The 121,799-nt window shown below is 39.6% G+C and overlaps 4 protein-coding genes across 9 annotated transcripts; 1 reads left to right on the plus strand and 3 right to left on the minus strand.

Moving 5' to 3' along the window:
* The first annotated feature begins 8,166 nt into the window (after window positions 1–8,166).
* Window positions 8,167–23,478, plus strand: ankrd34ba (ankyrin repeat domain 34Ba). 2 transcript variants are annotated; one of them, XM_051938766.1, is made up of 2 exons: window positions 8,167–8,640; window positions 18,056–23,478. In XM_051938766.1, exon 2 carries the CDS (start codon window positions 18,104–18,106, stop codon window positions 19,688–19,690), a length of 1,587 nt encoding a protein of 528 aa, XP_051794726.1. In that variant the 5' UTR covers window positions 8,167–8,640; window positions 18,056–18,103; the 3' UTR covers window positions 19,691–23,478. The 2 variants fall into 2 exon arrangements, with proteins under 2 accessions (XP_051794726.1, XP_022055475.1); XM_022199783.2 differs by having other exon boundaries at window positions 8,168–8,548.
* On the minus strand, window positions 23,429–53,052 carry marveld2a (MARVEL domain containing 2a). Its single transcript, XM_022199794.2, has 17 exons — window positions 52,966–53,052; window positions 50,824–50,882; window positions 47,629–48,600; window positions 46,002–46,222; window positions 43,596–43,631; window positions 43,320–43,483; window positions 42,230–42,401; window positions 38,293–38,343; window positions 37,885–38,001; window positions 33,428–33,516; window positions 31,865–32,531; window positions 31,606–31,773; window positions 28,889–29,016; window positions 27,686–27,862; window positions 25,542–25,713; window positions 25,272–25,313; window positions 23,429–24,117 (listed from the first exon to the last, which is right to left on the minus strand). Exons 3-17 carry the CDS (start codon window positions 48,581–48,583, stop codon window positions 24,019–24,021), a joined length of 3,258 nt encoding a protein of 1,085 aa, XP_022055486.2. The 5' UTR covers window positions 48,584–48,600; window positions 50,824–50,882; window positions 52,966–53,052; the 3' UTR covers window positions 23,429–24,018.
* A 5,451-nt stretch (window positions 53,053–58,503) lies between these two features.
* On the minus strand, window positions 58,504–101,398 carry pi4kaa (phosphatidylinositol 4-kinase, catalytic, alpha a). Of its 5 annotated transcripts, none has more exons than XM_051938752.1 (54): window positions 101,199–101,398; window positions 97,467–97,583; window positions 97,272–97,365; window positions 97,078–97,166; window positions 96,761–96,833; window positions 96,408–96,670; window positions 96,241–96,307; window positions 93,537–93,685; window positions 93,379–93,444; window positions 93,194–93,290; window positions 92,913–93,104; window positions 92,731–92,831; window positions 89,934–90,063; window positions 89,709–89,835; window positions 89,209–89,304; window positions 88,945–89,128; window positions 86,180–86,280; window positions 85,264–85,432; window positions 84,379–84,429; window positions 84,029–84,137; window positions 82,453–82,589; window positions 82,234–82,367; window positions 82,054–82,136; window positions 81,886–81,956; window positions 81,529–81,653; window positions 81,349–81,430; window positions 81,177–81,260; window positions 80,980–81,069; window positions 80,748–80,867; window positions 79,616–79,708; window positions 79,223–79,379; window positions 78,996–79,123; window positions 78,745–78,903; window positions 78,501–78,652; window positions 78,175–78,282; window positions 77,623–77,843; window positions 76,626–76,784; window positions 75,748–75,827; window positions 75,456–75,655; window positions 74,856–74,943; window positions 73,298–73,465; window positions 73,123–73,176; window positions 72,719–72,839; window positions 72,116–72,245; window positions 71,957–72,027; window positions 71,033–71,105; window positions 70,773–70,953; window positions 70,571–70,675; window positions 69,824–69,949; window positions 66,781–66,901; window positions 66,498–66,657; window positions 66,258–66,347; window positions 65,040–65,123; window positions 58,504–62,876 (listed from the first exon to the last, which is right to left on the minus strand). In XM_051938752.1, exons 1-54 carry the CDS (start codon window positions 101,295–101,297, stop codon window positions 62,825–62,827), a joined length of 6,381 nt encoding a protein of 2,126 aa, XP_051794712.1. In that variant the 5' UTR covers window positions 101,298–101,398; the 3' UTR covers window positions 58,504–62,824. The 5 variants fall into 5 exon arrangements, with proteins under 5 accessions (XP_051794712.1, XP_022055484.1, XP_022055483.1 ...); XM_022199792.2 differs by having other exon boundaries at window positions 76,629–76,784; window positions 77,716–77,843; window positions 89,709–89,838; XM_022199791.2 differs by having other exon boundaries at window positions 77,716–77,843; window positions 89,709–89,838.
* Window positions 101,399–104,611: 3,213 nt separating this feature from the next.
* On the minus strand, window positions 104,612–118,010 carry slc25a1b (slc25a1 solute carrier family 25 member 1b). Its single transcript, XM_022199787.2, has 9 exons — window positions 117,623–118,010; window positions 111,374–111,481; window positions 111,124–111,223; window positions 108,342–108,480; window positions 107,832–107,916; window positions 107,613–107,717; window positions 107,410–107,525; window positions 107,257–107,330; window positions 104,612–106,100 (listed from the first exon to the last, which is right to left on the minus strand). Exons 1-9 carry the CDS (start codon window positions 117,732–117,734, stop codon window positions 105,986–105,988), a joined length of 954 nt encoding a protein of 317 aa, XP_022055479.1. The 5' UTR covers window positions 117,735–118,010; the 3' UTR covers window positions 104,612–105,985.
* Window positions 118,011–121,799: the final 3,789 nt, after the last annotated feature.

Raw genomic sequence — 121,799 nt, forward strand, 5'->3', positions numbered from 1 at the left:
CACTGAAGCTATCGTTCGATTGTAAATGGCCCAGCGATTGGATAGCTTCAAGCTTGGACCAATCAAATTGCTCATAGCATTCTTTGTCACAAATTCATGGCGGGGCTGCTCGAGTCGGATATTTGGAGATTTGGTATCGTCTTCAGCGGAATAATGAGATTTTTAACGAAGGATCAGGAATCATCAGTCACAGAAATTGACCAAAGTGTCAAAAATAAGTTCCGATGGGAATGGCTTGAGAGAAAAGTCACTGTGAAGGTGAAAATTGGCTCAAAGATCGACGAGGTAACAGAAACACTTGGACAATTTTTGAAGAAACCAGACGTGGCCGGAAAAGTTTTTTGTGTGTATTGTAAAGATTTGATTAATTACGGATCCCGTGGATGTGTAGCACTGTCAGACCACACATCAAAAGTGAAGAAACATGCCGAAACACTTGCCATCCGGCGGAGCAACTATTCATTGGGATCGGCGTTTTCAAAACAAACTTCGACAGTGGACAAGATGCAGAAAGAAGACTCGGCAAAAGCTTCAGCCAACAAGAGGAAACGCTTGGAGACAGTTACACTAGCAGCATCAACAACTACTTCAAGTGCCAAGGCAAAAGATACATTGAAAGAGAAGGAAATGGCTGCAAGAAAAGCCCACCAGCAGGAGTTGAAAAGGAAGGCTGTCCAGAGACTTACACAGCTTACTGCAAATAGAAGAAAATTGGCAAAATAGGAGTGTTGCAGTGAACTGACTTGTATATAGTGTACATAGTAGTATAGAACTCTTATAGATTTGTGAAATATTTTGAACTGAAGATAGTGACAAAAGATTGAAGAACAAGTAAGTTAACTTTTCATTAAATTTGCTGACTTATTTAAGTCTAGTATTATTATGTTTTTGATCATTTTTATCAGTCTAAATGACTTCTATTTTACTATAAATCCCTCAGCTTCAGTCAGTAATTTTCAGCTGAAATCAGAATTTCCTGTTGCCATCCCTGAATACTAATGATAGTGATACAGCTAGTAAGATAAGATCACAGCCATTATTATTCAGCTAACTAGTTAGACAGCTAGCAGCTGCTAATAATTTAAAATAGTAGTAATACACATATGAGTGTGACAGTCTAAGACAGTCAAGATGGCGGCTTTGTGAAGTTCATGTTTTACAGTGCTGGAAGGCATGGTGAAGGAGTGTTAAACCCTGAGAGAACTCTCTGTGACCTCCACCATCACTTATAGAGCTTTTTACATGGATCACACTCACACTTACACACAGATCACACCATCAAAAGACACAATGAACCACACAGTCTAATCTGTTAGGCAGCTTAGTATCAGTTTATTGCAATGAAGTCTGACTCCACTCCATGCTGCGCTGACCTGTTTCATACTATCAGACTGTGACAAAGATACACACAGAAACACTTTCTGCTGCAGCCAGAGTCTATCTTTCCCAGTGCAGCTGCCGCCCACATCAGCAGGGCTCATGGAGAATAATGAAACTTATGCTGGTGTCGATCTGAGCCCACTGGGATGGTAAAACAGAACTGCCTGGTAGGGGACCACTCCTTAACTCCTACCACACCCTGTTCCTCAAACACATCTGCACACACACATACGCTCACGTGTAAATGGTGCACTGTGAGGGGAAGACAAAACACGAGAGGATAGAATACTTTTCATCTCAATGAAAGTAAATTAGTACACACTTGTAATATTATTGAAATGTCAAATGACTGAAAATTGTATCAGTGCTCTGTGCTAGAGAGGTTGTGTTGCTCTAAATTACGCTTTAAAATACCCTGAAAATGTTCATTTGGATTCAAATCAGCCCCATATGATCACACTCTCACCTCTGTGCTTCACAGTCAGGACCATGCATTCACTGTGGTAGTCCTGACTAGGCTGGCACCAAATATGTTGGACCCCGTCTGAGTCAAACTAATTTATCTTGATCTCGTCTGTCCAAAGAATGTGTTACCAATATTCAGCAGGGTTTTTATTCATGTTTGATGTTATGAACTGTCTGAGTTGTCACAGAAACCATGCTTTCATTTGATAACTGTTGTATCCAGGCTGAAGCAGCTGCCAATCTGTTTTCAGAGCTAGCTGGTGCAAACTAGTAGACTGTCATCGTTTTAGAAGCCTGACTTCTGGCTAGTGGTACTGTGACTCATTCTTTATCTCCTGATTAGTGCTGCTACTGTGTTTCCACATTTTTTGTTGATCACTGATCTACCTTCATGTAAATTTTTGTGAAGTCTCACACTCATCCATTCTTCCATTACACTATCTATACACAGCTTCTTCATCATTAAGGTCATAGGGGGCTGGAGTCTATCCCAGCTGACTTATGGTGAAGGGAGGGAAAAGCCTGGACAGGTCACAGTTTATCACAGGGCTACACATAGAGACAAACAATCACACTCACATTCACACCTACAGACAAGTTAGAGTCAGCATTTAACCTCAGCATGTTTTTGGATTGTGGGAGGAAGCTGGAGTACCCGGAGAAACCCCACACATGCACAGGGAGAACAAGCAAACTCCATGCAGAAAGATCCCAGGAAGGCCGGGACCAGGCGTGAACTAACCGTGACGTCACCCGTTGGTTTCAACGCTGAGAAAATGAAGCCCGGATTTTGCTACTTCCTGGTCGCCATTTTGGATTTTTTGGAGCCAGTGATGTAAAAAGCGTCATCAAACAGGCTGGACCGGAGAGCAACTCGGGGCAGGACCAGTCAATGGGACTGTCAATCAAGTATAGCCACGCCCCCTGGCTCCGCCAACTTTAATGATTTATTTAAAATTCAGTATTGATTTATTTTAAGATCGGCCACCTGATCTCTCATTTTGACCATGAAAACTAACTGGAAAAAAATCCTGAGCTGTAGAAAATCAGTCTATCAAATTTTATTTTTTCCCAAAATCAATTGGGGTCTATCGAGCAAAAACTTTTTGGAACCAACTCTAGCGGATGGCGTGATATTGCACGTTTTTGACACTTCCGGGTGGGCTTCAAATTTGGAGCCAGATGCTACGTCCATCTTTATATACAGTCTATGGCCGGGACGTAACCCAGGAATCTTCTACCTCCAGTATTATATTATATTCCTCATGGTATCAGCTCGTTCCAAATCTAATAATTTCATGAATAGCTGAGTCTTTCTTTGTGTGGGGCACAGCAAAAACTGAAGTGTTTTAGTGACCATATAGTCTTTCTCTAGTTTACCTACATAATTTTAGTAATGAACTAACTAGAAAGTGAAACTGTTAGGAATGAATGTAAAAGGCACTGTGCATACGTAATCCAATCTTTTGTAGGTAAACACTATGAAGTCTTCGAGAGGCAGCCCATTAACTCCTGTGGTAGATTAACCTCATCCTGTCGCATCTGATCAGCTCCAGAGCATTAAAGGCCACATCTGACCGCTGTGTCCACAGGCAAACTGTGGCGACACTGACAAATGAAAAAAAGTCCCTTTGCAGCTTAGTATCATGAGCAGAGCTGCATGGGGAGGAGCAGAGAGAGAAACAATCCCTCTGAGGTTAAAGGAGAGGGCAAGGACACGCACACGTTGCAGCACAGCCAGCCGTCAGCCGACACTCGCTGCTCAGTTTCAACTGGTTTTTATGCTCTGTAAGCTTAAAACACAAAATATTCATCCCACCAACTATCAGAAACGTAGCCTGTACCCGACACCTCAGCTGTTCGTCCTAACATCGCTCAAGCATTATTACTTCTACTCCGTTGCATTTCAGAGGAGTTCTGTCATTCATAATGTGGTTCATATGATACATTACAATATAAACTACAGTTGAGCAGCTAAACGTGTAGCAGCACCTGCAACATTACTTCAACATTCAACTTATAAAATCTAACAATGGTCAGATTTTTTAAAATCTCTTGTCAGTATCTTATCTCATTATTTTATACACTTAATTTATTAGACAAACATGACAGGTGGAGTTCACATAATAAAATACTGACAGCTTAAGCGTAAAAGCCCTCACACACATCTCAGATAGAAGGCCTCATCGATTCCTACATTAGAGTCACAGATTTGTTCTTGGTCTCTTTGGTTGTTTGTGTTTTTCGTGGTTGCATTCTACATCTTTGTGGTCAGTTTGTGTTTCTGCGTGATTATTTTGCATTACTTTGTGGCCATTCTGGGTCACTTAAGGATTATTTTGGGGGTATTGTGTGTCTTTATGGTCAATTTGCATGTCTTTGGGGTCATTTTGTGTGTCTTTGTGGTATTTGATGTGTCATGGTCATTATTTTGCATCGCTTTGTGGTTTTTCTCTTTTCTCTTCTGTCTCTTTGTGATTGTCTTTGGGGTAATTTTGCTTCTTGCTGCAGTTTTAAATTGTCGCTGGATAAAAATGTTTTATTTGAATAAGAGCAGGCAGCAGGGCATGCTGGGTGGTCTTGGGTGGGGCCATAAGGGGTTTTAATATGACACTCTCATCTGTAGATATAGCCAGCAAGGATTATGGGAGATTACTATTACTGCGCTTTGCCACCATGTCTGCTACACACGAATCACCAAATATTACTGATCATCAAGTGCATTGTTTAAACTGCATGCTACTGCCTTTCTCTGCTGCTGTGTGCAGTGAAGATCAGCGTTTAGCTTTCTTTTTCACTTCTTCATTCACAGGTGCCTCTGCATCTGTTCCATGTGAGCTAATGTGTTATTTTTTTACTATGACTAACGAGAGGCAGCTGAGACCCTCTGCATCGCTACTCTTTAGTGTAGTGGACTGATGCTAATACATGATCTCTGCAGATCTTTATATGACTACAAACAGAGTTGATGCTCTTTGAGGGCTTTGTAGTTGTTTGTGCCTCTTTGCTGTTGCTCACATCTCTGGTTTTCTATCTGTTTATTTTGAAACTTGTTTGGTTTCAGAATGAACAGAAACGGTCTCTTTGGTCTTTTGTGTGTTTTTGCAGTTGCTCTACATCTAGTTGTGTTGAATTTGCACCTATTTCTCTGTGTTTGTCTTGATAGTTGTTTTGTATCTATTGTTGTCCATGATAATTTTGTGAATCTCTTTGTTTGTTGAATTACATCTCATACTGATTTTGTGCGTCTTTTTCAGTTGCTTTTACATCTATTTGTGCTCATTCTGCATTCTATTCTTTGCTATTTTGCATCTCTCTCTTGTCTTTTTGTATTGCCTTCTAGTCATTGGCATCTGCTTGTGTTTATTTTTTATTTATTTTACTCAGTTTTAATCTCTTTCATGTCTTTTTGTGGCTTTGTGGTAATTTTACACCATCCATCCATTCTCTATACACCGCTTTGTCCTCACTAGGGTCGCGGGGGGTGCTGGAGTCTATCCCAGCTGACTCGGGTGAAGGCAGGGAGGGGACACCCTGGACAGGTCGCCAGTCTGTCGCAGGGCTACATATATAGACAAACAATCACACTCACATTCACACCTACGGGCAATTTAGAATAATCAATTAACCTCAGCATATTTTTGGACTGTGGGAGGAAGCCGGAGTACCCGGAGAAAACCCACGCATGCACAGGGAGAACATGCAAACTCCATGCAGAAAGATCCCAGGCCCAAGCTGGGATTTGAACCGGGGATTTTCTTGCTGCAAGGCAAAAGTGCTAACCACTATACTACTGTGCAGCCCTGATTTTACACCAATTTGTGTTGTCTTTATCTTGCTTTGTGTATCTTTATAGCTGTGATATGTCTTTTTGTGTTCATTTTGCATGTATTTTTGTCACTTTTTAGTCCTTCTGGTCTTTTTGTTGTCACTGCATAGTTTTACAAGTATATGTGTTCATTTAGGGTCTGTCTTTTATTGGTTTACATCTCTTCGTCATCATTTCTATTGAGTTGAAAACAAGAAATGTTAACCATTATGTGAAACAGAGGCTCTGGACTAGTTCCCTGCCTCTTTAGGCTCCTGTGCCCATTTAATAATCTGTCTGTGCATATCATAAATATATCCTTTTTAAACTTGACAGCCAACTGTGGACTTTACACTCTTATGTATTTTGAACGTAATTGAACACGTATTGTAAATTTCTGAAAATATGTGTGTAAACATCCTCCAGCTCTTCTCTCTTACAAGGCAGGATCCCAGTTTTAGACCTGCACTGCATGGAAGTTATATGAAAAATCTCCAAATAAAAAGTGTGTTCTTTCCCTAAGAGGGCAATCAAGCAGGTGCCTGGTTAGTCATGATGGCTAAACATACAGTGTCGTGGGTGTCTCCTGCTTCCAGCTGAGAGTACTTGTTCACAGTGGTGATTTCCATCAGAACAGGGCACAGAAAGAGCAGGTAATTGTTTTGCTGCTGTACAGGACTCAAACCATGCAGTTTTGTACTTTTTGAACCACAGAGGATCTTCACATACTGTATGAATTTAGCCTTGAATATGAAACAAAGTACAAAAATGGAATCCTTGTCAAAAGTTTTGAAAGCCAAGCTCTTTATAGTCTCCAAATTGAGAAATTGAGACTTTTAGATTTTTCTTGACATGATCAGCACCTTAATTTAGAAATCACTGGTTGACTTACACAGGCTGTTTTGAGCTAGTGTTTAATTTTTTTATATCACTGAACTAAAATCGTATTATTTTGAAAATTTCACGAATCCTACAATATTATATACTCCACCAAATTCCATCCATCCGTTATCTATACACCACTTAATCATCATTTGGGTCTTTGAGGGGCTGGAGTCTATCTAGCTGACTTAGGGTGAAGGCAGGGGACACCGTGGACAGGTCACTTGTCCATCACAGGACTACACATAGATACAAACAATCACACTCACATTCACACCTAGGGACAATTTAGAGTTATCAATTAACCTCAGCCTATTTTTGGACTGTGGGAGGAAGCCAGAGAACCAGGAGAAAACCCACACATTTACAGGGAGAACATGCAAACTCCATGCAGAAAGATCCCAGGAAGACCAGAACACTAGCGAGGATCTTCCAAGTGCTAACCACTAAGCCACTGTGCAGCCACCTCCACTGAACTATCAGACAACTTTAAAAAAATTACTATCAAATCTTTTTGAACCCTACACAATTAGTTAAGGAAAACCCAGCAAATGTTTCCATTATTGTGTAAATAATTCAATGTATGAAATAAAGAATTCCATGTTGAATTACAATGCTACCATCTTGTGGTTAATTTAAAAACTGCACTGTGAATTCACAGTGTTTCTATGGCTACAGCAAAGTGATGACAACCCTGCAGCCTGGTCTGGACAATTACTGTAACAGCTGGGTTAGTAATAGTCTGGGCAGAAGATACAAAGGAGAATATTGTCCAAAGAAAAGATTATGCAGCATGGCACATTTTGTAACACTGTGTTCAAAATGTTTTGTATTTGCTAATGTAGTATTAAAGGATAACTCCAGTTTACATTCCCATTTAATGTGGCTGTAATGGCTCTGCGCTAGCAACACTCTCTGTTGTAGAGATTTAGGGAAACCAGGAGTCGCACACAATGATGTATACTGGGGCAAATAGCTTGATCTCTTTGCAGCATTCCTAAAAAAAAATGTAAACGGTTGTTTTATGAGTCTGATGAAGAGCAGCCACGGACGTTAGGCAGCCAGAATATTCACGCACACACGGTGGTCTGTTTACACGTCTGAGGCTGTGGATAGTGTCCTCTTTAGTGCGTATCCGTGCTGGAAAGGTCACAGTGAACAAGATATCCAGCACATATACTTTACATGCAGCCCACAGATCCACAACAACCACACTGATGTTAAAGGCACCAGACTGATGCTACACCATTTCTCACTTCCTCTCTACTTGTTCTTTCTTTAGTCCCTACCAGTAATTCTCAGAATTTTTTTGATATCACAATAATTGCAGTAAAAGCGCAGGATCTGGTTGTCACACAGGTGCACACACACTCCCACACACACACACACACACACACACACACACACACACACACACACACACACACACACACACACACACACACACACACACACACACACACACACACACACACTCACACAAAGAACAGTTCTTTCAGCACAATTACAACATGTGCCGTCATTCGGCCTCCTTGATGGTTGTCATGGAGATGTCATTGATAAGGTGGGCAAAATAATTTCCCATTCTGCAAAGAAAGTCCTGCGTGGTTAGTTTCACAATTAAAAAGCCTTTGCTGAATCAGACCTCCTTTAATGAAAAGACAAATCAGACATGCTGCAGGTTGCTATAGTGCTTCACCTTGTGTGTTCATCTCTGTCAACCTTTCTTGTTCTGCCTCCCTGTAACTCTCCTGAGCTGCTGCGGCTGCTGCTGCTGTTGCTGCTGCTGTGGTGATGGATTAACCGTTTCTTAGACCTGCCTGACGACAAGCCTGCATCTCTCTCTCTCATCACATACTTTGTCCGAGGAGCAAACACAATCTGGGAAACCTTGACTACTGCAGCTCCTCTCACTTATTGTGACACACACATACATCATCACGTCAGTCGCAGCTCTGCAACAGGAGAGTAGATGACTGCAGGAGAGGACTGATCCTGACTGACTGAAGCCTGGTGAGTCCAGCAGACATACAACAATGTAGCAGCAATTCCTGATAAAGTTTGCAGCTGAATTTTGCCTTTTTGCGACCTCTTACGAGAATCTGGTGAGTGGAATTTAATGCACAAATGATGTTAAGCTTTGAGGTAGTGAAAACATAATATTTAACCATGTTGCGTAATGCAGTGTTTAATTATCACTGACTAAAACATGGGCATTAAGAGTGGCTCTAACGTGTGCAGCGATTTGAGCACACACAGTGGTGTCAGTGGGCTCTTCTGCAGGATGAGTGTTAAGCTCATCCTGTTCAGGTGAAGTGGAGTTTCTATTCTCTATCTGTGAAACTGTACAGGAAAACAAAAGGCTGCAATACAGTAGTGAATGTGCAGTTTGTAAGTACGCTTTTTAAAGGGAAACTAAGCACAGCGTGAGAATACAGTGTAGACTTTCAGCCTGATTATAGCCTTTTTAAACACTATTTATGTATTATATATTTCTATATATAATATTATAAAGTTTTAACCATAATATTTAAACCTGTTAGGTGAATTATTTACCAAATCTTAGCAGCTGTTGTTTAAATGTGCTATATAAATAAGAATGACTTGACATAGTACCTCATTTTTACCTGGGATCCCAAACCAGGAACAGCTGAACAACTGGCCGCTTCATTGCTCCCAGACGTAGCATGATATAATAGCTTCTGATTCTGTTGTTGCCCATCACATTTTATTTTTGCATTGTGTTATGGTTTCATTATTAAACTAGATCTTTGGTACAAATGGGGCTGCACAGTTGCTTGGTGGTTAGCACTGTTGCCTTGCAGCTAGAAGATCCCTGATTCACGTCCCGGCCTTCCTGTGATCTTTCTGCATGGAGTTTGTATGTTCTTCCCGTGCATGTGTGTGATTTCTTTGGGTACTCTGGCTTCCTGCCACTGTCCAAAAACATGCTCAGTCTAAATTGTCCATAAGTGAGAAAGTGAGTGTGATTGTTTGTCTCTATGTGTAGCCCTGTGATAGACTGGTCATCCGTCCAGGGTGTTTCCTACTTTCACTCTAAGTCTACTGGGATAGACTTCAGCCCCCTGTGACTCTAATGAGGATAAAGTGGTTCACAGAAAATGGATCTTTGGTACAAATGGTCAAGAGAAAAGAAGAAAAGGAGAAAATTAACGAAACTAGTACCTCTAACAGCTCATTAGCTAAAAAACAAAAATCTTAGCAGGGTAGCCTTGATTTTGGTGTTCTTATGCTTGCTCTTCTTGTGTTTTTGCTTGGTTAAGTTTCCATTAAATCAAAAACGTAACATATTTCATTTATGGTTAAATCAGCTAAAATGGTGCAATTCATTTAGAGAGAGAAAAGTAACAAATCTGGAAGTTTTAAAGTTCACTCCTGGTGATGGTTATTCATGGTTATTTTTCAAAAGAAGGTCCATCGTATAAATGGTCAAGAGAGCTGAAGAGCAGAAAAATGAAAGAAAACTTGTTATTCTAAAAGCTGCCTAGCTAAACACTAAGTGGTCTAGCATAGCAAAGTAGCCTCTAACTCTCTGGGATTTTCAAAAAATGATACAGATTTTGATGTATTCCATCATAGTTAAATTGCTAAACATGATACACATGATAGAAATTAGGTAAAATAAGCTCCACCTCAACCAACAACAACAATCCATCCATCCATCCATTCTCTATGCAGCGCTTTATCTTCACTGGGGTTGCGGGGGGTGCTGGAGCCTATCCCAGCTGACTCGGGTGAAGGCAGGGGACACCCTGGACAGGTCACAACAACAACAATCTCTTGCTTTAAAAAAGAAAGCATGATTATCCAATATTATACCCGCATATGTCTGACAGCATTTTTACAATCTTTTTTTTTTTACTAAATGGTACCTTCAAATGTGCTTATAATTGCATATATTTACAGATTTGCAGTTACAAGTTCTACTTTTAGGTTGAGGCAGTATAGCTTGTTGCCAGTGCCACCATGATTCTATCACACATGCAACTGAGCCTTATTCTCGCCACAATATTTTGTTAAGTGCTGTTTGGGCTGATCTTCCCCAGCGTTGCCGTTGCCTTTGTGTTAATAAATTATAAAAGAGCATTAAACAAAGATCTTCTGTATGGCTTTCCTATTAGGAGAGGGCTTTGTGCTGACATGTGGCCATGAGATTTTAAGTTGCATCATTAAATAGAAATTCAATGACAATGTGTTTCAGGCAGCATTGCTAAGAAATACAAAAGTAATGTAACGAGTTGTGTAAGAATTACTTTCTACAAAGAATAAATAGCTAAAGTGGTCATGGCATGTGCACCCCTAAAATAAACCACTAAAATGTACCATCAAGACAAGCATACACTTGCAAAGCCTCAGAAATCACCAAGACACAAGTGCCTAGTAATCCTAAGAGGCCTGCAGGAAACAATACCAGCATGTATAATTGTGGAGCAAAGTGCTTTAATAAGTATCTGACCTGTACAACAGTGAAGGGAAGATTTAAGTGTTGACCAAATAAGGAGCAGCCTGACTGAAGGCAAACCTCCTCCACCTCGTCTGTCAAATCAAGTGCAGGTGGTGTTCTGTCTCTGACGCGTATGACTGCCAGCAGGAAGACTTCACTGCTGACGCCAGCAGCCGGATGAAAACATGTCGTCTGACTATATCAAGACAGTGCGTTTAACTGGATGTGATCAAGAAGCGACGATGGTTTCATCCAAATGTGGCAGAACACAAACAACATTCTGCTGATGTCTGCTGCCACACATCAGAGATCTGAATTGTTCCATTAAAGTAACACACCACAAAAATAACGTTGATTTTTGAGGGGGAAAAAAATCTGAAAAACCAGAAAACAAAGGTCAAATCCAAATGACTGCACTCCCAGATTGTGAAATATACACTACTCACCCACACAACTTCATGTTTTCCATGAAAACTCACACTTTTATTCATGTGCTAGCATAACTGCACAAGAATTTTCTAATCATTAAGTAACCTTTCAACACGATAAATGGGTCTCTGTACCCTTATGTAGTTAAAAATCAGCCATTAGCTAGAATAGTCATTTGCCACATTAACAATGTCTAGACAGTATTTGTGATTCATTTAATGTTATCTTCAATTTAAAAAATGCTTTTCTTTCAAAAATAAGACCAAATTTTTGAGCAGTAGTGTCAGTGTCTAGACCCCACCAGAAGTGCTCCACTAATGCCACGTCGTTTTCTTTTTTGTTACTTTCACTTCTGTATTACCACTTTTCTAATGTTTTTTTAAAATCATATCTTATTTTTATTGTTCAATTTGTGGAACAGTCACTTTCCATTACACTGTCCGTACTGTATGAGCACGAGATAAATACAAATTTTGAATGTTGAGTTTAGCTTGGCTCAATTTACCAACATTCTCCTGTTTAACACAATTTGATAAGAAGGATTTTATGTAACTACTTTAAGAAAACCTTTCTGAATGTGTGGAGCTGGTTTGGTTTATTAAACGCAATGCAAATGGTAAAGAGAGCTACATAAAAGTGACAACACTAGCTCTTAAGTTCTCCTAAAATCTCGCTCACTAATCCTAGGTAAGAGTTAACTATCCTAGCATAGTTTTAACAGCTCCTGACCAGTGTATTTCATGCATTTTTATGTGGTTAATCTTCTATAAAATCACATATTGAGCTCATGATTCATTTAACAACCTACAAAGAGAAATGAATCAGAAAAAAATGAAGCTAGTGTAGATTAATGCTAACTAGCCTAGCTTAACAGAGTGGTCTCTGGTGCAACGGTCGAGAGCAAACTAGTTCCTAATTCTAAAGCGTTCCTTCTTAAAGCTAAATAGGTAAACGCTAGCTAGCCTAGCAGAATAGTCCCTACAATCTTATGTGGTTAAATCTGCCTTTAGATCTAATATTTTAGTGTAATTAATTCATGGTTAATTTATCAAACTAGCTCCTCGGTAAATGTGATCAGGAGAGGTGAATAAGAAAAAAGTAAAGTTTGTCCTTTTTAAAGCTTTACTACCTGACTCCAGGAGATTTAATGTAGTTTGTGTGCTTAAGCTGCATTTAAATGATATGTATTTAACTCATGATTAATTTATTAAACTGGCTCCTTGGGACAAATGATATAAAGACCAACATATGGCTCTTGTGGATTTTATGTATTTTATGTGGTTAAGCTGCCTTAAAATAACGTTATAATGCATTTCATTCATTGTTAATTTATTAAACTTGGAACAAATGTCTAAGAGAGCTGCTTAGGAGAAAATAAACTGACCCTTGCCTTCTAAAGGACAAGCCAAAGGATAGCTAGCCTACTTTATCAGGATGTCCTCTGATTCTAGTGAGACATTAATGCATCTAAATGTATTGAACTCATGAACAATTCATTATATTCACTTCTTGGTACAAATGTTCTAGAGAGCTGATGGGAGCACAATAAGGAAACTAGTCCTTCTACAAGTTCCTTCAAAACATTTATTGTATTTAATTCATGTGGAATTTGTTAAAGTACTTTTTTGGCACAAAGAACATCAAAAAAGAGACAGAAGAGATATAAATATGGTTCGCTGGAGCTCTTCTGTTGGTTAATACATCTGTGTATTGAATAATGTGGAATTACCAGCACATACATTTTATATACACTACCAGTCAAAAGTTTGGACACCTTCTCATTCAACGCTTTTTATTTATTTGAATTTTTTCAAATTGTACATTAATACTGAAGATTCACACTTTTTTCCTTACAACATAATTCCATATGTATTCTTTTATAGTTTTGATGTCTTCAGTATTAATCTACAATGTATAAAATAATTAAATAGTGTATACTGCTGAATAACATAATGCGGGGCAATTGTGTCACACACATATATAAACTAGCACCTAGATATACAGTTTGTGATGCTTCTAAACACATGATGCAACACACTGATAGAGAATTTAGCCACGGGTTTTTGTGGTAATTTTAGAGTTACTCCTATTTTTGTACCAACCTTTAATTCTTTGCATGCTATGGTATCAACGATTTTTTAATTTAAAAAAACCACCTACCAAGGCATGTTTTTCTCTTTACATAAATCTGTCTTTTCTTTTGATACTTACCATTTAAGGTGTCAACACTGTCACAGCTCATGTTACAGCTTATGTTTGATCAACTGGGCTTCCATAGGCCTCAAACAAAGACACATGACATGGCTGCTGCTACTTTGCATACATACAAAATAATTTCTGTCCTTTACAGATGTAAATCCCTGCAGTGTTTCAGTGTCGGTGACTCATACGGGAAAATGTTATGTTCCTGTCTGAGACGCTGCCACCTTATCTGGCCTATTAGAGAGAAGCAAGGACAAACAGCACAAAAGCTGATAGAAAGTGGCTGCTTCTGCTGGTGCTGCAGAAAAGGAACAGCTGAAAGGATTCTGTCTGCAGAAAATAAAGACAAGAATCTCCTATGTTTTGCTTTTCTGTGTTGTACATATTGGCAAATAAAATGGAATATATATTCATTCAGTTTGAAATTACCACTTAAATCAAACATTTTATTTTATCAGTATTCACCCACCTAACAAGCCTCCCCAGGTGCCTGTGAGGCATTAAGTATACACTTCTGTATACATTATACCTCAGCATGTTTCTTTAGGGCTTCACAGCCTCATTTAAGTCATCTTTTAAAGGCATTAGAGGAGATTTAATTTCCTACGACTTTGAACGTAGCATGCGCATGCCCACATACAACCTCTCCCTCACCCCCCTCTAACCTCCCCCCTCTTAACATTTATGAAGAAACGCCCCCCTCCAGAAACTTGCGTAGGACTCATGAAGTTGTCTTTTACGGCTGGGTCCCCCTGGATCTTTATCTGCCATTATGTAAAAAAAGATGAGCAAAACAAGTCGCCAGCTAACTACGAAGCTATACCAAAGCAACACATACAAAAAACACATAAGTCCAAGGCGTACGTAATCTACGTAACTAGGCCTGAGCCGGAAGATTTTTGATTGACAGGAAAGGGAGCAAACCAAACGCCTCGGTCCGAGCGCATTGATTGGCTGATGTTTTTCAGGTCCTGCCATGTCCACAGTTTTTTTTTTTTTTAATTTTTTTTTAGAAACCATACATACAAGTCCACTAAAGGTCAGTATATTCATTTTATGTGAATCAGACAAATTAAACAAAAAAAACCATCCTCCATAATGCCTTTAATGAATCTGCCCCATCCACGTTATTTGGCCTAGTTTTAGCGTACACTGTAAAATAAAAAAAGAAAAACATAAAATAACTGTAAAAACACGGCAGCGAGAATGCCAGAAAAAATGCCAGAAAAAAAGTTAAACACACTAAACAGTGAAAAAAAACAGCATATTGCTTTAAAATAATGATATTTTAGCCAATTTAAATACATTAAATAGGCGTAATTTTATGATTGCACACTGTGAAAGAGCAAATTATTATTTTCAGATTTTTCATTTAGACATTATGTACAGTTTTTATCCCCCGCCGGCCGTAGGCACGGAGGGGGATATCGGCGTGGGCACGTCCATCCGTATGTCCGTGTGGACGTACGTCCACATTTAGTTTCCGGAGCATATCTCGGAAACTACTTGAGGGATTTCATTCATATTGCACCCAGGCCATCTCTATATAGTATAGATGTGCCTTTTGGGGTGCATGACCTTGACCTGATTTTCAAGGTCATAGTGAGGCACTTCAAATATTTTTTGGTTTCCGGATCATATCTCAGAAACGACTTGAGGGATTTCACTCATATTGCACCCAGGCCATCTCTATATAGTATAGATGTGCCCTTTGGGGTGTATGACTTTGACCTGATTTTCAAGGTTATTGTGAGGCACTTCAAATATTTTTTGACTCTGTTTCTGGAGCATATGTCAGAAACTACCTGAAGTATTTCATGCATATTGCACCAACGCCACCTGTGCAGAATGTATATCTGCCTTTTTGGGTGTATGACCTTGACCTGATTTTCAAGGTCATTGTGAGGCACTTCAAATATTTTTTTGTTTCCGGAGCATACCTGAGAAACCAGTTGAATGTTTTCCTTCATATTGTACACACTAAGCCTGTTATTAATGTAGATGTGCTTTTTTGGGTGCATGACCTTGACCTTATTTTCAAGGTCATTGTGAGGCACTTCAAATGTTTTTTGATTCTGTTTCTGGAGCATATGTCAGAAACTACCTGAAGGATTTTATGCATATTGCACCAACACCACCTGTGCAGAATGTAGATCTGCCTTTTTTGGTGTATGACCTTGACCTATTTAGACCTATTGTTTTTATTGTAGTGAAGATGTATCATTTTGTAGGTGTATCGTCCAGTATATATTATTATTACTTGCACTTAGAGGCACTATATATAAGGCGGGGGATGTTTTAAGCGGAGCGTGATTTTTTGCTGTTGTTTTACAGCCAACATGTAAATTAATCTTAATTACTTTTACAGTCAAATATTGTAAAAGAATGAATTACTATCTGTAATTTTTTATTATGTGGACACTATATATAGTTTGGGCCTTTTTTCACAGTTAATATGTAAATTAATACTTTGGTTTGCTGTGATTTTACTAGTTCAGATTTAACAGATTATTTGTAATCTAACTAAACAGGGAAACTCTGTAGAACAGGAGAAAGAAGGAGAAGAAAAGAGAAAATAAAACTAAATGATAAAAATGGACAAAATTTAAATTAAATAAATGGATAAATATATAATGTACACACGTGGACAAAATTGTTGGTACCCCTCAGTTAAAGAAGGAAAAACCCACAATTCTCACTGAAATCACTTGAAACTCACAAAAGTAACAATCAATAAAAATTTATTGAAAATTAAATAATCAAAAACAGCCATTACTTTTGAATTGTTGATTAACATAATTATTTAAAAAAACAAACTAATGAAAGAGGCCTGGACAAAAATGATGGTACCTCTATAAAAGATTGAAAACTATTTGACCAGAGTGACATGATTAACTCAGGTGTTGCATTTAATTGACATCACAGGTGTTTCCAAACTCATAATCAGTCAGTCTGCCTATTTAAAGGGAGACAAGTAGTCACCCTGCTGTTTGGTGAAAAGGTGTGTACCACACTGAACATGGACAACAGAAAGCGAAGGAGAGAATTGTCCCAGGACATCCGAAAAAAAATGATAGACAAACATCTTAAAGGTAAAGGCTATAAGACCATCTCTAAACAGCTTGAAGTTCCTGTGACAACAGTGGCTCATATTATTCAGAAGTTCAAGACCCACGGGACAGTAGCCAACCTCCCTGGACGTGGCCGCAAGAGGAAAATTGATGACAAATTGAAGAGACGGATCGTTGGAATTGTATCCAAAGAGCCCAGAGCAACCTCCAAAGAAATTAAAGGTGAACTCCAAGGCCAAGGTACATCAGTGTCAGATCGCACCATTCGTCGTTGTTTGAGCCAAAGTGGACTTCATGGGAGACGACCAAGGAGGACACCACTGCTGAAAAAAACTCATAAAAAAGCCAGACTGGAATTTGCAAAAATGCATGTTGACAAGCCACAAAGCTTCTGGGAGAATGTCCTTTGGACAGATGAGACCAAACTGGAGCTTTTTGGTAAGGCACATCAACTCTATGTTCATAGACTCAAAAACCAAGCATACGAAGAAAAGAACACTGTCCCTACGGTGAAACATGGAGGAGGCTCAGTAATGTTTTGGGGCTGCTTTGCTGCATCTGGCACAGGGTGTCTTGAAAGTGTGCAAGGTACGATGAAATCTGAAGACTATCAAGGCATTCTGGAGAGAAATGTGCTGCCTAGTGTCAGAAAGCTTGGTCTCAGTCGCAGGTCATGGGTCTTCCAACAGGACAACGATCCAAAACACACAGCCAAAAACACCCAAGAATGGCTGAGAGAAAAGCGTTGGACTATTCTAAAGTGGCCTTCTATGAGCCCAGATCTGAATCCCATTGAACATATGTGGAAGGAGCTGAAACATGCCATTTGGAGAAGACACCCATCAAACCTGAGACAACTGGAGCTGTTTGCTCATGAGGAGTGGGCCAAAATACCTGTTGACAGCTGCAGAACGCTCATTGACAAATACAGAAATCGTTTAATTGCAGTGATTGCCTCAAAAGGTTGTGCAACAAAATATTAAGTTATGGGTACCATCATTTTTGTCCAGCCCTATTTCATTAGTTTGTTTTTTTTAAATAATTATGTTAATCAACAATTCAAAAGTGATGGCTGATTTTGATTATTTAATTTTCAATACATTTTTATTTATTGTTACTTTTGTGAGTTTCAAGTGATTTCAGTGAAAATTGTGGGTTTTTCCTTCTTTAACTGAGGGGTACCAACAATTTTGTCCACGTGTGTAAATAAAGGGGAAGATGTCCGATGTGTCTGAGCCATGAATGCCTGTGTGCCTGTTGCACATGTGTGATTGGTTCTGTCTATGAAAATCCTTCGTGTGCAGCTGCTCTACTTTCAATCACTGTTTAAAATTGCTTTGTTATTACCCACAGAAATCTGTCAGACTACATCTCCAAAACCACCATCTGGGACTAACAGGGATGGAGGGAGAAGGCTGTAATCCTGGAGTAGCTATGGATTCAGGTAATCCGCTGCTGAGAGCAGTGTTCCTTCGTCGTCTGAGGCTCACCCGACTACTTCTTGAAGGCGGCGCTTACATCAATGAGAGCGACAGCCAAGGGCAGACACCCCTCATGGTGGCCTGCAGGACCCAGCACACCGACACCCAGAGTGCCAGCCGGGTCAAGCTCATTCAGTTTCTTCTGGAGAAAGGAGCAGACCCCAACATTCAGGACAAAGAGGGTCGCTCTGCACTGATTCATGCCTGCCGGGAGCTGGCCGATCCTGAGGTGGTGTCTCTGCTCCTGGCCAATGGGGCGGACATTAGCCTGGAGGACCAGACCGGGACATCAGCGTTAGTCTATGCAGTCATGGCTGGAGACTGGAAAGTGCTTAAGCTGTTGCTCGACACATGTAAGGCGAAGGGGAAGGAGGTGATCATCATAACAACAGACAAATTCCCGTGTGGGAAACTGCAGGCAAAGCAATATCTCAGCATGGCTCCCCTTGGTCCTCTCGATCAGCCAGACAAAATGACACCAACGGCTCCTGCATCACCATCTGAAGTCCAGCTCATCACCTCTCCCCAGTGCACTTCCTCCTCCTTATGCCCCCCTAAAATCTTTTCCTTTAAAGAAGGGCAGATCTGCGGTGTAAGCTCCCATCCATGTTCCCCGTCACGGCTTCGAGGGCTCGGCCAAGCAGCACTAAATGGACTGCAGCAGCCTCTGCTAAGGCTGAACTCCGAGCCCTGGTTAAAGATCCCGACATCTCTGCTCACCCAGCAAACTCATGCAGCTTTGTCCTCAGAGATGGGCCCAGGCTTTAACCTGACTGATGAACTCTCTTTTAGAGTTTGTAACCTAGATGGAGGCAACAGTACACACAGCTTCAACTGGTGTGAAGGAAAATTTGCAAGGGACAAAGGAGATGGAAAGACTGACTGTGCCAAACATGCAGGGCAAAAGATATCCTTACCAGGTCTTCTATCATCCCACTCTGCCTCCCACCCCAATTTGCATTCTGAAAACCTTAGTACAGATTCATCCACCTCCTCTTCTTCCCTTTCCGGTGGCAAAAACCTCAGCACACCCCTTCACAGCATGGCCTCCTCCAGCCTTCACAGCGTCATCCAGAGGCGCAAGTTAGGGACAGACATCTACAGCTCTGACCCCCAGCTAGCTGTAGACATTCAAACTCTCCCTGAAGAGCAAAGAGCTAGAGACCCAACAGATGGTAAAAGGCTGGCGCCAATACGCTGCTCCAGCACTCTGGGCTCCAGGGATTTACTGTCGGGCCCCAACAAGAGAGTCCTCTCTGGGTATGAGCGCAGAGGGTCCGGTGCCTTTTTGTTGGACCACAGCTCCCAGGCCAGGCCTCGATCTCTGCCACCTCTAATCAACACCCCCATCCTGAATGGTTATAACCTCAGCTCTGGCAGTGGAGGTAGTTTCTCTGAGAAACATTTCCTGCCCTCTGCTCCTCCTGGGCAGCCCAAAGAGTTGACAAGAAGGATGTTAATGAGGAGACACTCGATGCAGACCGAACAGTTCAAAAGTACAGCTTGAAATTCAGAGAAAAAGTTCAGCAGTGTGTTTAAATGTTTAGAACTCTGTTGTCATGTGATGCAGTGTCTGTGTAGTGAAATTCATTCAGAAAAAACGAAGAGGAACACAGTTTCTAATTAGCGTGACAACATTTATTCCTCTGCTTCAGCGTGCTGTGTTGTCTCGTAGCTTTAGTATGTAGTTTAGATCTTTCGGGCCACTTAGTAGCAGTGAATCAAGCTGAAAACACCACATCTTCTGTAATTTCACTTTATAAAGTTGAAGGTGTTAGCAGTCAACATCCAGGAGACTCAAGGGGTGTACTGCAAGACTAATAAGTTGGTGAGTTTTCAGTGTCAGTAAAGCGGCTCTCTTTTAACCTGCTAACGGATGCTGCACAGCTAACCTGCTCCAGAGGAGGTTCTGTTCAAAGTTTGAGATTTAAATCGGCTGTAAGAAGCATTTCCCCATCACCAACACTTTTCCTGACAATCCTCTCTGAGTGTTACAGATTCTCAGATAAGGGATGTTATTACTTCAAATCTGATTAACTGTAAATAAGCAATCCCAGTGAGCAAAGTACAGTGCCTATCATAAGTATTCACCCACTTTGATGTTTTACCCTTTTATTGCTTTCATAAATCAATCATGGTCAATAAAATGCAGCTTTTTTAACAAAAAAATTATTGGAAAAAAATCTTTAATGTCAAAGTGAAAACAGATTTCTATAAAGTAATGTTAATGAAAAAAATTATATAAATGAAAATAATTGTTTGCATAATTATTCACCCCCTTCAAGTCAGTATTCAGTAGATGCACCTTTGGCTGCAATCACAGCAGTGAGTCTGTGTGGATAGGTCTCAGTCAGTCTTGCACATCTGCCCACTGCAATTTTGCTCCATTCTTCTTTGCAAAACTGTTCAAGCTCTGTCAGGTTGTGCGGGTATCGGGCATGAACAGCCCTTTTCAAGTCCAGCCACAAATTCTCTATAGGATTGAGGTCTGGGCTTTGACTCGGCCACTCCAGAACATTTACCTGGTTCTTTTTTAACCATTCCTGTGTAGCTTTTGCAGTATGTTTTGGATCATTGTCTTGCTGGAAAATAAATCTTCTCCCAAGACGTAGTTCTCTTGCAGACTGAAAAAGATTGTCCCCCAGGATTTCAGTGTATTTTGCAGCATTCATTCTGCCCTCTATCTTTACAAGCCTTCCAGGTCCAGTTGCTGAGAAACATCCCCACAGCATGATGCTGCCACCACCATGCTTTACAGTGGGGATGGTGTGTTTTTGGTGATGTGCAGTGTTTGGTTTCCGCCAAACATGACGTCTTGTCTGATGGCCAAAAACTCAATTTTGGTCTCATCAGACCAAAGAATCTTCTTCCACTTGACCATGGAGTCTTCCACATGCTTTTTGGCAAACTCGAGTCGAGATCTAACATGACTTTTCTTCAACAGTGGCTTTCTCATTGCCACTCTCCCATAAAGCTTTGACCGGTGAAGAACCCGGGCAGCAGTTGCTACATGCACAGTCTCTCCCATCTCAGCAGCTGAAGCTTGTAACTCCTTCAGAGTAGTTGTAGGGGTCTTGGTGGCTTCTCTCACTAGTCTCCTACTTGCACGGTCACTCAGTTTACGAGGGCAGTCTGATCTTGGCAGATTCACACAAGTGTCACATTCCTTCCATTTCTTGATAATTGATTTCACTGAACTCTGGGGGATGTTCAGTGCCTTGGAAATTTTTTGTAACCATCCCCTGAATTGTACTTCTCAATAACCCTTTCCCTGAGTTGCTTAGAGTGTTCTTCTGTCTTCATGGTGTAATGGTAGCCAGGAATACTGATCAACCACTCTCTGGACCCTTCAGACACAGGTGTTTTACAACTCAATCACTTGAAACACACCCACACCACTCAGGTGATCTTCATTTCACTAATTGTGAGACTATTGGCAACAATTTGATGGACCTCTATTGAATTAGACCATTAAATTAAAAAGGGGGTGAATAATTATACAAACAATTGTTTTTATTTATATAATTTTCTTTCATTAACATTACTTTATAGAAATCTGTTTTCACTTTGACATTGAAGAGTTTTTTCCAATATTTTTTTTGTTAAAAAAGCTAAATTTTATTGAACATGATTGATTTATGAAAGCAATAAAAAGGTGTAACATCAAAGTGGCTGAATACTTATGATAGGCACTGTAGTGAAGTTACAGTACTGCAACCTGTATGTGTTGCTTTGCCATCAGAACTTACGTGCATTTAACTGGTGATGTAGGAAATGACTAAAAGAATTTTTAGGTCCTGATTTGCTGCAGAGAATATTTTAGATTTGCTGGAAGAGGCTCTGAGAGTTTCCCATTCAAATCAGCTGTAAGAAGTGTCTGATGAGTTTCTGTGAGTGATACAGATTCTCAGCTGATGTTCTGTGTGCAAACCTGTTGAGCTGTACATTAGTAATTCCACTGAGCAAAGCCATGTAGTTACAATAGCACAAACTGTATGCGTCCCATTGCTATGGAAACCTACATGAATTCAGTTGGTGACGTAGGAAATGCACAAAACTAAACATCAGTGGTTTCCACATTTCCTTCATTATGGGACAGTGTCAAACCAAAATGTACTTCTTCAATGTCATGTTGAAATGAATGAAGTTAAAATTGTCAGCGCTCTAGAGTGCACCTGTCATGTTTGAAATCAGCAGCTGCATTGAGATTTACTTAGTGATGTTTTTGAGAGCTTTAGCTTTTTCTTGAGCTGGCTAACACAAAGAAAGCCTGGCTATGATGAGCCTGCTTTGTACTAAACCTCACTGCAGTAATGTTAGCTTTAACTTGCAGGTATGTTTTAGGTTACTTTCTTTTACCTGAGATTTGATCCCAGTCAATGCCTGAGAAAAATATCTGTCTCTCCATCTGTGAGAAGTCTCACTTTCTTCATCAGTAAGTTTAACTTTGTATGTCTGTTGTCTATGGCTACATGTGATTGTGTTTATCAGAACTTCTTTCTGGAAAATAGACTTAATTAAACTGGAAACATCACAACGAGGAGCTGAAACATGCTAAAAAGCCACTTAGAACACATTGGATTAGCCGCAGTGAGCCAAATCTTTGAGATCATCCATGATCATTTCATTTCTTAATATAAATAAACCTCAGTGCAAATTTAAAGTCAATACATGTGAACGTAGTCACTCATTTTTTTAAAACTTCATTCATCAAATAGCTGGCTGTTTAGCTACTAATGGTTCCACTTTCTTCACAAGCTAATTGATAGCTTGTTCTGTCTGCTGTTTATTGCTACCTTTAGATGAATAAAACATCTTTTTGGTAAACAGAGTGGATGAGACTCAAAGGTTCGGAATCAAAACAATAAGCTTATAGATGCTAAAAAGCCATGTTGAGCTCCACTGAAGCGTCACTGTGAGCAAGATGTTTTAGATTATGTGCAGTTATTTGATTCTTTAATATAAAAATCTAAACTAGTGCAGCTTTAAAGTCATTATGTGCAAAACTAGTAAAATAACAATTGGCACATCCCACTGGTAAAATGAAAGTTATTGAAGGCAACAGCATACATGGATTCATTTTTCTACAAATGTTCCATCAGAATAATTTCAAATACATTATAATCACGCTAAAACTCCTCACATAGTGGCTTTGAATCAGCAGTAGTAGACTTTTTTCCACACTTATTTGCTAAAGCTGTAGTCAGTTGCAACTCTTTAAAGAAAACACCTCCCACTGGGGCTGTAAAATGTGTCATAAATGATTTTATTATAATAAAACTGCTTTACAAATCATTGTCCAGGTACATCGCTATACATTCAATATGCATGATGATTTTCAAGTGCCTGTCTGGTCAACCCTCCATGAATAAAAACACAGACAAACACACATGTGAACTTACTTCTACAAACTCCTAAAAACATCCCACGTATTCACAGGTTCATAAAAAATAGAATGGATTAAAAATGTGAATTAAAAGGCAGTACAAAAAGAGTAAAACCAATAAAAACTGGGATTAGGTATGAATTCCTATTCACTCCATAGTCTAGTAGCAGAACTCTGCTACTCGACTTTTATATTCAGATTCAATCAGAAAAATAAATAAACACAACAGTAACACGGTAGGTGATAATCATAATACAAACAGTGGCAAAATACATCCCAGAATAGTTGTTTTCTGTGCTACTAAGGTACAAATGAGCAGACCGATATGGCTGCGATGTGCTCATTGTAAATTGTTGTGGCTCCGTCCTCTACAGTTATGCTGAGAGTGTCGAGCCTGAGCGAGTCCCCTCTGTCCCGTCTTGGACTGACATCTGATCCTCACGTTTTGTTCAAGCTCTGCGATTGTAATCGCTCACCATCTTCTTGATATGGTTCAGTTTGGACTTCAGATACTTACTCCTGCGCTTCTTCACCTGATAATCTGAAGACTGTGGGGACGAGTGAAAAACAGTTGAGTTCGAGTTGACTGCACGTAGTGAAGAAACACATATACCACACTGCTAGTAGTTTTACCTCATTGAAAGGAAATCTTATGCACCAAGGCACACTGAAATTTAATCAAATGAGCTCATTTCTGTCATGCAGTACTGGGTCATTTTCAATTGCAGGAATTTGTGGGCTGTTTTGCGATGGCCTAATCTGTTGTACATCTTCCAACTGCAGGAACCGGCCCTTTAGAACCTCCTACAGGGATGTTTTTGTGGGAATGACACATATCTACTCCAGTGTAAGAATTTGCTGCGTGACCCTGAAAACTGCTCTGTACGTCCTAGTGACGTGTGATCTCTTTGTCCTTGTCAACTAGCAGTTTTCTCTTCTCCAACAGAGAAAATGTAAAATTACCATACAGGCTGAGATAACAAGCCTCTATTTTTCTATGCAATACATGCTTATAGAATTGGAATTATAACCTGTAACTACTATTGGTCATTGCTTCAGCGAACTTGGAGGTAACAGTGCAACATCAACAACCAAATCAGGGAAATTTGTGATGTTATACTAGGCATCGAAAAACAAGGACAGATAGAGGGGGCTTCTCTGAATTTCACCAAAAAGTGTTAAGAACCCCATGGCAGCGGGCCCTTGTGAAATACCACCCCAGAGTAGTTACTTTTTCAGAGAGATTCTTGTGGTCAGAAAATCCTGAAGGTCAGAGCTGCCCTAAAACATCCTGCAGTGGAAAATGGCATTTTTTTTTCCCCCTAATTTTGCTAAGTAGTCTTTTAACAAGACCTTTCATCCAAAAAAGGCTACATACCAAGCATCAGTTTCAACTTGCTAGTTTAAAATGCTCTAAGAGTTTCTGGGACATCAATTACCTCATTAACGTGTACATTTATGAGAGGTGCTCCAGAATCTAGTCTATCCTCTACTCCATAGAGTGTTGGTACGAGTATTAAGTTTGAACTATGCATCATTCCTCAGCTATTGTCTTCACAAGAATGTGTCTACTAATAAAGAAACATTTGTCTGCATGGCGACATTACATCCAGCTTAAGAAGTACAGGGACATGCTGACATGTTGAATGTAAGTTGTAAAGTTTTCAAAATTGCTGTAGATCCCCTAAATAACCCCACATACCTTTTTAATATCCTTTATCCTGTTGTACTCATCCAGAGCATCCTGTTGGAAAAACAAAAACAGTTCAGACTCACATTTCAAATTGAATTTGGTCTAGAAAATCTCAAATTTGACAATGCTTTGATGGACACACAGGCTTTCTTTTGCTGCTTTTCTCAAGTAATTTTTCTTAAACCTGAATGAGCTTCGCTTGTGGTCTCCACCAGTTCTTGAGGGAAATATCTGTTCTGTTTTTTTCCTTTTCTATCAGACACTGTTTCATGATCTCACCAGGTACTGCGGACTTCCCTCCTCCAGCTGATCCAGCTCCTTGTCGATGTCCGACAGGTCCTTGTTGATGGCGTCCAGCTCTGCCTGCAGGTCTTTGTACTCCTGATGGTCACGGTCAAATTCACGCTTGTAGTCGTTGCGCTGCTGCTCATCAGAGATTGGAGGAAATTCACTGGAATAAAAACAGGGTAGAAATTTAAATTACAGGGAAAACCCATGCCAAACACAGAAGAAGACTCTCTGAGGTAGCTGATATGGAAAAGTGTCACAGTTCTGCTGGACATATGGTCGGATGATACTTCCAGCTAATTACAAAACTAAACCAAAAAAGCAGCTAAAATTTCTAAGTGCACAGATTTGTAGCATAGAAGTTGACAATAATCTTGAGACGTGCACATTTGTATGATACAGACTTTAGTTGTTAATGTGAAAATTTTTTTTACAGGGAAAGAAAATATTCATACTAGCCTCTGCAAAACCCGGGACCCTACACGATCAGGTTAAAGAACTCCTTTTTCCCCCTGGACTGTCAAACTAAAAAGTCAGAGTCTGAATGAAGGTCGCAACCACATTATTACATTTTCAAACTTATATTTTCTACTACGTTTAATGTAAACATCCACAGTATTCTGAATTTATAGGACCCTAAAATTGATAATTCAGCAATTTCAGCCTCTGCTATTACTTTTGATGCTCACCAAAAAAAAAAAAAAACAAACAAACAGTGAAGCATATTACTTAAAAAAATCTGACTGTGTGAGGCTCACCAAGCGACCAGTGACAGAAAGCCAATACTTTGTGTTCTTAGATGGGGAAGAATTGGAGATAACTCACTTTAAGTACCTTGGGGTTGTGTTGGTCTCTAATCTCACTTTTAAAAAACATATCAAAAAGGTAGCCAATATAATACAATTTTAGTAACAAAATTCAAACAAATTCAGCCTTTCATTACAACAGAAGCCGTTAAATCCTACCTCCACTGCATGATCCTTTCTTAGCACTGCTTCACAACCTAGTCATTCACTAGTGTCATTGGGCTAAAACTACTGAACAGCTTTATTAAAAAAAAAAAAAGCAGCAATCAAAGCCACAATCATTCAATCATTGTGCAATCTTAAGGAAATATAAATTCCTAAGCCTTCAGAATTTCAAATCATTTAAAAATGCCTGCTTAATATATAAGTCTATGAATAGGAGGGCCCCACTGCCCCGGGGGATTTTATCCAAAAGAGAAATACTGTTACTAATACAAGGTCAGCCACCAGGGATGATTGTGAAGTAAAATTTAGAAAGTCCTCCTTTGCACAGAATGCCTCAAAGAAATGCAAATAAAGTCCAAAGTATTAAACACAACAAACGAGCTACAAGTTTCCACAGTGAATAACCTGTCTAGTAATTCCACTCTTTACAGCGTTTTGATATGAAAATAATCCTTATATTGGATCTACATAATGGAGTGACGTGTTCACTATAGTTAATGTCAGTCCAGCTGCTGGAAACGGCTGCTCAGCAGGAACAAATGTCCAGAAAAACAAATGGAGCAACTTTATCAGTTCTGGAAATGTGCCTGTTTTTATTACCACCTCTAAAATGAATTTATACTCAGAGCAACTTGAGAGTTCATTAACACGACCACAGCCAAACAGCAGGGAGGTGAACTCAATTTTTTGCGGTCAGCAAACACACCTGTAACTTCATCTTAATAAACAGTAAGAAGCTCCACTTCATTGCACGACCTAACCTGGCACTACAGCTAGTCTGCAATATATTTTCTGACATGCATTGCCATGTCTTGCGTCTTTTTCCTTATTGTTCAATACATCCATCCATCCATTATCTATACACCATTTAATCCTCATTAGGGTCACGAAGGGCTGGAATCTATCCCAGCTGACTTAGGGCGAAGACAGGGGACACACCAGTCTATCACAGGGCTACACATTGAGATGAACAATCACACTCACATTCACACTTAAGGACAATTTAGAATCACTGCTTAACCGCAGCATGTTTTTGGACTGTGGGAGGAAGAGTGAGAAGCTGTATGCGCAGGGAGAACATACAAACTCTGTGCAGCCCTGGTCAATACATCTTTTATTTAAATTGACAGCTACAATAAATAAATTAACATCCCTTCTTTGTACCTGTCAAAGTCGTTGTCATCCAGCTCATCTCCAGAGGAGTTATAGTCGGTGTCGTAGTCCTGTCCGTCGGCGCGGCGTGGCCGACCTGGACGCCTCCTTTTGGGCCGTCCAGCTGAACTTGCTACCTCTGAGTTACTGCTGTAAGGAATCTCATTCCGCAAAGACTCAACTGCAGGCCTGTGGGACGAATAACAATTAGTGACAGTTATTTCAAATGTATGATAAAGTTGGTTCATAAAGCAAAATAATGCCAGTGGAATCAGGTAATTATTTCAGCAGGTGCTCTGTCATGTGATGGAGGAGGAAATAAACAGCCATCTTGATTTATAATCTGCCAGTTCCTTGCCTATGAGTAAACAGGTTAACAATAACTTCTTGTTTCCTACATGGTATGCGCACATTGTCAGCACAAAAGTATGTCACATAGTTTCAGTGTTGCAATCATGTGTGATACACGAAACTGCTTTAGAGGTCACTTTCATTTAAACAGCTCTATCGTTTACACTAAGCAGCTATTAGAATTAGATTATTTTTAAGTAGAAATTCCCAGTTAATCTGCTTTCAGCTTTCCAGAGTGAGGATTTGCTATGTAATAATAATAACCATCATCGCCATTTTTCACTGTATTCTGACATTTTATAGACGATGCACTGAAAGTGGAGTGAAAGTTCAGACAGTTGTGGTGCTTTTGTATTTTGATTTCTTTACAGAAAAAAAAACATGACAGCCTGCTTCACATTTTTGCAAAAACATGAGTTTTCCAACACGACAATCACAGACTGAAGATATGAGGCTGAGGCCTAAACCCACATCAGTACAACACAGAAAAACCATTCAGTATGGGAAGGCTGGGTTTTGTTGTCTTCCCATGTGCACGTTCACTCTAAGAGCATGGTAGTGGCATTATGCCGGGGCTGTTGGACTGAGGAAGTAAGGTAAGGTGTAGCAAACACAGGTCATTATTTGAATTTATATTTACAAAATACATTGTGGAAGTGCTATTTTCACCTAGCAAGAGATGGCCGGCAAGAATGGTCACATAAATATATCCACATCCTCATTCTGACTCCATCTGGGAATGTTTAACAGCTTGCTTCTCCTTACTCCTACTGTTACAGTTAGTAAAACATAAAGGACAAACATTGACAGATTCTATGTAGTATTGAATTGGGACTGTTGTTGCCACTTTGTCAGTACACTCACGGCGGGGTGTAGTTGTAGGGGGGTTTGTCGTAGTTGCTCTCGTCATCCAGGTAACTCCTGGATCCCCTCAGCTTCTCGGGGTAGTCTGAAAGAGGAGCCGCTTCAGGGGGAACAGACACGTTGTTTACCTGCCGACAGATTCACACAGACAAGCAACGTAAAAATGTGTATACATAAAACACTATGGTTTATCCAAAAATAAACATTTTAGTTAAATATATTAAAGTATGGATTTTTCGCTGTTGTTTAATATGCATTTTGTCCATTTATCAAACACCTTTGGTAATGTAGCTCTGGGTAACTGTGATGGGCATTTCTCATCAATTTGTCAATATTTAGAAACTACATAATCAGTCAATAGACAAATAATCGCTAAATGCAAGCCTCTGCAGTTTAAAAGGATCTCTGTATTGGCCAACTGCACATTCTACATATTAGTGCTGATAATGTGATATATATGTTTTAATTTTTAAAAAAAAGCACATTTTCATCATAATGCATACTTACTCTGACATCAGTAGCAATTTCAATTCAAGTTTTTTACTCATATCTTACAGTGTGGTATCAATTTCCTTTGGTTTGCAGTGGTGGAAAGTAAGCAAGTAGACTTGGGGAATATGGTCATTTCCTCAACTATTATAAAATTGTAAAATGTAGTTCTATCAAAAAAAATACTGAAAAATTCATAGATATTCCATTTGGAAAGATATTAAGCAGAAATGCCTGCTGAAATCAGAAATTGTTCTGCACTTTAACCTTTTGTACTTTAAGTATATTTTACTACTGATACTTCTACATTGAGGTGTTATTACCTTTAGTTTAATAGTAGATCTTAGCACTTCTTCTACCTCTTTTTGGTAAGTTTTCACACATTTAATTGCACATCATAGAAGTCAAGCTGGTATGATTTTAGCTTGTTAGCTCACAGATTGTTTTGATCTGTTACACTTGTCTTGTTCTGCTGTTTTTAAACGAATACCAAGCAGTTACTTTAACATATGAAGTATAAATTAAATATACTGCACATGGACCTAAAGACAGCTTCACCAAATAACAATATTCTAAAAACAGAGGCTACACTGCTGACCGTGGCTAAATAGCGCTTAGCTTGTCAGCTAATTTATTTAACATGCAAATTTGATTTAAATGGCACAGCAAACTCAGCTACTAAGATACTGAAACATCTTAGTAATCACAGATTTTTAAATTCAATCAGTCAGCAAAAAGACTAAACCTGCTGCGTATATAGAACCATAATTGTTATTTTTTGGCTCTTCACTTTCCTCATTTATATGGCAGCTTATTGTTATAGTGAAGTCAAATGTCAAAAAGTAATCTAGTTATTCTTATTGCACTGTCACACATACTATGCCTTAAAATGTTTTGGAATCAAATTGTAGTTTGTTTTCTTCAGTGACCGTGGTTGGGAACCATAGAGCAACAGTAAACTGTGCTTTCTGACAGTTTGATGGGTGTCTTCATCCAGAAAACACACTGGATCTCTACCAGCTCTGGTATGACACACATGCATGAACTTGTCCTGTGAAAATATGTGCTGTAATTTAGCTACACCCAGCTGAACCCAGCAAAACATCAGTCTACATGTGTGCAGGTCGCTGCTGTCACACCGTCTCAGCACTTTCAGGCAGGTTCCCACAAGCTGTGATAAAATACATGCCTCTGGTTCCCAGCATCAAGTTGCTGTTGTGTTGTTTTGCACTGCTAACTGGTGGGTTTATGGCTCAGAGTTATAGTCCAACCTGTTCTTCCTGTTCACCGCTCTGCTGCAAGGACTGAATGTCATGATGACTTCCAACAAAGTGACTCATCTACTCATCGCTACTCTGTTACAAAATAGCTGCAGAAAGGATGATTCATCGCTAAATGTAAATACTCATTTTTAAATTCTTCGACGCACTGACAGCAATAAGCCCAAGAGCTCCTCTTACTATACGAGGTAAGATTGAAACTGTCATCCAGGAGCGTGCCACACCTTGAAACCAAGCATGCTGCTATAGATAGAAGGAGCTTATTACTGCGCTCCCCTCCCCCCGCTGATAAACAGGTGACTGTCGCCAAACTGGTTTCCCCGCCTCGGCTAATACACTCACTTTATTGCACCAGAACGCAAAGGCAGGCAGAGGTGTAGGATCAGCTCCTTCTCAACTTATTATTTACCAAGGATTTTCTGTTTTACATCAGTGTAAACCAAATATTTTGAGGCATTAGTTGGTTGGATTGAATATAATCATTCAGTGTCTGAAATATTATAAAGTTGAAAAAGAAAAACTGTTCTGCAAATTTAGTTTTGTAAAGACAACACTTTAAAAGTCAATTATATTCAGTTTACAAGGACATAAAACAGAAATGCCACAAATGCACCATGGCTTAAAGACAGTACACCGAGCAGCACGTTGTTGGAAGATACATTCAGCATGGTGAATTATAGTTGATGTGCAAACTAATGAAATGGTGTGTAAACAGTTAAGCCACCATTTAATTCAGTTTGGGAACGCCTATGGGCTGTTGAAAAAATGTTTTAGAAAAAAAATCTACTTATCCAGCATTTTAACATTTTAATTTATCAGACAACACAGAAGACATTTTTGGGTCTCTTCTCATCATGGTTGTGCAGTTTCCATAGAAATACAGAACTTTATGTTGTGAAAAAATTAAGCGTTCAGAGGGTTAGTTGTTGTCATCAAACAGCCACTCACCCACGCCTCCACGTCCTGAGGTGGAGCCAGGTCATCGATCTCCTTCACTTTCTTCCACAAAATGTTGCTCTTGCCATAGTTTCTGATTTTCTGGCGAGTCTTCAGGGCGAAGACAAGCATGATGATGAGAGCGGCGGTGACCAAGAAGCCAAACACCACAGCAATGGCCTGAAGGGAGAGTTAAAACACAGAGTTACCAACACAAGAAATCTTCCTGAGCAGATACCGGCAGTAGGATGGTAAAATCCAAAGTGTTCACCTCCTGCGGCTCCACCACACAGTAGTGGTAGAGGTACTGATTGACAAACACTCCTTGTGTCTGTGGTTGCTGGTACTGAGCACACAGGCCAGCAATCTGGTTGCTGTAGGCCGACCCAGAGGACTGAGCCATGGGGTTCACTGCCATCAGGTACACTATGGAGGCTATGAGCATGAGCAGCGCCAGGATGGCACAGATGATCACCACAGCCAGGTAGAACCTCCTGCTCTCTGACAGGCTCTGGTGGGAGACGACGATGATAAAGACGACCAGGGCGAAGATGAAGACGATTGCCGCCATGGCAATCATGAACCCTTTGCCTGAACGTGGGTCGTTGTAGTTCCCTCCGATGCCGCCGTAGCCATAATTGTTTCCAGCTCCATAGCCGCCACCTCCAAAGCTGCCAAACCCGCCCCCATAGGCTCCACCACCATAGGCTCCGCCACCGTAGGCCCCACCATAGCCGCCCCCGATGCCCCCAAAGCCAGTCAGGCCTCCCTGAGTGTCCCAAGCCAGCGTGGAGGCCACACAAGCAAATATGGCCACGCACAGCACAATGACGATGATTGCCATGATTTTGAGGATGCCCGGCGGAGATGCCCAGCGGTAGAAATGCTGGAACTCGTCATCCGGGTAGTAAGAATAGGCTGGCTCTGGAGGGCCATTGCTGTAAAGAGATGGAAAATATAATGTAATGAAATGGATTACCAATAACAAGTATCTCATTTTTTTATTCCCCTAAGATGCAGACAGAAGATTTACATTTAATTAATCTCATCAAAAACCCAAGACACCTGAATTTCTCTTACTGGATCAGTGAGAAATACAAAATGATATGCTGCTTCAAACATCAATTGATAAACAACCGAACAACATGTAACTAATGTTTGGCTCCTGGATTATAACAAACACCATGCTCTACAATTAAAATTATGTTGCCTGTTTTAAAAAATAAGAATAATGTTGGATACAGATCTCAAAAATATCACACCATCTCCCTGAAGGAACTCAGTCTGGTATAAATAATGGAAACATCTAAATTGAAAGTATGTCTTTAGAATTTGTCTACCCTACTACAGATTTCTGTTACAGCACAAAGATTAATATTACTGAAATATTTTTCATATTTTTATTTCAAAGCGACACCTTAAAAAGTTTTTTCTTGTCTAAGATTTTTTGGGTGTATGTGTCCAAAAGAAAAATACCAAACGTAGAAACACAAGTATACATCTGTCCTTATACACATGATACTTGTACACCATTTCTAAGGAGCTCTACTGAACCTATAAACCTCATAAATACGTGTAAATTTGACCTTCTCAACACACCTCTGTAAAAGTATATGTAGCTTGATAAACAATCCTCTCATGGTTCTAATGTTTCTCCATCATATTGATGCATCTTCCGCTAAAAAATATAACTGCATGTACAATCTGAGGTAAGGATATTAAAAAGAGCTGATTGAATTGACCTGGGATAGTCCGCGCTGGCCTCTGTGAATAGCTGAAACTGATAAAGTGATCGATAGCAGGAAATGAAGTGCTGAATAGAAAAGACACTCACTATCCCTCTGACTCATAGGGAGGAGGACTGCCATTGGGCCTTGAAGACATGACTGATGGATCCACTGACTGCTGATCTGCAAAAACAAACTACAAGAACATTCTACAGTCAGGATAGATCGATTATTCTCACTATATTTTCATCAAAATTTCCTGAAACACAAACATACTGAGTTTACTTTGACATGGATCAAACAAAAACATTAAAAACCAGCAACCTATTACATTTGACAGGTAGAAGTTGGAGGATATTTGCCATTTTAAAAAAGATTTTCTATCAATCAGCCAATCGATTAATTGATGAATCGTTGAAGTTCACACATTCAGAGTGACTTTAAGCAGTCATTTTCAGTGCTACTCTTAAAACATCACATCATGAATAAACAGCTATAAAAACACAAATACTCCCATTTCTTGTCAACAAAATTACAATTGGGATATTAAAACTATTGACAGCTGCTTGATTATTAATAATCCTTCACTTTAATGTTGCTTTAACTTTAAGTGTTTACAGCAGCACAGACACTGTTAATGAAATGTTTGAAAACAGCAGTATTCAACAAAAACATATTTCTCTGATGTAATTATTAGAGATTTAAAAGTAAAAGAAGAAAATTCCTCATAGTGAATTCCTCACACTCACCTGTCGCTGTGACACTCCTCACCTGAAACGCTTCAACTGAAACTGCAGCTGCTGATAAAAACACTTGGACCACACCTAAGGAAGCTCTGCTCTCAGCCAGTTTGGCCCCGCCCCCCCACAGGTGTCACATTACACCTGACAGGTAGTTTACCTCACTGCCCTGCAAGTAAACACCAGGAGGGGATTCGGGATGTGAGAGGAGCAGAGTCACTGTCAACTGATCAGTGTCAAAACATCTCAGAAAATACAAAGATAAATTAATATATGAAATTAAAGTTATCATTAAATTTATATGCAACCAGTGTGACAACGCAGAAATATAACTGTCAATACATTCATGACAAGAAACCACCAATTAGTTACTAAATTTGCACATTTTTTTGTACCTTTTAAAATTTATTTTGTCAACTGAAAAACAAAATTGAGAAGGGAAAATTAAGAAATTCAACATAAATTTTAAAAATAATGTTAAAAAATTTAAACTTATAAAATATAAAATACGTATATAAAAAGGAAAATTCAGGAAAATGTCAAATAAAAAGTTAACTCAATAAAATCTAAATAAAATGTAAACAAAAATAAAAAATAGCATTAGAATGGGGAATTTAAAATCAATTAAAGTAATTTAAGAAATAGAATTTTAAAATATAATAAACCAAAAAATGAAAAATGCAAAACCTAGGTGTTAAAAAAATGTAAAATATAACAAAACATGAAAAGAATAAAAATAAACAACAACTTTTAAACAGAGTGATAGAAACAAACTAAATAAATAAAGTGTAATTATACAAAACAAACCATTTTTATTATTCAATAAAATTATCTAAAAAATAACACAAACAGGTCAGAGTTAAACAGGTCAAACACATTAATTTATTAAATCAAACGATCTTTACTTTCCTGTTACAAACTTTCTGGAGGTGAAAAGCATATTATTCTTATATTGTTTCTTTATATTATTGGGAATTATTGTCTGATAACCTTTCACATTATCTTCTCAGTTTTGGGACTCACAAAATAATGCAAACAACTCATGTCCAAGAAAGAGGCTCACTCAGATTTTAGTATCAAATTCTGCTACAGAGGACATCATAAGCTGAATATAACGATCAATATGTAATTGTTGAGGTGCAGTAAGCAGCAAAAAATTATAGTCATTAATTATTAATTTTATATTTTGTCTCAAAAATTGCCCAATTACTCAAGCAGCGTGTGAAAAAAATATATATACATATGAACATACAAGAAAAAGTTAGACTGACCATTTTTGAATTGCTGCTTGAAAAATGCCTCTATTATGAAAATTTATATTACATTTGTTACTTTGATTAGATCAGCTGCTGGTTTCACCTCTAATTTAGTGTTTTTATTTCACATATCCACTACTGATGAACAAAGAAAACGAACCACATTGTCAGTGCATAAGCAGAACTGTATTCTGAGAGCAGAAAGCACCGATTGATCCCTTCAATTATGAAAGAAAACGGACTTTTACAGCAACATGTTTCCAATCACAGAGAAACACAAACCTCGTGACCAAATTTCCATTCAATTGAGACATTTATAGGGCAAATAAAGGGCGATATACAGGCACTTCTGGTATTTAAGTGCCTATAAAATACAAAGTGTTTATTCTATGAAATGGTCGACCAAAGTGTTAAAAAAAACCCCGACATTTTCAAAACTACTAAAAGTATTCTTTTCAGATTGAGAGTCACAGATACATAAAAGACAGCGTGCAAATAAAACAATCCAAACAGTCGGGACAGCAGTTTAAAGAAGCAGCTCAAAGTGGATTTAGTGGGATAAGCAGTGGTTTCATGAGGCTGAAAAGTTGCGACATCTATGTTAGAAAAAAAAAAGACTGTCAGGCAGACTGACAGGAGGTAAATCTGTACAGAAATAATGCAGCACTTATATTTTATGTTTCATTTTCATGCAAACATTTAAATTCAGTGTCATTTGTGAAATTAAACGGACAGTCTCAGCTACAATTACAGTCACAGTATCAGATATACATTATGTTTAGAGTTAATTGCATATTCAGACCATCTTAAAGAAATAATTTGACATTTTGGAGGTTTTATACAGCCACACATGTCTGCTACACTATGAAGCTGCAGCCAGGAAACAGTTAGCTTCACATAAAGACTGGAAGCAGTTAGCCAGTTAGCTTGGCTCTGTCCGAAAAAAGCAGCTCTACAACTCACAGTATTTCTAATAACACAAAGGGTCATGTGTAACTATTTCTAAGCAAACACTCTCCTACAGAAAGTGCATAACCTAAAGCGTTTAGTGGTTATTTTAACATTAGAACAAGCTGTAATGTGTTAATTAGTGACCTTTAGAGCTGCTCATATCTGAAATTTGTTATAGGTTCCCCTGTTTTAAATCTTATTTCAGACTCGACTGACTCTTTTCCCCCACTGTTGAAGATACCTGGTACATTTTTTTGGTACCATCCAATTTGAGCTGAGCTGACAGCAAAAGGGGACGTGAAAACACTGCAGACCATTGATTAGTCAGAGGAAATGGTCACTAGCTCACATGTGCAACATGAGGTGGTTTGTCATAAATCAAGAATTGAGTGGTTCTGAAAACAGCTGGTTCCACTACTGAGCACTGCAAATGTGGGTGTGCTCAACAGGATTCTCAGGATAATCCACTGATTGCCTGTTTTGTGGGGGTCTATATTTTCTCTAGACTCTAGGCGGCTTTCCAATGCAGAAACTCGGGTCAGGCACAAGGTGTTATGAATGTTTAAGGCAGGAGTCCTATAATCTACCTTTTCAGCGTTCCTGTTCCATTGCAATTTAGGATCCAACAGCTTCGACCACAACATTAACTCTGAGTGTATCAAAACAAGAACAAATGGTAGGTAGTGGATGTAACTCTCATTCTATGTAGGAAATAGAACAACAGAGGTTTGCTATGGTTTATGTTGAAGATGGCGACACTGGAGAGAACAGGACTGCTACTGGAAGAGGACAGAAAATTGGTGCTTTTCTTAATTCTGACAATCTGCAATGAGCCCCACACAGAAATTTTTTAAAGCTGATCAGAAGCACCTACCCTAGAACAGGTACTAGTTTCCATCCTCAAAGTGGCCCTGACAGAGGGTCTACTGGGTCCCTGCAGTCCCACAAACATCCAGGATGCCTGCAGGGTCCCAACATTTTAAATAGTCACGCTACCCACAAAAGCAATTAAGTTCTTTGACCTGTTTATTTTGTTTAATCACTTGACCCAGTGTATGAAAAAAGGAACCCTGCAGAACCACAGGTTGGTCAACTGATCCAGGGCACATGTTCCTCTGTATGGTTGCTGACAAAACTATACAAGACTACATCATGAACAACCATAACAGCTGGAGTGGTGCAGCCAGATGGACAAAGTACACGTCAGCAGACTGGAGAGCAGCTGAAGGGAAGGTGGCATTGATGTGGCAATAGTGTTGTTGGTGCGATCCACCTCCTAAGTTAAGCTAAGCTAACTGGCTACATATGAGAGCAGATCATCATGTCATCTAACACTCCTTTGGAAACTCCTCCAAAATGTTAAATTATTCCTCCAAGTATAAAACATTCTACCTCTTTGGGCTTAAACAAACACAAACATAGAAATATAAAACTGCCGATAGAGGTGCTTCTCCCGGATGACTGCTGTACAGATCCCAAAACAGTCTGAAATCCCAGATGTGGTTCTGTCTGGGTTTCACTCTCCACATTAAGCTGGTCATTTCCACCAGCACTGTGGCCAGCTGGTCAAAGTAGTTCAGTAACTGTGTTGCAGCATACGGACATCTCGGAGGTTCAGCTGTATCCGTCGTTCCACTCCATGACTTTATCATATTCCTGGATCCTCTGCTTGATGTGTGACAGTTTGCTCTTGAGATACTCACAGCGCTCCTTCTTCTCCAGGAAAGTGGGTTCCTGGGAGGGGAAAGACCAGATACATTCTGTATATACACAACCATGTTCTATGTTTTCTCTGTTGTCAACAAACTTCATGAAAGAATGTTTGTGTTTGGTGTCACATCAGCCTCATCTATTCATCTGTTACTGTGCTATAAACTCCTGTGTGGAGGAAAATTTAGCTGAGTGGCACTGTGCCTCCACTGATGTGAATGTGTGAAAAAAATTGTTGCCATTAAAAGAACAGAAGAAAACCAGACAAATCTCTGGAACGTAAACAAACGCAGGAACACAAGAAAATAAGCTCACCTTCTTCTTCCTCTGGTAGTCCTGCAGGATTCTGTTGATGCGATCCACCTCCTACAAACAGAGACAAATTCAGGATTAAAGACAGAAACTCAGTATGAAAATCAGGTGCAGCAATGTGAGTGGAGCTGATGAGGAATGTGAGCGTGGAGGGAACAGGAAGGGCAAACGGGAACTCACAGGACGGGGAAATGAGGCGCGTTTTTACAACAAAAACACTGACTGTAATATTTCAGATGCACAATCAGACCACTTCCTGAATGAAGTCACTGCTGAGCTGATGTGACGCACTGAATCAGACTGAAAGGGGGTAAATGTGACTGCAGATGTAAAGCACAGCGTAGTGTGCTGCTGTCCTGAAGCTAACGGTAAGTTTGTTAAAGGCGTAGCAGCTTGGAGCTTACAAACCGATTAGACACAGCATTAAAACTGGGGAAGTGAATGAAAAGTACATCCGGTTATAACAGCTCCTGTCAGCGAGTAGGACGCATTAGGCAGCAAGTCAAGAATCAGTTTTTGAAGTTGTGTTGGAAGCAGCATCACACCACAGCTTACTGTGTTTGAGTGTGCAAAGCTGCAAATCAGTCAGAGTGTTCATGCTGACTCCTGTTCATCACTGAAAGTCCCTTCAGTGGTCTTCAAAACTTTACTATGGGCGAATGAAAGAAAGTGTGTCGGTGTGATGACTTTCTTTCTTCCGTGGACAGTTTGGCTCATTGTTCACTTGGGGAAGAGATGGCAGCAGGATGGAATAAAGGCGAGCAGGTGGAGTCGGTGTGATGCTCTAACTGTTTGAGCATAAGACGACTCCTGTGCAGTGGTGGTTTTGGTGAAAATGCTCTGCTGTCTGTGAATTTTCCCTTTTAGGTCAGCGACGATAGTGGCTCCAGTGTATTTTTTCATATTTCTCTTTGCTTGTGCTGTTGTCGTTGTGACTTAAATTGAAATCTTTCATGGCTGATTTTGTTTCAAGACACACTAAACACATTGGTTGGCCTTTGAACTCTATGAAGAGGAAACATGCTTCCCATCTTGCCCAAAAGATGTGGTTTTCCTTGTCAAATTTCTGTTTTTGCGCAGATATCTCCGTTGCTTGAATGAATAGATTAGCTACCTCCTGTGTTCAATGAAGAACAGAGCAGCTACTTGCAGTTGGAGGCAAAATTACACCTGTGGTCGAGACAGTCTGCTGCTTCAAAAGCAGTGAAGACAGCGATTAAAAATGAGATACGAGTTAGAAATGAATTTGCAGGCTGCACCAACTGATGCTGTGGGCCGCGGGCCACCAGTTGCTTATCCTTACGCTAACATTTGAACACCTTATTTCACTCTTTTCAAAGTAATTTTTGGTCACACACCTGTCTGACTGAACCGCATCCATCTAACAGCATCTACCTTAACCAGCAGGTGAGTTGTTTATGAAACAACAGTAAATTGTAGTGTAGAGTTTAGCTTGTTCACCCTCACTAAAAGACTGATGTATTGGTGTGTTTTCTAATTTAAGTATTTTGCAAATATCAAGTCTGAAGTCACTATCAGTGCTTACATCAATGCAGAACTAGTGTATGAAATGACAGCTATTCATCAGCATGTAAGGTTGATTAATCCATGCTGTACCAATAGAGGGGTGGAGAGCTGCAACTAAATCATGTGCTGCTGCTGCAGTTGCAACAGTGATTAAGTTAGTCTGGAGTCTCTGTGAATCAGAGCTGTTAAAGCAACATGAAGGGGTATTTCACAATATCTGGCAGCTGATTTAAATGTTGCTCACTGGTGTATGTGTATTATATACATGTGTATACATGTATATAATACACATAGAGGAAACACCTGTACAAATATCCAATCAGCCAATTACATGGCAGCAGTGCAGCATATAACCCTACTGGTCAGGAGCTTCAGTTAATATTCATATCAAGCATAGGGATGAGGAAAACTGTAATCGCAGTTTAAAGTGAAAAACAGCATTCTCTCAGCCTTGAGAGAATGTGCCATATTTGTGTCAAACCGAAATTTTTTTCTGTCATTTCAAATGGTTTTGTCATAAGCTCGTAAATTATTTGTAAAATATTTTCAATCACTTCACGCTACACAAAAGGTGTTTTACTACAACCCCATAAATGACAACATAAAAAAAGATTTGGAGAGGTGGTCGACATACCCATTGGATTTTAGTAGCAGAATAAATGTAATAAAAATTAATACATTGCCAAGGCTATTGTATTTATTCCAATCTCTTCCATTAGAAATACCAACTAAACAATTTGTACTTTGGGATAAAATGGTGTCAAGATTCATTTGGGGGGGTAGACGACCTAGAATATGTTTCTCTACTTTGCAACTGCCAAAAGAGAAAGGTGGAATGGCTTTACCGAACCTAAAACTCTACTTTCTGGCTGCACAACTACGACCTTTGTGTCTTTGGAGTGATAACTTTTATTATGCAAGATGGAAAGACATTGAGACATCTGTAGCCAATTGCAATGTCCAAACTCTGTTGGGAGAGGAGGGTTTAGATGACACTCTTGGAGTCGTCTCAATCCCATCATTATATTCTCACTAGAAACATGGTTCTCTCTGGTTAAGCAATTTAAACTGAAAAATGAGCAAAAATTATTGAGATGGATAGCTCTTGACAAGAGTTTTAAACCAGCTAACTACGACTGTGTCTTTAAAGACTGGATGAATAAGGGTCTGACAGCTTTCTGTATAGTTACCAAAAATAACAAAATGAAGAGTTTTACGGAACTGAAGGATACATTTGATCTGAAGAACCAGGATTTATTCAGGTACTTCCAGTTGAGAGACTTTTACAATAAGGAAATAAAGGGGATGTACCCTGGTGAGGTGGTTAACCCACTCATTGAAATATGTATGAAATATATAAATAATGTGTGGTGCTTATCAACAGAAGATTACTAAGGTTGTTTCACAATTCTATCATGGTTTGTTAAAAAATTTGAAAAACACCTCACTGTATGTAAAAGAAAAATGGGAGTGTGAATTGAAGGTTAATATCACAGATGATGAATGGTATCAGATATGCAGCTTACTTCAGTGTTCCACCAGCTCCCAACAGTGGAGAGAATTCAATTGGGAATGTTTTATTAGGTTCTTTATCTCCCCTCATGTGAAAAGTAAAGAGCTTGGGATCCCACAAGCCTGTTGGAGGAACTGTGGTAGTATGGACGCAAACCACTCGCACATTTTCTGGACTTGTTCTAAAATTCAGCTGTTTTGGACAATTGTCAACAATACATTACAAAAGGTGTTGGGATACAATATCCCAAAGGAATTTAAGGTTCTGCACTTGGGGAACATCACAGAAAGTGTACAGAAGGAGGACCATTATTTGTCCAAGATTCTACTGACTGCAGCTCGAAAGGCCATTACTAGACTTTGGCTCAAACCTAATACCCCAGATCAACATCAATGGACAAAGTTAATTCAGAATATCTTTTACACGGAAAAATTAACCTACACAATAAGGTTAAAGGAACCGGCATTTCAGAAAAGATGGGAAAAATGGAATATATTTCTATCTTTAGACAAAGCTTAACCTCTTATGTTGTTTTGGTTTTTTTGTCTTTGTTTTTTTTCCATACAGCTGGAAACTGTTTGGTTAGTTTGACAAACTGTATTATCGCTGAAATGTAATGCAATTTTAATTTTAAGCTGACATTGCATCCTTAAAGAGTCTGTACAATCATTGACTTTGATATACAAGATGTAAAGAACTGTAACCGGGATTTTTTTATTGACTTTTTTGCTTTTATATGGTTACAGGATGTTTGAAGTGACTCACCCCTGCACACACTGAAACACTAAGCTAATATTTTTGAAGTTACACATTTGAACACAAGGAGAGAATCTAGCAAGGCTAATGTAGCTTTACTGAGTGTTATATGTAGAAGTGTGAGAGGTATGTGTAACCATTCACCATCTGGCTCGTCGGGTGCTGAGGCAGAGTGCGCATCATGCCGTCCATCTCGTCAAACTTCTTAAGGGTTGCCTGCACATCTGCGTGCAGCTCTTTGTACTCTGCGTACTGGTCGTTGAACACAGCTCGGTACTGGTCCCGCTCGTCATCTGTTCGGATCGCTGGGTACTTACTGCAGGATGGAGGTGGATTAGTATTAGTATTTATTACAGAGAATATTTAATCCGTAACATTAGTTTCACTTTTATTCACAAAAATCTAATTTGCCTACTGAAGTCTCTGTTAAAACTCCGAAAGCTTTTCTCTTTGTCAAAGCTTTTACAACTGAATGATTAATGGTGTTCCTGTAGTTTATTTTCATTTGATCTTACTCATTTTACTGGTTTTACTTCCTCTGTGCATATGTCCCTTCTCTTATTTTATCTCCATATTCTGGTTTTATTTTTGTAATTTAGTGAAGCATGTTGTAATGCTGTTATTAAAAGTGTTATAGAAATAAAGTTGTTATTATGAGGATCCATACCTTGATAATGATTTTGTTGATGCAGGACAGAAGACTTTAAAAGAGACTTTAAAAAAATCAGCCAAATGATCACCAGAAAAATAACTGCAGACTGTTCACAAAAAACAGACAAATTCTTCACACTCTCAGGTTCTGGTTGCTCAAACAGAAGAATTTGCTGGTGATCTATGTTAACGTATTATTGCAAACTGAAAACCTTTCAATTCTGGACTTCTTGAAGATGTCATTTTGGGTTCTGCAATGGTTCAGCATAATCTTTTAAATACATCTTATTCGAAACGATTAAAAAAAAAAACAACTGGTCTGTATAAAATCAATGTAAACATGAACAAGACCAGAACTAAAACTTAACCAGATGTTAGATATAAATCTTTGTACAAATCTTGACCAAACAATGTGAAATACAGGTGTGAATTTACCCTGAGTCTTCTGTGACATTAAACTGAGTCTCTTTGACATTTTAAAGATCAAACAAAATTTCTACAAAACGACTGGCAGACTGGTTTGCAGCCCTACTCTGTACTGTGTTTTATTTCTCTTCACTTCTGTATTTTCAGTGGTACTTACGCAATGTAGTCTGGGACAATAACAGGCTTTGGAATGTGTCCTGATGGTATAGTTCCCTGTAAAACCTTGGCAGGAGCAGCTTTTGGTGCAGCTTGGATGGGAATGACTGAGGAGCCCTGAACCTGCTCCGGAGTTCTGGGAGCTGGATCAGACACTGGGACCATCTGCAGAGACACAGCAACACATGACATGAGCTACCTCATAAAATACAAAGAGCGAGTGTGCTTTATCAGTCCAGACATGGGCTATTAAATCTGGCATGTACAGAATGCTTACCAATGACCGTTCAGCTCGAATGTCAGACGGCTGCATCTGTACACAGACACAGAAATATAAAAATATCAGTCTATTAATATGGAGAAAATAGCTATGATTTCTATTTTCTTAGATCGTGCACATCAAACTCCCAGCTGTGCTGTAGGTGTTGCTGCATTACATAAAGTCATGTGTGTACTTATGGGCATTCACGCGATACCAATACCCATTTATGGTTGTTTTGCACTTTAAATCTTAAGGTTTTTGTCCTTTTGTTGGCTTTATCTGATAGGCACAGGCAAGAGGCAGACAGGAAAGCAGGGAGAAGAATGGGGGCAGTAAAGGGCCGTGAACTGGAATCAAACCCAGGCCGCTGTGTACATGGGTGACACACGCTCAACCAGTTGAGCTATCCTTGCACTTTAAATCCTAAATCACATTATTTTCCTTGTAATAGTCCAATAAATACAATGCTTCAAAGCATGACTTTACTGCTTTAGTAAAAATAAAATAAATAAAATTTAAAAGGGGGGTGTCATTGGATAAACATGCTATATCTCAAACAAGAAACTGGAAAGAATTCAAAAATAGATCAATTCAAGACACAGAAAGTCTAGCTGCAGTCTGTGCGCTTGGCTAGGCTAAATGACTCCTGCCTGTGGTCATTAAAGTCAGTAGAATGATCTGACTCTCAACAAAGCAAATAATCGTACAAGTTGTGACCAAAAGGTTCTGAGGCTGTTCATGGTGTGTGTGCTCACACAACAGCAGATCCTCTGCTACACATGTTTTTGTGACTGGGAGCTGTGCATTTGTGATTTCAACATGGATCTCAGTCTTCTACAGAAAGAAAACACAACATTCTGTGTCATTTAGTAGCTGAGACGATCCGGCATTCACTGATGACCAGAGGTGGGTCTACAACTACCATCAAGAGAAGAAACAGCAGTTTTCACTGTTGAAGAGTCGCAGTCTCAGGCCAGAAGCACCAAGAGCACGCTCGTTGTTTTCTACAACATTCACATGGTTGTGCACCAGGAACACATCCCCCTCAAGGTAATTTTGTAACGTCTTGCGGCCACAACAACACAATTGGTGCTCTCCATCAGCCCTACTCATCATATTTGTCTCCCTGTGACTCTTTCAGGTTTTCGGTTTAGGAGACTGAGTGCTCACTGCACATGATGCTTGCCATTTTTTACAAAACAGGGCTTCCAAGGAGTGTTACTAACATTGCAAGAACACTGGCAACAATGTATTGCTCCACAAGGAGACACCCAAAATTAAATAAGGTCCAATTTTAGATTTTTTAGGCAGTCTGTGAGCTTTTTTGGTATTTAACAAAATGTTGGACAATATATGAGACTGCTGTATAAACAAAGAAATATACACCAAAAGAGGAGTTAATAGTGCACCAACATAAGGCATTTTGTTACAGCTAGACTGCATGCTCCTTTTCCTCTGCAGCACATGCTACCTAACCTGACGAGGCAGATACTTTGTTTCACAGAACCATCTGAAAAGTTGCTGGCATACCACATCAGTGCAAATGCCTTCAAGCAGTGCGTCTCTGCTGTTTTCTCACATCCTGTCCATCTACAGTGCTACTTACTAGTAAATGATAAAAATTACAAATACTGTAACTAAGGAAAAGAAATGCAAAGGCGCTTACAAAAAGTCCTCATCCATCTACTATAGGCTAACTCATGCCTAAAACACAGCTATAGCTCCAAGTGGTTTCTCAGTGGGGATGATTAATCATCAATTAGCTGTATCAATCAATAATCGATTTATCATCAACATGAAATAAACTCAGTTAATGGACTTCATTCCGTGTGTGTCACATGACATGGCTGCTCAAAGGCGTACATTATACGTTACATAGCCACGAGGAAACAGTAACGCTGTCTAAGTGTACTTCATCTCACATACAAAAGGAGAACTCTGGTCAGAAGGTATTAGGTGTCACGGAAGACCTTCTCATGGTGATGTTTCAATAGCTAAACCCCACAATGCTCTAAGCTGGAACTGTCAGTAGTGTGACTGAGTGCCTCTTCTGGTTGCTACAGTGTGACTCAGTGGGAGGCTCCATCTGGTAGCACAGCCAGGTATTACAGCTAATGCACAACACATTTTCTGACATGCATGTCTTTATTGACACATATATTGACAATCAATTAAATCCCTAAAAGGGTAACACACTGCCAGCTCTCAGGTAAGATTCACAGACTCCACCTTCTCACGCCTCCACAACTTTAAGCTTGTGTGCAAACTATGTGGTTTGTTGCTGAATTATAGCAACAAACACCCTGTTTTGAAGCAATCAAGGTGACATAGTGTGGAAACGATTTAAGCTAAAGAAAGACTGCTCAGAAATCTCTGGACACAACCTAACAAACAACGTGAAGCTGGCTGATATCTCCTCACCTCCTGACCGTACTGTTCTCGGTATCTGCGAGCAGCTTCGTGCCTCCACAGCTTGAGACACACGATGGCTCCGATCAGATACACAACCATGGTGACGAACAGGAAGATAATAGCAGCCGTCTGGCCTGCTTCCGTCCTGCAGAACGCTCCATTGATGCCGTTGTTGAAGACTGGGTAGGAGCAGAGCCCTCCGCGAGTCGTGTCTCGGACATAGACGATGCCTGGCAGACAAAACACAGACAAGCTCAACTTGAAGTGACTGACAATAAAAGTTTCAAAAACATTATATTTATTGACATCAAGCCAAGAGGTTTTGGTGCTTTTAGATTAAATTTCTTCAGCGATAAAATGTGAGTATATTTACAAAATTTTGAGGTACCTTTACTTTCCATTTCATACTCTTTGACACTTCTACTCCACTACAATTGAAAGGTAAATACTGTACTTTTGACTTCCCTGCTTTCAATTGACAGCTGTAGTTTCTAGTTATGTAGCAGACAAAAATTTCACATCACTTATTTAATGTTTAAATGAACAGGGGCCACTAAATTGAAATGTTTCATATTAGATACAGCTGGTATACTGCAGTCAAAGAAGAATATAAGGCGATATTAAGTGACCAAATTTCAAATTATAGTCAAAGACCCTTTGAGAAATAGCCAGCTTTATTCAGTGAACAAGAATCTTTAATTGTACTGCTTGTTTTATTCTTTTGTGGTCAAAAAGTTCGCTTGTTTTAATTCAAGCAGTTCATGTGGCAACGTAAGAAAAAGCTACACCGCTGTTGTTTGTGTATATGTTAAACAACAAGCTGGTATTAGAATTTGTTTTGCATAAGGCTGTTGGTGACGTATACAAGTGAAAATTAGACACCTTAAAGTGAGTGACTGTGTAATCTGTGTTCCTCATCAAAGGGTTGTGGGACTTTGAATAGAAACAGTGAGAACAAAGAAAATCCCACAGTTCTTCAACTACTTATCTCTGCAGTTTAGTCAGGAAAATTATTTAAATTACAGCTAAAAATTGTGATATTTCATCAAGATCACATTATTCAACTTGTTTCATGTGAAAAAAAATTCAAAACAAGCTGTTTGATGCTGTAAAAAAAATCTGTGCACTGAGATTGAGAAGAAAATAAAACATACTGGATGAGTTAAATAAATGCAGCAAGGCTCATTAACAGTATACAGAAGAGAAAATGATCAGCTTTTTGAAACATCTTTCTAGAGTTAATGTGCACAGTTATGTTAAAAGTGCCAAGTTTGTAGAGGTTGTAAAACTGTAAATGACTAAATAACTAACACATGTGGAACCATCACTTTCTTCTAGTATTGGTAACAATTATTAGTCAGAATAAACTAACTTACTCATTTACAGATTTTCTATTGCAATTACGTTTCCATGTAACACATTTTATGCAACTGAATATAATGAACTGCTTATTTAATTATTTTAGCCTTAATAATTCACAACATAACTTAAGTACAAAACACTGTGAATGGGAGTTTGCTCAGTGGGACCAGTTATGGACTCTGGCTCGCAGCACTGGAAAAAACTTTTTAAAACACACAGATTCTGTTGATAATCTGAAGATCAACAGTTTTGGAGATGCACCTTGGTTACCTACCTGCTGCCATGTAGAGCACTGCCAGAGCCAGGTTAATGACGAACTCAGTCAGAGGCCACCAAGAGGAGTCCAGCAGGATGGTGCGGTAGTACATGGTCATTCCCAGCACTAATACTATAACAGTCACTAGCCAGGCCAGGCCTGCCACCACCAGCACAAACGGTGTTTTGGGGCCAGAGTAGTAGTATCCACCTGTGTTGGCGCCGTAGAAACCTCCTCCATACGCTCCTCCAGGAGACGAGTATCCAAACATATTGAACCACTCGTTGTCTTTGTGGATGTACGCACAGACGCAGGCGAACACAGCTGCTCCCAGCAGCAGCTCCACGCAGCCCAGAATCCTCAGCAGCCCCGGCCACGACTTCATGTAGGCGTAGCGTTGATGGTACTCCTCCACCCGCTCGCTGTAGGTCAGACCGGTGTGATGGGTGCGTCCTGACACGGACTCATGGCCATCTCGTGCTTCCAGAAGCTCCTTGCGTGAGTTGTAGCTGCCACCCGAGCCGCCATAGTGATCCCGGTATGATCCGGGAATGGAGGGGGAGTGTGGGGGGGAGCAGCGCACTCCCTCGGTGGTGCTGTTGTTGTTGTTGTATGAGGAGGCAGGCATGGACCACGTCTTGTTGCTGCTGCGGTTGCTTCCTCTGAAGAAGTTCTTCCAGGAGTCGGGGATGAAGCGGTGGACCGGTTTGATGTCGATAGCAGGGTCGGGCTCCGGGTCTACGTCATCCTCGCTGTCACTGGGATCAAACTCAGGGCCCACGGGAGGCTGGTCGGGCAGCGGCGGAGGTGGAAGAGGGTCAGCGCTCTGAGCGAGATGAGGCGTTCGCTGCTCTCTCAGTGGCTGCAGGCCGTAGGAATCTGCTCGGGGTAGCGAGCCTTGGGGAACCTGGTCATAGTGGGGCGCCTGGCGGTCACGCTCAGTGCGTCCGTAAAAGCCTCCTCCATAGGACATGAGGATGGTGATGGTCCCTGTAAATATTCACACATGCTATCATAACATATTGTTAATGTGGTACTTAGACAATTTATCTACTGGAAAACAACACTAATAATTCTGATATTTTAGTGATTGGTAAAGTCTTTCATCAAGTAAAAATACCAAACCGAGATTCTTTTGGGACAAACGCAAGTTGTCTCCAGTTGTCTAAGTACTTACAGTCCTGTTGCATTTACCTGCCAGTGAGTACTTAGCATTTTTGCTTGTTAAAAGACAGAAAAAATGATAGATGAACTATAAAATTGCTGTTCTTTCAGTCAATAAAATGAAAAGATTAACTGGTTAAACCCTTTTCTATTGATTTGCTCCTTGCTGGTTTTATAATCATTGAGGCCATCACATAATTCTGAAGTTACATATGATAGCATAGTCATTTGCTGTGATTTTGCATAATTCTATATATCTTTAAATGTGGTTTATATTTCTTTGTGGTCATTTTGTGTCTGTTTTTGGTTGTTAAGAAACTCATTGTAGTCATTTTATGTCTCTTTTTGGTTGTTATAAAATGTTTGTGGACATTTTGTGTCTCCTTGTGGTAGTTTTGCACCTGTTTGCAGCTGTTGTGCATCGAGAGGTGGTCCTTTAGTGTCTCTTTCCACTCATTTTGTCTGTTAGGAGTAAATCTGCATCAGTTTTCTGTCTCTTTTAAGTTGGCTTATGTCATTTTTCATCTCTCTACAGTTGTTTTGAGCCATTATGCTCATTGCGGTGTAAATTTACAGACATTTTGATTGTAACAATGGTTCTTTTCAATGTGTCTGTCTGTGTTAATACGGATTCTCTTTTTGGTCAGTTCCATGTTTTTAATGGCAAGTTTGTGTCTTTGTAGTAATGAGCACTTTTGTGGTTGTTTTGCATCCGCTTACAGTCGTTTGGATAACAGACTTTTTATGTGCATTTGTAGTCAATAGTTCTACATCCTTTTCTGTGTATTTTGCATCCCTGTTGAGTTGGTTTGCATCTCCGTATGACAATTTTGTGTCAGTTTTCATCTCTCTGTAGCTTTTTGAGTCTTTGTGTGCATTCTTAGTCTATTTGCAGCTGTTTTGTGTGTAAAAATGGTCCTTTTTGAAATGTCTGTAGTGGTTACGAATCTATTGGTATAAACCAGGAATACATTTTTTATGATCCGTTTGTGCCATTCTAATTACTGTGAGTGTCTTTGTGGTCATTGTGTATTTTTTAGGGCTGGACCCGAATATCCCGAATATCCGAATATTCGTTCGCTACGGCACTATCCGGATATTAATTTGGTATCCGAATACTCGCCCTGTCTCCGCTGCCGCTGCCGCACGAACCACACGAATGAATATCCGGATATTCGTCTTTAATAGGGCCCGAATATTCAGAGGCCAGAAACCACTATTCGGGCCAGCCCTAGTATTTTTGCAGTAGTTTTGCATCAACTTTGGATCTGTTTTAGTTGTTTGCATCTCTCTCATCTTGTGCCATTTTTTAGGGTTAGGGTTATTCCTTTAGTCTTTTCAAGTCTGTCATTGCGGTCATTTTTTGTCTGTTTTGAATAGAGATTTTGGGCCATGGGGCCTCTGGACCCCTTGATCCATTGGGCATGGGCCTGACAGGCCTGCTCCGTAATTTGTCAATTGCAAGTAAATGAATGTTTGGTACTTTTACTTGGATGACCTGTTTATTCAATGATTGCTAGTTAATTTTCAGTCTATCCACCAACATTATTTCTTCAGCTCTAACCATGATATTAGCAAATCAATTCAGTAACAGAAGAGAGCAGTCAGAGAACAGAAAGAAAAAGCAAAAATGAAAAAAAATATATAAAAGAAATTGTCCCAGACTGATAAGAACTTCATATTAGACATTCAAGCCCCACATTCATGCAAATGTATCGAGGAGCACTGAAGTAATAAAAGCAAACCCTCGGTATCTGACGCCAGCAGAGAAAACACCCTTCAGCCCGAGCCGTCATGAGTGAAGATCCCAGCATCATTCATGCAAGCCGAGTCAAGAATGCATTTTTGTGCTGCAACCAAACACGGTCCCTGAATGCTGCTGTTGTTGTAATAACCACTGGTGTGTTCAGACCGCACAAAAATACATTCTTGACCAGCAGTCAGCCCCTGAAAGCCAACGTCTTTGAGAGGATTGGACCTCGAGAGGTTGAAAAAATATGAACTGTGCTTGAATACCTCTTTCACACGCAGTCACTCAGCACAACTTACATTGGCTTGCAGGTCAGAATGCAAACCTTGTATGAACATACAGTGTGCTGAAGAATCACCTGCAGAGACAAGATAAAGGAGATAAACAAAACAACAAAAAAAACATAGTCTTGCAAGAAATCCTTTGTTCATGAGGGTTCAAATGTTTGTTTTAGTGTTTAAACTGTTAAGTAAGTGTTCATTCAATGTATAGAGTCATTTCAGATCCTGTAGTTTGTGGTGCTGTTGAACATTGTACTATATTATGTATAAAATAATACAGTTCAACACATACAATTAGCAGAAACACGCATCTGCAGATAAAATAATGAATATTTAATATTCCTAATATTTTGGATATACAGAAAGTTTGGGACTTTTCAAAACAAAAGTAGATGTTTGAGGAAAACATTACGCATCCAGGATACTGTGCTGGTCATTATCCACCATTTTCCACTCATGTTTTATTGGCCAAATGATTTACTGTAACAATAACTGACTGATTCATCAATAATAAAAATAATTTAGTTGTAGCTGTAGGATATGGATACCTCCACCCTCACTGATATTATCTCAGCTCAAATCAGCTGCTTGATCAATTTTCTGGAACTTTAAAAAATTAATGGTGAGCCACTTAAGCACTAGATTGTATAACGTGAAATATGTTTACATCTGGATGGATTTCCTTTAATAATTGGTGGATTTTTGCTAAATAAAGTGTGAGAAAACAGTGAAGAGTTGCTAATGATTAATCATCACAGAAGCCCATGTTTTTAAATTTAAATAGCTTTTACTGTCTGAACAACTATTAAAAACTTTCATAGAAAACCAAGAAATGACTGTGGATTAATGGTTAGTTCATTATTATAGTTTTACGGGGCTTATTCTCATTGTAACCGCCTAAACTTTTGTCATTTTCTATTTTCTTTAAGCACATTGCTAAGAATATACTATAGCCTATAACAAAATTGTATTATTATAATTCAATTAATTAGTTGATGAACACAAAGATGTCTTAATGATGGCATCATCGCTTAAGTCAACTTTCAAGAAAACTAAGCAATGGAGTGTCCTAATTTGTGACAACTTAACACATTCTGTGCCTTACAGTAAATTGCACATTTGAAAGTTTGGGGCTCGGTTGCATGAAACAAGATATTTGAAGACTTCACAGGGTCCCTGTAAGAGTTTTAACATTTATGAAAACAAATTAAATAGAGTTGCAATTCAACATTTTTGCTTTTAGTGGATCAAGACAAGTGATATCCTCAAAATAAGATATTTAAGGATATCATTGTGCATCCAGGATGCTGTGATGAGCTCTTTTCACCAGTCAGCTGTTTAAATAATCATTGAGGACCTTGTTTAGAAAGCAGCACATTGATCTCAATGTGAGGACAAGGCAGCTTACTGTGCTTTAAATGACTGGAAATGGAATATTTGGAGCTTGTTTTGGTGGCACAGCATTGGACATTAAAGGACTTCACTTTGCATCCAGGATGCTGTAATGAGTTGTTCCTAATTTTAATCATGTTAAATTGACCAAATGATTTATCGTAACAATAACTGTCACCTTAAAATGTTATTCAGTAGTGGCTCAGGTAATAACAGTTGTTTAACCAGAGTTAAGGACCTGAATACCAGAGATACGATCAAACAGTGGCTCCAACCCAACAGGACCGTGACTATGAATTCTGTATGTAGCTACTACATCAGCAGGCTGAGTCTGTTATAATCATCCAAACAGGGAATATCTGCTTCTTTACTGTCTTCATGTCTGCATACTCAGACTGTGAGTTCAGGAGGCCTGATAACAACCTGCGGACCTTCAGCTGGCTCTCAGCCAGAGACTCGGTCAGCGGGAAAACTCACTTAACACTTCACTTTAACTCCATGTTCAGCTCACGTCGTGTTTCCTGGAGGGTTTTCTGCAGTAAATCTGTGTTTCTGTGTCTTAAAACGACTGGTCGTGCAGCTTTTATCCGGTCAGATAACGTAAACGCAAACTTCCCTCGGAGTGTCCATGAAGTTGACGCAGCGTCAAGTTTACCGCATTAAAACTTTAATTTACAGATAATAAAGTGCTGCTGGGTAACATTGAGCTCCTTACATACACCCGTACTGTAAAAGCTGAGATATGAGAGCAGACTGCAGGGCTCCTACCTTGTTCGCTCGGCTTCCTTCTCTTCCTCTTCTGTCTCCCATTTCAGTAATGTGAAACCACAGGTTTCCCCCGGAGTCGACCACGTGACCCGCCCATCCCTTTGACGTCAGCACAGAGCAGCTGTGTACCTGTGTTCAGGGTTCAGGGTTCAGTAACACACCTGAGACACACCGATACTGTGACTCACTGTCTCACCTACAGCCGCTGGAAGACTGCTGTCTGATCGCTAATCAATAATCTATCAGTGCCTTAGCCAAAAAGAAGGTGTCTTCAGCAAATTAAAACTCTGGATCAACATTTACTGAGAAAACTCTGGTCCTCAGTAGCAGCTACATGCACTGTTTCCACACGAATAGAATAGAATAGAATAATACCTTATTGATATTTGCAGGAAACTACTATGTAACAGCAGCATGTTAAGACGCGGACAACCCACAAACTTGGCAGAACACTAGTCATCAAGTATAATCATTTGCATAGCATTTAAATTAGAAAAATGTACATGCTATTCAAATAAGCACAGATGCATAGCTTATCCATCATTAACCCTTAGATGCACCAGTGACTGGACCCTACACTCTTCCATGAGTGGATCAAAAATGACTCGTAAAAGAATCAATGTGTTTTTACGTCACTTTTCTAATTTTGGTTAGGAATAATCATTTGTATTATATTTTGGTCCACACAAGAATGATTTCATGTTGGAAATATGTTTTTTTCACCTTCTAACACATTTTGGGCATTTTGATAATTGAAAAAGAAGAAGATAACACAGAACAGCAATAGAAGAATGTCAACCTCCATTTTGTTGACATTTTCTCAACCTTTCCTCCTGTTGTTGTTGCTTTCTGTCCCTCTAAGTTTACGCGCTTCATCATCTCTTGTATGATATTATCAGTGATAAAGAGCTTGGGGGTGTAATACAAATATTACAATGTCAATACCAGTTGTGGAGCTGACTTTCTTGATCAGTTTATTCAGACTGTTTCTGTCCCTGGAGCGAGTCCCCTCCCCCCCCAACACACAACCCCAAAGAACAAAGCAATGGCTACCACAGTCTGGTAAAATGTACATAGAAGAGGCCTGCTGATGTTAAAAGACATTAACCTTCGGAGGAAGTAAAGTCTGCTCTGGCCCTTCTTGTACACTAAAAGTTTGGTTCGACTACTGAGAGGCCAGACAGCAGAGGCCTTGGGCCCCGCGGTCTGATGTGACTGTGGACATTTCCACTCACAAAATGACCAGAGAGACACAAATCAAACACAAAGAGACATAAATTGACCACATAGAGACACAAAATGACCACAAGAAGATTTAAAAGAATCCCAAAGAGACACAAAATGACCTGAGAGAGATGCACAAGAACCACAGAGACACATGACTGCAAAGAGGTGTACAGCGACTACACAGAGATAAAAAAAAATAGTCACAAATCGACATTACACTACTACTGAGAAAGACAAAACAGTAATACAAAATGACAGTTAAATTACACAAAAGATAATAAACTACAACAAAGAGGCAAAACATGACAGAGACTAAGTTATGATCATGCAGAGACACAAAACAGCCAAAACAGAATCAAAACAAATATAAAATGACTAGAAATTTCAAATTTACAGTGTCAGCTATACTTGTACTGCACTGTTGTATAGAGGAAAATACTGCACTATTTACATTCATGTAAGTGAACATGTGATTTCACGAATACATTTTAAGTGCAGTCTGCATCCTGACATAACAGTGACTGAAACATCTGCAGGGAATTTCAGTGTGAGCACTAGATGTCACTCTGTAGTTACACAACTATGAGCACTGACAGTTCTATCAGTTTATAGTTACAAAAATCTACAAATACCCTTGGTTTTATTCAGATATTTTAAATGCTACACACCTTATGTTAACTTCTTTACCTGTATGAAAACAGGTAATAATTTATTTGAAGTATTTAATCAGAACAGAGCGCAGGGGTCATTAAATGGGGATTATAGAAAAAAAGAGAAAACTAAAAAGAAAGATGCAAAAAAAAAGTCAGCACTAACAGTAATATTATGCATTAAATATGCTATGTTAGAATACATATTGTGTATTTTAATTCTTGAGAGGCCAAAGTTCTGGATATGGACTCATTTTCAAGTTTCAAGTCTCCTTTATTACACAGTGACGTTCACTTGGTAAGTCATGCTGCTCAAGTCTCAACGATGATTAGCTAATTGCAATTCCACAATTTCATCTCGCAGATGTTTTATCCAAAGTGACATACATCTGAGAGTAGATACAACACAAGCAAGGATCTAGTCAGGAGAAAACAACCTGGATAAGAGCCATAAAACAAGTTCAAGTATGATAATAGGACCATGGTGTCTACAGGTAGTACAAACATAATGGGGTTTTTTTCTTTCTTTCTTTTTCTTTTTTTTTTTGCAGTCTGTCATGTGCTAAGGTGTTCAGTGAAGATATGGGTTTTTAGTCTTTACTTAAAGACTGAGAGAGACTCTGCAGATGGAACAGTCTGGTAACTCATTCCACCACTGGGGAACCACAAAGGAGAAGAATCTAGCTATCGACCGGCCCTGTTGTGGTGGTTATATCTGCCGTCTTTTGTTGGCCGAACATAGTGGCCAACAAAAGTGGCGAGTTGTTTTCATTGACACAGAAACACAGAAAAGTGGCAGAAGTATTAGATTTTGTATTAACAAAAGCATCAGATATTTCTCCTGTTAATGATTCAATTGTCAATTGCAAAGAGAGACATTCATGATAGCCTTTGAGGTGTACTTACTGTGATAAGGCAAATCCAACATGTTGAGCAGTAGAATATTGTGAGCTACATATGTGGACAAAATTGTTGGTATCCCTCAGTTAATGAAAGAAAAATCCACAATGGTCACAGAAATAATTTGAATCTGACAAAAGTAATAATAAATACAAATTCTATGAAAATTAACCAATTAAAACCAGACATTGCTTTTGGACTGTGGTTCAACAGAATTATTTTTAAAAATAAATTCATGACTAAATAATAGCTATTTCAAGTGAAAAGAGCTGCTGAGAAAGCCACCCTTAGCCTTAGCTAAAATTAAATTAGTTACTGATTTTCCCCTATTCTTCTCTGTAAAAGAAAATTATACATTTTGATAAAGTTACATTAGTTTTCCACTTTAATTTGACATAACCAAATAAAGCAGTAGCTAAATCATTCATAATGGAGAAAGACAAGAACAACTACACTCCTGCTAGCGGTGCAGATCTCACTGGCCGTTATCCTACTTTTTGGCTCAAGTTTAAAATGTAAATTAACATATATTACTTTGTGTATTATGCTTAAAGTTAGAAATTATTTTAAAACATTATTTTTAGGGAATCTCTGCCGAAAACCATCTCACTAAGGACAAAGAGGATGCCTCACTGTGGGTTTGGCCTCACAGCTGTGAACTTAGAGGTCCTTTGTGGACAAATTGTCCTCCCACCTCCATCTTCTGTTATTGGTATAAATCACTGAGCTTTCATGGCTATCTTGCCTTGTTGACAAACCCTTGACATTTTGCTACCTCCTATTATAGACTGATTGAAGACTACAACTAGACAAAATAAAAAAATAATAATTTTGTAGTATTAAATTAGCATCATTAAATTAAATTTTAGTGCTCACTTCACTCAGTCTCATTCCTCTTAAATCTGAAGCAGCACTGCTCAGCCTCCTATTGTCCAGTTTGTTTTGTAAGAAGCTTGTCTATGTTAATTCAGCGGTCAGAGGTCACCACTGCTGGCTGTATTCTCATATAACTCTTCTTTCCTGCATTATCTCCATTAAATGGCTGCCAGTAGGTTAGCAAACAGCCTGCAATTAAAGTTATGTATAACCTGTAAATTTATACAAGAGATTTGGTGTTATCCCAGTCATGCAAATTCTGTGATGTCTCTTTTACTTAAATTTTCTATCATGCTGCTTGCTGCTGCATTTTGTTTGCTCTGAACATATTCAAAGTATGGAGTAGGGGTTGTCACTAAGCTCCATTTTTACTGTTATTGTTTAGTTTGTTTTTGTCTTTACATTTTATTTTTTTTCTTTTCTGCAAAATGGTTTCTAGATCAACCGAGACCCAGTGTTTTTCACTGCCCTGCTGTTTGTCCTAGTGATGAAAACAGAAGGTGAAACGGCAAGGAAAATATGAAAAAAGAATACATAAAAAGAAGTAAAGAGAAACAGAGACTCAAATGATGTAAAATAAGGCAAACAAAAACAGAACAATAATTGATTGTTTTTATTTAAATAAGGAGAAAATTTATAAAGAATAACAAGTAAAGCACTCGCGCAATACTCCGCCAAGGCTACTCAGTCGTATGATTTCTGACGGATAAGTCCCGATAAATCCACAGCGGTCGATTTGTAGAAGGATCTCAATCATGTGATTGTCAGCAGGCAGCTGATGCAGTGTTCACTTGTTGTCATAGTTACAGTGACACCATGTTGCTATCTCGCAATGACACGTAAATCTTTAACAAATCTGTGGATCCAGACTACAAGCAGCATCACTGTCAAAATCTAATCACTTAGTCCTCGTGTCCTTTCCGACTACCTGAAAATGTCATCCAAATCTGTTAGTATATTTTTGAGCAAAGTTGTGTTCAGAGCTGGATGCTTTAGATCTGCGGTTGATGTTCCACCAGCGGGTCCAGTCTCCATCATGTCCACTGTGGGATGCTGCTGCTGACCTTCCTCCAGCCCTCTGCTTCCAACTCCCCTTTTCCACCAGTCAACTCTGCATTGCCTTCACTATACTGTTATGCTAACTTACATACTGTTTGAATTTTACTGCTAGTTATATATGGAGTATGTTTTATGTCAGAGCCATACATCATAAGAGTAAATTATGAGTCAGTTTTCAATGTTAGCTTATACTTTGCTTGTGTCACATATCCTGTCATGCATGTATCCAAATGTGTGTTGCGTTTTCCTTGCTTTCCCACCCCTCCCTCTTCTCCCATCCCTCCCCCTTGCCCTCCTCTGTCCTTCTCAACCTGCCCGGCCAGCAGGCAGATGGGTCCCCCCTATATAGAGCCGGGTTCTGCTCGAGGTTTCTTCCCTGTTAAAAGGGTGTTTTCCTTGCCACTGTCGCCTTTGGGCTTGCTCTGGGGGTCAGGCATATGGGTTCTGTAAAGCGTCTTGAGACGATTTGACTGTAATTGACGCTATATAAATAAAATTGAATTGAATTGAATAAACTGACAAACCAATGCTGATTGTCACATAACTCCACCGTGTTACTTGGCAGAGCAATAATAAACAAAAAAATAACAATAGGGTAAAACAAAAAACGAGAACAGACCAAAGTAAAAAACTAAAACTAGAAAAACGAAGGAAATAAAGAAATGGGAGAAAAGAAAATAGAAGAAAGGGAAGCTAATAAATCAAAAGGAGGAAGAGAAATGAACAGAGAACACAAAACAAGGAAAAAATATTTAAGAAAGGGAGCAAAGAGAAGAAATAGAGAAAGAAGAAGAAAGGCAGAAGAAATAACCAAACGCTGATCTGATTCTGGTGAAATGTTCACATTTAATCTGGAAATGAGAGTATCCATCAGAAAAACAGATTTTCAACAGTGAAACAACATCCCTACAAACTGAGCAAATAGACACACCTTTATATGGATATCTTTATGAGGACATTAATTGATATATTTACCTTAACTTAATACCTGAACCCTAAAACCACGTCGGAACCCTAAACAGCCCTTTAAAGGTCACTCAAGCAATGAGAACCAGACAAAACGTCCTCATTTTCCCAAAATGTTTGAAAGCGGTCCTCAGAGATAGCCATACAAACACACACATACACACACAAGTTGAACAGCATTTGTGGTTCACAGATAACGACAGGCATGAGGGATGATTATTACATTTAAATTACAGCAACTGAATGAAACCCACCACAATAAAAGTGGCTATCTGATCATTACAGCTCCTCATTTTCCAGACTCATTTACATCCACTGAAATTGAAAGACTTGAGGTTTACAACTCAGTGATGCACAGTAACAGGAAGACATCGCTGCAGCATTTCTCATATGAGGACTGGGATGGAAGGAATGACAGCAACGTCGTTTGATAAACACAACATACAGATATAGCATCAATATACATGAATATATTGCATAAAGTTAGTTATCTTTGTCAAGTATTACTACAGTTGTGTTTCTACCAAGGGTAGGAGAAATGGCTTTTTAGGTATAATCATCATCTGCATTGGTAACACGAGAGGTTCCATCTGATGCAAAGGACTAATAAGGACGACAGCAGGAGGAATGTTTCCAAACAGGGTTCTGCAGACATGTTTCATGTTTCAACATGTATTCTGATACACTTTATTAATCTGGACACAATTACATTTCCAATAGCCAATCAATCCTGGACCAGCCTATATGCAGGCATTCATTGGAAAAAATGAGTAAAAAAGAGATGAAGGGAAAAAGAACAAAAATTACAACAAAATATAGAAAAAACAAGGAAGAAGGAAGTAAAGAGAGAAAAGAAAAGGAAGCAAAGAGAAGAGCACAACTGAGATAAAGAGGGAAATGAGAAAGACATAAGGGAAAGAAAAAGCATGGAAGACACAAAGAAAAACAAATGGCAAAGGAAAATGTGAAAAAAACAGGAGAAGGAAAAACAAACAAACAAAACCTCATGCTGTCACTGAGTCCAGAATGTGTGCTGCATTCAGACCTTTACCACTGCAAGAATCAGCTGGTTTTTCCACTGTTCTCCAACCGCAAACACATTTCGGTGCAGTGCTGTTTAGCTTTTAATATTAAATCTAAGTTCTGTCAGGAGGACAAAGGGCAACAGCTTCAGCACAGCAGCTAGTTAAATTAGGCTGCGGGTTTAGGTAGCAATCAGAACTGCAAGGAAAGCATTTGGCATGTGTTTCAATATTTATTTTCATTCCCCTGTAACACCATTGTAGCTAGCTAATATCTCCAGTAGTTTCACCAAAATCTATATTATTTCTCATGACAAAAATGCAAGAATCTTAAATTATTGCTCTGTTCTCCATCAGATTCTGGATGATGTAGGAAGGATTTCAACCAGTGGGCTGATTTAATGGTACAGAGTAGAGACAGTCAGAACCAGAAGGTTGTGTAAAACAGTGTTTTTAGAATCCCTATTGAACATGTCCAACTACAGCATGATAAAGAAATAGTTTTGACCTGTTACCTAAGTTGTTATGGAATTGCACTGCATTCACAAAAGAAAAATAATAAGACCTTAACCTAACTTATTAGTAAACAAACTCATAATTACAAGATAAAGTACAACAGACTGAAAAGGAACTTGAATACTCCAGATGTTTGCCTGAGAATCACTAGATTTTCAAGACATCTTCAGCATCACAGAGTAACTGTTTAATACATCATACTGGATTTCCAAAAGTGTAAACAAATATAGTCAGAAACTAAAAACAGAACATGCTACAGCTACCTGAAGTCAGGTAGAGCCATTGTTTCTGTTCCTCAAGCAGTCATAACTGAGAAATTACACCAAGTTCAAGTTAACAATGCAAATGTAATTATAAGATGGTTAAATCATAACTACAGGAAGGTCTCCATTTTTGGTATTTTGTGAATGCAGTGTACTGAGGTCTGCCCCTTCTGTTCTTAAAATGTGATTAGCTGTAATCCAATAGACCAGGAGGCATTTTAAAGCAAGTGCAGCCAGACACCCACATGTTCTTACACAACTGGCACAACGGGAATTCGAAGTTTGGTTATATATTAATTTACTGCCAAAACTGTAGATCTAATAAAGATTGAAGTCTAGTTGTTTTTTTGTATGAACAGATTATCTAGTGCTGCACAACTAGACTTTACTAAACTGGGCTGCACAGTGACTCAGTGGTTAGCACTGTTGCCTTGCAGCTAAAAGATCACCGGTTCGGGTCCCTGCCTTCCTGGGATCTTTCTGTGTAGAGTTTGCATCTTCGCTGGATTTCTCCCAAAAACATGCTGAGGTTAATTGGTGATTCTAAATTGTCCGTCGGTGTGAATGTGAGTGTGATTGTTTGTCTCCATGTGTAGCCCTGTGATAGACTGGTGGCCTGTCCAGGATGTCACCTACCTTCACCCTAAATCAGCTGGAATAGACTCCAGTCCCTTGAGACCCAAGGTGGTGTATAGATAATGGATGGACTTTACCAAATTGCTTTGAATTTGTGCATTTGATCTTATTACAAGACATCTTATCAAGTAAAACTCACCAACTGCACTGACAGCCATATTTGATTGTAAGTGTCAGCATGCTTTCAGGTGTGGCAACAAATTAGAAAGGGAAGTTTTGTAGTGGTCCAGCTATAACAGGTTAAAAATAGTTTCTATCATCTAGTAGACATAATATTGAGTATATTTCATCTGCACTGCCGTTCAAAAGTTTGGGACCACCCAGACAATTTCATGTTTTCCATGAAAACTCACACTTTCAATTATGTGCTAACATAACTGCACAAGGGTTTTCTAATCATCAATTAGCCTGTCAACACCATTAGCTAACACAATGTAGCATTAGAAGACAGGAGTGATGGTTTCTGGAAATGTTCCTCTGTACCCCTATGGAGATATTCCATTAAAATCAGCTGTTTCCAGCTAGAATTTACCACATTAACAATGTCTAGACTGTATTTTTGATTCATTTAATGTTATCTTCACTGAAAAAACGGCTTTTCTTTCAAAAATAAAGATATTACTAAGTTATCCCAAACTTGTCAACGATAGTGTATATGAGCAGAAGAGTCGATGATAAGTCTTGAAATAACTGTTACTAAGCAAATTTCTGAGAGTGTATTCCTCAGAAAACTAACAGCTTTGCTCTGTGACATGTTAGACCCTCCATTTTCATTGTCGTCTGTTTACAGCTGCACTCAATGCATAAAAATGACTTTTTGGTCTGTTTTGTCTTTATCGAACATCCAACACATTCAGGTTAGTAAAACAGTGGAAAGACAAAGTTTAGAAATTCAGATTAAGTTCCTGTAGTGGAGTAATGCCTCTACATAACAGATTTCACTTTAAGACTGACATGAAGAGGTGTGACGTGAAGATAAGTATCATATTAGCACAGTTAAAGGTTTTTAAAATCCTCTGATAAATATGTTTTTCACATGTAACTCACAGATAAAACGCCTGTGATCTCAATCTACATAAATAATTCTACAGTACAGATGACAGTATAATTACCTTTGATTCTCTAAATACGTCTACATTTCTACTTTTATTAGATTAAATGCTGATTGATTCCTGCATTGATTTTTGATCTATTTGACAACATCTATATTTGTAAATCAAAAATACTGAAAATCAGTTGATCAGGTGAGTAAACTGCAGATTGTTTTAATCTCTATATGTGACCTTTAATCTCTGTGTTAGCGTTTGATCGTAGGCAGGTGAAGCTGATGAAATACTGCGATCTATAAAGTGCTTCAAAGTGGATAACAGCATAGCAACAAATGATAGCAATGATAAGAAGTGCTCTGACAAACACTGTAAATATGGCTCCCTTTATGCCCATCCTCCTCTAGTGTGACACTTCACTTAGTGTTTGCTGAGGAACGAAGAACAGCATTGTGGAAATACTTAAAGGGTGATTCAGATACCACTTTTGGTATAAGTCACACAACATTTTGTAACTGCCACGTTAAATAACGAAATACTACAGGTGTACATTATAAAAACTTACAGTAAGCGGAATAAAAGTGGAGAATTAGCATTAAAGTGCCCCGCTGTTGCCTGACTGAGTGTCAGCACGGGCTGGTGAGGTGCATCCATCACCTCATGCCTCGGGTTTGCGTCGGACGTACAGCACAAGATCCTCAGTAGGGAATCTGATTCTGGTAATACTGCAGCATGTCGTATGTTTTGCTCCTGTTGAAATAAAGTCAACAAAAATCTGTTACTGCAAAAACATCTGAAGTTTATATCATATCAGTACTTGTACTTTGATGAAGAACTTAGCAGGTTATATTCTTTAAGTTCCTCTTCAGTCATTGATTTAACCCCTAAAAGCTCATTTCTGTGTATTAGAGTTACATATTTTGAAGATTTTTTTATGAAAGCTTTAAAATGGCTAAAATAAAATTCCAAAACTCAAGGTTTCACCCTGCAGGATTGGCTCCTTAGATGTTTTTATGGATAAAACCGAAGTCTGAACTTCAGCCTTTATTATATAGGACAGTGGAGAGAGATAGACGGGAAACATAGAGAGAAGAGTGAGGGAAAGACATGCGGGTCATTCCATATCATTTCAACCAGTGGTCCCCACCTGACCCTCTCAGATTTTGCTAAGTTTTTACATACATTTAGTACATTATATATGATGGGAAAATTCAAAATTTGAATGCTTTATTGTCATTAGTTTAAGGTTAAGTAGGTAGGGGGTACCCTAAAATTGCGGCTAAAATTAAGTCTTGAAATTTTCGACCATTTTCAGACTTCTATAACTTCTGAACAACAAAAGATAGAGATCTGAAATTTTCAGAATCATTTCACAGTGACCTATAGTCCTCAGAAATTTGAGAATATTTACTTTATATTTATAATTGCATGTTACAGAGAATGACAAAGTTGCGATTTTATCCATCACAAACTTCTAAACTGCTACATTTGGCCACCCATTACACAAAAACTAATCATCATATCCATTACAAATTTTATGTAGTATAATTTGGCTATCTAAGGATTGGATTTGTATAAAATGAAAGTGCTATAGTATGTAATGCATGAAATATGAACCCAACCCAAAAATATCTATAAGCCCACATCAGTTTATATCGGCTCATCCCGTCCTGTGATCACATAAACATACACATATGTCTATGACATATATAAATATGTCTATGTGATCTCTCCTTCCTCTCCCGAGACGAAAATATTCAGAGCTTGTCTCTTCCGTTCGCCTTCGGCCCACATCGGCTCATCCCGGCTCGGTTCATCCATTCGTGTTTGTTACCACCACCCGAATGGTCGGGTGGCTGCCGACTCTGATGTCACGCTTCACTTCGTTGCGTAAACACAAGACAAGATGCTGAAGACCTCCACTGTTTGGGAATTCTTCAGTTTAACTGAAGACAAAACGAAGGGAAAATTTGGACCCGGGAGACCAGACGAACGGATCTGAATATTCGGGCCGTCTCCGTCACAAGCCGCAACCACCGGCAAAATCTGAGAGGGTCAGGTGGGAAGTTTTCTTAAAATTGGTTATTTCATATGGAATGACCCATGCAGTAAGTGGCCGTGGGCTGGTTTCGAACCCGTGACCGCTGCATCGGAGACTATAGCCCATGTTTATGGGTCGCCCACTGAACCAGTTCACTACCTAAACCTGTGTTTTTGAGAGTACCATCAGTACAAAGCAGTTTCAAGGTGGAAATTCTTAACCATGGTAATGACTGCTTATATTGCTCATTCTAGTACACCATTTGGATGTGGCAACAAGGTAAAAAAAAACTTTATTTTCACAAGTGGGTCTTTCATTATTAACTACATGTATATTGATTTTTTTTTATCCAATCATACTTCGATTTACCTAAAGAGCTCATTTTATGCTATGATGTATAAAAATCTTGAAACATATTATTCTCTGTGCTGCAGAGCTCCAAAAACTATTAAAAGCACATGAATGAGCCACATTGTTTTCACTGGGTGACATGTTCCATCAATTCCAAAAACACACACTATGGTTTATTTTAACTCAGTCCCACATGCACACACTGTTCTGTTGTAACAAATACTCACAAGGCGCCAAATATGGATGCTGTAAACTAACAAATACACTATTTCCGGCTGTTTGACTCATGCTCGTTTAAAATGATAGTACCAAGCTGTTCTAGGAAATTACACTTTTGTGAAGTCTTTTTAAAGACCAACATCTCTGATGCAAAACTTATTTTAAGGCTGAGGGCCAAAAACTAAAACATTCTTGGTTTTGCTGTCAATTTTTGGAGATTAGTAACAGCACAGGGTGAGACCAGGCTTATTTCCTTTAACAGTTGTTCAAACTACAGCACAGATCATGTGTGTTTTTCTCACCTGCTACTGAGGAAACAGCTTTGGATGACTTTGATCATGAACGCTGCAGCTTCTTTCTCACTCATTTGTGGATTAAAACGTCCTCTGGAGAAAAAAGAAACATGCTGATGTTTAAAGTAGAAGCAACACTGAGCCATAAAATGGAATCATCTTGGTCTGATATTTCTGATATTGCCTTCAAAGTCATTAGCTTGACCATTTTCATGACAATGCTGTGCCAACATAAAATAGCTTTGTTTTTAAAAATCTGTGTACTAAATCATTGTTAAGTGACTTCCTGTCTACTACATCCTTTGACTTTGACATGGCAAACCAGTGTTGTCTCCTGTTTGTGAACTAAATTACTCAATAAATGATAATATGACAGAAACAACATGAGTACAGTGCTTTTTCTATACAAATACAGCTAATATTGTTCATCAGCGTGATCATCAACGTTCCAAATTCGAGGCTTAAATCTAAGGGTGACCGAGCTTTCTCCGTACCCCTCCGCTTTGGAACGACCTGCCTGAGGAGATAAGGCTTGCAGAGTCAGTAACTTCTTATAAATGACTTCTTAAAACCCACTTTTTATAGACTTACTTTTATGTGAAGTTCACTTTAACTTCATTTAGTGTTAGTGTTCTATTTTGGATCATGTCCTGTTTAATTTAAATGGTGTCTCTTGTTATATTTTACTTTTAGCTGACTGGTTCTTCAGTGTGATGTCGTCTCTCCAATTCTTTAAGTCTACAATTTTTATTTTTAATTTTAATTTATAACTTTACCCCAATCTTATTCTTCAATTTTCAAACTTCCTAGTTCCCCTGTTTCATATGAGTGCTAATGTAGCTAATTAGTCTTTTAATTTATTACTATTTTTACAATTTATTTTAATTGACTGCTGATTTGTCTCCTATGTCTTGCTTGATTGTCTGTGTTGCATGTTTTGACTGTCATAGCACCTTGTGGATGCTGTTCTTCAAGGTGCTATCTAAATATAGTTATTATTATCATCATTTAAATTCAGTAAAACCATTACAGAACAAGTGAACAGCAAACACCATGTTTAAGTGAAATAAAATGTAATTTCTGTTTCTATTCTCATGACAATATTTCTCTGCATGTCCTTTGTCCCATGCATAAAATACTTTTCATTGTATAGTTGAAATAATTTTAGTTTTAACACAGTATTTTGCTAAAACATTTGACACTCAGACATGCTTCTGTTAGACTTACTTGAGGAGTTTGATGGTTTGTCCTCTGAAGCAGGGTAATCCAGTGTCCAGCATGAGAGTCACAAGAGACACCACTGCATCCATGTAGGGCCTGTTGGTTTTAGTGAAGAATCAAAAATGAGAAACCAGCAGTATCTGCAACATCATCCCACTCCTCTCTTCACCAACGACTCCTGTGGAGGATAAAAAGTCATCGGCAGAAATCTTTGAACAGCACAGAAAGATCTTTACAGTTTCTTACCGTACAGCCAGATATCCTCTGACACACATCTCCATGAACCATTTGAAAGGCGTAGCCTCCATCTTGCCTCCCATGATCATCACCATCTCGTCTGTCAGCTTGATGTCTGGCTCCCAGCCCAGGTTACCACCAGGAGAGCTCTCGAACATGAAGCCGAAATCTGGACAAAAACAGCTTGATGTCACTTTTGCTTTGTAGAGAAACTGTCCTCTAGTGTCATATAGGTTTCGCTACTGCAGTGTAACATGACAGAACAAGAGTACAAACTGTGGAGACGTCTCACCTATGTGGATGAGGTGGCCCTTGCTGTCCAGCATGATGTTGCCGTTGTGTCTGTCTTTGATCTGCAGCAGGAACAGCAGGAGGCTGTAGGCAGCCATACTGCGGATGAAGTTATATCGAGCCTGCAGAAAGTGGATGATAACATGTTGATGATGAAGACAAATTCAGCTTGTGTTTGTTTACAAGATGTGCCGTCTAATTTTTAGGAAACATCAATTATCCTTGGCTGTAGCCTGCAGAACAGGTCAAGGTTAAACAACACGTTCATAAAATGAAAAGGAACTCCTGGTATACGCCGCTTACCTAACAATGTCACTACTTGTCCTCCACTTTTTCTAATGCAATAACAATGCAGACTCCTGTTACGAGACTGTCTACACTCGACAGTGGTTGAACGTAACTAAAAAAACAATTACTCAAATACAGAACTTCAGCACAAACTTGAGGCTCTAGTCATTACATATCTCAACATTTTGTGAAGTTTGTGATAAACTGAAGCCATAAATATTCTTTGAAAGGTGAGGAAAAACTGCTACTTGTGAAGCTAAATTTGACACATTGCTATAGATTAAACTAGACAATAGCAGCAACCTTTAACATCTCCAGCAGTAAAATGCAACATACACATTTATACTGAAGCAAGATTATAAACATCATGTATTTTAGTAAAGCATTCGCAGGGAACACTGTTTTGAAGGATAAATATGGTAATTTTTTAGGTTATTATTATCTATACTCAAATATTAACTTACATTTTAAATGTGGGACTGTTTTAGTTTAAACCACATATGTTTTGGTCTCCATTCAGCAGCTATCAGTGACACCCTACCATCACAAACTGAGAGTTAACTCACATGACAGTACTGTGTTTGTGCAACTTCAATTTTTTTTATTCTTGGAACTACACACGTGGACAAAATTGTTGGTACCCCTCAGTTAAAGAAGGAAAAACCCACAATTCTCACCGAAATCACTTGAAACTCACAAAAGTAACAATAAATAAAAATTTATTGAAAATTAAATAATCAAAATCAGCCATCACTTTTGAATTGTTGATTAACATAATTATTTAAAAAAACAAACTAATGAAATAGGGCTGGACAAAAATGATGGTACCCATAACTTAATATTTTGTTGCACAACCTTTTGAGGCAATCACTGCAATTAAACGATTTCTGTATTTGTCAATGAGCGTTCTGCAGCTGTCAACAGGTATTTTGGCCCACTCCTCATGAGCAAACAGCTCCAGTTGTCTCAGGTTTGATGGGTGTCTTCTCCAAATGGCATGTTTCAGCTCCTTCCACATATGTTCAATGGGATTCAGATCTGGGCTCATAGAAGGCCACTTTAGAATAGTCCAACGCTTTTCTCTCAGCCATTCTTGGGTGTTTTTGGCTGTGTGTTTTGGATCGTTGTCCTGTTGGAAGACCCATGACCTGCGACTGAGACCAAGCTTTCTGACACTAGGCAGCACATTTCTCTCCAGAATGCCTTGATAGTCTTCAGATTTCATCGTACCTTGCACACTTTCAAGACACCCTGTGCCAGATGCAGCAAAGCAGCCCCAAAACATTACTGAGCCTCCTCCATGTTTCACCGTAGGGACAGTGTTCTTTTCTTCGTATGCTTGGTTTTTGAGTCTATGAACATAGAGTTGATGTGCCTTACCAAAAAGCTCCAGTTTGGTCTCATCTGTCCAAAGGACATTCTCCCAGAAGCTTTGTGGCTTGTCAACATGCAGTTTTGCAAATTCCAGTCTGGCTTTTTTATGAGTTTTTTTCAGCAGTGGTGTCCTCCTTGGTCGTCTCCCATGAAGTCCACTTTGGCTCAAACAACGACGAATGGTGTGATCTGACACTGATGTACCTTGGCCTTGGAGTTCACCTTTAATTTCTTTGGAGGTTGCTCTGGGCTCTTTGGATACAATTCCAACGATCCGTCTCTTCAATTTGTCATCAATTTTCCTCTTGCGGCCACGTCCAGGGAGGTTGGCTACTGTCCCGTGGGTCTTGAACTTCTGAATAATATGAGCCACTGTTGTCACAGGAACTTCAAGCTGTTTAGAGATGGTCTTATAGCCTTTACCTTTAAGATGTTTGTCTATCATTTTTTTTCGGATGTCCTGGGACAATTCTCTCCTTCGCTTTCTGTTGTCCATGTTCAGTGTGGTACACACCTTTTCACCAAACAGCAGGGTGACTACTTGTCTCCCTTTAAATAGGCAGACTGACTGATTATGAGTTTGGAAACACCTGTGATGTCAATTAAATGACACACCTGAGTTAATCATGTCACTCTGGTCAAATAGTTTTCAATCTTTTATAGAGGTACCATCATTTTTGTCCAGGCCTGTTTCATTAGTTTGTTTTTTTAAATAATTATGTTAATCAACAATTCAAAAGTGATGGCTGATTTTGATTATTTAATTTTCAATAAATTTTTATTTATTGTTACTTTTGTGAGTTTCAAGTGATTTCAGTGAGAATTGTGGGTTTTTCCTTCTTTAACTGAGGGGTACCAACAATTTTGTCCACGTGTGTAAATGTTGATGTTAGGCACACACAAAAAACATCCAAGAGAGCCTTACACGTAATGAGAACCTAGAAACTGTCAACTCTGACAAGGGCATGTGTGCCGTTTTGGTCAAACAGAAGACAATAAAATATGTTAACTATCATAGAAAATTATGAAAATAGTAAATGCTTTACACTGCAGAAGCTAGTACCTGTAAATTACTAACAGCTTCAGAGTTTCTCTATTTAAACTGATTAGCATCACTAGAAAACTCATAGCCGTTAGCTTGTTTTGTTACTGCTAATAGCTAAAATGCTGTTCTTGTCAACAACAAAACTAACTTATCGTTTCAGCTCTAGAGTATAGGCTGGTTTACAGAGAAACAACAAAACAGACATTCAAAGGAACATTTTTGCCTCTGAGGAGGTTGATCTGGTCAAAGCCACGACACAGTTTCCCCTAATGTTTCTATCCATTATTAGTAAGCTTTAAACCTGTAACAGGAGTGATAAGGTTTTAAAGTTTTATACCTTCTGGAAGGCCAGTGTGGATTCGTCGCCGTACTGGTTACGGAAGTAATCATACATGCCAAAGTCTGTTTGTCTGCCAAGCTGGTCTCTAGACTTGCAGTCTGGGATGCACTCGATCACGCCGCACTGGGGAAATGAAGAAAAATGATTGATCACCAGATTATGACACCCAAATCTAATTTTTAACAACTTGATTGTCACAATTTGGCTGCTACACCTCAGCAACAACACTGCAATAGTCCATTAAGGGCTCCCAGGGACTGTGCAATTGTCTGGGGTCTACCAGAACTCAGGACCCTTTATTTATACTTTATTAGCATCTTTTAAAAATATTTTCACCTGTAACGTGTGCAACATACAGAAAATGCTTGGCAGTTTTCCCCTTTAATTGCTTTTCAACATTGGATTATGGTCAATACATGACCAATAGCTAAAATATAAGATAAAACTTTACTAAACCCTAGATTCTTTTTTTTCTTTTTTTCCATAATGTACAAAAAAAGAGTCTTGGCCCTTTGCTGCAAGTCCTTCCCCCATTGTTCTCCCTACCTTCCTGTCTTCCTCTCGCTACTATCCTATCAATAAAGCCAAAAGGAGGGAAAAGTGTCTTTTTTGTCAATGTATTAATTGAAGGATTTTGTAAATTCTTGTCAAAAAAGCCAAATTAAAACATGAAGTAACAGGAGTGAAGCGATATAGATTAGGGAATACAGGACTGGGATGTAATAATAAGGCATAGTGTGTTACCCCTGGTGCAGTGGCCACCACTCTGTAGGGGAAGACAAACAGATCCAGACCAACCAGCTGAAAGATGTTCTTAAAAAGCCCAATGATCTGGAGAGCGAGCATATCCTGGAGAAAAGAGTGGATCACAGGATGGTTATCAAAGGAGTTTAGTCCTCCCCTGATATAAATGTGCCCCACAATGAGTGAAAGCAAAGCAGGTCACCTGTCTGCAGTCATCTCCCACTTTAAAGATGGCCGCCTGCCAGCAGACTCTGCGTGATCCATCTGGATTCTCCTCTCCATCCTCCAGAGAGTCTGAGGGGCAGCGGAGACCCTCCCTCTCCAGCTCGCTCACCCCACAGCGCTTCACCTTAAACTTGGCCAAGTAGGGTGCCTTGGCAGCACTGTGAACACAGAAAACACATGAGAAACACACAGACAACACAGGATCAATGTATCAGTGAAAACCCTCCATGACTTTACCTCTGCATGGGCGTTCCAGACTTGTAGTCAATGTCAAGCACTATGGCTTCAGGATTACTGGGAAGGTAACAGCCTAGGAAACACAAAGAGGAGGAGAAACAGTAAGGTGGACTCAGGGAATCACACTGACAATCTGTTTTCATTATAGCACTTCCATATATTACATAAACAAGTATGGCAGCTGCATCTGTTGTAGCAAAACTCAAGAATCACATATCAAGAATCACTGGAATTTTAATAGTGCAAATATTGACAACCAAACTGGTGCTGTGACATCCCTAATCTGGGGCATAGACACCTGATCCATACATATTCTATGATTAAGAACAGGGCGTATCCAGGATGTATCCATGTTAACTGTGTACTTCCCATTTCATCAAGCCACACAAACGTTTCTGTTAAGAGTTACATTTTTACTTCAGCAACTGTTGAAAGAGTACATGTAGACCACTACTGTCCAAAACAAAACTAATCACATTTAGAACATATTTCTGACACACATTAGGGACTTTAGGCATCAAGCACTTTAGAAAGGGTTTATATTTTAACTTCTGAACTCCAAAAGTCGCTAGTACATTTGAAAGAAAATTTTCAACTTTCCAACAGTCATTGATTCTAGGATTTTTTCATTTTTGTAGAGTAAAAACTCAAAGAAATACAACTTTCATTTTTCGTTTGTGATCGTTTTTTTATATATATAATTTTGTCATACAGCATTAAAGAGATTTCTGAGTTCTCTCTACTTTTAGCCATGTTTGTACTGTTTCCATGGAGATTCAGGTCTTCAAATTGCCGTAAAAATGAACCCACAGTGAGGAAAAATGGGACTGAAGCAATAAACACCCAGAAACTGCTTTGAGTTCAGGGGGTGAAATAGGAATAAAACCTGTTTTTATACATCAATCCAGACAAACAGATTGTTACCTGGTTGCACTTTGATATCTGACAGAGCTTTGAGACAGGCTCTTTTTCTTTCCTCTCCCTTTGGAACTGGCCTGAAAAATAAAAACACACCAGTCTTACCTCTGGTTGTGGCATAAAGGAGAAGCTGACACGCCGCAAATTACAAGCTATGAAATTTACTTGATGATGGCGGAGACATTGGTGATCTTGTTGAAGAAGTCAAACTCTCTCTGGTAGAAATCTTTGGCTGGACCTGACAGAGAACCGGTGATTTCCTCCACCATCTGCTCCAACAACTCCCCGATGTCAGCTGCGTACACACATTAATGAGCAACTAATTAACATAACTTAAGTTAATCAGACCTAATGATACTTTTCCCATTAGCTCAACAACTTAATTACACATTAACAGAGAATGATATCACATTAACACGGAGGAAGGAATCCACCGCAAGAAGGAAAAATGCAACAGGAAATCCGTCAATGTGATGTATGGCAATCAAACTTATAAGACTGCTTAAAATGAATATCAAATACAAATGCAACACAAATGAGACTGGAGAGGACCAACTGCAGTCAGTGTTACACTACAGGCTGATTGATTAATTATTTGATTATTTTGAGCAAGTTTGGCTTTATATCTATTTGTCTGATCTAGCAATTAAAATATCTAAAATCTTATATTGTTTAAAATATACAGTTCCATCGTTCTGTATTTAGTGTAAGAAATATGCTGGTTGCACTTACAACTGAGGTTCACTCTGAAATAGAGTTCCTACTCACGGTCTTTCTGGTGTCCCTCCTCATCCATGAAAATGTTGGTCTTCATGTTCCAGATGAACTGATGGGCGAGAAGCTGTGACTTCTGGGCCGCCCACAAGATGTACTCTCTAACATAACCCATCTGAGCAGGTCAGAGAGTCAGAAAAGGTTACCACCACTCTTCAATTTAGCATTTAAAACATCTTGAAAATTAATCACTTCAGGTGACTAGCTCGTCCATTAAGCTTCTGCTTTACAAAGCATACTGACCACACCTCTTCTCCATTGGCTGCTGATCCTTAAGGTGCAAAATTGTTAACTAAATATGATGGATCTCTCATAAAGAAAAAGATCTTACAGCTTATTAGCATATCTTTTCTCTACTTTTGTATGAAGCTAGTGAAGGAAGACCTGTTAACGTGTACCTTATCATAACGGAGAGCCTGTACAATCTGAGGAATGTAGAACAAGATGGCATCCTAAGAGGAAAGCAAACAACGGTATTATTCAGAAAGCTTTGGTTGTATCCTCGCTACTGCTGAGGAAACCAAACAAACTAATTCCTATGAGTCTGCAGAAATTCACAAATGTGTGACCTACTGGAGGGAAGGAGCGAAGCACTTTAACTCCGTACTGAGCAGTGAGAGGATGAGGAGGGTACATGCTGCTGAAGTAGGACAGACCGGTGGGCGGGTCGGCTGGAGCCCAACACAAGATGTGGCTCAGCTCAGGAGAGTCAGCATCGATAGTGTGCCATGTGACCAGGAACTGGTGCAAGAGTGAAAGAAATCATTCAGCATTTACACACAAACAACAACACAGTTAAGTTTTACTGCACAATTTATCTGAATAGTATCACATCCACCATAACATCTTAAAATGCCCATTTGTATGCAGATGATACATTTCTGTATTGCTTTTCTAATATGCAGTGGTTAGCGCTGTCGTCTCACAGCTGAACACTCCTAGGTTCAATCTATCTGTGTGGAGTTTGCGTGTTTTAACTCCATGGGTTTTCACCACGTACTCTGGCTTCCTCCCACAGTCCAAAGACACGCTGAGGTTAAATAGTGATTGTAAAGTGCCTGCATTTGTAAGTGTGAGTGTGCTTGGTTGTCTTTCTCTGTGTGGCCCTGTGATGGACTGGTGACCTACCCCTTACCCTATCAATCTACCAGCTGGGATAGGATCCAGATCCCCCTGCATGATCAAGTGGTATATAGATAATGTATTGAAAGATTTTCTAATGCTACACAATCAGACACTAAAATCCTGACAAAACCAAATATACGCTCTTCTGCAGAGCCAGAGATACTGTGGATGGCAGTTTGCATATCACCACTCTAAGTGGACGGAGTATTGAGAGGGTCCTGGAGTTCAAATATCTTAATACCTAGTTAGATGAAAAAAATTGGGCAGCACAGTGGATCAGTGGTTAGCACTGGTGCCTCATGGCTAGAAGATCACTGAGATCTTACTGTGTGGAGTTTGCATTTTCTCCCCGCGGTGGCGTGCTGCACCTGGTGTGCTGGTGTTTTCCCACAGTCCAAAAACATGAGGTTAATTGGTGATTTGTCCATGGCTATGAATGTGAGTGTGATTGGCTGTCTCTCTGTGTAGCCCTGTAATAGATGGGTGGCCTGTTCAGGTAACCCCTGCCTTTACCCTAAGTCAGCTGGGATAGACTCCAGGCCCCTCATGACCCGACAGAGAATTAAACGACGTATGGACAATGGATGGACAGATGAAAAATTTCTAGTAAAATTTGATAATGAAACACTAATCAGCAAGCTACATAAAATTTCACCATGTTCAGTAGAAATGACAATAACTGAAGGTATTTTGTCTGCTTTAGATTAGATCACTGCCATGACCTCCATTCTGAAAGCCCTTGTTTTGGTGTACCATTCTGAGATTCATTAAATGTGACAGTTATTCTTCTTATTACAGCATATTGTATGAAAAATCTGGCTGGCCATCTTGAACAGTCAAGTGGTTTTTAACAGTGTTCTGTTGTTTTTTTTGTTAACTATTCTCCAGTGTATCGATATTTGATTGTGCTCTCCATATCACTTAAAGTCAAGGCATGCTCTTAAACATTCCGTGACATTTGGATAAAAGCTGAATGAATAAATGAATGAATGAAAAATAATCATACTTTGACAGCTTCAGGTACGTCGCTGACTGCTCCAGGGTCCAGTCTCACCAGTCGGGTCACTTCAGCGACGATGGCATCATTCTTAAACCTGCAAATCAAGAAAATAAATAGAAATAATTTTTCTTTAAAAAAAACGGGGACATTGATGCACATTTTGAGATACAAGCTAAAATATACAATAAAAACAGCACAATCAGTCCTAAAATTATCAAACTGATCATATTGTCAAGCTAGACAGCAGGATATAAAGCAAACTTGACCTGAACATGACTTGATATTGACTGTATCCGAAGTAAAATTAGCCACTTCAAGCTATCAGACCTGTTGACATGTATAGTAGTGCAGTAGAGAGTACTGAACTGTGTAAGGATGCAATGTAGTGTTCAGAAAGTCAACGCTTGCTATGGCTCATTTATTCAGTAAAAGTTTCACAAGGTATCTTAGTCTGTTTTTGGGAAACAAAAGAGATTGCTTGTACATTTTTTATGACAAAGTGTGGAGAGTGCTCAGTCAGACATGAAGCCAATGTGTTCGGTTGATGCCAAATTAACAGAACGGAGTTGATGTCTAAGAACAACTAAACAGAAAATGAGTGTCCACCTCGTTGGCAGCTGCATAGCCAGGTAAGGTGCGATGCTCCACGCCAGATTGACGTTGTCCTTCCACTGTTTCTCAGTCAGACTGATGTACTTGGACCTCCAGTTGGCGATGCTGGTCTCCACTGACTGCTCTGTGGCGATGGCCAGCTCCTGAGTGGACAGTGGGTTGTACCACGTTGTCAGCCGCTCAATCTCACTGGCCTGCAAGAACAGGAGGAGGAGGGGAAGAGTCAGAGCATGAAGAATGGCTGCTGATGGACAGTAAGCCCATGAGAGGTTCAAACCATTCTCACCAGCAGTGCCAGCAGCAGAGTCCTGCGTTTCATATAGTATTTGTGAAGCTGCGTCCCTCTGTTACTCTTCTTGGATGTGCCTAGAAAGAAACAGTCCATAAGTCTTCAGGTATTTCTCATCTGGATTCTTGTCTGAAACATTAGTTATTTATTGAAGAACATGAATCATTTGGATAAACTTAGATTAACCTTGTGAACTCCAAAACTGTTGGGTTTCAAAGGCATGTTAGCTTCAAAAAAATAAACATACAAATGGTAAAAAGAGAGTGAAACATCAGATTTTCAACTTTCAAACGGTCCCTTGAACTAATCATGGGTGTGTTGCTGCACCTGGAAAATTCCCTAAATCTAAGCTAAAATCACTATAATTCAGTAAATCAATTTATTTGTCTTGTCTCATTTAAAATATTGCCAAAAATGAACTGTTTGCTTTAGACAGATTCTGTGAAAAATAAATATTCTGCACTAATCAGTGCTATTGAGAAACCATGATTGACTCAACTGGGACTACAAGTTCTGTTCTGTTGATTGCAGGTTTTTACAGTTTTGTAAGATGAGTAATGGAAGATATATAACTTTGGCTTTTTTTTTTCCTTCTTCATGAATTCTGGCATTCTAACTGTGTCAGAAAAGACATTTCTGAGTTCTCTCTACTTCTAGCCATGGCTCTACTGATTCCAAAGAGGTGCCGGACTTTAGACTGCAGTGAAAAATGAGCCAACAGTCTAAAAAAAAGATGACAGAAACGAAAACACCCTAACCCCAATTCTACAATACAATTTATCGTGAGGATAGAAAAGTGTAGGATATGACTGTCTCCTGAGTTTAACTTACTCTGTACAGAGTATTGCTGTTGTCCAAATATGAAAGATACGTGCTACCTGATTTCTTGGATGCGGTGGACATGCCACTCGACAGAGGGTAGGTATTGATCCATCCCTGGCTGCTCTGCTGGGAGCGAGCGCTGGAGTCCATGTTGCTCCTGAGGTCAGCAGCGTTCATCACTGACAGACTATTCAAAGATGCGTCCTGATTATCTGTTCATATACAAACATGTTCAGTATCGCCAAGGACATGCAAAGCAGTTTTCTCACATTGTCTCTCAGTTTATGTAATTCAACTGGTACAATCTGTCTCAAAAAAGATAGAAGATAAACTTTAGAGTTTCTTACACTGTATGTGATCCTGAGTCTAAACAGTAAAAAAACCATCAACAATATGATCGATGATGAGGGAGTTTCTGAAGAGCGAGATGAACGTGTCCGTTATGATGGACATGCATTTGAAAGCGGGGGAATTCAGCGCAAATGTCGGCAGAAGCTGCCTCGAACCACTGATACTGTGTCAGATGTGAACAGGTTTATCTGATCCAGGATCTGCGCTTGGAGGACGATTTGAAGCGGTTCGATGTGTATGAGAATGAGATCATGTCTTTTCTTGGGGTCGTCGGGGATGAAGAAGAGGAGGATTTTCTGGGATGGAAGAAAAACCATTTTTCAATTTGAGGTTTCTTCTTAAACTGATCAGTTTGAGGAGAGGGGCAGACGGGTAGGCTGACATGATGAATTATCATGCATCTTGACGCAGCTGACAAATTTGTGCTTTTCCTCACAGCTGCTAAACAATGAAGATAAATAACAGGCTGACTGTAAGAGTATAAAGACTAAGATCATTAAAAGTAGGAGAAAGTGGAAAAGAAACGGTAAGAAGAAAATAGGAGAAGCCAAAATAAGAAAGTTTAGGAGCCATAAAATCCTGGATCTGTATTGTAGTAGATACCAGGCAGCACTGTGAGGAGAAGCAGCATCAAATTTGACCCGCGTAAAAGCATGCCCCTGTTGCAGTGCAGTCCGAGCTGCGCCGCTTTAGGCTTACTTAAGATAGATATCGGAGAAGTGCTGGACACGATAAGCGATCCAAATATCCCAGCAGAGAGTGTGCTCGGGGCTGGGGTAGTACCAAGCTCACCGGGTGGGACCAGGTGGCACGCTGCCAGGTACTTCTTGTCCGACAGGATGCTGGCATAGAAACGGATCATGATGCTGATGTCCTCGCGGAGACGCTTGTCACCCTGGGTGGGGAACTTTGGAGACACACTGGAAGGACAAAAAAAATTTGAGACTTAGGTTATCAGGTTATTTATTTGTCAGTCATTTCAATAAGTCTTCTATTAGCCAAGCTAACAGTGCAAAGGGGCGTCTCTGAATTTTTCGATCACACAACATAATAGAGTTTATCTATAAATTACCTTTCAAAAACAAAGTTATCAAGCTATGTCTCTTGTCTGTTACATGTGATTGCAAACTCTGGTTTTTGGACTGTTTGGACCAAAAAGGTAAAAGGAAGAAATCACTGTATTTTCTGACATTTACAGACCAAAATAACATATAACTAATACAAAAAGAAGACATATTGATGGATTGGTACCTGAAGTAATCAAAGGCTGTAGAATAGATCTTCTCCCGCAGCACATTTCTTACAGTTGCATTGGTGACGACGTCAGAGTGGAGCAGAGCCAGACCCAGAGTCAGCAGCCTACAGCACAGAGAAACATGCTCACTGTAAACACTTCTACCTCCACAATTCTGCACAGAGTGACTTATATATGCGGTTTTATTTTTTTGAAATTTTAAATTCAGGCACATAGAATTTCTGTAGGAGTAAACAGCCATCAAATGAAAGACAGATGCTGACGGATTTAACACAAGAACCATAAAAAATGCCATTTATGTTCTGCAAACTTTGTTATGTACCTGAAACGAGGTCCGATGGCCGCTACGTGGCGGTTGAGACTGCTCTTAGCTCCACCGACATTCAGAGACAGCGAGCGCTGCATCAAACTGCCAAAGATCTCCACTTGATCTGCACTGGAATACTTTGCTATCTCAAACCTCTGAACTAGAAACTAGAGAAAAAAACAAAACAAAAAACACAACACAATAAGTGAAAAAGCAGAGCCTTAATGAGAAAACTAAAGCAGCTTGACTTTAATCCGACCTCGATCCAGATGTGGTGCGGGGTGACATTTGGAGGGCAGGGGATCGGCTGACTTTCCTCTGAAGCAGCCAGAGGATCAGCCTCCACCTGAGCGTCTGAGAACAAGCCCATCTTCAGCTCCACTGTCATCTGCCACGCTCCTGCCATCTCTCGCATGAACTACGCAGCCAGAGAGGAGACGGATATTGTGCACACGATGCAAAAATACTGACAAGACAAGGACACAAAAACAATGAAACATATATATGTACCGGTACTTCCACTCCTACACGTGCTGCCAGCAGCCACTCCCAGCAAGCGATAGCAGTCTCCATGCCGTGCTCCGTAAACATCTTGAGAGGAGACCAGCAGAGGTGGTGCAGAAGCTGAGGATCACAGTCTAGACAAAGAACACAAAACTCAGTAGTTGGACAGCAAAAAAGAGCATTTCTGCACGCAGTCAAACATTTGGTATAAAGAAACAGAAACGGAGACCAACCTCTGGTGCTGATGAGCAAGGCAGCCAATTTGAACATGGCCTCAGTGAAAGCCTCAGGCTGTGCAGAGTCTAACGCCTCTCCCATCTGCTTGATCATTAGCCGGTTGAGATCGGACTGTCCCCGGACTGCCTGGGCGAAGTGGATCATACCTGATACCTACGGGCAAAGAGAAAGCATATAAGCAGAAAACAATGATGTGGAAGAAAATATATTAGCTATCAACCCTGTGAACCCAAAAAGTCATGAGCAGGTTTGAGAGGCATTTGTCTGAGAAAAAAATGCTGAGATCTAAATGAGCACAAAAAGAATCTGAGGATTTCGATGGTCCATAAGTTGGTGTTTTTTTTCAGAAAAACTAAATCTAAATTGAAAATCTTGATATTTGACTGTACCTCGCCAGCATATCTGTTTCTGAGGTTGAGGGAGGCCATGAAGTTGGAGTAGTCTTTCTTCACACAGGCTGGCCTCTCAGTCAGCTGAGTGGACTAAAGGAAGAGAACAACAGAGAAGACATCACGTGTCAGATAAAGTTTACCCATTGTTACTGATTGTGTCAAATATGATAGTGAACCGTAACGGTGTAAAATAGCTAAAACACAGACTGATAAACACAATGGTCTCTTATGGATGCTGGCTGTGTATCACAACCTCTTGGGCAAATACTTAATAAATAGAATTATGTAGAACGTTACAAGCTATAAAGTCACAAAACAGTCTTGCACAGCCAGTTTTATTGTTAATCCATTCATTGTTTGGCTTCACAGCAGGACGAAGGATCGCGGTGAATTGGCGAATGAAAAGAACACGTCTTTCTTCTATTTTTTAGACATAAGAGAACAGGAGATGGTGGGAGGAGAACAAGGAAGTAAAAACGATGGAACAACAAATGTGATTGGTGGGCGCTTCCCATCGTCACTGCAGTATTTAAAGTTAAGGGCCAATTCAACTCTAATTGACGTGTCGGGCAGTTCATATCGCTGAAAATGGCGTGTAGCTAGCTGCATTTTAAGCAGTAGTCTGAACACTTCATCATCTATGATCATGTGGTGTTTCACAGGGCCTTGTTCTCATGCCCTTTCAAGCAGGTAAGGAGCATAGTTTTCTGTCTAATTTTTCAGACAATTTATATGCACAAAAAATATATCGTATTTTTTGTAGATATTGCATATATATATTATTACAGTACTGGAAAAATGGGGGAAAAAAAACAGATTTCTTGCTTGATAAATGTTATCATACATACTTTGTTTCACCGATTTTTTTTTCTAATTTGAGTATGGCATTTTTTATTATTCCTAATCCAGAACCAGAGCTCTCTCTCAGTGGGCGAAGAACCACTCTGTTACCTAATTGCAACCATTAACACAGCACAAACGTACTGTCAGAAAGTATTTTCATTTAAAAGAAAGAGAGGAAATTTATGTTAAAATCTGAACACAACCCTTCTCTGGCTATATGACACACTAAATGAAAGGAGGAAAGGGCTAATAGTAGAAGATAAACTCCAATTAACGGTTGACGTACCCCCAGTGTGGTGCTCTGTCTGTTGTAACCAGCAAAGTGCAGGATGCTTTCTGTGGCCATGGCCAGGCCTGTATGCTGGGAAAGACCCGACACCCAGTTCTGATGTTTGTTCAGATACTCCTGAAAAAGACCATATAAAGTGCAGTGGTTAAAATCAGGTTCATGGCCACAATACAAACATATCTGTTTTTCATGCTCAACATTTTGAGGTTCTATGGTAAATAAATATTACCTGAAGGTGGGATTTGGTCACAGATGGAGCCCACTTCATCGCCTCTTTAAGGATCTCTCCACATCGTGCAGCAAAATCTTTCACAATGCTCTGTAATCAGAGATTTTTTTTTTATTTTTTTTTGTAGATTATACATGCAAATGGAGAACTATTGCGTGTCAACAGCAAAATGGTGAATCCTGAATAAATAACATCACCTCTCTGGCTTCATATGTATCGGGGACAGTGATTCTGTACGGTGTATCTGGGATGTCATAATAAGGCTGGTCTTTATGAATGTCCTGCAATAAAACATGAACATTATTATTTAGGTCATGTACACAAACATATTACAGACTGACAGAGGGATGTTACATGCTGACCACTTACAGCGCTGAGTGAAAGTGAGAGTGTCTGCAGGATGTCCAACATGGTCTTCAGCACACGGCCGCTCCACAACAAATGGGGGAAACTGAGGAGACAGATGAAACTGTTGCCACTGCTGCATTTGAAATACTTTATAGAAGAGTTACAGAGGTTTTGCGAGTATGTTCTGAACATGTATCTCACGTTTCAGCCAGGCCAGACAGATATTTGTCAGCCACTCTGCGGATCCTCTTGTGGATGTGGTTGAAGTTGACCAGCAGGAACTGAGCGTGACGTTCCAGCTCCTCCTCGTGGGCTTTGGTTTTTGGCTAAGGATATGACATTTTATTTTCATTAATGATTAATCTGAAGATTAGTTTTCCAATTCATGTGAAGGAGTGGTGCAGAGGGCCAACACAATTAAAGTCTAAGCCGATGATGGGGAATAGTGGTGGCAAGCATCTTGCTATTCTCACAGGTTATATTTTACACCTCCAAGCTTATAAACCATAGGAACACTTTTTACCATAGGGGAGCTTTATGTGAAAGCATCTAACTTACCTTTTCCGCCATCATTTGCAGGAAGACCTCAAAAACCTTGTCGCTAACCGCAATCACACACTGCATCATGCCTGCAAAAGCATATTAAATATTAATCCATACAACAACCGAGTGACAGTAGATGTAGTTTTTAACAAAATGTGATGTCTGCTTTTTGGTTGTGTTTACCAGATTTATCCTTCTGTATTGCTCTGTCTTCAAAGTATCGAAACATGACCTGAAAGCGGTCAGAGTCCAGAGAGTGCAGCATCCTGACAGATGTAGAGAACCCAACAAAATAAACTTTACACTTATAATAACTGCACACATCAAGCTGGTATAAACTATGTAGGTATGCTGTTGGTGTACCTCATGTACTCCAGTCTGTAAACAGACAGCAAGTATGTGGACATGGCAAAGTCCAGCTTGTTGATGAGAGCAGCCACCTCAGGAGGAGGATCCAGCAGGTTGATGATGGTGCTACGCAGATCATTCAGCTCCGCCTGGAATTTAATAACAAATGGTACACTGGTGTCAGAAGGTGTCCTGTTTGGTATGTGTGCGTTGTGCATGTGTATGCTCTCATACCGGAGTGACCGTGTCATTCTTCAGGGCAGAGTTATACTGCAGCTCTGAGCGTAGAGGTTCTCCACTGGGGAACGTGAGCAGTGGCGATTTGGTCGCTATCTCACAAACTCCTTCATACCACTCCTCTGGCCACAGACCTGAAAATTTCAAAAGCAACAAATATCAGATGACTGAAAATGGAGGCGTTTGGGAAAAGGAAGAGAGCCGAAGAGTTTCTAAACTCTTACAGGAATTAACCCTTTAAGCTTCAGTCAATTCCAGCCGTATTCAGTACAAAAAAATCGCTAATATTCTATTTTTAAATAAAAAAAATTACGAAAAATACGGGGAATATTGGACGGGCATCACGAGGTGCATTTCCTTGAAAATGACCGATTCGGGGATTTTATACGACTTCAGGACATGTTTTGGACAAAACAGTTTACTGGCTTGTGTCGTCTGGATGTAAAAGGTTGGATTATGGCCGTTTTTTGTGGAATCTTTTTTTTGTGTGTAGTAATGAACCCGGAAATGTGAGTCGCGCTGTGTGCGTTGAAGCCGTGTATAGAGAACGGATGGATGAATATTCGTTTTTGTCGGACAAATGTGTTTTTCTCACCCGCTGTGGTAATCGCATCTGAAAGTGGTTTATACCGGCGGATTCATGAGAATCTAAGCTTTCCATCGGCGTATAGTGTTTGTATAATCGTGTTTGCAGCCGTCGGACATTCCTGAAATTCCTATGCAAATTAGTAGGTGTACCGCCGGCGGTACACCTACGACGCACTGAAGCGTAAAGGGTTAAGAAATGAGGGAAATTCTTCAGAGAACAGTGATGAGTATTATAGTAACACCATGGACCACACATCCATTCATTCACACACCTGGAATATTCCTAGAAAAATCTGATTCACTTCTGTGTCACAGCAAAAATGCAAAGTGTTACAGACTGTACCAGTCAAAAGTTTGGACACACTTCTCATTCAATAGTTTCTATTAGTTTTAATTATTTTCAGCATTGTAGATTAATACTGAAGACATCAAAACTATGAAAGAATACGTATGGAATTATGTTGTAAACAAAAAAGTGTTAAACGAATCAGAATATGTTTTATATGTTACATTCTTCAAAGTAGTCCCCTTTTGCTTGGTGTGCCCAAACATTTGACTGCTATTTTAGATGTGTTTGGAAATGTCTGAAAATAAGTGTGCTTAGGGATACAACTTCAGTGTGAGGTGTATGGCACAGTATCTGTGTAATCGCTGTAAAGATAGTATGAAGGTAAGCTATAGATATTTGAGAACATTAATAACAGCATAAATAGGATGCTACAAAAAGTTGGGGAAGAAAACAAAGAAGTAGTAGTAGTAGTGTCTGGAAATCTTCCTCCTAAAAAACTGACGTGTTGAAAATGTATGAAGAATGAGTGAGAAACAAATTGACAAGTTGAAATTTTATATTTTATTTTATAAGACAGCGAGATGTCCCCAAATGTTTTTTAACATTATTTTTAATGTAGTATAGTAACATTTCAATGACGATTTAGGTGAAAGAAAATATTCCTAGGGATGAATAAGTCGAACAAACTCCTCCTACCTGAACCCTCCACAGCAAATCCCATGACCACAGAGTAGAGCCAGAAGTCCCTGAAGAGTTTCTGCAGACGTGGCTTTGCTTCTTTAATTGGCGGCAACCTCTTAGTCAGCTAACAGCACAAGAAGATGGAAGGGGAAAAAAAACCCACTCAGGTTATTAAGGTAGTCTAGCTAACTAGTTAAAAAGGATATCATGTATTTCAGATAATAATGAAGTGGACTTGTGGAAGATTTCCATGTGCAAGACCTCTAGTGATCAAGACAAGTAGACATGTTCAATAACTGAGAGCAATTAATTAAAAGGGAAATAAACTACCAGTGATGAAAACTGAAAATATTCAAACCACTTACCACTGCAATAACTGGAATTAGGACACCAAGGTTTCCAGCACTGCTTGACGCCTGGAGAAATAGAGATTTTTTTTTTTTTTTTAAGTTTTGTAATAATGCAGTTTGGCTACTTTCAAATGTATTTCATTTCTTCAACATGCAAAAAAGAAAAGAAAGAACAAATAAAAATCCTAAGAAGCAGCAATGGGGGATCTGGAGCAATGCCTCTTTCAGTCACCAAAAACAGCATTTACAAAAAAGAGCCAAACTGTTCTATTTCTGGTGAAGAGCAAAACATTTGATTTAACATATATGAAGTGTATTTTCCTACAAAGAGGAATGTTTGGTGTGTCTCAAAGAGATTTAAGCGACCACCAAAGGAAAGTCTGTCAAGCTAAGTGTTAAGAGTTGAGAGTAAAATGACAAATGCTTTCATCCACTTCTTAAAATTGGCGTTTCATTTATTCAGCATCACAAACATTTTTGTCAATCAAATGATCCAATGTTACTGGAAAACACAGATTTGCATTAAACAAGGTAGCACAGACTCACTGTCTTTATGGCGCACCGTCATCTCCAAAAGCCAATTCTGAGCCTGATCACTTGTGTTTGTAACCAGCTTGCTCAATTTTAGTCAAGTACATGAAGAAGTGAAACTAAATCTATCCAATAACAAACATTTAACATTCCTCAGCAAATTCCTCCCGCCTGTTGCGATGTGAAGCCGCAGGCTCTCAGAGGTCATCTAAGATCATAGCATGTTGATAGATATTTCTGATATCTGATATATTTGAGCTGCTATGTCCACTTGTTCGGCTCACACAGTGCATTTCCATGTGAACTTTAAGCCGGGATCATCTTCTAGCCTGTTAGTATTTACATGCACTGTGCATATATGTACTATACCTTTAGAGCTGGTCCTTTGTCTGAGGCCCTCTCACTGGCTCTCTTCCCCTCTAAGCCCAGTTGGACAAAAAGCTCCAGCAGGTTGACCAGCAGCTCATCGACCATGTGCTCGGCCTGAAGGTTGGCTGCTATATTACCCAGTGCATTTATCACAGCCAAGGAACAGTGTCTGCACAGAGGAGGGAACGTTCATTAAGGAGATGCTCATGAATAACTAAGTGAAGAGCAGTTCATGCTTTATGCGTCCACAAGAGGTCCCACAAGTCCACATGACATACGTTTAGTCACCTGTCCACATCTATGAGCTGCTGAAATCCACATCACGCCCAAAATTTGTGACAACTTGAGTTATATGCATAACACGCCTGCTGTCTGGACATAGACTGTGAAAACAAGCTGAGTGACTGTTTTGAGGTATGGCTGCACAAGCAGATCTCCTGTCATCAACACTTTTATAATTCAAGCCTAACACCATTTATTTATCGTCAGATTTTCCCTAAACTAATCACATATGATGTGCAGTTCTATTGGGACACTTCACCAAATCAGAGTTTAAAATGGTTGTGTTTCAGCAAAATCACTTGTTTCTGCATGCAAAATAAACAAATGTTACAAAACAGATCCTGTGAAATCTACCCGTTCTGCTCTCCTAAGAGCAACTGAGATGCCATGACTGACTCAGCTGTGATTCTGAGATTTTTCACATGAATTGCAGGCGGTGTTTACACAGAGCTGGGAGAAGTTCTCCCCACTTCTAGCCATAAGAAGTGAAGGGCTTTATACTGTACGTGAAGAATGAATCTGTGGTGAGAAAATAAACATTTAAAATTGTATTGGGGGTTAGAGGGTTAAAAAGTTGTAACTGAAGAGATCACAATCAGTTGACCACATACAGTTTTTTCGATGGTGTGCTCACCTGTATCCGTGGTCTTTGTAGTCTTTGGTGGAGTAAACCATGGAGCTCGCTTTGACACTGATCTGCTGGAACAGATTCCACACCTCCTGGTAGATGTATTGCTAAAGAGGAAAAAATGTGAAGTTTTTAAAGATGTACTTCAAAAATGTTTTAAACCTGCAGTGTGGAACTTTTGTTTATGCCCCTTTAACTACAACAAACATTGTCAGTGCAAACTTTTAGTGCCTTAATGTAGGTCATTTTCTTTTTGAATTTGTAGTGGTTTCCCCTCAATGCAGAGTTTCCTTTTTCTCTGAGGCAGAAACTCATTAGATGTTTTCTAAATGCCCCCCTATACTCCTAGTTGCTGTTGCCTACTCTGTCTCCATCATCAGTGGTAAAAGGTACATTTATTCTTTAGCTGTACTAATATTCTATTTTGTATTACCAGTTCATGCTACTTGATACTTTCACCTTGCTACATTTCAGAGGGAATTGTTGTACTCTTTACTCCACTACATTTACCTGACAGCTGGAGATGACAATTACCCATGAAAGATAATATAACAAGCTCTACAAATGCAATACATGACATAGTTAAAGATTAAACCAGTGGTTTTCCATCTTTTTGGCTTTTTCCAAAGCACAGAGTGTAGTCAGGTTCACATTTCAGATGTCTATGAGTTGTTAACAGCTCCACCAAATAGCGATTTGTCCCTTTAAACTTCTCACATGATTTCATTTAACTAGAATGATTCAAAATCTCAGCAATAATTAAAGATTAGAGAAAATCTGAAGACAGATTTGTGTAGCAAAACTTTTTCCTCTCTCTTCTCCCATAAATCATGTTTGGAGCTCAAACACTGATCTGCTGTCCCTGTATATAGAATTGGATATAAAGTAGTTTAAAGTTTAAACTAGCTCAAATTCAGCATGCTGCTGACACACTGATGTTTCACTGTTCATAATCTAATGATGATACCTATAATGATATATCAGTCACAGGAACCAAAGCAGGACTTTTACTGCAATACTTCACCTATATTTTAGATACCTATTTACCTAAGTAGGATTTTTAATGCCAGACTCTACCTTGTAATGCAGTATTTTTATATTGGTAGTGTCTACAGATACGGACCCGTACCCGTAGCCTGTGGCCAACGGATACGGCACTTTACCATAAATATTAATGAGACGTACATGAATATTAATGAGCCGGCTGATGAACGCGCTTTGTGATTGGCTGGTAATCCGACGTACATAAATATTAATGAGCCGGCTTGGTAATCCGAGTGATGACGGCGCTTCCGTGATTCGAGGTGAATCTGCGTGCGGAGCCTGTCATGTCAGTCATCTGCTGTTCTCTTTTCTATCATGCATAATGTCTTATAAATATAACTATCTGACTTTTTCACGGACAGCGATTTGGGGGCTGAAATCAGCACTACTATTAAAAATAGCAAAAAATTTTATTCACGTGACCCTGTTCTAATAAAGCACAAACAGCAAACAAAACAAATGGCGGAACTAACAGCCAGCAAACTACAAGTATTTTTTTACCTTCAAAAGTAGCGACAGACTATTACATAATAACAACCTAAACAAAACCCTGACGTATTTTCTACGTCTGTCAACACAGACACTGCACGTCAGTCACTTTAATGTTAGCGGACTCTGTTGAATGGCTAAGTTACATAACCACAAACAAATCTCACAATATCACAGTAAATCGAGTTTGTGGGTTTTTTTAATTCATGCCGAATTAAAGAGCTACTCCTCACCATTCACCAGTGTTTGTTTCATATTCGACATCCTTAACTTTATCTTGTAAATTAGCGTCCGAAATTAAATGGGAACATTTGCAATGGAGTTCGTCAGCCGCTTCCACCACCCACTGAACGCGGTAAACTACTTAATAGGAGCTGGACTTCAAACAATTTATACACGGCGTCTAAAAGCGTAAAAACTGCAATGTCTAAAGTGTGAGAGGAGACGGTGTATTTTTGGTTAAATTATACAATGTTCGCCGTCAAAGTCATTCATATAAACTGCCTGTAATGTGCAGCAAATAGTAGTTAACCGGCGCCAGCTCTTCAGTGACCTTAACGGGTCCGTACCGCTAGTACAGATGCTACAGGTACGGGTCCTTTTATATTTCTGTAATATTATTTTTACTTACATGAAGGATTTGAGTATCTTTGTCGAAGAGATTTTACCTTGGACCTGAGAGGCTTAATCAGCAAAAACGGTGTTTTGGCGTGAGCTCTCGTGTGATTTCTGAACGAGATTTGCTTTCTAGCGTCCTGAGATTTGGATACAGACCACAACAAAGAGCGATCGCCAGGTAATGTGGAGGTTTTCGTTCACTTCTCATCTCTAGTATGATGTGGGACACTCATTGAGACTATCCGAGCCGGTCAGTGTGGGGAAAAAAAGCACGTTAGGGCGGACTTTGACATGGGGGGGGGGGGGGGGGGGGGGGGGCAAGTTGCCCCATACTTTTCGCTAGCTGAGCTGCTAAGCTGCCTGCCTGGCTAAATACTGGAGCTATGTCGAAAATTAATTTCTCCATCACTCACATGTATGAAATGACAAATGAAAACAGACCCCAGGTTGAAAAAAACGAAGTTTCCCTTTAAGAACAGCTTCCAAACTACAGTAAACTATTTCTTTTCTCAAATTTAGTAGATCAGTGTCTAGTGTGTCAAACAAACACACCACAAGTGAAAAAATAATAACACTAATGACTGAACAGAGACAGAGAAAGGTGAAACATAAACACTCACATTGCCTGTGATGACCATGCAGCCGAGCTGGTCTATGATGAGAACATCCAGCTGAGAAGGAGGCTGGCAGAACTTCTGTTGCAGAATCTGCAGGATTGGCTCCATGACTCTGGGAGTGTCACGTAAGGCCACAGCAATGTGACCCAAAGCCCTGATGGTGTGGTCTGGGATCAGGTGAGCATCCCTGGGGAGGAGAGCAGAACAGATTTAAGCACTTCTCTTTTTCCAGTTTAGAGTCGATGATCATTTCTGTGTTTGACTTACTTGTCATTTTCCTGATAGATGTAGAGACGATTAGACAGACTGGCGAGAAAAGCTTCCACAATAACATTATCCATCGTGAGGCCGGCTTTCAGGCACCTAAGAGGAGATGGTGAGACAGGGAGTAAGGGTTGAGTAAGGGTTGATATGTCGGAAAAGGCCGAACAACAGGGCTCAGAGAGAAAACGCAAACTCCTTCATTTTGTTTTTGAGATTGGAGTCTATTTATTAGCTACAAGGACAAAATTACTAAAAAGCTCACAGAAACAGCAATTTGGCAAAAAGAGGTTGATTTAAGGATCAATTAAAGTTCTGTGGTTACCACAAATCAGAAATATTAAAAATATTATTCACCTTTCAGCAACATGTGCCTGCCTCTCTTCATATGGGGATAGTATTTAACTTTCACATTAGCGTTTTTGTTTAAACTGCTCGGTGGTGAACTGAAAAATGGAAAGCTTAAGGGCCTAATGTTTTTGTAAACGATATGCATGTGAAGTCACCTGCAGATGTTATCGATGGAGATGTCGCGCAGCTGTTCATACATGGACGGCTGGCTCTTCTTGCTCGAGTGTGTGCTGAGGGTTGACTGAGAATGCTCGTTGGTCACATGAATCTTTATCTCACCGCCTCCTTGTAAAGATTATTACATGGTAAAATAATAAAAGTAGAAATAAGCTGATTAAATATTCAGAGAGAGAAGGAGCTGCAGAAAGTGCTGCCGTTACCTGGAGTGTACTGGCTGTGATATTTGTACAGCTTCACCAGAACAGGAGACGGCACCACCAAGAAGTCTCTCAGTGACATTGTGACAGAGTGGGCGACCACAGGAAAGCGCTCACACAGACGACCTAAACCCTGCAAACAAAGATGCACATACAAGAGTATCTGTAAGTATACATTGCGAATTAGGGCTGAATTCTACAAGTTTTACCAGTCTCTGAGAAAGGCAGTAGCAGCTGCCAACTGTGTTACTAATCACACGCCTGGTTTTCTATGGTTCCAACAGGTCAAAAATCTCAGCACTAGAAAAGGTTTTTAGTGAAGTACTTAGTGCGGTTTTTGGTGGCATTTAAATTGATGTGAAATAAGACTACATAATAAAGGAGTAAGTCTTATGTTCACACATAGAAGTTCCACATAGAAAATAACAGGTGCCTGAAAAGCATGTCCCCCAGGTCCGTATTCAGTTAATATGACATTGGTTTGTGTGGGATCTCATCAAACCTGGTTTTCTGCTTCCCAACACTCATATTACAGAAAGAGAAAGAAAAATCACAAAAATTAAATCACTTATAAAGAATATAAAGAAACTGTAGAAACAGAAACTTGAACCAACCATGTGTGACTTGCAGAGTTACCAGAAAAACAACAAAACCGAAGCTTAAAATCACAGTATTTAATACAAACTACTTTTATTTATATGTCTCATATAAAATTGTGTGCCAAAAATAAAGTGTTTGCACAAGATTTTGTTAAAAAAAACAAACAAACAAAAAAAAAACACGGAGCTCTTTGGTACAACTGAGAAGTCATGACTGACTCAGCTGTGACCAAAAGTCACATGAATAAAAAGAGGTGCTTTTTAGCTGAACTTGAGGTCACATACAGAGCAGATAAGAGGCAACAAGAGAGACTGAGAGGAAACAAAAACTTACAGGATCATTACTGAGTTCTCTCTCCTCTAGCCATGGTTGTGCCGTTTCCATTAAGATGCATGACTTCACCGATCAGCCACAACATTATGAACACTGACAGGTGAAGTGAACAAAACCCGTCATCTTGTTATAATGCAATATTCTGCTGGGAAACCTTGAGTCCTGACATTCATGCGGGTGTTTGACATGTACAACCCACCTAAACATTGCAGGTCAAGCAACTGCCTAACCCCATGGCAACAGCAGTCCTTGATAACAGTTCACCCTCAGCAGGACAATGTACCCCGACACACCACAAAAACTACTCAGGAGTGTCCCGGGGAGCACAACAGAGTTAAGATGTTCACTCAGGTTCCACACTCCCCAGATCCAGATCTTATTGAGCATCTGTGGGATGTGCCAAGATAATCCTGATCTAGGCAGGTACCACCCTGCAACCCATAAGACCCACAGAATTCACTGCCACACGACATCCTCAAAGGTCCTGTGTCCATGCCCCACTGGTTCAGAGGAGTTTTAGCAGCATAAAGGGGACCAACACAATATTAGGCAAGTGGTCATAATGTTATGTCTGATCGGTGTATGTTGCAGTGAAAAATCCCGAAAGTAAGAAAAACGTGACGAAGCAAAAATGCTCTGAAACTGTTTGGGGTTCAGTGTGAACTATTAGTTTTACTATCTGTAGGTCACACTAGCCCATGCAAACCTCACACATGTCCAAATAATCAAACGATGAAGAAAATAGCACACCTTGGCTCAGTGGGTAAAGTGGCCGTCTTGTAACTGGAAGGTTGCTGGTTCGATCCTCAGCCCGTCCAGCTCATGTCGAGGTGTCCCTGAGCAAGACACCGAACCCCTAATTGCTCCTGGTGGGTCGTGGTTAGCGCCTTGCATGGCAGCTTTCGCCATCAGTGTGTGAATGGGTGAATGTGATGTATCATGTAAAGCGCTATATAAATACAACCATTTACCTTATTGCGGCTAACTTTTAAAGAAAAAAAGCAATCGGCCGCAGTGGGCTGAACACGGGAGAAAAAGTTGTTGACGCGCACTCCACGTTTCCGTTTTAATTTCTCTAATCTTTATTTCAATTTCAAATCCATCGCTAACGGTAAAAACATAAAACAACACAATAAAATTGCGGCCAACGAAAGCTTTCGCTCCCGCTGCTCACCCCACACCATGTGCCACAAACGCCACCTGAGGAGACCAGCTGAGTGCCATCGTAATCAACACTGATCACACCGAAAGTGACCCGCGCCTCACCTGTCTGTCAATGAGAGGTGCATACACATACCACAGCACTCACATATGGCTCCTACATACCTTTTGGTACTAGTGTCACCCCCTTCATTCCATTTCCCATGGCTATCCACAATTCTTTTATCTTTGTTATTTGGTACTGTCTCTCAGACACCCTCCTCTTACCTTTTGTTGTCACATCTTTGCCATTTGCAACTGTGTGCTAGATCCTTTGACTGAACTACTCTTTGTTCTTTTTGTCTTACCCTCTGTCACTGATTAGCAACCATACGCAAATTAACCACTCTTTACCTTTGTATTAACATACAGCCCCCTCTCTACCCTCTGGCCCGCTCTCTGACCAGCCCTATAAAATGGGTACTCTCCAAATGCTTGGGGTCGGGTTACCTTCACAGACTCTCTGTGTTGGTAAGCCCACCTTATGCCGAAGTACCAGTAAACACCCCACTACAGCAAACTTCGAAGGACTAAGAGTGAAAATTCTTTCAACAAACATCAGTTCAGCCCACGATCCCAGACCAGATTTCTCCTGCGATCACAGGGAGGGGTCAAATGGGGGGTAAATAAGCCCAAAACTCTTGTATTTTGCCTGGTAAAGTGTTACCTGTAAGCAGCAGATCAGAAGCGGCATGTGGGCGATGATGACTTTACTGGATGTTTTCGACTGCAACTTTTCCGACAGTTTGGTACAAAGATTTTCAGCTCCTGGTGAAAAACAATAACAGCAATGTAGTGAAAAATACTAAGACCAATGACTGACTGTTAGACTCATGAGCGATGCCTCACCCTGCTCCTCAGTGACAGCCCACACCATGAGGTCCACACAGGCAGCGTTGGCCTGACAGCGCAGCTTGAGTGGACTTAGTTCACTCTGCAGGTACTCTACATCATGGAGGATCCTCTGCAGCTCTGACTGGCTGCTGCTGAACTGCTCCAGGACAAAGTCATGAACCTCCTTCACATAGTCTGTCTGAAGGTCTGTTGAAGAATACATTGTTATTTATTCAGGCAAATTAGCAAACAAGAACTGGTGGCTTCAACTAAGAAGGTAACAGAGATTCCCCTACCCTTCAGATTGTACAGGGTGTCTCTCAGCATTTTAAAAATGGCGACATATAGAGGATCGCTGAAGGTTTTGTAGTAGAGGTGAATACCAGGATTCATCTGTGGAGAAAGTGACATAGGTAGAACAATTAACTTTGGGGTAAAAAGAAAAAGGAAGAAAAACCTCTGTGAGGGGTTTGAGTCATACCTCTACAAGTTCTGCCAAAGTGTCGTCTAGCGATTTCAAGAACGACTCAGAAACAAATTGCTCGACCTGTTCAAGAGAGAAAAAAAAAGTCATACAATGTTCACTATTTGTACAACTGCAAAGACAATTGCACTTGTATCAGTGTTATTATTGCTGACCATGTGAAGGAGCTGTCTGAGCATATCCAGAGGGACATGAAACTCTCCAGAGCTGCTTCCAGTGAAAAGAGGAGAGACAGAGAAGCTGGAGCTGATGGTGGAGAAGTAGTAGTCAGGGTCCACAGCACTGCCATCAGGGAGGTATGAGCCTGAGCAGCAGAGAGAGAGAATGTGAAGCTTTTGGACATTTTCTGTTGAGAAGTCAGTGTTCTTTATGGTCAAAGTTCTAAAACTGGAGGTGAATGTACTCTGACTGACTTGTTAGCAATGTTTAGTTTACTGTCTTCAGCTTATTCATGCATGTCCTCAGACCTCACTCTGCAGCCTTTGTTGCTAAGGTTGTTCAGCATTAGAAATGTTTGCTTGTATATTTCAGACTTGTGTCAGGGAGTTTTCTATATCCCATATTTGATGCAAGTGTGCAGACGGACAGCTATTCAGAAAATAGTGGACTCAACAAGATGGAGGGATTAAAGAGCCAGGAGGTAAAATGGCATGTTTCAAAGCAGTAGCACAGGGTGTAGAGTGGACCAGTCCCAGTGTCCACACTCAGACTCATGGACTTCGAGGCATATTCCAATTAAATGCAGAAAAGCTCACATTGCTCACTGTCAATTTGTCAAGTGCATGAGGGCTCTGATGCAGACTTTTCAGCACTGTCATGTGTTCTCTCTGTGAGTCCACATATATGGTCTAAAGAGACTTGCCTATAGTTCATTGCAAAATTAGTGACATAAGAGATAGGTGTTCTAATTTACACATTTATGACTAAACGAGGGTCATTGTGATCTTCTCCTCATGTCTACAAGAATCTGCATGGGCTCCTTCATGGACATCCATGCCCAAAATTTTGAGTATGCTACATGGGCAAAGAAGTGTGTATGTTTGGCATGAGTATGTATGTGTGAAATATGCAGATATTAGACCCTCCAGAAAAACGTGATTATGCGATCGCATGAATTCCCGCACTAATCACCAAAATGTTGCTGATTATGCGGGGGTCAATTATTTCCCAAAAGGCCACATAATCCCCACAAAACAGCGCATAATTCCCGCAAGAATCTCACATTTCCCCGAAAAAAAAAAGAAATTTTCGGGTCCCGCTTGAGTTCACAATTCCCGCATAAAATGAGAAAAATATAACCAATATAAATTGAGTTGTGAGTGAGTTTATGTGACGCCCGGCCTGACTTCATCAGTTCGCGCATTCACACACACACGACAAGGACGAGCTGATGCGGAGCGCGGCGCTCAGAGACGAAAACCAAGAATGGCGAATGATCAAAGATCACATTTACCTATGTATATTTCAGCCAGAGACCGGGCAAAACAGTACCTAGATTCACTGCACGAAAGTGGGGGGAACTTTTTTGCACCCCATGCAACATCATTCTGGAGCACTGAAGAAAATCAACCGTGTTCCAGCACTTCTCCACGACTTCTCCAGGGAGTGTGCTGTGTGGGTGGGTGTGTGTGTGAGTGAAGGAGCGCACCGGGTTGTGTATGCGTGTGTGTGGTTAAACCCCAATTACAATTTCTTAAAAAATGAATAGGAAAGCGTTTTAACCTGATTAAGGGATGTGTGTGTCCTAGTAATAGGATGTAGGAGAAGAATCACCTTTTTTCCCAATTACATATTTCGCATCTTTTTGCATATTTCACAACTATTTGCATACTTTGCAACTTTCCACATTTTCCCTGCTTAAAATGGCATAAAAACCCTGCATATTTATTCACATAATCAAGGATTTTTGCCCGCGTTTTTCTGGAGGGCCTAAGATACAGTATGACCTACTGCATATGTAGGGAACGCCATCCTCCAAGCAGACCACACAAGTAGTAGAAAAACAATAATGTAACTCTTGTTTCTGCAACTGTCTGTGGGTGCATTCACAAGGAAGTATTATCAAGGCTTAATGTGGTTGTCCAATACACGGCAAAATGTACACATCAAGCATGGATGGTGTGGCCAAGAAATCTTCTATGAATTTTATCTTCTAAGTGACAGCATCAGGCTACTCGTATTTGTGGTTATTTATTAAACATTTGTAGAGCTGTTTATATGTTCAGTCAAACATAAGATAAGAAAAGTTGACATAAGAAAGTTGCTAGTAAAACAGTGGAAATCTAAATTTACACCATCAATTTCAGACTGGTACAGCTCATTATCCATGGTTGCTGCCTATGAGCATATTTCTCCCCTCTACAGAGGAGGAAAACATAAATTGAAATGGGATGTCTTCCTACAGCATATATATGGAAACTAAATATGTAACCTTATATGATTTTTTTTCCTTTCTTGTCTTGTCCCTTGTTTTATGTTTTGTCATTTAATGTTGTTTTAATGTTGTCATTTATTGTTGTATTGTTTGTTGTTTCTGTTGTATCTATTTATTGTTGATTTAGTTTTTTTTTTTGAGCATGTATAAGACAAAATAAAAATTACAAGTATCAAAAAAACAAAGTATGCAGTCAGCCTCCAATACAACTCTGGTTGCAAATAACTTCATCAGTGCAAGATAAGTGACCAGTTCTTCATTTTTATACAGCCGGAGGACATGGTGATGCTCCATCCATTTTAGATACAGTATCCCAGACCCAGAATAAAAATGTAGACCTGGAAATGTGCATGCTTTAAAACTTATTGAGCCACTGACATGTACTGAAAGCCAACAGGCCCTACTTCATCTGCTGAAGCACTCACCTTCAAAGTACTGAGCAGATGGATCAGCAGGGGAGCTGGGCGTCAGGCCTGCTCTCTCTGGACTGGCCTAAAAACAAAAGAGAAGCAGCGAAAATAAATGAATCCTCACTTTTAAATGAGTCATTTGGTTTGTCATCTCATCTGCTTAACTTCCACGTGGTTATTACCTGCTGTGACACGCTGGACACGGAGGAGCCTTTACGTTTCAGAGTGTCTCCCTGACACACTGTAAGCAAAGAACTCGGCAAGATGGAACGAAAGTCATTGAAGGATCGTCGGCGGACAGCATCACTATCGTCACCCGAAGACGACACAGGAGCAACCGGCCGAGGAAACAGCTTAGAAAGTAACGACTCATCGGTGTTGCTGTATCGACCAAATGCTCGGGCAACACCCAGCAGGGTGGGTACAGTGTACCTGCACAGGTATTCTGTATAGGAAGCACAGAGTGTAGAAGATAATGATAACTGCGATGACTAGGTAACATATCAGAGAAGCAAGAGATGTGTTATGTTAGTACCTTTATCATGACCCTCTGGACTTTTGCAGATATCTAGCAGGACCTGCATGATGTCCATGATCGCCTCCAGAATCTGATAAAGTTTATTAAGAGTATTTGTGTGAACACACTGACTGCCTAAAACTCTGCCTCATCTCAAAATAAAGACAACCAAAACATGTCAATGAATGCAGTTAGACATATAAATGCATACTGTTACTGACAGAGTATCTAAGGAATAATTTCACTGTGCATTGTCAAAAACAGTCTGCACAGATATCATCACAGCAACCAGACGTTTTGCCTCACAGAGCATTTATTCTTTTGCAACTACAAACCTGTCCTCGTAAGGTCTCATCACATTGGGCGACATCTGAGAGTAACGTTACAAGACAAAAACTGAAGTTCTCTGCAACCGGAAGTGTTTCTGGAAATAATATGAAACAGCATCATAAATAAGACTAGAGCACAACACTGACACAATCAGAATAGCAGTAACATCTCAGTAAACATAAAATACACTGCTACCAACCCCTTCCTTTGCGTTCTGAGCTTTCTTCAATCCACTGGACTTTAGGAAGCCCCTTAAGCAGACCAAGAAGGTACGGGACAATGGCATCTTTGTGCTGTAACACAAGTATTCCATGGCAGGCTAGCATTAGCAAACCAACTACTTTAAATTAGTACAAAAATATAATGAAGTGGAGGGTTGCCATAAGAAGCTTACCTGCAGGTTTGACTCTACTAGAAAAATACCCAGAGCAATTACAGCATCTCTCCTCCTCTCGTCCAGCTGAAACACTCCTCTGAAGTCCACAGGGCACATACATTGTAGCTTCTGGACCTGCAGGGTGAATAAGGCAAACTGTCAACATAATCTGTACTGTCTCCTGACTTTTATAATCTATTTGGATGAGATGATCTTTTTTTCAAAGTAGAGAGTTTTCCTGCCCACAGGGATTAAGCAGACACTGTTTAGTTCCATTAGTCATAATGATTTTGTCAGGATAAATGGGCTATGGCAACCGAGCCAAAAACCTGCTTCTGGCTTTAATTAGCCTCATACTAACAGGCCAGACTAAAGCTCAAAGAGGGATTAACTGCCTTTTAAACACAGAGTTTCTACATGTTTTTATCTGCGACTACGTGCAGAGGATCTTGTTGAAGGATAAGGGAGCACAAAGGGGATTTTCATAAGTCCTCTGGTCACATTTGGCCCAGAAAAATATTAAGATTTAATTTCAACTGTTAAACATCACCTCAGCTCTCACACTTGTCTGTGCCAAAACCACAACAAAAAGCAAAAGCACAGGGGATTGGGGATTTAACCTCAGCAGGCGGTATGCCAAAAATCCACCTGCTGTGCCGCCTTACACACAATCTAATTCTCTCATCAAGAACTGACTTCTGGAAACATTTTAAAGAAAACGTTTGTATGAATTAAACCAACATATTCAAGCAAATAAAGTACAACAGGAGGAGGTTTGTTGCTGACTCACACAAGTCACAATTTTTCTATATTTCTAGCATTTTAGCGGATTAATGTTTACCGCTTTTCAATTATTGAACAAACACAAAAATGAGAGAAAGAATTATTTACAAAACTTATTGATAAAACATATCTATACTATTGTTTTAAAAGTGCATTTGCAAAGTTTTGTTCTTCGTTTTTCCTTAATGTTGATAGCTGAATTCAAAGAATATGTGAGCCTTTCCCCATCATATGTGTCTCAGAGTAGAAGCACTGTCAATACTTTGCTGCTAGCTGAACTTTAACAAGGCATTTAGGTCCTTATGTCGTATATTTTGCCGCATCAGATTGCCAAAACATAGAACCACAGTTAGCTTGTAGTGTAATACCAGTGTTAACTCTGACAGTTCAACATCCCAGTCAATATTTTCCCACTTTCAGAAAGTCCCAGAAAACAGGAGTGTGAGCTGCATTTTTCTCACCACACCTCCTCCAGCATGATGGTTGTGTGAAGAAATAATTCCTTCCACATCCTGGAGATTGAAAAAAAATGCCACACATTTGCTAATGGCAGATATTCATGTGTGGAAATCTCCTGTCACATTTGATATACAAATATGCATTTGGTGGTTATATACTCCTATAATAAAACAAAAATAATTGTAAATAATAATAAAGATAATAAATTGAAAAACAGGAGTAGTAGCTAAAGTACAGTACATAAAAACAATAAATAAAAATTTGGAAAAAAGCCAATAAAATAAAGCGGCTACAAGCCAATCAAAAGCCCGCCTGAATACAAACGTTTTCAGCTGCCTCAAAAGCTTCACAGGAGTCGACCAATCTCAGCGACGGACGGACGGACGGACGGACGGACGGACGGACGGACGGACGGACAGACAGACAATCCAGAGGGAATTTCAAAGTAGAGCTTTGGTGCGAGAATGTGGAAAGCACACCAGGTTTTATGCTTGGTCTGTGGAACAACAAGTAATTTTGGTAGTCTCTGCTTGAGAGACTTTTCAGAGAACAAATTCAATGCACTACTTCAGGTGTGGTGTAACCACACCTGAAGTAGTGCATTAAATTTGTCAATACTTGGTCAATAAAAATACTAATACCGATAATCACAAAAATGTCAAATATTGGCCACAATAATCGGCCAGGCTGATAATCGGTCTATCCTTGTCCCAGAAATTGAGACTTCTCTTCTCTCACTGAACCAATGTTCATTTTCTCCACTGACAAGTCCAATAAAGGTTATTAAAACTATCTGGCTGAGTCTTCAGTGAGTAAAAAGGAGCATTACCTCCTGCATTTCTAAAGTTGAAACCACTTAGCTGGCTTTAATGGTTAAGTTAATGAATTACTGTATATGCCACTAAAATATTATGTATACATTTAGTATGCATATTATTTATGTAATAAATGTGTTTGCTGCAGTTGTCTTAGTGGATATTTATATTTCATTTATTTTGTATTTGATAGCTCTCCAATTGCACACTTTCAAACGTTGACAATTTTGAAAATAACTTATGTTAATTTATGCATCAATTTTGTAACATGAAATATAGTGCAACCTTGAAAAACAGCCAAACGTGTGTCAGATTTTAAACGTTTCAACATGAGACGACAGCAGAAATAAACCAAACTACATTGACCACTCCTCTCACAACTTCCACAAACTGCTTACACAGAAATACAAAGGGCTGATGGCTCATTGATAGCACAGCTCTTTCAGCATAGGGTGTTCTTCCTTTTTAACATTTCCCTATTTTGAATCTCAGTGGTTTTCTAATCACTTCAACTTCTGCCTTTGAAAGTTTTCTTCCTGAACTGCCCAGTGGCTTAAACACCAACTATAAATCCTCACAATCCTGAGTGAGTAGTAGAGTAGTAGCATTATTCCAACAACTTAGGTGACGTTTAGGCTGTGTTTTGGCATCAAGGACTGCTTGTACATAACACTGGTACTGCAGAGAATACACTTTAATTCTGAATGAATTCTTGTCTTGACTTGATTTGTTCCTTCTTTGTTATACATCTCCCTGTCTGCCTGGATTATGAAAAGAATATGTTTTAGATTTATTTCATTTTACACAAAAAACAACTTGTAGTGCTGAACTTTGATCAAACAACTTTGCTGTGTTTTAAAGAGAAAGATGGAGCCACACAACCCTTAGAGCAATGAGCAGCTAAACAAACGTCATCAACGACAGAACATCTCCCCAGAAATTTAGTATCCCTTATGCTAAGGAGGACCGAGTCAAAAATAAAGTTGGACATATTAGGTATTGACAAAATATATCTATATCTGAATCTCAGTAATATACTTTTGTTGTCACTGAGTTTCTATTGTGAGCCATGCATTTTGATTACAGTAAATCTAAACTGTTCTACATCAGATCAACAATTCTACTGTTCAACTTAGCAGTAATTTAATTACTATTAGATAACACAATTTTTAATAATTTGATTTTTTAATCATTTGACACTGAAGCGGTTTCGAACAGTGGTGTATTCACTTCTGTTTACTAATGTGAACCCTCATTTGGCATCAAGTAAGAACAGAATAAAGGATAATTAAAACACCATTACAGTGCTGCTGAAATATTTAATCAGTTTTAGTTTCTCGTATCCCCATTTATATATTAAAAATAAAAAAGTCTATTCACTTTAAGGAGAAAGTCGTAGCCATTTGGGAAGTGATGGCAGATAGCTTCCATTTCAGGGAAGATTAACTAACGGCTAAAAACAGCTAACGTTAGCCGATGTTCGCTATCTTTAAACTCTGTTGCAAATGCTGCTGGGTCGCACCGTTAAGTGTTTAAATGATATAATTTCATATACTGGCAAAGTGAAGTGGTGGTAACTGTCTTTTCGGATTCAAAACACTGGACAAACCTGCACACAAGTACAGGACGGGCCTCACAGTCAAACACTCTTGACAGGTATTAGCTTGTCGCTGCTTGCTAGATATACGGTTACCTTTTCTATCGGAGCCTGCCGGTGAGCTGCCAGAGACCGAGCCAAAGACAAGACGGTGTTGAAGTAAAACCCTCTGCTACCTCCTCCATTCAGAGACATGTTTAACGACGCCTTGGCAGCGCTACACAAACACAAGCATCTTCTGTCATTCGTCCACACTGCTAGCTACACTGACAACTACGGCGGCCGCATGGTCCAAAAAAGCGCAAAGCAAGGTCACAGTCTGTACTAGGTACTAGTACACTGTCTGCCCTTTCAATGCAACATCCCAAGATCAATACAAGTGTTAAATCTTAAAGTTCAAATTTAATGCTAAAGCAGACAGGTAGCGAGTGCAGCGACTTTAAAACAGTTGTAATATGTGTCTGTCCACATAATCTAATCAATGACACTGTAAAATATATGAGGGGGCATTTAGTTGCCTTTTCTTCTTTTGCGGTCTTTCTTCAAACCAAATTTTAGGATCTGATTTATTTAGCTTAATACAGTTTAAAATGTGAAAATATTTAATGCATTTTTTAATCAAATTGCTTAATTTTGTTCCAGATTAAGCAAAAAATGTTAAATTAAATAAAAATGTACTGTAGATGGACATTTTGGATTATTTTTTCTAATAACTATGACTGTTGGTGTGTTTATTGTTACTACATGTGGATTCACTTTAAGGCAAAGGACGAAAGATACTAGAAAATACCCACGTTTAAGATTTAATAAAATAAAGCTGCAGTCTGTAATGATTTCTATTTAAAGCTGCTGTCCGGAGTTTGAATCGCAGCGTCTCCCAAAACACTGTTGGTCCCACCCTCCCTCCCTCTGATTTCGCCCCTTTATTTGTGCACGCGCGCAGTACGTGAGAGAAGTGCCCGGAGTGCTGCAGCATCTCGCCTGTTTTGCTGTTTTCCCCTCTTCTACATTTAGTACATTTAGTAAATAATAAAGGAATTACGTTAGAATGCTGTATTGAGTCTAACTTGTCCTAATACCAAAATAACATGAATCTGCTAGGACGAACTAGTAAAGTTTCAATATGTGATTACACTCGTGTATCCCTCTCGATGACGTTGTTTATCAAACTTAGTGCATTTACGCGTGTATATGTGTTACATTGTTTATTTATTTCTATCTAGAGTTCAGAATTGCATGACTCCTCTGACGAAGAGTATGTCCCAGACGCCCCAACATCTTCCTCCAGAGGTCGGGCATCTAAACGAAGCCGTCAGGCGGGCTATGGAGGCCGTGGTCGGGGAGCGAGGCGAGCACCCCGACCACGGCATCTAAACGAAGCCGTCAGGCGGGCTATGGAGGCCGTGGTCGGGGAGCGACGTGAGCACCCCGAGCCAAAAAACGTCCTGCAGTCTCTTGGCCTGACAAGCCGTGGGATTGGTAACTTTTCTGGAAGTTGCTGATCCCTGATGCTCTCTCCTCCACAAGCAAAACAAATGTGCGCGCGGTTGCGTAGTGCGTAGCTCGCCCACCTCTGCATGGGCTTGCTTGCTGTGCGCGTAACCGTTGATTGACAGCATGACAAAGCGGAAGCTCGAACTTGATTGGTCGGCAGCAACCGGCGCTTTTTGGAATAACATGGGGGTCTATGAGAGGAAGGCGGAGCTCAGGAATAAATTTTCATATCGCGTTATACTAACTTTATATTATAGTATCGAACTAGACTAACACATTTAAGCTTTGTTAAAAAATGATACATAAATTGAAAACAAACGGAAACTCCGGACAGCAGCTTTAAGCATGCTAAAGAATTTAGCATTGGACTTGAAGAGCTCCTGCACTTAAGGTGTTTCAATTTTAGATTATCTTTAATATTTACTGTGCACCTTCACTTGGGTTCTATAATCTGTGCCCGAACAGAGGTATGCCCTTTGGATTGCTGTTTCCGACATAACATTTGTAGGAATCAGAGGGTGTGGCTCTTTTCAGTAAAAGAAACTAAACTGTAGGTTACAAACAGAAAAAAAAACTAGCTTGGGAGACTGCAGTTAATTTTTGCACATCCTGTCATGGAAATCTCTGCCCATCAATCCATTACTTATACACCACTTAATCCTCTGTAAGGTTGCGGGGGAGCTGGAGCCAGCTGACTTGGGACCCCGTAAATTTCGTTCCACTTCACGATTGTGTCCCACTTGTTGTTGATTCTTGACAAAAAATTAAAATTTTATATCTTTATGTTTGAAGCCTGAAATGTGGCGAAAGTTTGAAAAGTTCAAGGGGGCCGAATACTTTTGCAAGGCACTGTATATATATATATATATATATATGTATGTCAGGGTAGAGACTGCGATTTGGTAGAATTGGAGTTTCTACCAGTAGAGTTTGCGATTGTAATCTCTACCAGTAGAGATGGAACTTTAAATCTGACCCCTGCCCTGACCCTAACCTTAAAAGTCTAACCTTAGCCCTGACAAATCTCTACTGGTAGAATTGGAGTTTCTACTGGTAGAGACTCCAATCGCAATCTCTACGGGTAGAAACTCCAACTCTACCAAATCGCAGTCTCTACCATGACATATATATGAAGAGTTCATTTGCAAAAAACGGATAATCCGTTTTGATAAATTGTCAGAAAACCTTATATTTTATTGTTTACTTGAGATAACATCAATCAAACTGAAGATTTGACTCAGTAGAAAAATACATGACAAAATATAGAATAAATATACTATTAGTGTTATTATTATTATCTAAAGTAAACAATAAAAATGAGATTTCTGAAAATTTATAAAACGGAGTTACCTGTTTTTGCAAATGAACTCTTCATATATATATATATATATATATATATATATATAAAACCGGCACCTTAAAGCTTAATTTAAGTTTGCTGCTATTCACATGGACAAATGAAAGACTTTGTAAAGGAAAGTTCTGTGGTCAGATGAAACTAAAACTGGCCTATTCAGCCACAATAACCAGAGAAGATAAGGCCCCTACCCTCAAGAACACCAAACCTACTGTCAAGCACGTAGTGGTTATTATTCTCATGCCACTTTCTTAAGGCATCTCATTCACATTAGAGGAGAAAAACACAATCAGCTGTCCTAAGGTCAATGTCAAGAGACTGTTCTCTTCAATGAATGTCTTGAAATCAAAAGCTTTTAGATCATCATATTCTCACTTCTACTTCCTACTACTTACATGCAGAAAGATCCTGGGAAGGCTGGGACATGAATCAGAGATCAAGCTGCAAGGCTAAAGTGCTAACCATCAGCCCTGTCCTTTACTTCTCTGTATGATAATTTGCTCTTGTGTTTACTCATTTTTAGAAAAACAAGGTGTCAGATAAATGTTTAAAGAAACTGAGCTCTCTGAGCTGTTGCGGACTTGCCAGAAAAATTGAAATACTCAAGTAAAATATAAGAGTAAACAGCAGGGTGACAGCTGAAATGAACACGACAACATTAACAGTCTGATCCATGTTTATTTGTGAGCATACATATTGGAATTAATTAGACTGAAGGCACAATATGTAGTTTTAACTACTGACAGAATTCTCATCTGTTAATATGAAACCCCCATTTAAATAACTGTGACATGTCTGCTAGGTGAGGTTAAATATGAAGCTGAAAAAGGCAACTCACCGTAAACACTGTGTGTCCTACACAAAGATTGTGTGTTAAGCAAAACAATTAATTGCACTGCATGTAAACATGCCGGATTTGCAAGCTAAAAAGTTCAGTCTAAGACACGGCATTATATATATTTAAGAGCAGCAGTTGGCACATTGGGTTGTCAGTTGACATAAAAAGTAAAGGAAATTAATACATCGTTAAAAATTAAAAAAAGAGAATCCGCACTAAAAGTTAAGCCACTTGTCATCCATGGAATGAGATGGAAGGCACTGTTAACGGAGTTTCCCCAACAAGTATGTCCACACCGCAAAGGCAGTTTAAAAGTTAGAAGCAGAAAAACGGTCACAATAATCAGAGAGGATACGAGTCACTCAGAAATGCCGCCTGGAATAAACATCTGGAAGTGTGTGTGCAACTGAGTGGGTCATTATAATCTGTAGTGAGGAACATTCAATCATTCTTAATCTCAAAATATCTCAAAATGAATCACAATAATACATAGGCACTTTTTATGGCGTCACTCTCGGAAGATAATTTTAAAAATCTCTGCAACTTAAAAGTGAACCTTTTTCACACCAACTGCATTTTTATGGATGTACAATTTTGTCAGTCCTAATTTAAGGCATTTATTGTACCTGTGAATATTAATTATTTCATCCGGTAGCATATGAAATAACAGTTTTTAATCTCTCTGAATAGTTGCAATAAAATAGAGTTTTAAAATGTTTGATTTCTGGTATTATTTGCCTTTTTCAAGTATAATTTCTTTGTCTATACTTTCTAAATCACATTATGTTGGGTCAGGGCATTGGTTTCTCTTTGATTAAGTATATACAGCATTAGTTTGTGCTGACAGCGCTCCCATTTTTCTTGTCGAGCAGGTCTAAATAAATGCCCTTTCCCTGAGCTCTGAAAGAATCTTCCCCATCTCTCTCCAAAGGAAAAACGGCAACAGTAAGCAGCGATTCTGCAACCTGGAGCTTTTTTATGCAGATAATGCTTCTGCTTGTAATTGCTGTCCTATAAATAAAATCAAAAACATACCAATCCCTATCTTTCTTTCTGTCTTTCTGATAAACGTCTTGGAGGTAGATATTAGAACCGATAAGTAGGTTTTAGGGAGATTGGCTTTGGACAAGGCCTCGTTAGTAAAAAGGACGGCCCGTCCCAAGGCTCCTGCTCATGTAGCACCGAGGGGCTGCTTCAGTCCGTCTTCCAAACAATGTTCAGCACCTTCACAACCTCCTCATAGATGATGAAGACTATTGCCACGTCCATACACACTCGACCCAGTCGAGGCACAGTACCCTTGTAGAACCTGAAGACGAAAGAGAAAATGCTGCTTCAAGGCAATAACAGTCATCAGAAGTGATAAATTAGCCACTTAGAAATGTTACTCAAAATCACAGCAAGAACTGAGCTTGAAAACTGATTGACTGATTTAACAGGCATGTTATCTTTTAAAAAATTATCAAAATTCCACCACTTATACGCCAGCAACTGTAAAAGCAGATAGAGGCGTCAAATTTTGTACTATCAGACAATTTACAATTACTCCTCTGTGACTTGCCCTTAAATCTAAGCCTAAAATCGTGATTTCTTAAAAATCCCTTTATTTGACGTGTTGTTAAAAAATGATTCCAACATATATAAACTACATCCTCTAAAAATCAAAAAAATTTGGTGTTCATCAGGGAGACCGTGAAGTCATTGTTGACTGAAGCATGCCGCCAGTCATGACAAAAATTCATGGATCTGTCAGCTAAAGTCAGCTGAACTGCAGGCTGTGTATGGGTCATTCCAGAATTAGAGGACATTTTACGTCCCACCCATTAAATTTCAAATAATCCATGTACAAAATACTAAAACATGCAGTTATGTGAATGCACTTGTCCTGAGACCAAATCTAAAAAAAAAATAGGAGAAAAGAATGTTTGAACATATTTTTAAAATAACAAATAATTGTGGAGTTCCCCCTAAAAAGCCATTTTCCTGAAACAAACATCTACAAAATCTAAGTAAATCCAAGAAAATCAACTTTCTTTGGTCTGTCTTTCATTTTAATCGTGTCGTTCGGCACAGACGACACTTCTGAGTTCTCTCTCCTTCTAGAATCTGCTCTGACTCCTCATGATATTAATCAGCAAGCCCAACCAAGTCAATCAGCACTTTGTCCACAAAGTAGCACAAAGCTCAATGATTAACACATACCATGCCTGATAAGTCCATACAATAACTACAATGCTATTTCCCAAAATGTAAAACTATACTTCACACTCACTAGAATTAATAAAGATGGTTTCCTTCCAGTGTCTAGTTGTCTCCCACAGTTTAAAAATATTCATTTATTATGAAGACTGTGTCGATATGATCAGGTTCTTTTCAGATACACTGAGCTGCAAACTCTTATACGACTAAGTCTCTAAATCATCACTCTGTCGCCATTAAACACATCAAGCTGCACATGAACTTACGCCATCGGTCCCTCATGTCTCATGATCTTGACGGCACAGTCCAATGTGTTTTTGTACTTATGAGCTTCAAGGCCCTGTAGAATCACATACATATGTACAATTAGCCATAAAGTTGTGGGTCAGATTACCAGTGGAACATGTTGCTGAACTCACCTGCATTCTGGTCTTAATAACGTCGAGAGGAGTGTTTCCGAACACGCTGGCAGCACCGGCGACAGCTCCAAACAGTCCAGTTATCAAAGGGTTAATGGTTTTGTTGGGGTCGTCGCCTTAAAACACAACACAAGCGGGATTTTTTTTTAGGGCTGCATTTTTGGTTGCAAGTGGTAATTTGAAGGTAATATTTGCTCTCGTACCTTTATACCAGTTCCTCAGTGAAGTCATGACGTAGAAGCGGATAGCCTGGTTGGAGCCTTGTTTCAGTACAGTAGCTGTTAAACCCTGGTAGGTCCCCTTTAGTCCTGCACATACATTCGGATTAGTATACCACAGTCTCCTAATTCATTACTGAAAATGTCCAGAGAAACTCCTGTAGTGGAGAAGATGGAACAGTGGGTGGCAGCATTACGTCTTACCTTCAGCTCTAATGATCTCCCTCACCCCATGGAAGAAGCCCTTGTACTTTGGATTTGCTGATGTCTGATCGTGGATGAACTTCACCTGCAATGGCATAATAACAGTGATTATGGAATGGATTGAATGCAGAATCCAATAAATTTGAAGGCTGCGTGTTCAAACCAGAATAAGAGCATAATCTTTTGTGGAAATACTACTGAGGTCATGGAATTTTACCTTAGTTTATCAATCAATCTGACTCCTAATTTATGTTCATTAGGTGACAGATTCCAATAAAAAAACACTTGAATTTTTGATAGTTATAACAGCAGGTGTGATTAGAGTCTCCACAATTACCATTACTAGAAATTGCAGCTTCTGTGTCAAATCTCAGGAGAAATTTTCTTAAAAATATCTACTTCTGTAACTGTGAAACAATTAGAAGGTGTTCTAACTGCTGTGTTGCAACATAAAAAAAAAAAATTTACTTTTGATTGACATGGAAGCACAACAGATTTGTAACTTGTTACCTTCACTGTCTCCATAGGACAGACTACAAACACGGCCTCTGCCACTCCAGCTCCAAGGCCACAGAAGAATCCTCGCTTGCTGTCCAGTTTACCGGTCTCATCACGCATCTTATTACTGAGAAACTCAAACACCCCAAATCTGCAAAAGTGACAGCGAATAAAAAAGATTAATGACTTGAAATAGAAAATAATGATCTGCACCCTGATGAAATCTTCACAAGCTGCAACTAGTAAATGAGCGGCTTTGCAAATCGTGCCTGCTTCTGAATTCAACAAAAATTGTGTGTATGATGTTCACAAAGCAACCATCACACATCAGACATTCCAGAGTCTGTTTGGGAGGACAGGAACTAGAAACTGTCCCTGAATTCTGATATCTTGGTGAGACTCTTGGCTCCACCCCGTGTTTCCAGAGTCACATTAAAATACAGTGAAATTCAACCTGAAAAATATTAAACAAATTAGACCTTTCATAACATATGGTGCTGCTAGAATGTTTCTACATTCCGTGATATTATCACACATTGAATACTGCGTACCATGTTGGTCGTTAACCGGTGTAAATACATGCAAGATTACAGAATAGTTTTTTTTAAAAAAATCGTTAAAAGCATTCGACAGAAAACCAATGTCATATCATGTCTGAGAGGATCACAACCTATTGAGCTTTGAGAATTTAAAATTTTTTAAATGTGCTTGTTTGATCTACAAGGTGTTCCATTGACTCGCTCCGCCCCCCATGTCTGACTTCATGAAAAGAAGGACTCACAGCGGTCTCAGGACCAGAGCCTCCTCTAGAGGGGACCGTGAGGTCCCAAACAGTAAAACAGCCTTTGGACAAAATTCTCTTTCTGTAAAGGCCAATAAGATCTGGAACAGTCTTCCACTCTCCATAACGGAGTGTCCCATATTATCAACTTTCAAATTTCACCTAAAACAGTGACTGAAAGTGAACCGATCCTGTGACCGTTGACCTGTAACTTCTTTGTGTACACTTTGTAATGTCCTTTTATTGCGACCTACTGTCTTTATATTAAAACCGAAAATCCTATGTTTTATTGTATGTTTAATTGCTATGTTTTCTTTGTGTACTTTTTGCAAAGAGCTTTTATTGTGACTTATTGTTTTATGTATCACTGTTGTGTCTTTTTTTCTTTGGGACTGCAGATGTAAATTAGCATTGTGCTATAATCCGGGGACACCCTGGACAGGTCGCCAGTCTGTTGCAGGGCTTAAATAAAATAAAACTAGTGGGTTTAAGTGCTCAGTTATAAGCCATTAGGCTCTCCTCTGCTTCTCCATGTCTCAAACCATCTCAGCTGGGTTTAGATTGGGTGGTGATGCAGTGCACCATCACTCTGCTTCCTGGTCAGACAGTCCTTACAGATCCAAGAGGTGTTTTTGGCTCATTATTCTGCTGAAAAACCGAGACGGTTTCGCTATAGATGGCGTCACTCTGCAGGATGCCATAGTAGACATGCTGGTTACCGCGAATTCTAAATAAATGAAACAATGTCTGTCACACATGCATTTGACATTAATTCATCTTCTCCGTGTCTCATAAAAACAAAGCAGCTTCAAAATTCTCACAGCGTCAGACCAAAGTCCAGATTTTCGACTAGTCCTGTGTTTCTGGGTCTCAGCAGTTCTTCTTCTGGGACTCAAAAAGAAGTGTTTTATTTGCAACACTTTGAACATGAACTACAGGAAGCACTGATGTGGCCTCTAATCTGACCAGCTGTTCACTGTTAACTACTCCGCCAAGGAACGCAGCGGAGTTATGTGATGATGGGCACTGGTTTGTCCGTCCGTCTGTCTGTTAGCTACATTACTCAAAAACAGAATAACGGATTGGATAAAATTTTCAAGGAAGGTCAAAAATGACACAAGGACCAACTGATTAGATTTGGCAGTGATGCGGTTTATAGTCTGGATCCACCGATTTGTTAGGGATTTCTGTATCATTACGACATAGGGTAAGTATGACTACAAGTGAACACAAAAAAAATCATATTGATCACATGATTGTGATCCTACTACAAATCAACCTCTGTGGACCATGAATTTTTTAAAGATTTTATCCGTCGGAAATCATACAACAACTGAGCAGCATTGGCAGAGTGCTGTGCTCTCTGAGTGTTCTTCTTGTTTCTTATTTGATGTTTATGGAGGACACTTCTGGACTGACCTTCATGTCTTACAGTAATGAGATGTTGTTTCTCTTTGCTTTGGATAGTAGTTGAACAGGACTGTTTTCTGTTAACCAGCTCTACCTTAACTCCATACAACTGGTGTTCCCATGAAGAAGAAAGAAACTTGAGCTATTCAACTTCAAGAATCCATTCCAAATAACGACTTCATGAAGCTTGTTGTGGGAGCCTAAATGCGTTTAAGTTCATGTTTAATGGTTAAAGTGCGGTAACTTGAGTTATGGGAACAGTGGGTGTGGATAGGTAGTCAGCTGTCAGGCATGGAGAGGGGAGCCACGCAGTTTTTTTGACCTATGTTTCTTTTCTTTTGATTGCCTTGGAATATTTTCTGGGTTTTGGAATAAGAAGAATTGTTTTTGTACACTGTATTTTTTTGGTTTGGAATTTTAAGTAAACCGTACAACTTTCAGAAGTGGTCTACTAGATTTTTTTGGCCGGAATGTGGTTTGTAGGGAGGAAAATTTTCAGAGCATCAAGCTGTCAGCTTCTTTAATTGGAACCTACACTTGATATATTATATTACATTGACAAATACATGCTTGTATGTGTGTCAGTTTGCAGTGTTACAATACCTGACAGCTGCTTTAGGTATGGAGCCGTAGAGCAGCGAGCTCAGACCTCTGTACAGACCTCTCACCCCATGACCGTTTACCGTCTGCTTCACGCAATCGACTGTCGCAGAAACAGAAAGGAGGACGATTGATAGCAGGTGTTATCTTCACAAGTGATATGAGTGAAGAGGCAAATGTTACACTCACAAGTTTCATAATTAACCAAATAGTTCAGATTACATAAAAAAACAGATTTTAAGCATCAACCCACCGATGCCTCTGTATTTGGGAGGATTGGCTTTCTCATCGAGCTGCAGTTGTGTTTTAACATACTCTGTTGGGAAGGTGATGCAGATCTCTATACCTCCTGCAATTCCACCTGAAATAACAGAAAAACATTCCATAAAGAACAGACTAGTATAAACAGAAGAGCCTAAAAAAATTCACATGAGAACGTTTTATCTGTCAAGCCCACACAAGTGCATTTCAGGGAGAAAGAAAGATTAATTTGCAAAACTTCATCAACACACCAAGCAGACACAATAGTTTGCGGATTGTAAACATACAGTTAGAGAGTTATCAGAATACTGCATGTCCTGTTTAGCCACAATCTGTAAAAACACAAAGATTAGTTGGATTTCAACTTCCTGACAGCTCTTGAATGTGAGAGAAATTGCCAAAAATGGGCTTAAACTTTGGATGTCTCATTGGAATCTTGCCAAAATACAGTGTTTACAGTAAACAGATCCTGTAAAAATAAATAATGTAATGATGTCAAATAATTCCATCAAAATTCCTTTATCCTACATGTTTCTTTTTAAAAATTTCTACAGACAGTCTGAAAAAAACAAAACAAAGAAAAAAGCACTGCACACCTTGGCACAAGTGGAAATGCATAAATGACTCATCTGCAGCCAACAGTCATTTGTCAGAAACACAGGGACTTTGTGGTTGAAGTGAACTGAACTGCAGGTTGCGATAACACAGAACAGAGAGGAAAAAAAAAATATGAAGGCAAATTAAAAATGCAAGTAGTGAAATATCTGTAGCACATGGAGCCACAATTTGTTCCCCAGTATTCAAAACACCTGTGGGTACGTGACAAAATATTATACACCATGATTCCATGTGTTTAAAATTTTTGTTGCATTTTTTCAGATCATTTTGAAGATGCATGGCAGTCTATAACAGTGTCATATTACACAGAAGACATTTATGAAATCCTCTAGGAAAGACTTTATGTTACAGTGAAACATGTGAAAACGGTCACAGGGGTCACAGGGTCACAGGGCAAAACAAACAATCCAACAAACCAAAAAAAATTATTAAACAACAAAAAAAATAAAACAAAAAACTTGCTTTTACTTCAAGATGTGGGTGAGGAAAAATACAGTTTCTATGTAAAAGCAAGTTGGTAAAGTTTCGAAAGCACTGCTGAACGCTTGCTCTTTGTAGTTCTGGCCAGTATAGACCAGTTCCACCTTAAATACCCGGCTGTCACACATCTGCCGTTCAACAGCAAACATGCAGCCTGCAGCTGATTGGCTCGGCTGATCTCAGAGTGATTCCACTGCTGATACTCCCCTTGGCCCTGTTCCAAGTCAAGGGGGTGTGTTGCCTCCAGAGCACAAACTGTTCATCACATTACTGCACAACAACATGGATTTAGGAGGCTGACAGCAGTCCCATTCCTCTAATGCACTCAGAACTGACAAGTTCACATAAAATGTGGCAAAGGAAACAGTCAAAACTTTCAGTGCAACAGTTGAAACAGGTTCTCAGCAGTTTAACACCAAGCTGTACAAAGAAATTCCTGGATTCAATGAAGGCCTTCAGCAGAGAGGGTGAGTTCCAAAGCGACATTTTGGCAGCAGCGTGTGCTGTAGCTTGAATCCATCCTCACACAATATAAAAAGGGGCTTTTGTTGTTGCTTTAACATTCATTCTTTCCACCAAAGTGTCATGCAGAGAAATCCAACACAGCAGCAGTAGCTCTGGTCTGCACACAGACAAACAAGTCATCCTGCTTGTGCATAAACAATCCCAAGATTACAGCTTCACAAACCTCTGTTTTCACTAAAACATCAAATGAAGTTCAGCCAGCGCCAACAGTGGTGGTTACGACACACCCAGGCATTTCTTTGGTTAGATGCCGGCTATAAAGCTGCAGCCAGACCTACAAATTAAGCTTGAGTCAAAAACACACACAGTCCACATCATTATCGGAGAACGAGTCTCTGTGCAGTACCTGCAGCACGTTCCTGTGTTCACGCTGGAAAAAGACACAGAACCAGCTTAGCTGGTCCAACGTGTATGGAGAGACTTAAACAAGAATTCAGAATTCCTTTTAAAGATACACTGTAAAACAAATCCCACACAAAAACAATAAAAAAAAATGTAAAAATAACAGCACATCTTTAAAATGAATATAGTAAAACAGTGTAATTTTATGGTTACACATTGTACAAGCACACAAACAAGGAAAGCGCAGTGCAGCACTCTGCCAAGGCTGCTCAGTCTTTGTATTATTTCCAGCGGATAGGTCCTGATAAGTCCATAGCGGTGGATTTGTAGTAGGACTGCAATCATGTGATCATCAGCAGGCCGCTGACGTTGTGTTCACTTGTAGTCATAGTTACAGTGACACCGTGCCGCTATCTCACAATGATGCAGAAATCTTTAACAAATCCGTGGATCCTGACTATAAGCCGTATCACTGGCAAAATCTAAACACTAGGTCCTTGTGTCATTTCTGACCTTCCTTGAAAAATTCATCCAAATCCGTTTTGAGTAATGTTGCAAACAGATAGACTAACAGACGGACAAATGCTCGTCACATAACTATTTCTAAATATACAGATTTTTGGATTCGGAAGTTATGCATGTTTAGTTTTTCCCCATTGTTTTCTGATTACCATGTAAAGGAATACTTCCTTCATGTAATTTTACAAAATACTATCTGCAATTTGACAAAATATAGAAATTATGTAAACTAACAGTTAAAAACTTTATTTTTTACAGTATACTTGCAGCAATAACACACAGTTCAACAAAATTTGTCTGTGGTTCTGAGACTCAATTACAAACGGCTGTCGAATCTGTCTCTGACATCAGTGGACTGGTACTGATCTTCCTATTAACCCTCACCTCTATCAGGGTCCACAAGGTGCAGTGAAGGTGACTGTAGGCAAACTCTCCACAGACAAGTTTAATGAATGTAAAGTCAAAGATATTATTCAGTGGAAAACAGAGAGGGGGTAAAGAATGCGTGTGCTCCGATTTAGAGCCTTCCTGAGCTGAATTTCTAGCAGGCGTGTTGTAATCCTGCTGAATGTGAGTGCAGGCTGACGGAGCAATGTGCTTCGTCATTGTGGCTCATGAACATGGAGGGCCTCTGAGCACACAGTTTAGGGGCAGTATGTCAGTAGAAAACAGCCACTGAACTGCAGATAGTGATGTGCAGAAAGTTACAGGAATCAGCTAGGCTTTACGTTTGAACTTTAACATTCAAACATGACTAACAGCTCAGTAAACGTAGAATCTCCGAGCAAGCTGTTGATGTTGCAATGTGACCAGTAATGATTGTCCTGCAGTACACAGAGTTCTGTGAAGTTTGATCATCTGTCACTGATTGACTAATGGTAGAAAATCATCTTAGTTGTGTGTTTTTCAAAGAAGAAAAAGCATTTGTGCTAAAGCCTACTGTCCTTTTAGCTGAGTAACAGGTTTTACTGCTGTAGGCTCAGTCCAGCCAGTAATAAATGGTCCGGACACTTGTAGAGAAGGTCAGTCATGGATTTCCACTTAATGCCATAAATGAAGGGGACAAAGTCCAAAGCCCTGCTTTAAAATATATGTCAGCGTTTATCTGAAGCTAATATGATAGGTTCTAGGTGCTGACTGATGAACGGATCTGACTGTCAACAATTTTGTGATTTTAAAAAAAATAAAGTTGAAGTGCTATTTTGGCACTGATGAGGTTGCCCCTCTCAGCCAGTAGTCATCCCTCTGAGGTGTCGAAAAAGGTCCCACTCACAATACTTTCTGATTGGTTACATATCAACAGTAATAACCTATCAACACTAAACTATGAATATTTAAAAGTTGACATTATTGAAACATAAACAAACAAAGCATTCTATGAAGTTCTGTGTTGGACCTTGTGTTATTTTGGTTTTGCATAACTGGACTCTTTTTCACAGCACTGGTTGTAGAATGGTCTGCTGCATCTCATTATTGTCTTTTATGGAGAGAAAGTGCTCTGGCTTGTTTGTATTTCTTTAAACCAATCACCATAATCTTGTTCAGTGCCAAGCCCAAGATGTAGTAACGTTGGTTCTGCAAGGGGAACTGTGTTGTTGGAACATTCGCAAACAGGAAGGCGAGAAAAAGAATAATCTGCTGAGAAAAAAACAAGTGGGCTGCCTTACTGAACGAACCAAATTTTTGGTGAAACTTGCAGCAAAGTTTTAATGTGTAGGTTGCTGCACTGGGGTTGTTGTTTCGTAAAGTAAACTGGCTTTTATCCCTTATCGAATCATTGACTATTAATAATTTATATCTGCATCAGTTGACACCTAATATGTTCACACATTACTAACTTTTTTAGCATGAAATTCCCTCATTGTTTTACCTGCTGGAGATCAGGAACAGGAAGATACACTACAGCAAGTAAAACTAGTTTTCATGTTCCCACATCTCTACAACTGTCTTCTGTCTAGTGTCTCTCCCTATGTATTTTATATCACTACGATTGTAGGATGAATGCTGCTGAGGCCACATTGTGGTATAAGCAGCTGGAAACACAAACAAGCTAACAGGATATTCAGTTATTTGACTACGCACACATCATGGATACTACGTACTACGTACCTGGCAGGTGTCTGCTCATTTATTTCTGTTTTCTGTCAAACTTGATTGGACGAACACTTCGCTTAAGGGTTGTCTGCTCCCAAATTTTAAACAAGATCAACATGGCTGCTTGGATAATGTCTTTATATTACAAAAATAGTTCCCTGAAATGTGTTTCTGAAAACGTGTGGTGAGAAATAGGCCATCTAGCTGCTGAATCTGTCTTTTTCCAGGTTAGTTTATAAGTTTTTCCGGAGCATTCAGTTACGAGTCCTCTCCGAGTCCTCTCCTGAAAGAGGCCTGGACTTCAACTTTATGTAAATACCTTGTCCCTTCAATGAATTCTGCAAGTGTAAACCTAGTATTTCAAGTAGACTGCTGTATCGGTGGTGTCTGCTGAGAATGTGAACATCAACACCGGAGGATAATCAAGTCTTGGTTGTATTCTATGCATGCACACGATTGTCCTTGTAGAGTAATCACTATGTTGACACAACTTCTGGGCTACACAAACTTGAAGGGTATAATCAGTATAACAAAAGCTAAAGTTTTATCTATTTATTCCATGCATACGCACTACTTACCAGGCAGGCAAACTATTGTAATTAAATACATACACTGCCCTTGATATATACTTTGAGTATGGGAGGATCCATGCCACGCAAATTTCATCATCTCTCCAAGTCCTCAAGAGTCAGCATGATGACTACACGATAAAGGCAAATACTTTACAGTGCTGTGTATGTGTGGAATACAAAGATCTGACCTACTGTCTGTCTGGAACAGAATCCTCCAAGTGGACTAGAAAAGCTGTATAATAGAACAACTATGTGTCTGTGGTGTTTGCAACTGCACAAGACTATAATCCAGGCCTCAGACTGCAGCCTACAGTAAATAAGACTAACAATTATTACTCTGTCAAGGAACGCGTCAGTTATGCGACGATCAGCGTTGGTTTGTCTGTCTGTTAGCAACAACACTCAACAACGGAATAACAGATTTGGATGCAATTTTCAGGGAAGGTCAGAAATAACACAAGAACCAGCTGATTAGATTTTGGCAGTGATGTGGATAATAGTCAGGAACCACAGACTTGTTAAAGAGTTCTGCATCATTGTGAGATAGCGGCACGGCGTCACTGTAACGATAAATCATTGTAAACGATTGCGATCCTACTATTAATCGACTGCTGCAGACTCATCAGGACTTATCCATGGGATATAATACCAGGAACAATTGATTAAACTATATATATATATATATATATATATATATATATATATATATATATATATAAAATGTTGCATTTCTGACAGTCATATGGGGAAATGAACAGCCTTGGCAGAGTACTGTGTTGTCTGAGTGCTTTTCTCGTTGATAATGGATTGATGATCAGTGTATGAATTGTCAGAAAATATGCCCTGTTGCTTGCATTAAATTGTTACAGCTTAATTTGGGTTGACCAACAAGGAACTTTCACCAAATGTTAAGTTTACTGCAACAGAAAAGTAGTTTTGGTGTTTCAAACAGGGGGCCTCAGTGACAGATGTTTTCCCCGGACCCTGGAGACCTCTGCTCCAGTCCTGCTCCCTCTGCAGACAGAACTTCACTACAAAAACTTAGAAACTTCTCGCAGCTCCTCTGCTCGGTCATTCTCAAACTTTCTTACCTGCCAGGATGGCCTTTCCCGGGTGTGTAAGTTTGGCTTTCCCCGCCGGAGCTGCAGCGGCCAAAGACTGCGGTCTGTGGAACGGACTCACAAATCTATTCTGCCCAGACATGACTGCGATGCCCTGGCCTAACTTTTTCTTTTCTGTCGCTCTCGGTATCCACAGTCAGTCCGTGTTCACCTCGTCATGCAGTCTGGGCGCTGAGTGCAGCAGCCGCGGGGCCAACACGCAGGGACAGGGGGGAGCTGCCGACCATTGGACTTTAGGAGTGGACCCGGAGCTGATAATGATGTCTGTGTACTTTTGACAGTGAAGTTCCCTCCGCGGTACACGCAGCCTGATAACGTCGAGTCAGTGTTCAGTTAAGGCGGGGCAGGACGTGACACTCTTCCCCGACACGGGGAAACGCCATGTTTGTCACAAACTGTTAAGGAGGACCGGAGGAGTATGCAGTGTGAAGCTGCGCCTGTCGAGGGCGCTGTTTGTCTCTCAGTTACACCGAACACTTTCGAGAAGTACAGCCATGGCCATAAGTTTGGACACAGCATGACTTACTATGTCTGTTTTGATGTCTATTACAGAACATAACTAATATTTTTTGACAGCACCAGTTTAATTAGTCAACAAATCAACAAGGGATATAATATTATCAATAAATTCCAACAATTGGAACAACTTTGTTCCCAAAACATAATATTAGAAGAAAATAACAAAAAATGCAGTACTTTCACAACACCGAACTCTTTTGATGTTTTTTTTAAATATGAAACTTAATATAGTTCTCAGGAGTTGTGTACTGTATTGTAAGTGACAATTTTGTGGTATTTTCTAAGATTCACAAGCGTCATGGTACTTGTGTCCAAACTTATGGCCATGGCTGTATAATAAAAAAAAAAGTTAGATTTGTAGTGGATTTTTGTTTGACCAACAAGTTTCTTCTGACTCAGAATGGCACAAACAAGTGACAAAAGGCAGTAAGACCCTTTATATTATAGATATCTTGACCTATAGAGGAGGTAGATATAAATTGCAGAGGGCAAAATGCATTTCTTTGCCATTGTAAAGCACCTTGAATTACTCAGAATTACTCATATCCTTCAAATTGTTGCATTTTTCTTTTGAAAAAGAAAAGAAAATGCAGCTTCTGTCTTATTTTCATTGGTTCTGGTAATTTCTATTCTGATACACTAACACTGGGAACAGATGATGCACTGGTTCTCTAGTCAGATGCATGTCAAGATTAAAACCGAAGATCACACAGAGAGCTTGTTATAAGGGTCCATCACTGAGAGAATTGCACACTGTATCTGCTTACAAGATGGGGAGGACTTTGAAGTGTTAGCCAAGTGTGTTCAGGTTCAAGTAGCCACAGTGCAAGCATCATCAAAAAGTACCAGAGACTCAACCTTGAAAAGTCTGGCAAGGACGGTAGAGACCTTAAAGAATCCAAGGATCAGTAGTAAGATCAAAACATCAGGCAGCATGAAGCATTTTAGATGTACATTCTGTCTTGTTAATCTGACAACAGCTGAGCATCTTTCCTGTCTGAATGAACATCCTGTTCACTTTAATGTAAGTCATGCCAGCGACCATGATACGATTAAGTAAGATAAACTTTTTTGATCCCTTATCAGAGAAACAGACATGTTACAGCAGTTAGATACATGGAAAAAGTAAGACCAGAAATGCAAAATGTACAATAAAACAAACAAACAAAAAATACTGAGACATAATGAAATCTGCACTACTCAGTCACACCATTATGACCACTGACAGGTGAAGTGACGGACATCGATCATCTTGTTAGAATGTAATTAATGCAAGGTTCTGCTGGAAAACCTTGAGTCTTGACATGTATCACCCACATAAACATTGCAGGTCAAGTAACCCCCTACCCTGCATGGCAACAGTGGTCTTTGATGCCAGTTGCCACCCTCAACAGGACAATGCACCCCGACACACTGCAAAAATTGCTCAGGAGTGGCACGGAGAACATGACAGAGCTAAGGTATTCACCCGGGTTCCACACTCCCAGATCTGAATCTTATTGAGCATCTGTGAGATGTACCAGGATAAGCCTGATCGAGGTAGATCCCACTCTGCAACCCGTAGGACCCACAGAATTCACTGCCACCATCACAGTGCCACAGGACGTCCCCAGAGATCCTGTGTCCATGAACCACTGGGTCAGAGGAGTTTTAGCAGCATGAAGGAGACCAACACAATATTAGGCAAGTGGTCATAATGTTATACCTGATCGGTGTATGTACACCTTTCACATGTACAGATGACACATGATGAAAATACATATAAATTTCAACAGGTGTCACATGATGGATCATGCATTAAATTGTAGGACACATATGCTGAACAGATTGTTACTTTTATACAGCATTGTGCCACATTTCTGTTGCTGCCTTCAAAAAGTTATCAAGAGAAAAGACCAGTGCATATGAAGAGCTGTTAGAAAACAGTGTTACATTTTCTTGTTGATTAGGAAGAGCTATTTGGAGGTAAATAGTGTTGCATAAATATTGTTGCATTTCAAGGCAATAAAGAGAAAAATGTGTGCACTGGAAGAAGAATAAAGGGATGAAAGGGGTTACATAATGAAAAACTGCACCTGAAGGGTTGTGAAGACAAAACAGTGTTACATTCCATTAATGCACTTGATAAAGTTGTAAGGAGAACTGGGTTACATGATGGTACTACATTTGGAAAGCTATAAGGAGAACAGTGTTAAAATATGTAGTTACACAGGAGTAGCACTGTTAGTCATGGACATGTTAAACAGTCTGTCTGCAGAAGGAACAAAGGACCAATGGCAACATTCCTTCTTGCATTGTGGATGCAGTAGTCTGTTGCTGAAGGAGCTGCTTCACACAGTTTCACACAGGGGGTGATGTCCATGATGGATGTCAGCTTGGCTAGCATCCTCCTCAATGGAGTCCAGAGGGCAGTGTTGGACAGAGCTGGACCTTCTGGTCAACATCCACTGAAAACTACTGCATAGATGATTGCTAATGCAACCACAGTTTCATATAAGGTTTTCAACAATGAACTTGTAACATTTCACTGTCAATGCAGCACCAATCTGAACTGAAAATTCACATTAAATAACAGGCACGAACAAGCAACTGCTGACTTGTGTGTGTGTGTGTGTGTGTGTGTGTGTGTGTGTGTGTGTGTGTGTGTGTGTGTGTGTGTGTGTGTGTGTGTGTGTGTGTACTTGTACTTGCTACATGGTGAGTACCATTTTCTGCATTTAACTATCAAAGTGAGGACATTTTTACAAAGTGAGGACATTTTGGCCGGTCCTCACTTTGAAACAGCCATGTTTGAGGGTGAAGACTTGTTTTTAGAGAACAGGTATGAATTGAGGTTTGGTTAGGGTTAGGGTAAGGATTAAGTTTAGGCAATCAGTTGTGATGGTTAAGGTTAGGGTAAGGCTCTAGGAAATGCATTACGCCTATGGATGTCCTCACTAAGACAGAAGTACAAACATGTGTGTGTGTGTGTGTGTGTGTGTGTGTGTGTGTGTGTGTGTGTGTGTGTGTGTGTGTGTGTGTGTGTGTGTGTGTGTGTGTGTGTGTGTGTGTGTGTGTGTGTGTGATTTGCTGAAGAATTTTTCCAAGCTTCAGCATCAATGTTAGTCCAAAACATCACAGAGAGAAAAGACAAAGATGTGTGCCAAAATCACAAAACACCTTTCTAACTCACTTGGCACTAGAATTAAAAAAAATATTAGGCTAAAAAATTAATTAACTATAATAACAAAACTTTACTGCCGTAAAAACGGCAGTAAGCCCATTTATCAGTTATAGAGACTGATGGAGTTAATACAGTAGAACATGTCACATTGTGTATTTTTCTTCACACCAGACGGGTGAGCTGTCACACCAGAGTCACAGTTTATCAGTTGCAGGTAAATATGTTGTCACAGCTGTCCTCAGTTTTCACTGTTTTTTGGGGGTTTTTTTTAGAAATGAACTGGGCTATTTTTGTTTTTTAGTACATCATTATGTACTATACATCACTTGGTGTATTTTTTAATCTAGTGTAAATGACCTGCTTGAGTGCAGCGGCTCAGTCAATCACTGCAGTGGGTTTTTCTAAAAGAAGTCATTAGGAACATTAATGGAAAAGTGACCTCTGTCTGACAAGATGGCATCATTT

This window comes from Acanthochromis polyacanthus, chromosome 18 (genome assembly GCF_021347895.1).
Source record: "Acanthochromis polyacanthus isolate Apoly-LR-REF ecotype Palm Island chromosome 18, KAUST_Apoly_ChrSc, whole genome shotgun sequence".
NCBI classification, from domain to species: Eukaryota; Metazoa; Chordata; class Actinopteri; family Pomacentridae; genus Acanthochromis; species Acanthochromis polyacanthus.

Excerpts from the sequence above, each read along its gene's own strand:
- ankrd34ba (XM_051938766.1), top strand. The coding sequence starts at position 18,104 with ATGGAGGGAGAAGGCTGTAATCCTGGAGTAGCTATGGATTCAGGTAAT.
- marveld2a (XM_022199794.2), bottom strand. The coding sequence starts at position 48,583 with ATGTCCTATGGAGGAGGCTTTTACGGACGCACTGAGCGTGACCGCCAG. Across the intron at positions 38,002-38,292 it reads ACTACCAGAGGAAGAAGAAG|GAACCCACTTTCCTGGAGAA; the intron begins GTGAGCTTATTT and ends TTCCCCTCCCAG. Across the intron at positions 25,714-27,685 it reads GATGACAACGACTTTGACAG|TGAATTTCCTCCAATCTCTG; the intron begins GTACAAAGAAGG and ends TTTTTATTCCAG.
- pi4kaa (XM_022199788.2), bottom strand. The coding sequence starts at position 101,297 with ATGTCTCTGAATGGAGGAGGTAGCAGAGGGTTTTACTTCAACACCGTC. Across the intron at positions 79,124-79,222 it reads CTTGCTCATCAGCACCAGAG|ACTGTGATCCTCAGCTTCTG; the intron begins GTTGGTCTCCGT and ends TTCTTTGTCTAG. Across the intron at positions 75,828-76,625 it reads CGCATCCAAGAAATCAGGTA|GCACATCCAAGAAGAGTAAC; the intron begins GCACGTATCTTT and ends GTTTCTTTCTAG.
- slc25a1b (XM_022199787.2), bottom strand. The coding sequence starts at position 117,734 with ATGTCTGGGCAGAATAGATTTGTGAGTCCGTTCCACAGACCGCAGTCT. Across the intron at positions 108,481-111,123 it reads ATACCTAAAGCAGCTGTCAG|ATTTGGGGTGTTTGAGTTTC; the intron begins GTATTGTAACAC and ends TCACTTTTGCAG. Across the intron at positions 107,526-107,612 it reads ACTGAGGAACTGGTATAAAG|GCGACGACCCCAACAAAACC; the intron begins GTACGAGAGCAA and ends TTGTGTTTTAAG.